The sequence below is a fragment of the Sminthopsis crassicaudata genome, chromosome 2 (genome assembly GCF_048593235.1).
Source record: "Sminthopsis crassicaudata isolate SCR6 chromosome 2, ASM4859323v1, whole genome shotgun sequence".
In the NCBI taxonomy this organism is placed as follows: Eukaryota; Metazoa; Chordata; class Mammalia; order Dasyuromorphia; family Dasyuridae; genus Sminthopsis; species Sminthopsis crassicaudata.
Genome location: NC_133618.1, coordinates 321,598,181 through 321,742,359, shown reverse-complemented (window position 1 = coordinate 321,742,359; position 144,179 = coordinate 321,598,181). Strand labels below are relative to the sequence as shown.

The 144,179-nt window shown below is 33.2% G+C and overlaps 1 protein-coding gene across 1 annotated transcript; it reads right to left on the bottom strand.

Moving 5' to 3' along the window:
- Positions 1-24,656: 24,656 nt before the first annotated feature.
- TMEM260 (transmembrane protein 260) lies at positions 24,657-134,476 on the bottom strand. The gene is made up of 16 exons (XM_074290210.1): positions 133,969-134,476; positions 129,753-129,784; positions 128,878-129,029; positions 66,645-66,822; positions 56,887-57,000; positions 44,153-44,332; positions 42,763-42,803; positions 38,218-38,301; positions 37,280-37,394; positions 35,987-36,159; positions 33,759-33,930; positions 33,193-33,341; positions 31,433-31,609; positions 30,060-30,113; positions 28,753-28,843; positions 24,657-25,713 (listed from the first exon to the last, which is right to left on the bottom strand). The coding sequence occupies exons 1-16, from the start codon at positions 134,075-134,077 to the stop codon at positions 25,459-25,461; spliced, it is 2,076 nt and encodes a 691-aa protein (XP_074146311.1). The 5' UTR covers positions 134,078-134,476; the 3' UTR covers positions 24,657-25,458.
- Positions 134,477-144,179: the final 9,703 nt, after the last annotated feature.

The following is a 144,179-nucleotide window of genomic DNA, read 5'->3' as shown; positions in this document are numbered from 1 at the left end:
GGCTGAATCATGTACTAAGTGCTTTACAACTTGGTCCAACATAGATGTTGAGATTACCCATTGCATCTTAGGCCATTGCCAGTTTTGTCTTCTGTCTTATCACCAGACTTTGTGATTCTTTTTCTTCTTCTTTAGAGTCATATTTGAAAGTCAAAAATTTTATTCACTTTTTGTCTTCTCATCATGAATGCTTGAAAGTTCTCTGTTTCTTGGAATATCCACCTTTCCCCTTGAAAGATTATACTCTCTTTTGCTGGGTAGGTGATTCCTGGTTGTAATCCTAGCTCATTTTCCCTCTGGAATATCATATTCCAAGTCCTTTGACATTTCAATGCAGAAGTTGCTATATCTTGTGCTATCCTGACTGTAGTTCCAGGATACTCAAACTTGTTTCTATTTGGCTGTTTCAATGTTTCCTTCTTGATCTGGGAGCTCTGTAATTTCCTGGAAGCTTTTCTGTTGGGATCTCTTTCAGGAAGTTATTGGTGTATTTTTTCAATTTGTATTTTATCTTCTGGTTCTAGAATTATCAGGGTAGTTTTCCTGGCAATTTCTTGAAGAATGATGTCTAGGTCTTCTAATTTTGGTTTTCAGGTAGTCCAATAATTTTAAAATTATCTCTCCTGAATCTATTTTCCAAATTAGTTGTTTTTCCAATTTCACATTATCTTTTATTTTTTCACTATTTTGGTTTTTTTTTTTGTTTGTTTGTTTCAAAAAACCAATAAATTTTATTGATTTCTGATAAAGTTATCAGCTTTCTTTGCTGAATTATAATTCTTAGGGGATTATTTTCTTCAATGGATATTTTCCCCCATTGGAACAATTCTACTCTTTAAGGAGTTTGCTTCATTAGTGAATTTTTGTGTCTCTCTTTCCATTTGATCAAAGTCTGCTTTATAAGGAATTCTTTTCTTCATTGACTTTTGTCCTTCTTTTACCATTTGGTCTAGTCTATTTTTTAGGGTGTTATTTTCTTCATCAATTTGTGTTTCTTTTACCAAGTTGTTGACTTCATGATTTTCCTGCATCACTCTCATTTCTCTTCCCAATTTTTCCTCTACTTCTCTTAGTTGAAAGGTAATCAAAAATCCTTTATGAGCTTTTCCATGGCCTGAGACCAATTTATATTTGTCTAAGAGGCTTTGAGTGTAGGATCTTTGACTTTGTGTGTATTTTGATCTTCCTTGTCACCACAATGACTTTCTAAAGTCAGAATCTTTTTCTGTTATTTATTTTCTCAGCCTTTTACTTCACTTTTAACTCTTTATTAAAGTAGAATTCTACTTCCAGGGTGTACTGTCCTAAACTTCAGGGATTTTGTGCAGCTGTTTTCAGAGATCCTTCTGGGGACATGTTTTTAGTTTTCCAGTGTAGTATGATCCAAGGAGACGTGTGCTTCCTGACTTATGATCTGCTCTACTGTGGCCCCAAGCTTTGGTGTTTTAGTGTTCTTCTTCACCTAAGAAGAGCAATAGTCTTGCCTTGATGCTAGCAAAGAGACTCCCCCAATCTCCTTCTGATCCAGAATACAACCTCTTTACCATCTACAAGCTGAGAACCCCAGAAGCTACTATTACTGCTGCTGCTAATAATGATAATGATCCAGTGGCTCCCCAGGCCTACTCCTGGTTTGCTAGGATCCAGCCTGTTCTAGCATTGCCTGTGCTGAACTATGGTCCAGTTTCACTCAGTGCAACAAACTTTTCCCACCAGTCTTCTAAATTGTTTTTGGTGTCTGGAGCTCCCATGTCCAGAAACCATCACTGCTGCCCTGATTCAGTCATCCCAAAGCCTGTTTATGGTTTGTTGAGGCTATGGTTATGCTGGCATGGTCTATGCTGGATTACACTCCACTCACACCCTGATGCAACAGACTTTTCTCACTGTTATCTTAGACTGGATAATTGTTTCATTCTATCTTTTTATGGGTACTGCTGCTCTATAATTTGTTTAGAGTTATTATTTAAAGGTGTTTGGAAGACTTTGGAAGGAAAGCTCAGGAAAATCCTTACCTTTACTCCTCCATTTTGGTTCTACCTCCACAGACAGTTCTCAAAAAAAAAAAATCAAAGTTATCAGTAGTGTCATGAAGAAATGCTCTAAAACACTCTTGATTAGAGAAATGCAAATTAAAACAGCTCTGAGGTACCATTTCACATCTATCAGATTGAACAAGACAGAAAGGGAAAATGACAAGTCATAGAGAGGATGTTAAAAAATAATTCAGACACTAATGCATTGTTGATGGAATGCAAAAAAATTCAGACACTAATGAATTGTTGGTGGAATTGTGAATTGGACCAAACATTCTAGAGAACCATTTGGAACTATCCCCAAAGATCTATAAACTCTTGCATACCCTTTGAACTAGTAATATCATTACGAGGTCTCTATCTCAAAGATAGTTAAGAAAAGGGAAGGCAATCTATACAAAAATATTTATAATAGTTCTTTTTGCAGTAGCAAAGAATTAGACATTGAGGGTATGTCCATCAGTTGGGGAATGTCTGAACATATTGTGATATAAGACAGTGATGGAACACTATTGTGTTATAAGAAATGATTGAGCAAGATGGTTTCAGAAAAACCTGAGAAGTCTTATATAAACTGTTTCAAAGAACATTGTATACATTACATATATATATATATATATATATATATATATATATATATATATTACATATAGTAATGATGATCAACTGTAAAAGACTAAGTTACTCTGATCACAATAATGATCAAGAGAATTCCAAAGGACTCATGATGAAAAATCTACTTCCAGTGAACAATGAATGAAGTTTGAAGAATATTTTTATATTCTTTATTTTTCCTGATTTTATTGTGTGTGTTTTACATGTCTTATATGATTTCACATGCATAATTGATATCATTGCTTGCCTTCTCAAAGAGTAGGGGAAATGTGGAAGTGAGAGAATTTAGAACTCAATATTTTTTAAAATATATGTTAAAAATTTTTATATAACTGGAAACTAATGAAATAAATAAAACCATTTTAAGAAAAAATATATTGGGTAAAAATTGCAGAACTTGGCAAGTAAAAATTAAACAAATTATATAAGAGTAAAAAGGTCAATTTTTATTGTTCAGTCATTTGGTCATGTTCGACTCTTTGTGACTCTATGAACCATACCATGACAGACTCTTCTATTCTCTACTACCTCTCAAAGGCTGTTCAAGTTTGGCTATTCATCTTATGCTCTCCCAGCTCCTTTCCCTTTTGCCTTCAATCTTTCCCAACATTAGGGTCTTTGTCAATGAGTTTCATCTTCTTGTACGTAATCAAAGTATTTAAACTTTAGTTTCAATTTTTGACCTGTCAGTGAAGAGCCTGCATTAATTTCTTTAAGTATCAACTGATTTGATGTCCTTGTTGTCCAAGCGCCTCTTAAAAAATCTTCAGCATCATGATTCAAAAGTGTCAATTCTACAGCACTCAACTTTCCTTTTAATCCAACTCTCACAGCCATACTATGGTACTGGAAAAACCTTAGCATTGATTATATGGTTCCTTGTTGGTAAGGTGGTATCTCTTTTTTTTTTTTTTTTTTTTTAGAATTTTTTTTCCCACAGTATATATGCATGAGTAATTTTTTAAATAATATTATCCCTTGTATTCATTTTTCCAAATTATCCCCCCTCCTTCCACTCCCTCCCCCCGATGACAGGTAATCCCATATTTTACATATGTTACAATATAACCTAGATACAATATATGTGTGTAAATACTATTTTCTTGTTGCACATTAAGTATTAGATTCCGAAGGTGTAAGCAACCTGGGTAGATAGACAGTAGTGCTAACAATTTACATTCACTTCCCAGTGTTCCTTCTCTGGGTGTAGTTATTTCTGTCCATCATTGATCAACTGGAAGTGAGTTGGATCTTCTTTATGTTGAAGATATCCACTTCCATCAGAATACCTCTTCATACAGCATTGAAGTGTACAGCGATCTTCTGGTTCTGCTCATTTCACTCAGCATCAGTTGATGTCAGTCTCTCCAAACCTCTCTGTATTCCTCCTGCTGGTCATTTCTTACAGAGCAATAATATTCCATAACCTTCATATAGCATAATTTACCCAACCATTCTCCAATTGATGGACATCCATTCATCTTCCAGTTTCTAGCTACTACAAAAAGGGCTGCCACAAACATTTTGGCCCATACAGGTCCCTTTCCGCTCTTTAGTATTTCTTTGGGATATAAGCCCAGCAGCAATGCTGGGTCAAAGGGTATGCACAGTTTGACAACTTTTTGGGCATAGTTCCAAATTGCTCTCCAGAATGGCTGGATTCTTTCACAACTCCACCAACAATGCATCAGTGTCCCAGTTTCCCCGCATTTCTTCCAACATTTGTCATTAACTTTTTCTGTCATCTTAGCCAATCTGACAGGTGTGTAGTGATATCTCAGAGTTGTCTTAATTTGCATTTCTCTGATCAGTAGTGATTTGAAACACTTTTTCATATGAGTGGATATAGTTTCAATTTCATCATCTGAGAATTGTCTGTTCATATCCTTTGACCATTTATCAATTGGAGAATGGTTTGATTTCTTATAAATTAGGGTCAGTTCTCTATATATTTTGGAAATGAGACCTTTGTCAGAACCTTTAACTTTAAAAATATTTTCCCAATTTGTTACTTCCCTTCTAATCTTGTTTGCATTAGTATTGTTTGTACAGAAACTTTTTAGTTTGATGTTATCAAAATCTTCTATTTTGTGATCAATAATGATCTTAAATTCCTTCCTCCACAGGTCTGAGAGGTAGACTATCCTCTGTTCCTCTAATCGATTTATTATCTCATTCTTTATGCCTAAATCATGGACCCATTTTGATCTTATCTTGGTATATGGTGTTAAGTGTGGATCCATATCTAATTTCTGCCATACTAATTTCCAGTTTTCCCAACAGTTTTTTCCAAATAATGAATTTTTATCCCTAATGTTGGTATCTTTGGGTTTGTCAAAGACTAGATTGCTATAGATGTACCCTTTTTTGTCCTTTGTATCTAATCTGTTCCACTGATCTACCGGTCTATTTCTTAGCCAATACCAAATGGTTTTTGTGACTGCTGCTATATAATATAGCTTTAGATCAGGTACACTTAGACCGCCTTCCTCTGACTTTTTTTTTCATTAGTTCCCTTGCAATTCTTGACCTTTTATTCTTCCATATGAATTCTGTTGTTATTTTTTCTAGGTCATTAAAATAGTTTCTTGGGAGTCTGATTGGTATAGCACTAAATAAATAGATTAGTTTGGGGAGTATTGTCATCTTTATTATATTCGCTCGGCCTATCCAAGAGCACTGAATGTCTTTCCAATTATTTAAATCTGACTTTATTTTTTGTGGCAAGTGTTTTGTAATTTTTCTCATATAATTCCTGACTATTCTTTGGTAGATGGATTCCCAAATAGTTTATATTCTCAACATTTGTTTGGAATGGAATTTCTCTTTATGGTATCTCTGTTTTTTAAAATGGTGTCCATATTTGTTAGTTTTTCTTCCAAGAAGCAAGCATCTTTTATTTTCATCACTGCAGCCACTACTCACTGCAATATCCAGACTAGCTCTCTGGAAGATCTTGGGACCATCCTTGATCTTATTGGAGGAGTGCAGGAGCAGGAGAGTCACCAGGAGGATGGTCAAAGATGGAATGTCTCATTTCCGGTCCCTCTCAGCCCTTATATACCTTATTGTAATTACATCATTACAGCACACTGAGTATGTGTGAACTAGAGAACCATTATCTCATCAATTACACTGAGTAAAACACCCTGTTGTAAGTATCCTTGTTTCAAGTGTGCTTCTCCAGAGTTCCGGCCCTCTACAACTCACAGTGATTCTCAAACCAAATATACAATCTAATACTGATTTTATTTATTCTCCCCCTATTTGCCAGGAAATGATGGGACCAATTGCCATGATCTTAGGATTTGGTTTTTTGTTTTGTTTTGTTTTGTTTTTTATGTTAAGCTTCAAGCCATCTATTATACTCTCTTCTTTCACCTTCATCAAGAGATTTCTTAATTTCCCTTCCCTTTTTGCCATCAGAATAGCATTATCTGTATATCTGAGATCGTTAATATTTTTCCTGGCAACCTTCATTCTAGCTAAATTCAGATTTAAATTGAGGAAAATAAAGAAAACCATTAGACTATATTAGCATGAATTAAATAATATTCCGATTTGATAAAAAGAGTGTCTGAAAATCTATGGATAGAGATTCACAATATTGTACAGGAGGCAGACACAAAAAACACTACAAAGAAAAAGAAGAGCAAAAAAACCAAAATGGTTGTTCAATAAAGCTTTACAAAGACTAAAAAAAATGAAAGGTTAAAAAAAAGAAAAAAGTAAAGATCTAACCAAACTAAATGGAGAATTCCAAAGAATAGCAAGGAGAGATAATAAGGTTTTCTTAAATGGACAAAAAATAATAATAATAATAGAACAGGAAAGCAAGAAATCTCTAAGAAAATTAGAACCCTATGCCAAGATAAGATTGAAATAGGTTCATGATTTAGAATATAAAAGTGATATTATAAGCAAATGGGAAGAACAAAGGATAATTTACCTCTCAGATCTGTGGAGAAGGAAGGAATTTATGGCCAAAGAAGAACTCTAGTACATTATTGAAGGCAAAATGGATAATTTTGACTATATTAAGTTAAAAAGGTTTTTTTTACAAATAAAATCAACACAGACAAAATTAGAAAGGATGCAATAAACTGAGGGAAAAAATTATATTCAAGGATTCTGATAAAGGCCTCATTTCTAAAATATATAGAGAAATTATTCAAAGTTATAAGAAATCAAGCCATTCTCCAATTGATAAATGGTCAAAGGATATGAACAGACAATTTTCAGATGATGAAATTGAAACTATTTCCACCCACATGAAAAGGTTTTCCAAATCATTATTGATCAGAGAAAAATGCAAGTTAAGACAACTCTGAAGTACCACTTTTCAGATTGTCTGTCTAATGGGCTTGTATCCTAAAGAGATCATAAAGGAGGGAAAGGGACCTACATGTGCAAAAATATTTGTAGCAGCCCTTTTTGTAGTGGCAAGAAACTGGAAACTGAGTGGGTGACCATCAATTGGAGAATGATTGATTAAATTATAATATGTGAATGTTATGGAATATTATTGTTCTATAAGAAATGATCAGCAGTATAGTTTTGGAGAGGCCTGGAGTGACTTACAAACTTATGCTAGGTGAAATGAGTAGAACCAGGAGATGGCAACAGCAAGATTATATGATGATCAATTCTGATGAACATGGTTCTTGTCATACATGAGATGATTCAGACCAGTTCCAATGGTTTTGTGATGAAGAAAGACATCTTCATCCAGAGAGAAGACAGTGGAAACTGAATGTGAGCCATAACATAGAATTTTCATTCTTTTTGTTGTTTGCTTGCATTTTTTTTCTCATTTTTTTCCCTTTTGGATCTGATTTTTCTTGTGCAGCATGATATTTGCAGAAATATGTATAGAGGAATTGCACATGTTTAACACATATTGGATCACTTACTAACTTGGGCGGGGGAAAGGAAGGGAAAAATTAGAACACATGGTTTTGTGAAAATATCTATGTATACATTTTGAAAATAAAAAGCTATAATTTAAAAAAAAGTAGAAATATCACAGAAATGTTTCATGCAAGAATAGTGTATGAAAAGGGACCAAAATGGTAGGGATTTAACAGAAGCAGAAGAAACTAAGAAGAGGTGACAAGAATATACAAAAGAACTATCCAAGGAACATTTTAATATCACCAATAAGCATGATGTATCATCACTGATCTAGCATCAGATATCCTGGAGAATGAAATCAAATGGGTTCTTAGGAAGCATTGCTAACAATAAGATTAGTGGAGGTGGTAGAATAGTGCTGGTCACTTCTGGAGAGACAAGTGGTAAACAAGAGTGCATATTGAAGCATACTTTTTTTCCACTTTATTTTTCCTGGTTTTATTTTTAAAGTGTTATACTCAATATGCCAGTAAATTTAGAAAACACATTAGTGGTTACTAGATTGGAAAAAAAATCAATTTATATCCCAATTCTTAAAAAAAAAAAAGAAAGAAAGAAAGAAAAAAGAGCAATGCCAAGAACTTTTCAAATTACCCAAAAAAGGTGTTCATTTCACAAGTCATCAAAATTATGATTAAAATTCTGCATAGACTTCAGCAATATTATAGACAGAATCAGTTACATTCAGAGAAGGAACACTGGGAAATGAATGTGGACTACTTGCATTTTTGTTTTTCTTCCCAGGTTATTTTTACCTTTCTGAATCAGATCTTTCTTGTGCAACAAGAGAACTGTATGGTTCTGCACACATATATTGTATCTAGGATATACTATAACATATTTAACATGTATAAGACTGCCTGCCATCTACGGGAGGGGGTGAAGGGAGGGAAGGGAAAAGTCAGAACAGAAGTGAGTGCAAAGGATAATGTTGTAAAAAATTACCCATGCATATGTCTTGTAAATGAAAAGTTATAATTAAAAAAAGATATGTCTTTGATGCCATTATATCTTTTGCTTTATGATATATAATATCCCGAAAATGTTTCATGCAAGAATGGGTATAAGAGACCAAGATGGCAGGGATTTAAAAAAGCAGAAGAAATTAAGAAGAGGTGACAGGAATACAAAAAAGAACTATCCAAGGAACATCTTCCTCTAGCTAAATGATCGTTTATGATAAAATATTGTCATGGTTGTGAATGTTTTTTGTGTAAATGAAAACACTTTGGTGGGGACTCAAAAGCTAACAAGATGAAAGTGGGAAATATAAAGAAGAGTATATTCAAGCCACAACTGAGTTACCCATGGGATTCTTATAGAGGCAAAGACCTGGAAGATCAAAGAATAAACTTGAAAAAGTAAAAGATGTAGAAAAAAAGAACTGGGAGTTAGGCTAGAGATGGGAATGTACTGCTTAGAAAGCTCAGAAGTCCTAAGGACTAACACTAGCCAAGTAAATTATTATTATAGGGTTTCCAGCCATGTATATACTTCCCCTAAGTGTAGCAGGGTCAGTCAAGGCAATGCCCAGGACTGGAGAAACACCAGCATACATCAGTGAAGAAAATAATCAGATTTCCATGAATAGTCATTCTGGCCTTTTACACAGCTTAGAGACCAAGTGCATGAAGCAGGTAAAGTTCACTGTAAGGAAAATGATAGTTCAGTAGATTGTTGATTCTACACCATCGATGATTTTGTCACCTCTAGAATGAACCTCCTCTATATATTCTTAGTCTAATCCAGCTGATTTTCCCCAATTTATTCTTTTTGGTGCCATTTTAATTTCCTTTAACCACTCTAGGTCTATAATGTTAATGTCCAATGTCCTTCGGGGAACAATAGTTTGCTACAATTATTTTTGTAAATCTTTCATTTTTCTTCCATTTATCACTATATTTTTGTTCTTATAGGTAGTTGGGATAACTGCTTAATGGGGGTCTCCTGGGCTTTAATAGCTGAACTTTTTCTTTATTATCCCTAAAACCAAGGTTCCATTTCACCTTCTTAACACCAGCTCCAAACCATGTTGCTATGTACAAATCCTTCTACTACTTCCACTTTCTTATTCTTTCTTATATCCTTTCTTTCCTAGAATGAAAGTTCCTTGAAAGAAATGATTGCCTTGTTTTTGTGTGCCCAGATTTGTCTGACAATAGTACTTTCTAAATTATCATCTATCTTACCTCGTGTTGAATTTTTTGTTCATGAAACAAAAAAACAACACAAAACAAAGCAAAATGGCCCTCAGTCCTACTCATTCCCTTTATACCTCTGCAGGGATTCATGGCAGATTGGTTGGGAATAGGACATAAGGTGCTAAAAATTAGTGTTTAAACCTTCTTTAAATTTTAATCTAAATATTGGTACCCTAAATGTTATATCAATTTCTAAGGTGAATGAATGGATATAATAATTGAAGAGAGAAATACTGTCAGTGTCGCCATGCTCATTTATAAATAAAACAAGAAGGAAAAAAAATTACAGCTAATAGATGAATGGCTCATAAGAATACTTTGGAGTAACAAAGAAAGAAACTGACAGACCTGATATTCTACAATCAAATGAAGAAAAAAAAAAGGGGGGGGATATTTATCCAACTTGTATTACAATACTAATGACAAAAAATTATAAAAATTTGTCCACTAGCATTATAATACTAGTGATAAAAATGTATAAAAAGTCCAACATAAAAATAAGCACATTTACCAAGATTAATTGCTGGTTATAAAGAGAGAAATTCTTTTTAAAAAATTGTTCTGACATTCTTTTTTTAAAAATTAGTTCCAAATTCTCTCTCTTTTCCTATCCCCTTCTGCACTTAGGGTGAGAAATTCTAAAAGAATTTGAATTAAAACTTCAAAATTAAATCAACATATATTTCTTTTCATAAGTAAAATAACTGAATTATTCCCTTTTCTTTCATTTTTATATAATTTGTATTTTTAGTTTAAATGTATTGTGCAGATGGAATTTACGATATTGTAGGAGATTCTGGTCTAAATGCTATTTTCCAAAAAAAAAATTACAAGTCAATTTTCCCAAGCACATTTTTATAATGATAAATTCTTACTCCCGTTTAAAATTGTTCCAAAAGTTTAAAAAATGCCAATTTTCTGTACATATCTGGTTGGATATATAATATCTCTATACAATTCTATAAGTCTATTTTTCATCTAGAACCAAATAATTTCCATAATTACTTTATAATGGATTTCAAACATGAATATACAAGAAAACTTTCACCTGCTTTTTTTCTCCCAGGTTATTAATATTCTTACCTGTTTGATTTTTTAATACAAATTTAATTATGATTTAATCAATTCCATAAAGAAACACACAGTATTTTGATTGGTAATAATCTAAAAACAGTAAGTTATAGAAAAAGGTCACCCAGGAGTAAAATCATAGGTCTAATCCTTATCCTCTTATTTATTATCTTTACACAGGTCATGTGAAAGCTTAATTTCCAAATAGTTGATAGTCTGGGCTTTAATTGTTCATGGGATTTTGATGGTGTTTTCTTGGCATATTCCCTTTCTCCTGGTTAATTGTGAGTACCACTGGGGGACTTGTCTTTTCCTTTGTTAATTGTTGAAATCCCTTTCCTTGCTAACTCTATTGCTCTCCCAATACTATTTCATATTTACCACTCCTAGTGTCTATTTTACCTTTTCTTTTATATCAGTAAAATCAAATTATCCTTGAGTATTTTTTATATACCCACAACAGAGTTACAGTTCTCAAGGGTTCTGTGTACCTTTTTCTGTTTCTCTTCAGTCTTGTGGATGTAGATCAAATTTTTTGTTTAAGTCTGGTTTTTTTCTTAGAAACATATAGAATTCCTCTGTTTCATTGAATGACCATCTTCTTCCGTGGAAAAAGATGCTAAACTTAGCTGGGTAGTTCATTCTTGGTTGCAGTCCTTGATCTTTTGCCTTACGGAATATCAGGTTCCAGGCCCTTCTATCTTTTAATGTGGAGGCAGCCAGATCTTGGGTGACCCTTATTGTGGCACCTTGGTATTTAAATTGTTTTTTTCTAGCTGCTTGCAGGATTTTCTCCTTTGTGTGGTAATTCTGCAGCTTAGCCACAATATTCCGTGGTGTTCTTTTTTTAGGGTCTATTTCAAAAGGAGTTCGATGAATTCTTTCCACATCTACTTTCCCTTCTGTTTCTATTATCTCTGGACAGTTCTCTTTGATAATTTCCTGTAAAATAGAATCTAGGCTCTTTTTTTGGTCATAGTTTTCTGGAAGTCCAATAATCCGCAGATTATCTCTCCTAGATCTATTTTCCAGGTCTATAGATTTTCCCAGTCAGTATTTGACGTTGTTCTCCAGCTTCTCATTTTTTTTGTTTTGTTTGACTGATTCTTGGGTTCTCTGTGAATCATTCATTTCTATTTGTTCCATCCTGACTTTTAAGGAGTTATTTTCTTCTTTCACAGTTTTTAGTTCTTTTTGTAAATGTCCAATTTCGTTTTTAAATGAATTATTTTGCTCTATTGAATTTTTTTCCATTTCCCTAATTTTTTTTTTTGAGAATTGTTTTCTTTTTCCAATTCAGAAATTCTATTTTCTTGAGACTTTTTTATCTTTTCCAATTCAGAAATCCTACTTTCCTGTGTTTTTTTAACCTTTTCTAATTCACTAATTTTGTTTCCCTGCATCTCCTGTGAATTCTTTATTTTTTCCAACTCCAATTTCAGGACGTTGTTATTCTCTATCATAACTTCCCTTTCCTTGCCCCATTTTTCTTCGATCTCCCTCAATTTCTTAAGAGCTTCTTCTAGGAGAGAGTTATGTGATGGGGGGCAGGAATCGTTCCCCTTTAGGTTGTTATCTTCTGAATCTTTGCTGTTAACTTCCTCGGAGTTGGACACCCGCTCTTTCTCTGTATAGAAGGAATCTATAGTTTTTCTAGCTTTTTTGCTCATACTTAAAAAAAAATCTTTTGGGGTCTGTCCCTGGGGTAGGAAATTATTTACTTCTTTACCAGCTTCCTCCCAGACCGGATGGATGCAGTGGCTCCTGCGCCGGAGCTAAGAGAGAGCTCTGGGAGAGAGTTCCCCACCCCCTCCCTGGAAGTGCCCCAGAGGTGATTAGCACTGCTGTGCTTTGAGGGCGTAGAATAGTGAAGACAGCAAGAAGCTCAGCCTATGTGTCCGGGTGGGGAGTGGATGTCTGCAGCAGGTGACGTGAGAAGCCCCTGCGCTCAAACTGGAAGTGTCTGCCAGAAACCGCGGTCCCTAGTTCAAAGGTTCCGCTTCTCTGGGACTTCCTGGAGCTGAGTTCCACTCCCTCCAGCTAAGCTAGGCAGTGTGTGTTGCCTTGGGCCGTATCCACCCACTTGTCAGTCTCTTAACTATTCTCAGGAGGTAGCTGAGGCCACACCCCCTGGTGCCGTCTGCCGAGTCACCCCCAGGGTGGGGGGGGGGGGGGAAATCTAATCTGAGTTTTAAAATATTTTGGCTTTCTCTTCTGACCTGCTAAATAATTAGCAGAGAAGAGCTAACAGCCTGTGCCAGATTCCTTTACCTCAGTGGCTTCTCTGATCCCAGAGCCCCTCCCAGCGCAATGGGCGCAGTGTGCCCCTACCCCACCGTCTGTGCTGGTCTCTCTTATTCCTCCCCTGAGATCTGACCTTTCCTGTTGAAACTCCAGATTCTCTTCAGCTGGTAAGTCGTGCTTCCAGTCCTTGTGGTATCTATCAGTCCTGAGCTAATTCTGAGACTTAATTTATCTAATTGGTTGTGAGGGAGTGAGGACGTTCACTGAGTCGTGTGTTTCTTCTCCGCCATCTTGGCTCCGCCCCTATTTTACCTTTTCAATTTGTCTGTAAACTCTTCTCACAAATAAAAGTACTTTTTGGCAATGAAAAAGCCACTGTGAATTCTTTACATGTAAGTTGCTACTGAACCCCATCATTTGGTGCCAAATTTCAACCTTACCAAAATAACAATATATGCTAAGCACTTTGCAAATCTTGAAGTATTATATAAATTCCCTTTAGCTATTATCTCTGAGTTTGAAAATTGTTTTGTTTTTGACTAATCTCTCCAGAAAACTACACTGACTCTTTCTCAATAGACTACACTCAAATATTCCTAATCCTCCTAGAAGGTTTCTCGACAGGTGTTAACAATTTAAAATTTCCTTTATTTCCTTTGTGGCTCCAAATTCTTCAAGCTGCATGAGACTCCATTCTGGCTCCACGCACAATGATTTCTGGGAGCTGGTTCTATCCCTTATTACTTTTAGACAGACAAGGCTTCAGGTATTGATTATCAGAGTTTTCATTGGCTTCCATTCCACACAATAAATTTTTGCTCAGATAACCCACAGGTTTAAGAACCTTTAACATAAGAATGGGTTCAAGGTCCTTGGGCAATCTCAAAGCTTCAGGCCATTTGCCAGAATACAAACTGGATTCCACCTATCTTGGTATTAAGCCTCCACCAGTTCAAACAGTCTTATAGCCATTTTTTTTTTAATGCAATCCTGGAGTGAATAGAGCAGTTTGTTTTCTAGATCTTTGTTCTTTTGGTAATAATTTAGATATTTTCTAGAGTAAATATACAAGAGCAGTACTCCACCTTTCATGTTGCCATCTTAGTCCAGAAAGTTTCTATATTTAGTGAAGCAAATGAGATTTTTTTTCTGAGGAGGAAGATCTTTTCCCCTTTATATGCTACTTCATGCCAGATATGGTATGGGTGTGGTTCAGATAAATTTAAAATTTTAAAATAATTTAAAATATTTTTAGTATTAAAAAGATCTTCATGTCTATATTTTGGAGGGTTTAATGAAAATGACAATATTCACTGTCACAGGCTTTTTCTAAATTGTTAATATATTCATGTGTTTGCAATGTTTTTGTTTTTAATATGATATGTTCATTGTTTGTCTATAATATTTGGGGTTTTTTTGTATTCCTGCAAAAAATTCAATTTAATCTTAATGAATGTATTATGATAAATTGTTGTAATCTTTATGTCAGAATTTTATTTAAATTTAAAATTGTTATTCATTAACGATATTAATCTATACTTCTGTTTCTTTGCTTTGTCCTTCTCTAGTTTAGGTATTAGTATTATATTTGTCTATAAAAGGAGTTTGTAAGAATTATCACCTATTAAGACCAGATTATACAGTATAGGTTTTAAAAAAATTGATAGAATTTCCCTGTAAATTCATTTGAGTTTATTTGTTTTCCTTTGCAGTTAGTTCAATTTCTTTTATCAGACTGGATCTCTTAAAAATCTCTATTTGATGTTCAATTGACTTAGTATTTCATATTTTGGTAAGTAATGCTCTATTTTTTTTTTTTTTTGGATTCTCAGCTTTGTTGATACTTAACTGCATATAGGTTTTGATAATTCTTTTCATTTCTTTTTAGTTTTTTTTATAATTTCATCTTGTACTTTTTTAATCAATTTTTATTTTTTTATTTTTTATTTAATCAATTTTATCTTTTTGAGAGTGATCACATATATTCTTTCATCAACTAGATTTTCTTTTCATCAGTTATATATAAAGACTCCCAATTTTTGCTCTCCAATTTGTCTGTTTTTCCCCTATTTTTCAGGGGAAATTTTTCAGGGGAAATTTCTCTTTTGTATTTATCTTTATTTGTTGGCTTTCCAATTTTAATAAATATATTCAATCCATTAATCCTTTCTTCTTCTACCTTTTATTTAATTTCAGAAACATCTTCAGGGACAAAGAGAAGGCATTTATTTAGTCCCTGTGAAGGGTTGGGATCCCTTTAAAGCACTGTATTTCCTATTGATCTGTGATTCCTTGCAGATTCTCAGCCCCTCCTGGTTGAGGCATATTCTCCCCAGACAAGCTGTCTTTCCAGGATGCCAGAGCCTTTGATTCAATTACAAATCCTGGTCAAAAGCATCCCTTTGAATTCCAATAGAAGAGCCGGGTTCTCCCCACCCTCATTTTGACTTGCTTGGGCTGCCTAGCCCCCACTAGTTCTGACACCAAGACACTCAATAAAATAGCTTCCATCAAAGGACCTTGGTGGCTCACTCAGTTGCCAGGACTTTCTGTCCACTGAGAATTGTATTCTCAGTGCAAAACTCTATTTTTCATAGATCTATAGAAGTCAGTCTCTGGGTAAACTGAATCTAACAATAAACTTCCATTTTGTAACTAATATTCAGGAATGAGTGAATTCTTTCACTCCTAGAACCTGCGGCCAATTTAAAGGAGATTCTTAATAACTCTCTCATAGCCACTAACCTCTAGAGTAGACCATCAGGAATCTAGACCACTCTACACCTCATCACCTGCAAGGAGAGGCCCAGACACACACCTGGGAGCCATCTCAGCTCCTCACCATGTGCTCCTGAACTTGACCAGATGGAAGTAGAATACCCAGTTAAATAGGAAAAGACCCAAGCCTTTTCATTGGATAGACTAAAAAGACGTAACCATCCTTGACCAATGGTCACCAATGTTGTCTGCTTCCCATATGTCATGTCACTTCTTGTCTAACTTTATGTAGAGATCATGTGACTTCCCAGGCTCCTTCTTGGACCCAGAGTCCAAGGCCTGTTCTTTCAGCTTTGGGAATAGGGATCATGTGACTTAGTCTCAACACTGAGAAATACTTCATCCATTTAACAGTTATTGTTTCCAAGATTTTTCTTTGACTGATTGCACTATTCCCTTCATTTAGCTTTATTTCTCTTGCTTGTGCTGCCTGAAATTATTACTATTTTTATTGCATCATAAACTATAAAATAAATTTAGTATTTCTGATATTTTTATATTTATTTTCAATTTCACTTTTTATTGTCTATTTTTGAAAAAGCAATATATGGTCCTGAGAAATATGTATATTATTTAGTGATCTCATTCAGAAAGCACCATTAATCTTTTAGCTCTAAATTTTTCAAAACTTAGTTTAGGTCTATATTTTTCTTTTTTGTTTGTCTCTTTGTTAGATTTGTCCATCTATGAGAGAAGAATATTATGTCTTATTATGTTTTGTAAATCTGTGTCTTTTTTGAAACTAATTTTTTCTTTATGAATTTAGATGCTATATCATTTGGAACAAAAAGTTTTAATATTTATATTGATTCTTTATAGTTCTGTTAAGCATAACTTTTTTTTTTTGATATTGTTGCTTTTTATTGGTTGCATTGTAGATTTTGTTGTAGCTTTTCATTTTGATTCTCCTTATGTCTTTACTTTTTGTATGTGATTCTTTTAAACAATAAATTGTAGGAGTTTGGTTTTCTTAGTCATTCCATTGCTCTTTCATTTCATTAGCTAGGTTATTCATTCACATTTAAAATTATGAAAGTCAGGTTTATGTTTTCCTCTATTTGTGTCTCCAATGTTGCCTTTAAAAATTCCTTCTATTTTTTAAGTCCGTACTTTTCCCCAACTATTAGTTATAAACTATTTTAATATGACCCTGTTGTATACACACACACACACACACACATCAAATATTTCCCTAGTTTAGGACATTTACTTAAGTTGTTGATTTATTTTTCTGTCATATACTTAGTTTTTCCTCCTCTTTTTTTCCTTTTCCTTTCTAAGTTAAACAATATTTTCTGCTTATGACCTTTATAGACCTTAAAAAGATAGATTTCTTTGCTTTTTCCTCTTCCTTAATTGTCTACTCAGTTTCATTCCCTGATTCATGGCTTACATTCTTTCTTATTCTTTAATATCTTCATATTCCTCATAGAATGAATAAAATACCAGGTTTGTGTTCTCTCTTTTGATAAATTTTATTTTATTCACTTTATTTTTAATTATTTTTATTCTGTACATAAATATCCCCAAAATAAGCATTTTCATATACAAAAGAGAAAGATCATTTACATATAAAACCACTAATTTCTATTTATATATAGCTTTTTTTTTTTAAAGTATTTTTAAAACTCAGCTTGATACATCTGAAGCAGTGCTGTCTGCACTTTATTCTGAATTTCCTTCTATTCTCTTTTGGATGTTTTCTATTTAACTGTTTCAATGACTCTCTTTTATTTTCTCCAAATCCCTCTATCTCTCCCAATTGAAAAGCTGATCTGGGAGGGAAAAAGCCCTTGCAACAAATAAAAATAGTCAAGCAAAAGAGATCTATAAATTTGCTTTCTCTTAAAGTATGTCATGTTCTACACTTTGATTATATCATCTTTTTGTCAATAGGTAGTAATTTGTTTTGTCACGGGTCCTCAGGTGTAATGTTGGTTATTGGATGAATTAGTCTTTCAGAATTGTTTTTCTTTACACTGTTATTGTTGTGTATAAATTGTTTTACTAGTTCTGGAGATGGAAAGAGAGAGCGAGAGAGCAAGAGAGTGAGAGAGAGAAAGAGAGAGAGAGAGAGATGGAGAGAGTGAAAAAGAGAGATATGGAAAGAGAGAGATGGGGATGGAGAGATGAAAAGAGAGAGATGGAGAGAGAAAGAGAAAGGGAGGGAGAGATAGATGGAGAGAGAAGAGAGAGGGGGAGAAAGAGGGAGAGAGAGGAGAAATGAAGAGAGAGACAGAGAGAGAAAGAGATAGATGGAGAGAGTGAGAAAGAGATGGAGAAGGTGAGAAAGAGGGAGAGAAAGAGAGCGAGAGAAAGAGAGAGGGAGGGAGAGAAAAAGAGAGAGAGATACAGAAAGTAAAAAAGAGAGAGATGGAGTGAGAGAAAGAGAGGGTGAGAGAAAGAAAGAGAGAGAAAGTGAGAGAGGGAGAGAGGAGGGAGAGATGAAGTGAGAGAAAGAGAGGGAGAATAGAGAGAGAGATGGAGAAAGTGAAAAAGAGAGGGAGATGGAGAGGGTGAGAAAGAGAGGGGAGACAGAGAGAGAGAGACAGACAGACAGACACTGTGTGTGTGTGTGTGTGTGTGTGTGTGTGTGTGTGTGTGTGTGTGTGTGTGTGTGTGTATCATGGAGAAGCCTGGCATAGGGAATATTAGTGGGAAGCTCTTAGCCAAAATACATCAACATTGGCTATTTTGTCCTATTTCAGAAGGCCAGTAGATCAGCAGATCAGCCCAACACAACTTCAGAAGGCAAATTATGAGCACCCGAATCCCAGCATAACATGTGGGACTTAGCCAGGCTCAGGCAGTGCAGTGGTGGAGCCTGCAGCACCACCAGACCCAGTAGGACAGTTAGAAGCATCTGATGCCCTATGAGGAAGCTTGGGACAATCTCACCTGTGTCTTAAGAACAGACCTCAACCTTTAAAAATGGGGGGGGGGGAGAGCAAAAAGAGCCCTGACCACAGAGAACAAGAAGATCAGAACCAGTGTTTTTCACAAAGAAAAATATAGCTATATCTAAAATAATGTAATAATGTGAGAATCTTAACTTCTATCAACAAATGATATATCAGAGCAAGATATAAATTCAAACACCTGAGTTCATATAAAGTATCTCTATCTGTCATTAAACCCAATTATTATCAAATATTCCACCTGAAACTTGGCTTTCTTTTTTCCTTTAAGAAACACTTTTAATTTCTCATCTCCAATATCATTTATCTTTCTGATACTTAGCCTCTACAATTTTTCAGGAGAAACAAAAACAATACAATTTCAAAACAATGTTTTACAGGGGGTTTTTATATGCCCCAAACTCACTTTTGGGGAGTAAACCGTGGGTAGATTCTAGTCTTCTTACCCTGTCCTACAAGGAACTGCAGAAATCCCTTTACCTCAATTTATAGCTTCTGCAGCTAGTCCTGGGTGTTTCAGATTTCAAGTTTGTCAGGATTTTCAAAACTACAAGGATTCCTCCTAATTTTGGAGATGCTCCAATAGCTTTCAATGTCTTTCAAAAGAACGGAGGCTGTACTGCAATGAAAGACATTTGTCTCTATTCTGCTATAAGGAATATGGAAGCTAGGTCAGGAATATGTTTGGGTTCTCTGAACCTGGAGTATTCTCAAATCCCTTTCTTTGATAATGAGTTCAGGAGTCCATCATCTTAATTATCCCTCTGATCATTTGGGATGAGCCTGAATCTTCAAGTTTTAGTTTTCATCTTAAACAGAACTTTTCCACGTAAACCATGAACACATATTTCAAATACTCTAGTCATATTAATATCAAACAAGCTATAAAAGTGACAAATGTTTATTGAAGATATTTGCCATTGTCAAGGAGACCAGCCAGAACAGAGCCCAGATGAAAAAGATTTTTATAGATGATAATCTTTCAGAGATATTTTAGTCTTAAAATATTGCAGAACCTCTTTAAGATCTACAATAATTCAAGAGTTTGATCTGACAATCCAGAAAGGAAGAAAACAAAGATTTTCTATTGTCTAGAGTGGTCCTCAAACTTTTTAAATAGGGGGCCAGTTCAATGTCTCTCAGACCGTTGGAGGGCCAGACTATAATAAAAACAAAACCTCACACTCCGTCTCTGCCCCTCAGCCCATTTGCCATAACCTGGCGGGCAGTAGTTTGAGATCCCTTGGTCTAGATGACAACATGCAGCTGAATGAACAGACTATTGAATTGGTGCATCAGCATGTATATTTTGGGTAGACACTAGAGATAGTTGATGAATTCAATAGGTCCAGAACTGAATAAGAGGAATAGAGAAGGGCAGATTAGATATAACAAATTCTGGGGTGCAGGGGATAGAGTATAAGATTTGTCAGGAAGACCTGAATTAAAACCATGCTTCAGACATGGACCATGAGATCCTGAATCTATAGAATGCAAGATTAGATTTAATGACCTCTAAGGCCCCTTCCAGTTCAAAATCTATGATTCCATTTAGAATACTAAATGACATTAAAGAGAAGTCTAGAAAAGGAAGGTGGGACATGTAGTTCTAGCAAGAAATAACTATCTGTTATGCTGGTGACCTCATAATACAGAACTCTATTTATAGGTCCCTAGTATGTTGGTTAGATTGATCCTTTGTGGGAAACTTATACAATGATGTGGACAAGAGTCACCCCCAATAAGAAGATATGATTGATTTGACATCTGCATTCTTCAAGTGAATCCTATATTAATAAGCTCACAGAACCAACATCAAACTATCACACTATTAAATCTTTATAGATTTTGAAGACTGCATCACATTACAAATTAGGATTTGATAAAATGGACTATTTTTTTTATTCATTTTTCCAAATTATCCCCTCCCTCCCTCCACTCCCTCCCCCTGATGGCAGGTAATCCCATACATTTTACATGTGTTACAATATAACCTAGATACAATATATGTGTGTAAATACCTTTTTCTTGTTGCACATTAATTATTAGCTTCCGAAGGTATAAGTAACCTGGGTAGATAGACAGTAGTGCTAACAATTTACATTCGCTTCCCAGTGTTCCTTCTCTGGGTATAGTTATTTCTGTCCATCATTGATCAACTGGAAGTGAGTTGGATCTTCTTTATGTTGAAGATTTCCACTTCCATCAGAATACATCTTCATACAGCATTGAAGTGTACAGCGATCTTCTGGTTCTGCTCATTTCACTCAGCATCAGTTGATGTAAGTCTCTCCAAGCCTCTCTGTATTCCTCCTGCTGGTCATTTCTTACAGAGCAATAATATTCCATAACCTTCATATACCACAATTTACCCAACCATTCTCCAATTGATGGACATCCATTCAACTTCCAGTTTCTAGCTACAACAAAAAGAGCTACCACAAACATTTTGGCACATACAGGTCCCTTTCCACTCTTTAGTAATAAAATGGACTTTTTTACAACACTCATTTCAAATTTTTGTTAATGATAAAAATCTAAATAATAAAGTTACAAAATTATGAATATTGTGTCTTCTCTACATATTTATATGAAAGCTCCATTTAACAAAACAGAATTGCTTTAAAAAACAATGTATATAGTGGATTCTCCATACTAGCAAATATTTAAGGAATATTCATATGCTTTATGATGATGGATCATCAGGATATGAACAGGGTCCAACTGTGCTCTCCATGGTATCTGACTTTATTCAACCTCCCTACTTCAACTCTGAAAATATCATAATATTAATGAAAATCCATCTTAGTAAATGATGCAGAAAAAACCCAGGGAACTTCCATTTACAAGGAACTCCAAGCTAGCAATTATTGGTGGACTATCCAGAATCATCTCTCCATCTTGCAAATCTATTACATTGTTAGTTCAATTCAAGATAAATTAGTATTTTTCATCATAACTGCATTTTAAAGATTAACTAAATGTAGGCTGATAAACAAGGATACTGTTCCCAAGAAAACAGCAAGCATTTTCCTCCTGAGTTTGCTCTTTGTTATCTAGTAAAGAAAACTAATGTTTTGGGTGCTTGATTTAGACTTTTCATGCCAATTCATATTCGAACAGAGCTTTAGATGGTATTGAAAATGATATCTTCATTTAATATCAGAATTGACTAAGCTTCATGTTTGCTCTGTGATGCTATGTCAAAATCTTGACTTTTTATAAATGTTCCCAGAATTTCCTGGAAATTTTTTTGACTATATAATATGAAGATGAAGATCAGTGCAAACTATACGTCCAATGAAATTCCAGTTATCTTCTGTAAAAAGCCAAATGACATAGTACCAGTTTGAAAAATCAGGAAAGGTGACTCTTAACAAAAGTAGTGTTTCTATACATATACACATAATAAAATAAATAATAATGAATTATACTAAGTGGACATGATTCCACAAGCTCTTTATGTCATAGATTTTAATACAAATCCCCTATTCTTCATGGGCCTGTTAGTAGCATGTTGTGTTTAAGCATTGTTGTTGGGAACTATGTATGGCTAAACAAAATGGAGGTTCATACTCAGCAGAGTAAATATTAACTATAGTTATCTGCCTTACCTGGAAAAAATGAATATGAGCACTGATATTTTCTAATTTTGAATAAAAAATATCATTGATAATTTAATGTTTTGTCCAAAAGAGCACAAGGGCTCCCTGGCTTAAATGGATCCTTTAAGAAAAAAAAAAGGGAAGACAAATCATGCAATATTTTAAAATTTTATAGGCACTATCAACAACTACTAAGTCTTAACAGCAGCTGATACTTAGAACTACAAGTTTCAAGCAGCCTCGTAGTAATGGAGGGGCAGAGTAGTCAGCACACAGCGGGTTGGACTGTTGCCCCAGTGATTTGGGAGATAACATGGGAAGCTGTAGCCCCTTCCTCTGTCTGCCACACAGTCTTATCATGACAGCCTCACTATGAGGGCAGCAGGACAGTGGCGCATACTGACAGTATGTCTGGCTTTCCTTTGCTCCTAAGGCCAAAGTGCAGGCAGAAGTTGGCATTGTAGAGTTTCTATACCCTTGCCAACCCATTCTGCTCCAAGGATGCTTCTCAGAAAATACTGGCCAAAATCTTACAAGAAATCACCTTCCCTCACTTTCCTAAAATATAGGGGGTAGTAAACTATGGAAAAGTCTCCTTTGTCAGATTTTGCAGCATTAAAGATATAGTGGGAGAGAAAAGACGAACTGGGGAAAACAAAAGCAATTTGCTCAACTTTATAAAATAATATGGAACTCTTCCAAGTATTACAACTGGGAATGAAGCCTAATCCCCTACCCAGATACCAATCACCTTTTACTATATGCCAAAGGTGCCAAATCACTGAAGTGTATCTTACTTTTTATCATCTCATATTATAAAAGTCGTTTCTTTCTCTTTGCTACATGTCTATTTGTCAGATATTGTAAATATAACTGCAATTATTAGATAAAACATCATATACCCCAAAATAGCAAGATATCCACAAAACATGGCCTTTATTTATCATTCCTTACAGTGAAAACAGAAAACATTCCTTGATATCCACACATCAAATATAAACATCATCTTCACATTCAAGCCAATAATGACAATGAGTTCCAAGAAAATAAGTTTTAAAACTGTATTTCTGCTTTTAAAAAACAGCATAAATTATAATCCTGTACATAATTTCTTTCAAGTGGATAAACTTAGACAATTTATCAATGCTTCCTTAAATTTTTATACTACACTGAACTCCAACTGGTTTTTGTTTTAGGGTAAACCAGATTTTAGGTTCCTCCCTGTGGAGAAGTTACTTTCAAGTCAGTGAAAGTTCTTGGCCCATGATTAAAAGTCTTTGCCAATTAGTACTCAACAACTTCAATTCATTTTTTTCTGGTTCAAGATGAGTAGGAGCCTAATAGGGCTGTGATAAAAGGGCAAAAGGCACTGAGAGCCAAAAGCGGATTAATGAGCTCCTCCATTTATTTGTCTTCCTAACAGCTGAACTGTTACAACTATTGACACTCTTCAAAAGGTTCTGCTCTGAACCCTATCCAGGCTCTGCAGGCTCCAATGGACATCTTCAAATCCACAGAATGGAGGGGCAAGAGCTTCCCCTGTGTGATGCCAAAACCAACAAAGCCCCATGGATCAGGTAATGAAACTTCAGCTTTTCCCCCTTTGAGATTTATTTACTGGCAGCTGACAAGGGGGCAAATTCAGCTCGAATTGTGCAGTCAAGGCCCTGTCAAGCCTTTAGAGGCACCCTTGTCTTGAAGCACCTTCATGACTGGCATTTTACTCAAAAGCCCTCGGCACTGGTCCTTAACAGCTTATGACATCACAAAGGACACTCCAGACAGATGCCTACATGGCATCCTGCAGCATTTTAAAAGAGAATTAGTGGTTTTAATTATGGTCGTAGTATGAAAGGGAACCATGCAAGCTCCACAGGAGACCTTTGATCAGACCCTTTTGCTAGTACAATGCCACGGAACTGTGACTATTCCTAGTAAGGGGCCTTTTCTTGCTGAATGACTCACCAGTGATCTTTGAATGCAGACAAGCTTCTAGCCCTCCCTCTTCATTAGTGAGCATTTCTATACAGGGGCCTATATAGTGCTTGGAGTCTAAGAGCTATACAATTGTGGGGGGGGGGGGGGAGAGAGAATCCCTACCGATTCTGGCCTCTACTTAGGAAGTGCTGAAGGACTCTAAGTGACTTTATTCATTAAAACAGGTTGCTATTAATTAACTGTCATAATAAAATAAAGAACCATTATTTGCATTTCTTAGTATGTTCTCTTTAGTAATATCTATAGAAGATGGTTGTAACAGAATTTATATAATCGTTTCTTTTTTTGGCAGTATGAGTCTACTAGTTACTGGGACTATCTGGTATGCCTGTGAATACAAATAAAGATTAAACAAAAATATTAAAATAACTAGGAAAAGGGGAAAGTGCCAAACAATCCATGCAACTGAGACAAGTAAAGATCAAATCAGTTTTACTTATTTGATAATCTGAAAGCACAACCTAAAATAAGACAATAACAACTGTATGTTTATCAGCATTTCATCAGACTAGGATTTAGCATAGAGCTGCAGAAGTTTTGTGCAAACAATTTAGTGATTTGAGAAAAAAAGGGGGGGGATGTTTCCTGTTGACTCATTTCTGTTCAACATCTACAGGCAAGAAACAGAAAAGTTTTAGGATTTCCTTTTAAATATGTAACCTTGTCAAGTTGGTCACAGGAAACAAGTTTCCTGAGTTGTATATTAGTAAATTAAAGGATATGAAAATAAGAAAAATGTTAATTTTACCTTACATTCCCATAAAATATAGAATAATTTTCTGCATGATTATTTTAACAAAATTTTCCAGCAAATTTCTCTGAAATCCTCATTTTTTATAATACAGAACAATTTTCCATGTGGTTCTACCTTCATCACTAAAAGACATAGGGAACATTTCTGTCTTAAGGCACACTGCCACATTACTATTTTCATCGTTTCTAGAAGTTACTTGGCATTTCTGCTTCCTTAAAAAAATTCATTTTAAGAACAGAAAGAAAAGTTGAACATTCCTTAGGCCTTAGGAACACGAAGTAAGATGACAGGCACTTTTTTTTTTTTTAAACAAATATTGCTGCCTCAGACTCTTTTGGTCTTTTTCAGTTCTTGCAGTTCCCTTCTGAGGTGCCTAAGAGCCTCTAAAATGTCAGCCCGCTGAGGATCATCCTGCACTTTCTCCACATAGAGGTGGAAATGTTTGATTGTCTCAGATAACAGGACTTCAGGGTTCACATCGATTTCATGAAAACGAAGCATTCTTTCACACGCAATGGCATAATTCTTGTGCCAATTTACTGGATGTCTCTTTTGTAGATATATAATTTCCTTATATAGCTGAAAAAAGTGCATATTTAATATTTCATTTTAGAAGAATTCCTAAGCTTAAAAAAAACAGAAAACCTAAATAACACACATATCAACAGTCAAGAAACCAATAAAATATAATATTTGCTGCATGATGCAGAAAATGTGAAGATGTTACTGTAATTGTCACATTAACAGGTGGCAAATATGTTTCATATAAAACTGCTTCTGGGATTTTTAGGATACTGCTGGGGGAAATCTAAGGCACACTGTGTTAGAACAGAATGCTCTTCCTCCAGAAAGATGTTCTGGGAAAGAGATTTAGCTGTAATTCATGGAAAGCTATTTACTCAACAGGCAGAAAGGTTGGAGACTCTAAATTTAGCTGTTAGAGGAAAAAAAATATCCTTTACAGTTGGTTTATTTTTTTAATGTGGTTGTTTTTTTTTAAAGCATATTCCCATATTAGCTTTCAACAAACTCACAATTTTAATATTATCTTTTAAGTACAACATTCAAATTTATGTCTTCTTTAAAGTAATAAGTTTATATTTTTTAAAGCTCCTGGTTGATACTATCTTCTAACTCTAAGTGAGTTATTTTCCCTTCAGACATTCAAGATTTTAAGCATCAGAGATATTATGTCTATTGGGAGATACAATAGATTTCACATAATTGGGTTTCCCAGAGGAAACTGGAAGAAAAGCACCACCAAAATCTAACAAACAAAATGTCAAATAGAAATCTGCAAAAAGCAAAGTCCTCCATGTTAATATTTAGATTTACCAAGAGCTTGAACTTATCATTAGACTGGCTCCAAGTATAGAGCAAAATACTTTTGCCAATGAGATGTTATTTTTTCATAGGGCAATGTTCACAGAATTACTGGGAAGGAAGGGACCTTAACAGATTATGTTTACTTACCCTAAGCCAGACTAGACCAACTAAGGACTTATGCAAGAAAAAGGATTTCTACAAACCACTTTTGATAAGTTATTGTAATATTCAACATTAGAATTGAAGATTGATTGAAGGCTGCTTCTCACAGCTAACTTAAACCCTTAGCCCATTTCTTCTAGTTTTCAAGCAGTGCAAGTCAAAATGGTTACTATATAGATTCCTATACATGAAGACCACTATTTTGTAAACTTTTATCTTTTCTTTTCTAGGTAAAATAATGGAAGTTCCTCTAACTTTTTATATAGGCTTCCCCCCTTAGCATTTGTGCTCCATTTTCATGAACTTTTTACAATTTAAAAAATCACCAACTTCAAGAAAATTAACAACTCAAGTTCTATATGCTGTGAGCTCTGCTATACCATCAACATGCCATACTGTTCTTTTTAATTAACTTTTGCTGAATGTTTATGATTTCCTTTTTTTTTTTGAGATTTACTGAAATTTACCATATATATCATTTGAAGCCAGTTATTATTTCTCATTGTGTATCTGGAGAGTTAGTTTGTTCCTAAGTGTTATTACATATTCTGATGTTTCTGACATTTTCAATATAGTAAGTACTCTGAATTTGAATCCAAGTTTCTAAGATGCTGATCATCTACCATGGTTTGTCTTAGCCTGTAAACTTAACAAGTATGACTTCTATAGATTATCACTTTTTCATCTGGGTCATCATAAATAATCATACTATCCTTTATATATAATGCTACTGCTGATTCACCATCAATAAAACATTTGTTATGAATAATCTTCCCAGTAAAGGCAACAGGCATGATGTGTACTCAACCGTTCCCATTGTTTTACACAGCAGTGTGAACACACACTTGAGAACAAATAGATAGGACTAGACTTTTAATTATAAAACAGAGCAAATCTGGCTGGTCCAAAGTGGTATCAAACATATGATCAGAGTTTCAATAATTTAACCAAGTAAGTTAACTAGCCATGGATCAGTTTACTGACATGACAAATAGCACTGGGCATAATATAATCCTGCCACTTGTTTTTCAAAGAAACATAAAATTTTAATGAAGGAAATCTTATAAATTATTTAAGTCTTTAGTAAATTAGTAAATTACTTAAGATGGAAGTTCAGAGAGATTATCTAATACCTATTTGATAATACACTCACTAAACAAAGATGTAAGTCACTATTTTCTATGTGCTAGGGATGAACTGGGCACTGGGGATACAAAGACAAAAATTAAACAATCCCTATCCTCAAGTAGCTTATGGTCAGGCAAAGATGAAACCAGAACACAGTGTGGTTGTTGGGGGAAAAAAAGGGACCTAAAATTAAAAGACATGACTTTTGAATAAATCATTTGAAAAAACAAACAACAATTTCAGGACATCTACTGACTTTCAAGTCACTCTACTTTCCCGTGTTTCACATTATATCATATATTGGATGTGAGATTGACAATGAGCCACTGCTTACAATTGGGCACATAATCCTTCAATTGGTGGTTAGAAGTCAAAAGAACATATTATCCTCTTAATCTGAGCACTTGACCATATATCCTACCTAAGAAGATTTACAGTTGTTCCTACAGAAAATAGGGAATACCATAATCTTCCACTTCTAGTTCTGTGAATCTGTATGGTCAAGATATCTTCTATTCCTATAAGGCAGATTCCTAGAACACTTAAGCTAAGAAAGTCTTGACTCAGATTTCTATGGTTCCTCAGAAAGACTTTTAAATAAATATCATAGCTGTAGGAAGGTCCTCCTCTGTCCTCCATATTCTAATCACAAAGAGGCTGGACTAATATTAGTGTAGCCATGTTTCCTGGGGCATCAGTTAGCCCAACCCTAGGAATCTAGCTATTACCACCATATTGTATTATTTTAAAATAACAATTAATTTTACATTCACAGTCAATAGTATATAAGTCCAGATAAACAAGATAAGAAGAAAATTTGTTTGTTAGGATTTGATCTTTATATTCACTTGATGCTCATAAATTGTTTTGTAAATAATACATTTAAGTATTTGTCTATTTAAGTTTACCACTCTATAAAGGCCAGAGAAAAGAATAAATTATTTTCTATAAGTTCCCCAAGTGACCATTCCCAAACAAAAAATGTTTTATAAAATTACATACATCATATGCAAGAGCATAAAGTTGTACTTTCATATTTGTAGGTACATTAGCAGTTTCAGCAAGATTAAAGATAAAAAATGCTGTTTTCATCCTAGAAAAGAAAATACATGTAAATAAAATCAAAATAAAATAATATAATAATATAGCATTCACATTCAAAGCAAATTGGAAAACTATCCTACAGTTAATTATTGTACAAACCATATTTTCTGTGTACTAATATTAAATTTTTCATCATTATGGAAGTTTAAGTTGAAATGCCATCTAATAAAATCAAATTGGCTATTAAAAACAATTTCCGGGAGCAGCTAGGTAGTGCAGTGGATAGAGCACCAGCCTTGAATTCAGGAGGACCAGAGTTCAAATCTGGTCTCAGATACTTAACACTTCCTAGCTGTGTGACCCTAGGCAAGTCACTTAATCCTAGCCTCAAAACAAAACAAAAAACAAAAACAATTTCCTCCTCCAAATAAATTGTATTCCATAAAAGTAGCATAAGAAGAATACTTGTCAAATAATCAGTGTCTCAGACTTCATTATAAATAACATCTACCTACTTTTTCAAATATGAAAGTTTGTTCTCCAAAGGTGGAATACACTTTTTATACAATTGAATCTTCCAAATCTCAAAGCAAACAAAACAAGACAAATAAGGATCTGCATACTTATTGTGTTTGGCTCTCCCCGAAGTTTAATGCATTGGTTACAAATTAGGACTAAGTAATTAAATACATGATATACTTTTGCCTCTTTTTGCCCCTATTATTAGACTGTTAACTTGTAAAAATATTCAATTCAGAAGAAATTATTAATAAAATAAAAATAAAGGAAAATAAGAGAAATGGTGCAGTTGTCAGGATTTGGCAAATGACTAGATGTAGGGGATAAGGAAAGAGAGTTGAGTCAAAGATAACTATCAGGATTCAAGAATAGAAGACTGAGAGGATAGTGATTACCTGAAAATGGACATCATGATTCCAAGATAGGAAGAGGATTAAAAAAGATGAATTCAAATTTTAAAAATAAGTATCAATACTCCTATGTTTCAGTTGCCAGAGAGTACTGATCAATATAAAATTTCCTATTGACATGAAGGAAAAACTGAAAAACACCAAGAGTAAGTGGATTTCAAAACTCTACAATGTGTCTCAAAGGTTGAAAGTGTACTCACAAAATTCTGCCTTCTTGGCTCTATTAATTAAACAAAGTTTCACTATTACCATTCAGGATAAAATGTACTATCCAGTCACTTCTTTATATTATTCAAAACACATTAAAATTATTAGTGTATACAAATGCAGAATCACCTTGCTTGCCACATTTCTTCATTAGCTACAGCTTCCCAAGAAGATAGGTCAAACCTATAATTAGAAAAAAGGTAATTTGTTTCTGCATTTACATAAAATGTTAATGATGTATTGTCTCTATGACACAGTGTCCCAATACAAGAAAATAGATTATATATTAAAATCTAGATGGAGCAGATCAGGCGCCTTTTACACCTGTAGCTAGGAGGAAATTTTTAACCAATAAAAGAACAGAACAATCATAGAAAAAAAACAAGTAATTCTGATTATTAATTCTGAAATTAAAAACTTTTTCAGAAAAAAATCAATGCAGCAAAGACAAGAGAAACTATTAATTATGAAATAATATTTAATCAAATATCTCTAATAAGGATTTAATACTCAAAATATATAGAAAATTCATACAAATATGCAAAACTAAGCCATTTCCCAATGGATAATTGGTCAAATGATAGGAACAAATAGTTTTCAAGAGAAAAACAGCAAACTATCAACAACATCTGAAAAATTACTCCCAATCACTAATAAAAGAAGTACAATTCAAAATAATTCTGAGGTATAACCAGAAAATTGGCTAAGGTGACAAAAGAAATAGTCAATGTTGGAAGGATTTGGGGCAAAGATAAGTTATAAACTGATCTAGCCATTTTAATCCACTGACTAAAGTCTAACCAACTGATTAAAATGTCTATGCTCCTTGATCTGCAGTTCCCAGCAGAAAGAAAGGTCCCATATATAAACATATGCTCCTGCTGCTGCTTTCAATTCCATTCTCTAAGCTATATCAGCACAGAGAAAAGCCAAGCCACTTGGCTCTATACTTTTTTGGAACCTTGTGTCATCATTTTCATCCCAATCAATTTTTTTTTTGCCCTGATATTCTGATTTACAACTGTTGCTCTGTCCTCCAAAGTGAAAAGCCAGACTTTTTATACAAGGAGTAAATAGCCCTCAAAACTATATTTCCTTGGAAAGTACCCACATCTTCATCCTGCTTCTTATATAATTCTTGTTTATTGCAGCTAGAAACATCAGTTTCTAGCCTTTCTTCTAGATCACTGATGGTTCTCATGAAGACAAAGTTGTCATCAAATGAAAGCTCTTCTAAAATGGGGTTTTTAGGTTCCTAAGTATAACTTTCTAAACTGCATTTTTTTTTTAGTAATAAAGGCCAAGTTGGATATTTCATTTCAGACTAAACTAGAAATATGGAACTCTGAAGGTAAAGATTGATTGGATGAATCCTTTTATCACTATATGACATAGATCCAAGTTTTATGTTGGTTGAATGAAAAATACAAAATATGCCAATATTTATGATTATTACAGATATACAAAAACAACCACCTAAAGAAAATGTAAATTGTTCATACCTTCCATATTCTTCGGTCCAATTATATATATTTTTAGTAAGTTTTATCCATTCCTCAGGGTTGAAAACAATCTCTGAAGAAACCAATTTGTCACAAGAACCCCATGGCCAGAGTGAATAGTTCTTTTTCCAAGTAGGGTCACCTTCATGAAGTCCTATGCAAACAAATGTTTCTTTGCTATTGAAAATAAAAGTGATTTATTTTTAAGTTATGTTCTAGGATCTAAATATTAAATTTATACTACTCATAACACAGTCCACTGTTACTTATAATATTTATAAGCTATTCAGTTTCATTCAGAATTTCTTTAGGGAAAAAAAAAAACTCAGCTGAGTGTAAAAAAAAAATGACAAAGGGGAAAGCATGTCTTCTAATGTTATAACCATCATGGAAAGATAAGAGAAAAATCTTTATGGTACATATATATATATATATACCTTCACATGTATGTTTTGACACTAAATTTTCATTTCATAGATAGGTATAGGAAGCCAGATTAGGCTGGAAAAATCAAATTGGGAAACAGAACATGAAAAATTTCTAGTAATGAGTTTAAAAACTTAATTTAAAAAATTTTATTACTTAGTGCTTTTTTTTTTTTTTTTTTTTTTTTTTTTAACCATTTATGGAGCTTGTTACTGAGTGTGGTTTTTTTATCCTAATTTTTAGAGATTCATCATAGCTGTTTTTAAGTTAGGTTCTATGGAAATAAACTTTTGCTAGTTTAATCCAATATTTATTGAACCATGATATGATATTGAGATTTTTGATATAAAATCATTCAAAGATATAATGGCAGTATATTTTTTAATAGTTCCTTTTAGTTCTTACTAATTTAAGAACAAAAGATGGCAACCACTGTCTAATTTTGATATTGTCATGGTTCCTCATTAATAAAACTAGAAAATATTGAACATTGCTCTCAGAAAGCATTTATTTTTAGCAGATATTCATTTCATACCTTTCATTCTCAACAATAATATATTATTAACTATTAAACTATTTTAACTATTTAAGCTATTAAAAATTTTAGTTATGATTTTGAATATCCACAACACCATCACTTTGCTTTCATCTATTTTACTTTGAAAATCCAAGGGATTCCTCAGGATACCTTTACAGAAAACAAATGCTTAAATATATTAACAATCCACTTAAGTTTCCACCACCAGATTCATGAAAAATCCAGTCTTTCAAAAAAAAAAAAAAAAAAAAAAAGGACAAACACATAGTGCCATTGCTCTACTTAGCTAATACTATATGGCTAAAAGTATGGGGGTTGACAACTCTCATTTCTCTCAGCTACTACAACTATAGTTGCTTTTTTAAGTCATAAAAATACTTCCTCTTATTTTTAAAAATCTTAGGCTATTTTTGTGCAATGATTATTCCTGGAAAACATTTGCTTTACATTAAAAAGGTGTCCATGGTGTTCATCAATGGGAAACTAATTGTTCGCTATCCACCCACAAAGATTTCAAGTAGGCAGGCACATCTCTAATTTCCCTCAATTGTGCTAAGATCTCATATGCCATTCTTGCTAATCTGTCTTTATTTTTACTTCACTCAGAAAAATAACATTTATTTCTGCCTAGCCTTATTTCTGCACAGATATTCAATTTAATTACAAAGATAATCTCACCAGTGACAGGGAAATCAGTGTAGAAAATTGTTCTTTTGGATGAGGCACAGCTGCTACATAAACAATTTTGAAAAGCTTAAAGATTTTAGAAAAGCTATTACATGAAAGGAATGCTTACTGTTTATTTACTTTGAGGAAATGATAAAGATTAAACATGACCATTCCACTAGGTAATATTCCTTCCACAGGATTCCATCGGTTCCCAGGAAAGTAGATACCTGGTAAATGCTTAGCCATCTTAGGTAAATACCACTCATAAGTCAACATCTGCCAGAAAAATCATAAATAACTTCATACTTAATTTAAGGTTCCTAAAAAAAAAATCAAGTGAACAAAAACAATTAATAGCTGCATAAATTCATTTATAGACATTGAAAAGTATAAATGGACCTGAGAAAGCACAGAATAGTTTCCATCTTTCTGACCTAAGGCCTGAATTTTATGTGCTCATTAATAGTGATGATGATCATACTATATCGGATAATCCTAAAAAATAATCTGGGAGGTTCATATTTCACAGAATAACATTGATTGACCTGAATATCAAACCACATTCCAATTATTACATTGTTCATGAAAATTTTATCTTCACAAAAATAAAATCTATTTCACAAAAAATAAAATCTGCATGAATTTTTTTAAATTAAAATTATAATATGCTTAGTATATTTTTGGTATACTTACTTCCTGATCCACCAGTGAAATATCAGGCCTCAGACCTTCACAGTAATGCAAATAACGAAGAGAATTCCCAGGCAAATCTCCTCTGAGTAAGATGATTGCATCATGAGGCATAGAGAACAGAAGGTTCTTTGCAAATTTATCAATGACATAGTTAGTGCTTTGGTCACAAACACTAAATAAAAAGGACAAAATATCTTTTTAAAAAGTTTTACTATAGTTATACATGACACTCTCTTCCCCTTTTTCTATATAATCCACAGAAAGTACTCTAACATTAATAATCCAAGGTAGAGATGATATCCAGATTTAAAATACCACTTGAAAAGATGTCAAGGAGGGGGCCAAAGTCTGTTACTGAAAAGAGTTTACTGTTTCAACTCTAAAGGTATATTAACTCCTTGAAAGCAAAAGAACAGGTGGATTCCTAAAGCAAGACAACACTGACTGCAATAAGACTTCTAATTTAATTTGGAATTTTGCATAGTTTTACATAATTCCCATTTATTTATTGGGGAATATTCAAATTATAAAAAGAAATTTCCTTATTTTCTTAAAATACAAATTCTATGAACTTTTCCCCAAAGGCAAATATGATCAATTCTCTGTAAGCTTCCTTTATTTCCCTTTCCCAAATGTTCAGGAAGAGAGCAATGGGAATAGACTCTAATAAAGGAAAAGATAAGAATTAATGAGCATAGACTTTATTTTGCCTTTATTAATATAGTGAGCATTTGCAGTGGCCCATAACAGCAGTATGAATCTTTAATCATGAAGTCAACTTTCTTAGAACTTGGAAACCTGGCATGAATTCTGAAAGCTTCTCAGGAAAACAAAACAAAACAAAAAGGATGAGCTGAAGCATTGTCAAAAAATGGAGCAAATGACTTAATTGTAATTAATATTAGTTTCATTATACAGAATAATAAAAAAATGTAACATTTAATTTTGGTTCTTTAAAATAACTTAAAAATAACCACTCTAATGCTATAAAACAAACAAATACATCTGTAAAGAAAATTAAATTTTTAGTTAATTGCTGTTTTGATAAAGCATTTATGGTTCTATTTTAAGTCTCCACATATTGATACTTTATGCAAAGGCTGACCTATCCCTTACCCAAGCAAGTTTCAGAAATTATAAATGAATGCTCCTGTGAGTATAGAGTATATATATATATATATATATATATATATATATATATATATATATATATATATATATATATATATATGTATATATCATACCTTTCCAGTTGTTTTGGCTCCTGCTCTATCTAAACATACTGCCTTTTAAAGTTCTTCATACCTGGCCTTTCACTAACTTTCAGCTTTTTTTTTTTTTTTTTTTTCAATTTATTCCTCCTGTATTCAGGGCATGTAACATGCCATAGACAAATGAAAAATAGAATTCAAAGTATTTAAAGTTATCTGCCTGACTCGTTTTCTCACACAATTTCTTCCCCAAATCAGTCTTCCTTTGAAAGGAATTGTGCCAATGATTTCAGAAAAACCTGGAAAGACTTACATGAATAAAAACTGCTGCTAAGTAAAGTGAGCAGAATCAAGAGTACATGGAACACAGTATCAAAATTATGTGATGATCAACCGTGATGGGTTTGGCTCTTTTCAACAATGAAGTGATTCAAGGCAGTTCTAATAGACTTGTGAGGGAGAGAGCCATCCAGAGAAAGGACTATGGAGACTGAATGTGAATCATATGAATCACAAAAAAAAGGAAGGAAGGAAGGAAGGAAGGAAGGAAGGAAGGAAGGAAGGAAGGAAGGAAGGAAGGAAGGAAGGGAGGAAGGGAGGAAGGGAGGAAGGGAGGAAGGGAGGAAGGGAGGAAGGGAGGAAGGGAGGAAGGGAGGAAGGGAGGAAGGGAGGAAGGGAGGAAGGGAGGAAGGGAGGAAGGGAGGAAGGGAGGAAGGGAGGGAGGGAGGGAGGGAGGGAGGGAGGAAGGGAGGAAGGGAGGAAGGGAGGAAGGGAGGGAGGGAGGGAGGGAGGGAGGGAGGAAGGGAGGAAAAGAAATTGAGACAATACCAAACAATTTATATCTCTATCTTATAAGTATAAGAAATGGGGATTTTGAAGAATGACAAACAGTACAGAGAGATTAGATAATCTCCGAAGCCTGAAATACATTTACATCACACTGTCACTTGTATTCTTCATAAATCTGTGCAAATAAATACTGGTTACTTTTTCTGAAAATGCCTCTTAATTTATTACCTGTAATTGGAATAAATTTGATAGAGCACAAAAATGGCTGCTGAAAGCCATTCCAGAATATGAAACACAAAGCTGCTTCTCAGCATCCTTCTACTCAGTGAGGAAAAGGAAGCTAAGCCCAGGCCAGCCAGAACAGTCACCACCGCATTGCTCTGCATCCAGAAGCGCTCTACCTGTGGAGCATTAAATGAATGTGACATATTCAGCAGACCAGCAGGTGTCATTGTACCTTACATGCAAATATCTTTTAAATGCTTTCCCACAACAACTAATTACTTTTGCCCCGTTAGTTTGCTGGCATGTAAGTCTTTCAAACCAATTATTCTGACCTATTTACTCACTACCCCTATAACTTTTCTATTCAAATACTTAAATCCTATATTCCTAGAGCCCTATCCAGTGCCTGACAGCACTTAGCACTTAATTTTAATGACTGATAGACTGAATAAAATCAGGTAATAGATATATGACTGGAGGAGATCAGATGTGAGAGAAGTGGTAGAAGTAGAAATGAAAAGATTTGGGAAATCAAATGGACCCTCAGAGGAAGGAAGAATGACAAATCAAAGATAGTATCAAAGTTGTAGACTTGGGCAACTATAAGGATGGTGATGTCCTTGACAGAGACAGGCAAATTTAAGAAAGAGATGGTTTTGATGGGAAAGAAAATGAGTTCTTGCTTTGAACCTACTGAGTTGATTGTACTCAACTTTAATTGGTGTCTAAGTAAATTATTTTATACTATGATTACTATCCAGTTGAATAACCTACTGTGTATGGAAGTGGAGCTCAGGAAAGTTTGATTGGAGACATAGATCTGGAAGTTATCTGTATTTTGCTGACAATTAAACTCATGGGAGCTGCTGAGGTTACCAAGGGAGAAAGTATGAGAAGAAAGCAAAGGGAAAAGAGAAGCTTGAATTTTTTTGCTCATGCAAATGGAAGAGAAATGAAGTGGGGATCATATGATTCCAATCTCCTTCAGGAGGGCACAGATAAATTTCATATCCTAAAAATAATTATATTTAAATAGGAACAAAGCAAAAGGGATGGTAGTAATTGACTAAATGAAGCCATTTTGAATTTATTTTTATTATTTATTTGCTATTAATAAAGTGATTAATTTGTTAAAGGTCATAACCCTAATCTAATTTTACATTCTCATAATTAATTTTTACTTCTAAAATTCTTGTAAAGAAATAAACTGATGAAAAAAACACACACACACAAAAAGAAACAAACTAATAAAATCTTATAAAAGTCTACATGAAGGGCAATAACTGTGAAACTTACCACACCCATGAAAAGAGGTTTTGAAATATCTAAATTTGCTCTCCAAGCAAAGAATAATGAATAAATACAAAGCATTCCAACAAAAAGCCACACCAGTGGTGGGTTTTTTTTATCCCTGTAAGACATAATACAACAATATTTGTTTGTTTATTATGGATTTAAAATAAAAAAGTAAACAAAAATTTAAGGGAACTTTTTTAAATGGTAAGAGATGCTTTTTGGTAGATTTTTGTATAAATTAGACTTAGGAAAAATCTGTCTACAGTTTAGAGGAAAGTAATAAATATTTCCTCATTTGGAGGTGAGAAAGGACCCTTAGGGAAATAGCAAATGGCAATAGTTTTTAAAGAGATCAGTTAGCTACAGAGTAGACCTACTAAATCTATTACCTGGGTTCTCTCCTCATATTCTACCTTAGTCCTGATTTAGTAGGCATTTTCAGGCAGTAAATATGGCTAACGGGAAATAAGGTATGGGGGAACAGAAATAAAACCTATAATAGTTCTAAAAAAACAAAAACAAAAACCAAAAACAAAAACAAAAAAACAACCTAAGAGAATTCCTTCAGCTCCTAGCTTGTCATGAGTAAGAGATATACACATAATAATCCAGATGAATGTAAACTGTGGATTGATTGTACTCAACTTTAATTGATGTCTAAGTAAATTATTTTATACTATGATTACTATCAATACTTTAAAAGTTTAAGACTATCATGAGACTCATTTGATCATCCTAAAAAGACAACATTCTTCAATTCAATTTCTCAATATTCTTTTGTAATCTGGAAATCATATAGTATTCACAAAGTGTGCAGATTTGACATGCAAAAATAGTGACATTAAGTTTTTTTAGAATGTAATTATATAACAATACATTGAAAATTTATTCACTTAATAGAGGAAAAAAACACAACAGCAAAGGTAGATATTACTTACTGTTTTGCTAAATTCAAACAAGCTACAACCGCAAGAACTTGAATATTAATTGATAATTCAACCTTCATATTTGCCATCTGAAAACTTAAAGGAAACATTTCATTTATCATTTTCATTAGTCAGAAAGCAAACAATTCTAAATTCTAACTGATTTAAAGTTCTAAATCAAATACTTTTTCATAATGATGTCTAATGAAATCCACAATATATGCTATCATTAGAATAATACTAGAACATGTTTTTAAATTTTCAAAAATTGAATTTTAAGAGAAAAAAACATCACATAATAGAAAATTAAACTGAGATTATATCTACACACAGACACACACAGACACACACACACTGCTCAATAATCATAGTTTGTCAATCAAGGAGTCAGATTATATCTAACTGGTTTGACCAAAAGTTATAGTTTAAATGGTTCTTACCATTTCAGTTGCTACAGATATAGGCAATGCTTCAATGAATTAAAATGTTAAAAGTTATATTTGTTTCTGGAGATCCCTTCCAGAGAAGATCTATTTCTCATACTTAACAGAAATGTGGTAAAAATATTTCCATTTACCCTGCTCCCTATATACTCCCCAATATTTCTTTCTAGAGATAATTTTTCTGTCAATTTCTTCTCATGCATATATTAGTTAATCAATCTTAGGCCTATCTACCATGAGATAATTTTATTTTGATTCCACCATAAAGGTTCATTTCAAAGTATTCTTCAAAAAGAATGGGGGTCAAGTTTTCAAAAAAAATTTCTGAAGAACTTTTGCTTAAATGGGAGTTCTGAAAGATGATCTTTGTCTAAGCTTAGATTCATTAATTTCCTTGTCAAGGATTACAATGTAGAGATATGAATTAAGAAGGAATATAATTTGCTTGAATAGAAGATATATGATTAAATTCTAGCATAATGAAAGATTTTTCTCTTACATTATTGGAATCTTCCTCCTCAATGCTCTAATTCATATGAACATTTAGTACCCAGAGTTATTATTATTATTATTTTCTTTTTTTTACTCAACCAATCAATGAATGCATTAGATTTTCATTATCTTTTATCTTTCTTTTATTTCAGGTAACTATCTGACACAAAAGATAATCTTGCGGTTTCTTTCTAGGTATAAGATTTTTTTTTCTTTCTACTAATAAGGCTTTAAGTATACACATTCATAATACATTATCATACTGTACGCCTAAGAATTAATTGCAATGTAATTCCATAATGCCATAGTTCTTTATAATTCATATAATGATTCTCCAAGCCAATATAGGTTTTTATTTCCAGATGCCATATAATCAAGGCAAAGAAAAAAGTGGAAGAACACAGAGACTGACAATATTTTTGAGATAAACTAATAAAGAATGAAAAATAAAGTAATAGAGCCATTAAGAGAATAAAGACATAATATTTATAATATAATGAAAATGTAAACAGATAAAAAAGAAGGGGAAAGGAATTCTCAAAAAATTAAGGAAAGGATTTAGAAAAAACTGGGAGCTAAAGTACAGTCACTTAAATTGTAAACAGTGCAGAGATTATACAAGATGTATCTTTGTATCAACCTTCATACCTAGCACAGTGTTTTGTGTATAGTAGGCAAAAGTAAGTGTCTATTGAATGAAAGAAAAATAAACAAATAATGGATCAAAAGCAAACAGATGGCTTGGATGTTTATTTCCTTAGCAGAAGAGGACATTTGAGTGAAATCATTTAATATCTCTGGGGATAGGGATTCCTTATCAGGGGAATGAAGGGACTATAAAAGGTATCTAAGGTCCTTTCCAACTCTAAATAAATAATATACTTTGCCTCTAAATAAATAATATACAGAAATAACTACTAATAATGACAAGCTATTTTTTTTCTTTTCTCTCATTAAAGACATTTCCTCATATTTTTACTAAATAATACTATTAGATTCATAGTTCAATTAAAAGAATAAAGGTGAATAGGAACATTTTTCTTTTTCATATGATATTTAATTTTTTATTTTAAATATTTTATTTTTTCCAATTACATGTAAAACAAATTTAACATTCATTTAAAAAATTTCTCAGTTCCAACTTCTCTCCTTGCTTCCCTTCCCAGTTCCTCCCAGAGGAGGCAAAAAATTTGAAAAATGTATAAATTATACATGTTGTCATAGAAAAACCTATTTCTATAATAGTTGTGTTATTAAAGAAAACATAAACACATATCCCCAAATAGGAAAGAAAAGTAATTTAAAAAAATTTTTTTTGCTTCCTGTGTGATCCTGGGCAAGTCACTTAACCCCAATTGCCTCAGCAATAAATAAATAATTAATTAGTTAAAAAAAGATTTGCTTCCTTCTGTATTCCAACTCTATCAGTTCTTTCTCTGGAGATGGACTAAATTTTTCATCATAAGCCTTTGGAACTGTCTTGGATCACTGTATTACTGAGAATAGCTAAGTCATTATCTCATCATACAATATTGCTGATTTTGTATATAATGTTCTCCTGGTTTGGCTCACTTCACTTTGCATCAATTCATATACAGTTTCCCAGGTTTTCTTGTAAATATCCCACTTTTCGTTTTTTATAGTACAATAATATTCCATCACAATCATATACCACAATTTGTTCAGTCATTCCTCATTTGATGAACATCAATATATCTATATCTTTTTCCCTTTTAAAAAAATTTCTTTGAGATATAGATCTAGTAGTGATATTGCTGGGTCAAAATATTTACAGTTTTACAACTCTTTAGGCATAGTTCCATTTTACTTTCCAAAACAGAATTTACTCTCCAGTTCACAACTCCAACAGTGTACTAATGTCTCAATTTTCCATATCCTCTCCAACATTTGTCATTTTTCTTTTCTGTTATATTTGGCTAACTGATAGATATGAGGTGGTATCTCAGAGTTGTTTCAAATGTTAGCACCTCTCTAATCTATAGTGATTTAGAGCATTTTTTCCCATATGATTATAAATAGTTTTGATTTCTTCTGAAAACTGTGTGTTTTTTCTTTGACCATTTATTAAGGGAATGACTTGGATTCTTAAAATTTGACTCAGTTCCCTATATTAAAGGAATATGACCTTTATCAGAAAAAGTTGCTGTAAAATATTTTTCAATTACAATTACTGTGTGTTTTCCTTTATCCTATTTTCCCATTACTCTTTCTCTCCCTTCAAAAGTGTTTTGCTTCTAACCACTACCTCCCCCAATTCATTGTCCCTTCTATCAGTCCTTCCATTTCTGCCTCTAATATCTCCTTCCTCTCCTATTTCTCTGTAGGACAAGATAGATTTCAAGTAGTCTTGATTTGTCTATTCTTCAACAAGTCCCTTTTTCAAGTACTGTAGCTTAAGATTTAGTCAATCTTAATACTTGTTGAAAAAATAAATTACAAGTTGGAGGCAGCTAGGTAGAGCAGTAAATAGAGCAGTAAATAGAGCACCAGCCCTGAAGTCAGGAGGGCCTGAGTTCAAACCTGGTCTCAGATACTTAACACTTCCTAGCTATGGGACTCTGGAGGAGTCACTTAACCCCAATTGCCCCAGCAAATAAATAAATAAATAATAATAAATTGCAAGTGGTTGAATTGTAATTTGGTTCTAATAAGGATGATTTTTTTACTGTAACTTTGATATTACCAATATAAGGAAATACAGATGAGAAAATTCCCCTGACCAATGTAAATTAGTATTTGCTCTCCAATTTATAGTCTTAAAGTTCTATCTGGATCACTGAGAAATTAAGTAACTTGCCCAGTCTCAAAGTCACCCTGAGTCCATGGTGACACATGAACCCCACTGACTAGCTTTCTATTTACTACATCAACGGTGCCAAACCAAAAGAGAAATGTCAGGCACCAAACCTTACATAAGGATTCCTGGTGGCCACATAGTGACTTAGAAAACCACAAATTAACCCTATCTATGTTTTAATGCATATTCATTTATTTTGTTAAATATTTACCAATTGCATTTTAATCTGGTTTGGCCATAGTTGCAGATACCTTCTGGCTATGTGTTTAACAGTCCTGCCCTACAATGCTGCCTGTAAGGAGTGATATTAATCAATACATAAGTCAAGAAGAATTTTTTCTATTTCTAAATATACTATAGCTTGAAAATATTGTGAAATCATAAATAAATGAATCTCTGAAGAATTTTTAAAATTCAGCTCATTAAATGAATTATATGAAAACATTTGTTTAAATTTTTATAGATAAAATGTCTGAATAATAATTTCTAAAGAAAAGTCATTACAAAAAGTCTAGGACAAGAAAGAAGTTATTTCCAAAAATTCCATTTTGGATCATCTTGCAGCAAACAGTTAATTTCATGTTTTAGTATACAACTCTCAGAAAATTTTTGTCTGCTTTCTATGCTTTGTTTTCTATTCAAGAACAAATATCAATATACAAAGAAACAAGGAAAGGTAGAAATACATATCAGAGTCGAATGATACTTCCTCAAAGGAAAACCAACAATCCTGACAAGTTTTAGTAAATAAACTCTAATAACAGAAAATGCATTTAAAAGTTATTCCAGATATTTTTTACTCACAGCAATATTTCAGACATACTGGATCCTATTTCAGATTTGGCCTGTCATAAGAGAGAAAGTTACATTTAATGAGATATATATGTATTAAACTATAGTATATTCTAGCTTTTTAAATGTAAGAATAATATATCTAAAACATAGAATAGATTTTATCTTTCAAAATCATTATTTTATAATCTTAAAAAAGTATTTTTTTAAAAATCATAGTTCTATAAGCTGCCATGATGTTTTAAAAAAAACTTCAGAAAATAATGACCAAAGTATCATCTGGCATTATTATTTGTGTTATACTGGACACGTCCATGTCTTTAAAATGAGGGAATTGGGTGAAATTACCTTTAAGGTATCTTTCAATTGTAAATATGTTTTTCTATGATTTAAATCATACATTTAACACCAAATGAAATGTTTCCAGAAGGAAGAGTTAATTAACAATTTCACTAGTTATCTATCTATACTTTTATAGATAATTCCAATATAAATTCTTATATCTTTGGTTCCATTATGCTTGTTGCTATATAATTACAGATTCCATAAGCAATAAGTGAATTTCATTCTCTATTTCTAAATTCTTCTTGAACCTCAATTAACATTTTCACATAACCAGAACTACTCCATAGCATGACATTTCATATATTGACCACTTGCACAGGGGAATTAGTAAGTGTTTATCCTGCTCATCCTAATTAAAATAGTCTCTCAATGAGATTACTGATTAATCTTCTAATTTTCATATATTAAACATACTATAATTTCACTTTACATTGTTTTTTTCCCCCTTACTGTCTAATTTATATATGGTACATGTTAATAGTTATTTTGGTGAAACTGATTCCTTTAAACTCATTCAAAAACATATTTTCTCCAAAAATAGGAACTACATAACACACACACACACACACACACACACACACACACACACACACACACACATATCTTTTTTCAATCAAAAAATACCTTATCTAGTTTTAGACCAAATATCACCCATTCACACTGCACAAATAAAATTGTGAATGATCATAATTCAATCAGGGTAACCAAAAATATTGGATATATTCTTCAACTTTCTATAATAGTTTTATTCATAAACCCAATGCTCACAGTGACACCTACTGCTAAAGTTACTGAAATGTTGTTTCCACTCCTAGGCAGCAAAGTCATTTTAATGCTTGTTATTCTGAAAATATTATTCTACTTCAATAGTAAAAAATAAAAAAACAAAAGGTGGAGTATGATTCCATTTCTTTTTAAGGCACCCTCAAAGGCACATCCTATTCATGTCATATGAAAAGTCTAACAAATGTGATTTTTCTAATCACTTTCCAGGTAGAAAACTGAACTAAGTTCTCTCATGAATTTCATTTTTAAAGAATTTAAATAATAAATTTACCAGGTTAAATGTTCCATATTCTTCCCTTAAAAAATGGGTCAGAAATCCTGAAAATGTTGTCTGGTCTCCCCAGGTCCAACGAGCTTGATTGAGGTAGGATGAGATAGGCAGGTAGAGATAAGGTAGAAAACCAGCAGAGAAGAATAGACTCAGTTTTAGCAAATGTTTTAGAGAGAGTTCCTGTGTCAAAACACATAAAATTGTATTAGAAATGTTTAATTTAATTCTTTAAGAACACACCAAGAAAAATATGAAATATATTGATAGAACTGATCTCCCAATTTCAAGTAAGTCACCACAAAATTACTTTGTTAAACTTTTCAATTACTATGTATTACTAAGAAAAGTTCATCAGTCTACTCTTCTTTGCATAGCTGGGTGAAATTTTAGTGAAGCAAATGACATCAGAAAAGAGTATCATGAGTATCATCATATTCATTGCATTTTTTATATTTAAATCATGTCATGATACATATAAATGGCTGAAGCTCTGCAAAGCTGAGATAACCCACTTTGAAGTGATTAAGTGTTGTTGACTTGTATTACAAATGCCAGAATATGTCCCTCCAGTGTTGGTATACTTCTTTGTCTTCATCAGCAACAGAGAGGGTTCATTTTCTCTATCACAATTATATAACATATTCAACTTATGGAATACCACTACAAGTATGTCTTAGGTAGCTATAGTAAATTCTTCATGTAAATTGACACTGTAAGAAATAGTCTTTACATTATTCTATTGTTTTGAAATGACCTTTAATATACATATCTTTATTTATTTATTTATTTGTTTGTTTGTTTTTTGCTGAGGCAATTGGGGTTAAGTGACTTACCCATGGGATCACACAGCTAGGAAATGTTAAGTGTCTGAAGTCAAATTTGAACTCAGGTCCTCCTGCTCTAACCACTGCACCACCTAGCTGCCTTTAATATTTAAAAATAACTTTTCTTACCAATAATATATAAAGTACTATATGGCATTAAATAAGCACCATATATTACTATCGGGTATTAAAAGTGAATTTTAAAGCATTTTCTTGATATACAGAGGATTCTCATTATCTTACTATTCATTATCTAAGTCTCTAAAGACTATTTTTTTGTTTTGAATCTATGATTGCAATGAATGGGGTACTATACTGTCGGAAAAATTCTTCTGTCAATGCAAATCAATAACTATTTTGTAACAAAGTCTAAGAGAATTATCTAGAGCTCTCAGAAATAAAGTGATTTGCCAGTCATACAGACAGAATGCATCAGTGGCAGGGTTGTAGTAAAGAGTCTTCTGGATTCTAAGACTGGTTAACTATCTAACTGTACCACAATACCTCCATTTGAAATCTCATTGAAAAGCAGAATGAGCTACTTAGAAAATTTGTTAATAATGTGTATTCATTCATTAATAGCTTACTACATACCAGTCACATTTACAAAGACAAAAGCAAAATAGTCCCTGTCCTGAAAGAATTTATATGCTTTTTTAATAAGCTTTTTTAATAGTTAATTAACATTTATTTTATTACTATGAATCAGACACAATGCTAAGTTTGAAAATACAAATATGAAAAGAGAGAGAGATAGTTCCTGTTTTCAATGAACTTAACTTCCCTCTAATGAGGGAAGGACTGATGACAAACAAAAGAAAGTTGTCAAAACTACTATCACTCAGTGTTATGGGCCAGAACTCTGAACTTGAAACAAGGATTCTTACAAGGTGGTAAGTCAGTGGAATTAATAAAGACAATGGTTGTCTAGTTTAACATGGTGCTTAATAGTTCTCTAAGTTCATTATGATTGACTTAATCTTACAACAAATAATGGTTTCCTAGTGATATAATGATTGGTTTATACTCAGTATAGAGCATATAAGCTGGGAGCCTCAGCCAGAGTTAGAGTTAGGGAAGACAAGCAGACTGGAGGCTGAAGCACAAGCCCTTGGACTCAGATTCATTCATCCCATCTCACACCCTGTGGTGGCAGGCTCTCCTCCTTAGCTTTTCTACTGAAACCAAGACTCTTGAAGGACTTTAAGAAAGCTAACCCAGCTGCTGGCAAGGAGGCAATAAAGGACTTGGACTTTAACATCTGGCTATGCCCCCAATTCCTCCACAAAACCCAACCAAGAACATTAAAACTCAGTAACCTCTCTCCAAGGTTCATTAAATACATATCCATTAATCTATCAAGATTCTGCTACCTATTGTCTACCTCTAATATATTTTCCTTCCTTCGCCTAGATAGATACAAAGATAACACAGATATAGTTACACACACACAAAAAAACCACTTTTTTACATTTGTTTTTTAAAAGAATTCCAGATTCTCTTCCTTCCTCCCTAGCAATTTGAGAAGGCATGTATGAAGTTATACAAAACATTTCCATAAAAGTCATATTGCAAAAGAAAACGCAGATCTCCCTATATTCCTCCCCCCCAAAAGCCTTAAAAATAAAGTTTATAGAAAAGTATGCTTCAATCTGTGTTCAGACATAATCAATTCTTTCTCTGGGCATGGATAGCATTTTTTGTCTTAAGTCTTTCACAGTTGTCTTGGATCATTGTATTGCTGAGAATAGCAAAAATATTATAGCTGATCATCCTGCCACATTGCTATTACTTTGTAGATAATGCATTTCATTTTGCATGAACTCATGGAGGCCTTTCCAGGTTCTTCTGAGAGCATTTTGTCCCTCATTTCTTATAGAACAATGGTATTCCATCATAATCACACACCACAATTTATTCAGCCATTCCTAAATTGAGGAGCATCCCCTCATTTTTCAATTCTTTGCTCTGAGAAAAGAATTGCTATAAATATTTTGTATATATAGATCCTTTTCCTTTTTTTGAAAAACTCTTTTGGGATTCATGCCTAGTAGTGATATTGTTAGGTCAAAGGATATACATGATTTTATAGCCTTTTGAGCATAGTTCACATCTTCTAATCATTTATAAATTGGAGAATGGCTCTTACTGTTAAGGGGCAGTCAATTCTCTGAGAGCCTCCACATCAGTGGATTATAACATCTTGAATGAGTTGCAAGACAGCCTTTGCTGACACAGGTGTTGCAGACTGGGAGTGAGATAAATTGGAGGCAGAGGGAAGAGGAGAGAAGTCATACAGATGAGACCAGGGCTACATTGTTGCAATCTGCACTGGAAATAGATGCTGACTCCCACCCTGGTGCCCCAGACCATTTCTGCTGACCTTCTAAGTTGTCTTTGACTGGAAATTGTTCTACTCTGTCTTTTTGTGTGTTCTGATGCTCTAACATTTGTTTAGAATCATTATTTAAAGGAATGTGGAGTGATTTAGGGGACAGCTTGAGAAGTCCCTGCCTTTCTTTACTCCACAAAACAAATATAAGGTAACCTTTGTGGAGAAACTGAAGAGGCTAAGACAACAACCTCTTGTAGAGGATAACATTTCCGTTGAGTTCTGAAGAAAATCAGAGATTCCATGGAGCAAAGTATGGAGAGAATGCATTCCTGGCATCAGAAATAGCCAATGCAAAGACATGGAGAAAAGAGCTGAGATGTCACATGGGAGGAACAGAATGAAATTCTGCACTTTAGAGAACAAAGAAGGAATGATGAATGAATAAGGAGCAAATTATGAAGAATCTTAAATGCCAAGGAATTTATACTTGATCCTAAAGGTCTGAAATGTGATAAGAAAAATCTCTTTGGCAATTATATGGAGAATAGATTAGGGGAAGTCATGATTAAAGGCAGGAAGAACAGCTGTGATAACCTAGACAAGAGGTGATAAGGGCTGAAGAGGGTGATGGTTGGTAGATGTGAGATATTATGGAGGAAGAAAAAAGATTTAGAAACTTACTGGATATGTAAGGTTAGTGAAGGAGAGATGTTGCTAACACTGAAGTTGTGAACCTCCATCACAGGAAAAATGGTGGTGCCTTCAACAGGAAAATATAGAAAAAGGATGGGTTTAGGAAAAGATAATGAATTCTAATTTGTAAAATTTAATTTTGAGATATCTAAAGGATATCCAATTTGAAATATCCAAGATATATAGATATAGGAGTCATCTGCATAGAAATGATTAAATCTGTGGGAACTAATGAGTTTACCAAAAAAAAAAAAAAAAAAAAAGAGTAGAAAGAAATGAGAGGGGTCAGAATACAGTCTTCAAATATACCCAATTAGGGAGCATATTATTGATGGTTCATTCAAGAGATTGGAAGAAAAAGTTAGGAACAGTGTTGAGAAAACACAGAAAGGAGAAAGTATCTAAAAAGAGAGAACAGACACTGTTATATGTTAGGAGAGGTCAAGAAAAAAGAGAATGGAAAAAAGGCCATTAGATTTAGCAAATAAGAGATTACTGATGCCTATGGAGAAAGTGGTTTCCATATAGTAATAAATTTAGAAGCCAAATTACAAAGAATTTAGAAAAGTGAAAGGAGAAGATATGGATGAAGAATATAGACAGACTTTTTAAAAGGTTTGATAAACAGGAAAGATACCTAAAAAGATGGAATGCAGGAGGAAATTATAGGTAGGATTTAATGAATTTTTTGGGGGGGAAAGTGACAATTATGAGAATAATGAGTGGAAAAGATAAGATTAACTATATTTATATAGAAGTTGATATTGGTGAGAAGCGGTCACGTACCTCTTTATCAGAGACTAGAGTGTAAAGATGAAGATGGGTGAAACATCAAGGGATAGTGAGATATGGAAAAGGAGAAAAGATGAAGTTCTAGGGGAATAATTGCATTTAAATACCTATTCCTGCCTAAGTTAGCCCATTTCATTAAATGTTTGTAGATTAATCTTAGGCTTAAGGAAAAATAAAAAAAGAAGGAAGGAAGGGAGGGAGAGAGGGTGAGACAGAGGGAAAAGAATAACTTAAAAAAAAAAAAATCCTTGGGAAAAATTGGTAAACCCCTGGAATAGCTTTCAACATTTTTTTTTTGGTATGTGGTTGGATTTTGTATTTAGTATTTTACTTTTCTTGAATTACATGTAAAAATAATTTGAACATTCGTTTTGAAAATTTAAATTGCCTATTCTTTCCCTTCCTCTTTCCCCATTCCCCACATTGAGAATGCAAGCAATTCAATACAGGTTATATATGTGTAGTCATACAAAACATTTCCATAATAGTCATATTATGAAAGAAAACACAGGCAAAAAAAACCCTTAGGAAAAATAATTTTTTAAAGTATGCTTCAATCTGTATTCATATCCCATCAATTCTTTCTCTGGGTATGGATAGCATTTTTCATTATAAATCCTTCAGAGTTGTCTTAGATCATTGTTTTGCTGAGAAGAGCTATAGCACAGCTGATCATCTTACTGCTGTTACTTTGTGCACAGAATATGATATATGTTCTTGCTGAGAAAGTCAAATAAAACTTGAAGGATGTTATATCATATGCCTTTGTTCAAAACCATACCAAATGATACCTCCACCACAATAAATTGTTTACTATAAGAAATAGAAATAATTATAATTGTAAACACTTCATTTTTTAAAAAATATATAAGATTTTAAAAATACCCTATTTCAATAATTAATTTTCATTTTTCAAGCCTCAAATAATTGTTTTTAAAACCACTTTTTATGAAGCAATCTAAGTTTTAAAGTTAACTTTATTTTGCCTTTTTTTTTTTTGGTAACAATTATCCTCTCTGATATTGAAGACCAACTGTACTTAAAAATTTAGAGAATATGTTTCCTCACCAAACTATATTCTAAAATAAAGGAAACAATCCACAAGATTTTGCAAAGAATAGCTCAGAGTTATATCCCTTGGTAAATTTGAAAAGTTCAAATGTTGGATATTTTCAAAAATTATAATGACTCTTTTGGAAGATTCAGGTTTCATTTTAAAGGAGAGAGGGACATTCACATTTAAGAACAAACTTAAGGCTCAAATTTAGTCTCTGAATCTTTGTCAAGCACTTAATATATGATAATCAGTGTATTAAGCACTTTATTGTTGTTATACACTTATTAAGCCATGAATAACTCCTTGTAACTCTATTTGGGGGTTTTCTTGGCAAAGCTATTAGAGTAGTTTGCCTTTTTCTTCTCCTGCTCATTTTACAGATGAGGAAATTTGAGGCAAAAACAGGGTTATGATGTGACTTGCCCAGGATCACACAGTTAGTAAGTGTCTGAGACCAAATTTGAGCTCAAATCTTCTTGACTCAAGACCCAACATGCTATCAACTACACCATCTACCCAGTCCTTTGCTAAATACTGGGAACACAAAAACAAAACAATCTTTACTCTGGAGGAGCTCACAATCAAATTTTACCTGTGTAGAATAAATAATTACAATTCCCATTATCATTATCAATTGAATACTCTATAGTGGAAAATAAAACATTTAGTATAACAATAATGAAAATATATAAAATGTTAAATGAGGAATATAAGGACAGCTTTATCAAAATGTCTCACAGTTTTTAAAAATAGTTACTTAACAAATAGGATATATAATTTCCTTCTGGAATAGGCAGTGAATAAGGAAACAAATAAATTGGCCAATAATCTAGATAACGATAGATCTTCATACAAAGCCTCAAATAACCCTGGTAATGAAATATGTTAATTCTTCCTAGAATGGTGGATACAATGATTTCTTTCTGCTTCTAACATCTGTTATTTAAGAAAGGAGGGAGGCAGAGACAAGGTAGCAGAGTAAAGGCCAGAACTCACCTTAACTCTCCTAAATTTCCCTTCAAACAACTTTAATATCTCAAAACAAATTTTTAGGTATACCTCAAAACAAGTTTTTGGGTGGCAAACCCTACAAAGTATGGGATAAAACAAGTTTCCACCTTGAGACAACTTCGGAGATCACAAAGGAAGGAGAATCCTGGTCACAGTTCCAAGGTGAAAAAAGAGTGCTTGTAGTTGCTCATGGACCAGAGCATAATCCAAAAGAATAGTAAACACAACTCTCTGAACTGAAAATTTACTAACCCCCAAAACTAGCTCTGAAAACAGATGCACAAAAAACCTGAATCTTGGGCCATTGTCCCCTCTAGACCAAGAAGAGTCCAACTTAAATATAAAGCTAAAAGTCAAGAATAATTTGAAAAAATAAGCAAACAACAAAAAAAGGTCCTGACCATAAAAAGTCACTAGGGTGACAGGAAAGACCACAATGCAAATTCCAAAGAAGAGAACAAAGTCAAAATTGCTATATTCAAAGCATCAAAGAAAAAAATCTTAATTATTTTCAGGTCTCAAAAGATCTTAAAAAGAATTTTAAAAATCAAATAAGAGAGATAAAAGGAAAAATAGAGAAAAGAAATGACAGTGGCGCAAAAACATCATGGAGAAAAGAGTTAGCAGCTTGGTAAAAAAAAGGTACAAAAAGTACTGGGGGGGGGGGGGACTTAGAAGCTCAAAAATCCAATGAAGAGAAAAACCTTAAAAAGTAGAATTGGTGCAATGGAAAAAGTATAACAATTTACTGAAGAAAAGAATTCCTTAAAAATATAATTGTTCAAATGAAAAAGTAGATGCAAAAGTTCAATGAAGAAAATAATTCTTTAAAATTTAGAATTGGGCAAGTAACAACTAATGACTCCATGAGACTTCAAGAATCAATCAAGCAAAATCAAAAGAATATTTTTTTTAATTCATTTTTCCAAATTATCCCCTCCCTCCCTCCACTCCCTCCCCCCGATGGCAGGTAATCCCATACATTGTACATGTGTTACAACATAACCTAGATACAATATATGTGTGTAAATACCTTTTTCTTGTTGCACATTAATTATTAGCTTCCAAAGGTATAAGTAACCTGGGTAGATAGACAGTAGTGCTAACAATTTACATTCGCTTCCCAGTGTTCCTTCTCTGGGTATAGTTATTTCTGTCCATCATTGATCAACTGGAAGTGAGTTGGATCTTCTTTATGTTGAAGATTTCCACTTCCATCAGAATACATCCTCGTACAGTATCATTGTTGAAGTGTATAATGATCTTCTGGTTCTGCTCATTTCACTTAGCATCAGTTGATGTAAGTCTCTCCAAGCCTCTCTGTATTCCTCCTGCTGGTCATTTCTTACAGAGCAATAATATTCCATAACCTTCATATACCACAATTTACCCAACCATTCTCCAATTGATGGACATCCATTCAACTTCCAGTTTCTAGCTACAACAAAAAGAGCTGCCACAAACATTTTGGCACATACAGGTCCCTTTCCTCTCTTTAGTATTTCTTTGGGATATAATCCCAATAACAGCAATGCTGGGTCAAAGTATATGCACATTTTGACAACTTTTTGGGCATAGTTCCAAATTGCTCTCCAGAATGGCTGGATTCTTTCACAACTCCACCAACAATGTATCAGTGTCCCAGTTTTCCCACATCCCCTCCAACATTCATCATTATTTGTTCCTGTCATTTTAGCCAATCTGACAGGTGTGTAGTGGTGTCTCAGAATTGTCTTAATTTGCATTTCTCTGATCAGTAGTGATTTGGAACACTTTTTCATATGAGTGGAAATAGTTTCAATTTCATCATCTGAGAATTGTCTGTTCATATCCTTTGACCATTTATCAATTGGAGAATGGTTTGGTTTCTTATAAATTAGGGTCAGTTCTCTATATATTTTGGAAATGAGACCTTTGTCAGAACCTTTACTTTTAAAAATATTTTCCCAATTTGTTACTTCCCTTCTAATCTTGTTTGCATTAGTATTGTTTGTACAGAAACTTTTTAGTTTGATGTAATCAAACTCTTCTATTTTGTGATCAATAATGATCTCTAGTTCTCCTCTGGTCATAAATTCCTTCCTCCTCCACAGGTCTGAGAGGTAGACTATTCTCTGTTCCTCTAATCTATTTATGATCTCATTCTTTATGCCTAAATCATGGACCCATTTTGATCTTATCTTGGTATATGGTGTTAAGTGTGGGTCCATATCTAATTTCTGCCATACTAATTTCCAGTTTTCCCAACAGTTTCTTCCAAATAATGAATTTTTGTCCCTAATGTTGGTATCTTTGGGTTTGTCAAAGATTAGATTGCTATAGATGTACCCTTTTTTGTCCTTTGTATCTAATCTGTTCCCCGTTCTATTTCTTAGCCAATACCAAATGGTTTTGGTGACTGTTGCTTTATAATATAGCTTTAAATCAGGTACACTTAGACCACCTTCCTCTGACTTTTTTTTCATTAGTTCCCTTTCAATTCTCGACCTTTTATTCTTCCATATGAATTTTGTTGTTATTTTTTCTAGGTCATTAAAATAGTTTCTTGGGAGTCTGATTGGTATAGCACTAAATAAATAGATTAGTTTGGGGAGTATTGTCATCTTTATTATATTCGCTCGGCCTATCCAAGAGCACTGAATGTCTTTCCAATTATTTAAATCTGACTTTATTTTTGTGGCAAGTGTTTTGTAATTTTTCTCATATAATTCCTGACTATTCTTTGGTAGATGGATTCCCAAATACTTTATACTCTCAACATTTGTTTGGAATGGAATTTCTCTTTGTATCTCTTGCTGTTGCATTTTGTTGGTGATATATAAGAATGCTGAGGATTTATGTGGATTTATTTTGTATCCTGCCACTTTGCTAAAATTCTGAATTATTTCTAATAGCTTTTTAGCAGAGTCTTTGGGGTTCTCTAAGTATACCATCATGTCATCTGCAAAGAGTGATAGTTAAAATCAAAAGAATATAGAAGAAAATGTAAAATATCTCTTTAGAAAAACAACTGACCTAGAAAATAGATCAAGCAGAGACAATTTAAGAATTACTAGATTACCTGAAAGTGATGATCAAAAAAACAAAACAAAACAAAACAAAACAAAACAAAACAAAACAAAAAAACAGCTTAGACATCGTCTTTCAAGAAATTATCAATGAAAACTACCTTAATATTCTAGAACTAGAAAGTAAAATAGAAATTGGAAAAAAAAAAACTGCCAATCACCACCATTCTGAAAGATCCCAAAGTGAAAATTCCCAGGAACATTACAGAGCTCTCAGGTCAAGAAGAAAATATTGCAAACAGCCAGAAAGAAACAATTCAAAGATCAGGAGTCAGAATAATAAAAGATTTAGTAATTTCTAAATTAAAGGATCAAAAGGCTTAGAATATGATATTTCAGAAGGCAAGGACTAGGATTTCAACCAAATAACACTGACATAGCAAACGAGTATAATCCTTCAGTAGAAAAAATGGACATTTAGTGAAAAAGTATCTAAGTATTATGATAAAAGGATCAGAGCAGAATAGGAAATTTGACTTTCAGATATAAGACTCAAGAGAAGTATTGAATGGTAAACAGGAAAGAGAAATCATAAGGAATTCAACAAAGTTAAACTGTTTCCATTTTCACAAGGGAAGATGATGCTTGTAACCAACCTAGAAATTAAACTCGCATCAGAAATACCTGAGTTCAAATCCTACTTCTGAAAAACAATGACTTGTGATCTTGGGGAGAATATTTTAAACTTTCATTGTTTCAGGGTATTCTAAAATTATAAATTTCAGAACAAATAATGATATGAATAGGAAGCTTCCTCAATTCTGCAGTTACAGGCCTGGATCCTTCTATAACTCTCCCTCCTCCAAAGGAAAAAACCAAATTGTCCCAAAAAGCGCACACACACACACACACACACACACACACACACACACACAAAGATAATAAAACAATGTAATGAGAATATTTAATATTTATAATTACTAAGGTGCCATGTGAAAAGTATCAGAAGAAAACTGAAAGAACAAGTATGTAAATTTTTAAAAATAAACTACAATAAAGCAAAAAAAAATATCATTAGTTAATATTAATACCTAATATTATAGTAAAGTATATAGGCTGATGGATCTAGACCTGAATTCAAATGTAGACTCAGATACTTACTAGCTATGTTAGTGGACAAATCACTAACCCTCTGACTGTCTCAGTTTCCTCATCTATAAAATGGGGATAATAGTAGCATCTGCCTCCCACTTTAATGTTTATAAAGCACTTAGCAAGCAAACCCAAGAGCACTACATAAATGCTGGCTATAAACATGTTAACTACAAACATGAATAAAACTATATAGTCCCTCCTGTAAACTTCCAGTGTGATCAAGGCTTTGTAATAGGAATAAGAAAAGGATACTTTAAAATTAAGAAAACATTCAATTATTTCTAGCCTTATATTACATTTTTCACTTTCAAGGATTCTATGGTTAAATCAAAGTGTCTTTCTGTTCCTCACAGGATACTCCATCTTGATCTCCCATCTGTGTTCCTTTGCACTAGTAATCTCCCTAGAATGCTCTTCCTCTTTACCTCAAAAAATCCCTTTTTCAAGATATAGTGCAAACACCACCTTTTTCTGCAGCTTTTCCTGATTCTGCCAATAGGGACTCACTTTCCCAAAACATGTTTTATTACACTACTCCATATTTGTATTTATTCTCTTTATGTTTATTCTTTGTATAATTGTGTATTTTTGTTTTCTCAACTTTAAAATATAAGCTCAGTGAGAATAGAGAACGTTCAATATTTGTATCTCCAGAGCCCAGCATAGTGTGTGGCAAATATCAAGTGCTTAACAAATACCTGATGGACTGACAATAATCCATTACCCACTAACTGCCTTCCCTACTTCCCTTTTTCTCATCTTGCCTCTTAGCTCTTCCTTGTAACAAATAAGAAGAATCAAACAAAAAAAATTCCACAAACTAGTAACTGAAAATGTGTGTCTCGTTTTGCATCTCTAATCCACTGCCCCTTTTTAAGGAGAGAAGGAAGCATGCTTCATCATCAATCTTTTGAATTCATGACTGGTTAGTGCATTAATTGGCATTCTTAAAAATTTCAAAGCCATTTTCCTTTATGTTACTGTAACTGCTGTTTACATTGCATTCTTAGTTTAACTCATTTTGCTCTGCATCAGTTAATATAACCCTCCTTAGATGTCTCTGAAGCCATCATTTTTTATCATCTATTTAATTTGTTTTAGCTATTTCCCAACTGATGGCCACCACTTTGTTTCCAGTTCTTTAGTACAACAACAAATATTAAAAATAGTTGTTGGGGCAGCTGGGTGGCGCAGTGGATGGAGCACCAGCCTTGAATTCAGGAGGACCCAAGTTCAAATCTGGTCTCAGACACTTAACACTTCCTAGCTGTGTGACCTTGGGCAAGTCACTTAACTCTAGCCTCAAAAAACCAAACAAACAAACAAAACAAAACATAACAAAAACTTCTTTTCCCTTTGTCTTTGACCTCTTTAGGAGATACATTCAATGTTGTATAATTTTTATAAATCCTTTAAAAATATTTTGATGTATTTAGGGATTATGATTATTTCTATTTTGTACAAACGATCAAGATTATTCTTCCCATGGGAAAGGTCATGGACTCAGGTTCTCTGATTTCTTAAGGATAATTATGTTTCTGTTGTTGTTCAGTCATTTTTCAGTCATAAATGACTCTTTATGACCTGATTTGGGATTTTTTTGGCAAAGATAATGGAATGGTTTGCCTTTTCTTTCTCTAGCTCATTTTACAGGCAAAGAAAGTTAATTGACTTATCCAGGGTCATCCACCTAGTAAGTGTCTGAAGTCAGATCTGAAGTCAGGAAGATGAGTCTTCCAGACTACAGGCCCAGCACTCTATCTACTGCACTACCTAGCTGCCCCCTAATTATGTTAAGCCCAAATAAGACCTTTAAAAAATTTTTCATCTGCACCATATTACAAGATTTAAACACCTACCATTTCTTTAAAAAGTCGGAAGAGAACCCACAATGCAATGCACAACACATAAAGTATGATTGTATGCTGATTGCATAAACTAAGGCCACAGCAGAAGGCACCAATCTTGGATATCTAGAAAAAAAAATTATAAATAATATTAACACAATAAATCAAAACTAAGAATTCATTTTAGTGAAATGTATTACATAATATTAAATAAAAGGTCAGGTGTGAATAACCATATTTAATAAAAGTATTTCTATCTTGCATGCTACTTTTAAAAATGCTATATAGTTAAGACTATTTAAGACTACCCATCTCTGCTGTGAATGTTTTCTTTTGTCCCCATTGCCTATCATCAAATATTTATTTTTACAGATTAGTATGCAACTCAATTATTCAAAAAAGGGACATTGATATCCACTCTGCTTCAAATGTGGTGTTAAACAAACTAGAGGGAATACAAAGCTAAGTCAGGCTCGTCAGCTCCTTTCAAGTTTAGGGCCATGTTTATGTTACATGTAAAGATTCCAGAAGATGAATTTTGAACTGGATCACAAAAGAAGAGTAAGATTTCAAAAGAAAGTTAGTAGCAAGACTTGTCCAATAGAGGACACAATCAAATGCACTTGAGCAGAAAAAGTTTGAAAGGTTGAAAGAACAGTGAATAGTGCAGTGTGGCTGAAATACAGACAATGTGTAGAATGTACAAAGTATAGGGGAATAATGAATGGATGATATATTGTAAAGATGTGAGTCATATTGTTAAAGACAAAAGGAGGAATTGGGACAGCAAAGTAAAAGCAAAAGACTTGGCAACTGTCTGAATGTAAGAATGAAAGAAAAGGGAAGTTAAAAATAATACCAAGGTTTTAAATGATGACAAGAATGGTGGTGGTTTTACTGTATATAAGGAAGAAAGGAGGAATAGATATGATGAAGAATTTAATTTTAAACATGCTGAATTGGAAAGACTGGGCATTCAGGCAGAATAGAGATGACTAACAGATAACTGACAATGCATGCCTAGTACCTGAAAAAATGACTAAGCTAGAAATATCTAGAATTAGTGGTCAGCTGTGATTTGGTGATAGCTACAGCCTGAAATCTGGAGGAAATGATGGTAATAACTTTCTTTTTGGTTTATTTTTAATTTTAATGTTTATCTTTTGTTTATACATCACTTAGATTTTTGCTAATATAGTCTGAGCTTCTCTCCTATTTTACCACAGAACTATTGTTCTGCCTCAGTTTTCCTGTCTCAGTTTCTTTGAATTGTTCTGCCTCAGTTTCCCTGGTGACAACCTGTAGGGAACTCTGAAAAGGTGTACTTGAATCAAGGCCAGCAGGGTGCTTATTGTTAAGCACCTACTCAGTGTGAAATAATGGTTCTCTAGACATATACTTAATGTGATATGGTGATGTAATGGCTCTCCTAAACAGTTGGTGTATGCTCAGTGTGCTGTAGTGATGTAATCCTACTGAAGTCTTTAAGGGCTTGGAAGAATGGGAAGGAGTCTCTCAGCCACAGACTGACACAAAGACAACTCTGGCTTCACCTCCGACAATCCATCCTCGTGAGTCTCCTGCCTCTTTCACTCCTCCACTATGACCAAGAACTCAGGCTGATCCCGAGGTCCTCCAGAGAGCTAGTCTGTACATTACAGCAACCCACCCCACCCCTTCCAAAGAGTCATAAAACTCCAGATGGTTTACCTCAAATGCCTTTACTTTTTTTGGCCCAGACTTCTTAATTCTTGCTTGACCATCTTCTTATCAGAATTCATAATCCTTCCTCCTTACCTCCTGTCAAAACTGAGTTATGATCTTTCCTGGAATTTCCACTCAACCAGTGCTCCCCATCCCCCTTGTTTTTGTTTCCCTGATTGCTGGAGACCTATAAAAATCTCTGGAATTACTTGCTCATTGCTGGATACTTTGAGACAAGAGTCCCATCCAAGCCGGCTGGCTATTGCCAGTCCAACTTCTCCACTAATAAAATATTAAAACCCTCTAATTTCTATCTTGCCTCAGTTTCTCCAGGATTACACTATCCCTCATAAAGAAGTGAACAACAAGAAGAGCTCAAAAAAATTACCAATATACTAACCAAATATAATATTTTATTCAGAATTCCATATCTCAAATAACATCTCTTCAAAGAAGAAAAGGAAGAATATTTTCATCTCTTTTTGGGTACCAATCTTGGTAATTATAATTTTATAGCATTTAGTTTCAACTACTATCTTTTCCATTTAAATTATAGTCATTATACACATGTATATGTAAATTTTACATATTCTACTTACTTTACTTTGATTCATTAAAGTCTTCCCATGTTTCTTTATATAGTCATTATATCCTTTTTTATATCATTGTAACATTTCACTACATTCATGCATCAGGATTTGATTCCAGGCCTTTGTTACTATATAAAATATGTGGAATAGCAGACATTTTAATATCTAAGGTTTACAAAGTACATTAATTTTTTAACACTATAGAAAAAAAGGAAGCCCCAAATCTAAAATTTTAGAGAATGCCTATGTTTGGAGGACTGGAAGAAAGAGAGAAATGAGATGAGGCAGAGAATGAGTGATCAGACACACAGGCAAGGCTAAAAACAGAACAATACTGTACCAAATAAGCCAAAGAAGAAAATTTCTAAGAGTGGAGTAGTCAATAGTGTCAAAGAAAGGTTGAGAAAAATGGAAATCGAAAAGGCTGGATTTAATAGTGAGAAGACCAATAATGTTCTTTGAGAAAGTAGTTTCAACTAAGTCATTAGGATATATTTATATCACAAGGCACTGAAAAATGGGTAGAGAATTTAGAGAGACTACTACTATATACTACTTCTTTAAGAAGTCAAGTGCTTAGGAGAGAGAAGGAAGAACAAAAGTGGTGGAATAGTTTTTGCTTTTCCTTTAAATATAAATAAAACTTGAGCAGGTTTGAGGGAGAAATAACTAACCAGTAGAAGAGGGAAACATTGAAAAAGATAAAAACAAATTTTAAGAGAAGGCAAGAAGTAGTGTGCTTTATTAATAAGAGTACTAGAGTTCAGGGATTGCTATGAAGATCAAATGAGATAATATATTCAAAGCATTTTGTCAGACTTCAAAGAAAAAGGCTTAAGTGCTTTTCAGGACTAAGCCCACTCTCCTTCCAATATAAGGAAGCTATTGCTAACTCTGGTTAGTCTGCTAAACTTCTCCCTTAGATCTAATCTGCCAGTAAATGGCATACCCAGGCCTCATGACATATTCCTACCTCATGGAGTATTTTCTTTCTCCTGGTTAATAACTGTGAGTTTCCCCAGGGGAACTTGTCTTTTCCTTGCTATCCTATATGTTCTTTGTGAGAAATGGATGGGCATTTATTTGGCTTCTATAGTTATGAAAATTAAATTGGAAAAGTGAAATTTAAATTAGAAAATTGAAACCCACAAGAACATCAAAGAATAATTAAGGGTAGAGATTATCTTCCCCCAAAAGAATGCAAGCTCCCTGGAGGAAGATTCTGACTTTTATCATTGGAATAGCAAAGAATCTTTTGTTCTTTGCCCACCTTCTGTTACCTTCCAAGCCTTCTTTCTAGAAGGTAAGCCCATTTGGGACAGGTATTGGCTATGTAATGAGGGGTGGAGATTCATGTCTGGTAACTTCTGTAACATTCAAATAATGGGGAACTGGGGAGGGATTTGTGCTTCAAGATAGGAAATAAAATGCTGCCTTTAGAATTTCAAAGGTGTGTCATGGGTAGGCACCTATTCTTGCAAGAATGCTTTTATTAAGAGTATAAGATCACTAATAAATATGGATGCAAAAATTCTAAATAAAACACTAGTGACTACAACAATATATCACAAAGGTTATAGATTGTGATAAAACAAGATTTATATCAGAAATGCAGGGAGGGTTTAACATAAGGAAAGCTATTAAGATAATAGATCGTATCTACAGATGCAGAAAAAGCTTTTGACAAAATACTATGGTTATTCCTATTAAAAACTAGCAATAGCAACAACAGATAAAAAGAAAGTGAACAAATAAGACTGGACAATAAGGTAATAAAAGTATCTCTTTTTGCAAATGATACGATAAGCTTGAAAAATCCTAGAGATTCAACTAAAAAGTAAGTTGAAACAATAATGTTAGCAAAGTAGCAGGATAAATCTATGTAAATCATCAGCCTTTCTATATACCATCAATAAAATTCTGCAAGAAGAGATAACAAAAGACAGTTAAATGACTCACAGACAGCAAAAAAATAACTGGGAGTAAACCTGTCAAGACAAATCCAAGAACTACATGAAAATAATTATAAAATATTTTTTACACAAATAAAGTCAAACTTAAATAATTGGATAAATATTCTTTGGACATGGATGGGCAGAGTCAATATGATAAAAAATGACAACTCTACCTAAACTAATGTACTTATTTAACACTATTTCAATTAAACTACCAAAAATCAAATTATTTTGAAAGAACAAAACATAAAAAATATTAAAGGAATTAATGAGGAAAAAAAGTAAAGGAAGGTGATTAAATAGTACCAGATTTTAAACCATATCATAAGGTAATAATTATCAAAATTATCTGGAATATGTAATGTAATGTAAGAAATACAAAAGTAGATTAGTGGAACAGATTAGACATATAGTAATACACAGTAGTAAGTTATTATTGTAACCTTATGTTAACAAACATTAAGAGTTAAGCTTTTGGGATAAAAATTCACTATTTGGTTAAAATTTTAGGAGAACTAGAAAGCAGTCTAGCAGAAACTAGATATAGAGTGATATCATACACCACTTACCAAGATCAGGTCAAAATTGATGCACAACCCAAATATAAAGGGAGATATCATGAGCAAATTAGAACTTTGAAAATATTATGTATCAGACTTATGGACAGGAGAAGAACTTAAGAATAAATAAGAGATAGAGAGCACTGTGAAATGTAAAATGGATAACTTTTATTACATTATGTTTAAAAGGTTTTGTACAAATAAAATCAATGTAGTCAAGATGAGAAGGAAAGCATAACATTAGGGGGGAAATCTAAAGACAATTTCTCGTATAAAAGTTTCATATTTTGAATATACATAAGACACCAAATTTGTAAGAATAAGTCATCAAATGATAAATGGTCAAAGGATATGAACAGCACTTTTTTTGATGAAGAAATCAAAACTATATATAGTTAAATGGAAAAAATATTCTAAATCATTATTGATTAGAAAAATGCAAATGAAATCAACTTTGGGATATCATTTTATATCTATTAGATTGGCAAAAATAGTAGAAAAGGAAAATGACAAATATTGGAGGAGATGTGGAAAAATCAAATACACTAATGCACTGCTAGTGAAACTATGAATTTATCTAATCATTTTGAAGAGCAATCTAGAATTATGCCCAAATAATACCACTATTAGATATAATTCCCAAGGTAATCAGGAAAAAAGGAAAAAGAATCTATATGTTCTAAAATATAAGTAATAGCTCTCTTCTGGTTACAAAAGCTGGAAATTAAGGGGATGCCTATCAATTAGGGAATGGCTAAACAAGCTATGGTATATGATTATGATGAAATAATATTATGCTGTAAGAAATGATGATCAGGTTGATTTAAGAAAAGCATGGAAAGACTACATGAAATAATAAAAAGTGAAATGAACAGAACCAAGATGTATACAGTAACATTATTGTTCAAGAATTAACTGTGAACAACTAAACTATTCTGAATGTTATAAATATCCAAATCAACCAATGATGGACAGAATCAGCCACACCCAGAAAAGGAACACTAGGAAATGAGTGTAAACTGTTTGCACTTTTGTTTTTCTTCCCAGGCTATTTTTACCTTCTAAATCCAATTCTCCCTGTGCAACAAGAGAACTGTTCGGTTCTGAACACACATATTGTATCTAGGATATACTATAACATAATTAAAACGTATAAGACTGCTTGCTATCTAGGGGAGGGGGTGGAAGAAGGGAACGGAAAAGTCAGAACAGAAGTGAATGCAAGGGATAATGTTATAAAAAATTACCCAGGCATATGTTCTGTCAATAAAAAGTTATAAGAAAAAAAAGAAAAAAGAAAAAAATCCAAATCAACTACAAAATGCCTCTGTAGGAAGATGTACCCATTCCCAGAGAAAGAACTGATAAACATAAGTATGCATAAAATGATTTTACAAAAATTTAGATAGTTAGATAGATAGATAGACCAACAGATAGATGTGTATATAGATATATCTCTATTTAAATCTAAAGCTATCTATCTATCTGTGTGTATGAGTGTGTATGTGGGTGTCTGGGTGTGAAAAAGATGGCTTTTTCTAGAACAGGTTGGGAAGGGAGAGAGGGAGACAGTTCCAAACTTTAAGTATAGAGTTAGCCTTGGCAAGAAAAAAATGGATACTTCAGAGAATTAAAGGAAAATAAAGAATAATATAAAAATATGTTTAGGAAAGGAAAGAAAGAAAGAAGCTAAATGATCTTGAGCCCATACTTTTGGTTAGCAGAAATTATCTGCTGAGAATTATTGGGCAGTAATGTATTTAGGGATTTGAGAAGACGGCTTGGAACAACTGCTCAAAGAATAATAAGCTAAATTCAATAAGAAGCTAGATTAATAACTCCCCTATATATATATATATATATGTATATATATATATACATATATATATATTTATATATAAATCATCTACCTAAATTCTGGTAGACTCCATTAAAAAAGGTTCTGTGACTTTAATCAGTCATTTTGCCAACTCTGAAGTGTAAGTCAAAAAAAAAAAAAATGAGTAAGGAGGATGGATAACGAAAGTGTGGAATTAACAAAATTGAAACACTAGAAGGTTAAGTGAGCAAAGGATTCCAGAGTTGTCATCAGTGCATCAGTGAAATGTCTGACCATAAGATCTACAATAAGATAGGCAAATGAAGTAAGAATGGGAAGTTAAGATGAAACTAGAATATAAAAGAATAGAGGGACCAAAGGCATTAAAGATGAAGAACAGGTTCAATAGGAATGAACTTATGGAAAGAGAGTGAAGTTTCAGAAATACATTTAACAGCAGTAATAATTGAATTTTATTCCTCCTTTTAAATGAATCACTTATTCAAATGTAACATACAAGCACTAAAGTGGCATTAAATTTATTTAACATTATTACATGAACTATAAACAAAAACATTTATACTGTTCTTTAGCTACACTTCCAGGATGATAACATATTTAGAATTGTGTTTGTTTTCCCTATACTCATTTTTCTAAAGTTCTATGTGCTTCCAGTACATTGAAACATCCCTGTTTGCCAAAAATGTTTAAGAAATAGTTTTATTTGATGGCAACAGTTTCACTATAATTTACCGTTCTTATCTCTGGGATAACTGCAATACTACATTTGTTTTTGTTTTATAGAATAAACAATATTTTTTGCAATCATTCTAAAAGTCAGTGACTTTATAACCAAGGTCACATCTTGTTTAGAGTCTGTGATTTCTTCAATATAGGGAGCTTATAGGTAAGGCACTTCCTCTAGTTATGTAGATTTATGTAGATTATGTAGTTCATGTAGATTTTTATCTCCTCTCCAACTTTGAGTCTTAGAAAGTTCCCTAAACAAGTTATTTGCTATAGGTCACATGTCAAAATGTGACAAAGGTGGGATTTATATTAATGTCTCCCTGAGTTCAAGGCCAGTTCTGTGACCACCAATCCATATTTCCTACATTGATGAACTCACAGGCCTCCACTAAGTGAATGAATGAATAAATGAATGGATGGATGGATGAATGAAATTTACCCCATTTAGGACACACTTAGCAAAATGTTTGGCATAACTTTTAAGAATCATTAGTAACACTGGACAATGTAAATAGAATGGAGTATATGACGTTGACATTTAAAATTAGCTTCAAGCTATTAGATATTTAATCAAAGCAAGACTATTTTTTGATTGCATACATGAAAAGAAAGAATGCACTATATGGGATATGCAGAGCTGATCATAGTTAATACAGAATTTAATTTGTATAATCTAAAAAAAATTTGTATAATCTAAAAAAACGGGACAACAATACAATCTTATTCCCTACTTTACTGAATTGTTGAAAACAAAGTATTTTGTATATATTTGCTGTAATTAAGGGATAAACACAGTTTTCACAAAATAATCCTCTGCTATTTCTAATGGTTCCAGAGTTAGGAACCTGGATGTTTGAAAAATCTATTTTTAGTGATGCTGCAGAGATGACTATTTAGCATAAGGAGAAGAGCTGTTATTTCATTGGCACAGAGAACCCCAAGATAAGGACACTCACTTTCCCTACAAGGATAATAATGTTCTCTGCTGCATCAATTCTTAACACAGCTGCCTGGGGCACCAACGTTCAGTAGCTTTCTTAGGGTTATGCAACCAGTGTGTGGCCCTCTACTCACTATGTCATATTGTCTCCCATTACTCAGGCACGTTTGGAGGAAATATGATTCACTACTAGGCAAACATACTAGTAGTACCCACCAATGGTTCAACATTTTATAGTATTTTTTTCAGGTTTAAACTAACTGGCTCGAAATAATTAATTGAATAATTAAGGAAAAAACTCCTATCTTGTTATTTATTATTATAGAAGTCCTAATCACAAGGAAATAAATAACAAATCCACTGATGTTTCTTATTCAACCAAGAGATACCCTAGTGGGAAAAAAAAAAAAAGAAGAAGGCTCATTTAGTATCCCAGACTGTATAGGTAGGTAGTTGAAATGGAAAAGAGAATAGTTACATAGCTAATCCTTTACCAACATTAAAAAACTTTAGTGGTGATGATTATCCATATTTTAGTTTGTACCTTGTAATCTAACTGAAATTTTTGTTTCTCCTTAGAAGGTAGGTCATGGGTTGCTATGTGCTAGAAGGGAAACTTTGCTTGTGGAAGCAAACTCTGACACTTTATAATATTATATCTTGTGGCCAAATCACTTATCAGCTCTGAAATCCAGTTTCTTCTATAAAATGAAGGATATACTTCAGGTTGAAGAAAGTTAAAAGTACTATGTGTATGTGAATTAATACTCCTAATATCTTATACTAATATGGAATTTAAAGTTATGAAAGATTTTAGATGTGATTTAGCCTTACCCCTTTGCTTTACAGATAAAGGCCCAGAGAAGTAGAAGTTAAGGTCACATAGTAAAATGTTACACTCTGAAGTTCCCCAGGCATATCTTCTAAGATGTCTCTTAAGTTTTAAAAAAAGGTGCTGATCTATGCTGAAAAAGTTTCTGAGGAATTTTTCTCTAAACTGATGAACTCACAAGCCTCTACTAAATAAATGAATGAATGAATAAATGAATAAACAAATTTATCCCATTCAGGACACACTTAGCAAAATGTATGATATACTCTTCAACAAGCACTAATAACACAGGACAATGTAAATAGAATGTGGGATATAATACTGGCATCTAAAGTTAGCTCCAAGTTATTCAACATTTAATCAAAGCAAAACTATTTTTTCCCACTACATGCATGCAAAGAAAGAGTTCACTACATACTTGAGAAGGGTATATGAAGGGTAGAATAGCAGTATTCTAAAATAACCAAATATACTTATTCAGCCAATAGTATATAGATTGCTGTGAATGTAAGGGGAACATATAAGTTTAGTATTTAAACTAAAGTTCTCTTTTTTTAAAAATATAGCACTTATTCAAAAATTAAAACAAAAAATAATTTTACTTTGATCAAATAGGTTACCTTTGATCTGTCTTCTGCAGTTGTTGCCTTCTCAAAATGTGCAGCAAGAGCCATAAGCAGCCCCACAAACAAATTGTTTAGGCTAAAAACCTCTGCTGCAATGGACCACTGCCATGTTAAGCGAGAAAATGAAAACACCCCCGCAGCAAGGATTCCTCCAGCATATGAGCCAGAAAGCCTGCAAATACAGATAACATGAAATCTTCTTTCCCAACAACAACAAAAAAACTACTTTATTTTCCATTTTCATATACTGTAGAAGCAGAAATTATGACAGTCACCCACTACCATTCCAAAACATTATATGGTTAATACATTACTTCTTGTAATAATTTTTTCTACCAGATTTTAATTAGAACAATCACATATTAGTCTACTGTGTAGCAAAGGGAAGATACATGGCTCAGTATATGATGTAGAGAGTGAACTGGATTCATCAAACAAACTAAAAATATCTAATGCTTGAGTAATTTTAGAAATCCTGATAAGATAATGGTTAGAGATATATGAAACAAAACTATGATCTTTCTTGTTTTAACAAGAGGAATGATAGTAAAATGAACTTAAAAGTAAAATGTGTTATTAAGTAGAAATGTGATGAAATGGCAAGACAAAATTATGAACATTCACCTTAGTTTCTAGATGAATATTTGAATGTAGATGGGAAGGGAAATATGGCTAATACCATTTGGAGACAGAAAACTCTGGGCCAAGGAAGATTTTAATTCACTAATGTTTCTTCTGGAGATAGGACTTGTCTACTTGAAAGTAAACCACAATATTAAGAAAAGTAAAGGACTGTGAATTTTAAAAACAAAAGAATGAAATTTTGCTCTTAGGCACAAAAAGAAGATTCTCCTAGTGTTAAAGAGGATCTATATACTTAGATCAAGAATAAATCTTGATTTTAGTGAATAATTTTGGGAATATTAAGAGAACTATATATAATTGGATCATTATTCTTATTTATGACATGAAATGGCCCACTGTGTGAAGAGTGGTTGAAGGAAATATGGATATTTACCCTGGAAAAGACTCCAGGGGGACATGATAGCTGTCTTCAAGCATTTGAAAGGTTGTCATGTGGAAGAGGGATTAGACTTGCTCTATTTAGCCCCAGAGGGCAGAACTAGGAGTTAAGGGTATAAGCTGCCAAAAGACAAATTTAGACTTGATGGAAGAAAAACTTTCTAACAGAGCTATCTGAAAATTAAATGGGCTGCTTTGGGACTTCATTGCAGGTTGTTTTGGGTATATTGTAAAGTGGATTATTTTTCATGTTTGTGTTGGTCTAAATGGCAAATGAGGTCCTTTCAAATATTAATGTAATACTACTCCTGGGATACTCCCCTAACCTGTACCATGTTTGTGAGTTTAGTTTGCACAGGTGGCAGCTATTCCCAGGTACTAGGGTTGCCTTTGATTAACTACTTATAAAACTATAGCTCCCAAGCACCCATTAGACTGCTTCCTCTTAAAAATCATCCAGTAATACATTATCTCATAGAAAGGCATATACTAAAGTGATACAATAACTATAGTGACCACAAAATATTTCCCCATAAACCTGAAGCACACTTTTTCAAAATACAGTATACATGGGAAGAGTGGGCACAAACTTAAGAGTATGGCATCACGAGGAACATACACATATATTTGATCAAGGTAACTCACAACACTGCTAATGCCGAATCTTTCTTATGGAGTCCTTATATGAGGAGTCCTCTCCTCATCTCTGCTGAGTGGATTGTTCAGCTGGAATACCAGAGTTTTCCTTAACAAGACACAGTGTCTCTTGAAAATTCCTACCCAGATATCTTCTCTGCTGCCAGAGGTCATATGCTTCTTTGAAGAATACTCTAGCCTTGAGTGACTAAATCTCTGTATCTGAGCATTTTCATATTTGAGCACCTACAGCTCGTGTTTCTGTATCTTCAAACGTGTCTTAATGTCTCTGAAACTGACAATCCAATTGCTGAATGTGGTGTCTCCATTTAACTAAGTAGTTCTGGTATTAACTGGCATGACTGATGTGGGGGGGGGGGAAGGAGGGAGGGAACAAATGAAATTCCTCCTCCTCCACTAAAAACTATTGCTTTTCAGGAGTTCTATTTTTCTTCCATTGCAGGTTCCAGGTTGGAATGACCTTGAACTGATTCTGGAACTACCTTTTAAGGATCTCTCAGAAAAGTGGCCGTGAGACTGAAGGGTTGCTCCTTTAGATTCTTTCTGAGAAAGATGTCCATACTAATAATTAATCAATAATCACCAACTAGCAGCTATTACATGGAGGCCCAGACACAAAAATCAAAAATTATACGGATCCTGCCCTTAAAAATATACAATCATAATTGTAATGATTCAGTGTAAAGTGGCCATCTCAATTTCAATATGTTCAAAATGGAATTTATTATATATTTCCCAAAAACCCTTATCTCCTCCAAAATTCTCTATTTTTTTTGAAATATCTTTCCAGTTATAAAAGTTTCACCACCTTGAAGTCTTCCCTAATTCCTTGTCCTCTTTTTAACCTATCCTATGAATTCTTCTAGAATACCTCTCCCTTGGCATCTCCTTTACACTCTAGGTTATTGAATTCTTGGTTGAACAAAGAGCATAATTCAATGGCCTCCAAATTTTTTTGATCATACATTCTTATCAATAAAAAAAGTCTTAACCAACAAATATAACAAATATATTGTTATATACAATATATAATTATTATTATTATATAAACTGTATAAAATAGACAGAAAAAAGAGGAAACACTGTTATTTTATTTTATTTTATTTACCTATAGTACAAAAACATTTTTTGTTCTTGAAAGTAATGTTATAAAATGTTTCATTACTTTAAGAAAATCTTCACATAAACCCTGGGAGATAAAATAGATTTATAAATAGTGGTTTTTTAAAAAATAATTATTCAATTAATTTTATCAGTGGAGCTAGCAAAATGTGTGAATTTCTGTTTTAAAGAGATTTTTATTGTCTGATTCCAACTAAGTAAGTTTTCAGTATAAATCCATTCTTCTTTCTTTTTTTAATATTATTTTATTTTTCTAAATACATGCAAAGATAAGTTTCAACATTCACCTTACAAAACCTTGTGTTCCAAATTTTTCTCCCTCTCTTCATCTCTCTTCTCTCCTCAAGAAAGCAATTAATCCAATACAGGTTAAATATAAAGAAAATCATTTTGGTAGGTATATGAAATATTATTTGAAGTGGAGAGAAACTTAAGGGAAGGAAACCAATTAAAAAACTATTTCAATAGATCAGAGTATTGTCTAAATGACAATCATAGTTGAGTGAATAGAAAGCAGGGGACAAATGAAGATGTAGGTATAAAAAATGACACTAGCAACTGTATGAATAAGTAGGACACATATAAGTAAGGAATTGAGTATGATAATAGGATTGTGAACTTGGATAACATTAAAAATGGTGGTGACTTCAATAGAGATAAGGAAGTTTGGAAAAGAGTGAGTTTGGGAGAAAACTAATTTAATAGTGTAGATTGCAAACCATACATATTTGTTCATCCTATACAATTTGCTCTGTTCCATCTAAAATAAAAGAATAACAGCAAGCCTCTTACCAGCTACCACCCCATAATATAGAAGAAATAGGGACAGGGGAGTGAATATATTAACAGAGTAAAATTTTTCACTGTTATTCATGTAGCTGCTGCTGGACATGCAGAGAGTGAGGTTAGAGAATAGAGTGGAATAATGTAGAGACTAATAGGTAAAAGGTATATAATAGTTGTGAAAGAGAAAAGCCTCACAAATGGCTTGCCTTCTGACACTTTGATCACATATCCCATGAGGTTCATACTACAGTCCTTCTGAGGCCATCTGGTTCTCTTCTCCCCTAATCCTTTATGAACCATGGTCCCCATTGTTGGGACTATGAACTTAATTAGCATCTCTGCTTCCAACTTCTCCATTTTTCCACTCTATTCTTCAACACAGCTCCCAAAATAGAGATCTAATTATCCATGTACAACCCCCTACCTCAAATCTTCAGTGTCAACTCATTGTCTCTAGTACAAAATCCAAAAATTTAAACTTACATTTAGAGCCTTCATAACATGGCTCTCACCCTTCCAGTCTTACTGTGTTTTTAGTCCAGGCCCTGCAGTCATTTTCCCAGAAAGAAATCCCTCAAGAAAAGAGATGAGACAACCGCACCAATTGATAACCAACTGCCACATACAGAGGGGACTAGCTAAACAAGTACAGTACATTGAGGGATAGATGCAAGATGCAAACTATCATTATGGCTACCACTTTCAAGTGGAGATTATTCCAGGACCTGTGGTCTAAGAGCTTTGGAGAAAATAGGGTCCTAAATAAAGCTTAGCCTTTGAAGTTACCATCCAGGGAACCAACTTTTATAGACTGTGATTTAGCAATTGCTTTTGCAAATGCTATAATCCCTACTTCTTCAGCAGCTACAGCTACTTGAAGACACAAAAAACAAAGTCTCACTACCAAGTTGGATGGTCAAATGGTTCAGCATGAGAAATGGATACAGAAATGAAATTAAAGATGATACAATATTATCTTCTTTGCCACTGTAATCCAAGGTCCACTGAACTTTATCCATTTGACTTTAAACTACTTTGAATATTAGGAACTTCCTGGCCTCCCTACTTCTGAGTACCCATTTCCTCTGGAAATTACTTTGTGTTTACTTATCAGTATACCCATTCTATCCGTCAGTAGGATGGAAGCTCTTTGGAAGCAGGAACTATATCATTTTTGCCTTTTTTCTCCATTGCTTAGCACAGTACCTTGCATATAGCAGATACTTAAATGTTTATTGAATTTACTTGAAAGATTAAAGAGATCAACTCTTGCTGTAGGGAGAAGAGAAACAGGAAAGCATTGCTTGGAGGAAGCTGCTCCAGAGCTGAGCCTTAAAAATGGGAAAGAATGTCAATAAGTTGAAATGAGCAGTAGTGGTAAGGAAGTCTACTTTAGGCATAGATGGATGATAGAGTGGCCTGAGAGGGAGAAAGCAAGATGATTTCAGGGAAGAACAAGTAATTCAATTTAGTAGGATCATACAGTATAATGTGAAAGAGAACAGAGTGAAATTTAAGTGAGATAGGCTGGAATTAGACAATGAAAAGTCTTGCAAGACAGAATAAGGAGTTTGTATTTTATTCAGAAGGTAGTGAAGAGCCATTGGCATTTTTGAGCAAGGATATATCAAACAATTATTTTTTGATAAACGTGTGTTGGTACAGATCTTGGATTTTATCAGTATAGAAAATTTCTGGTTTGACATTTCTGTAACTGAATGTCAGAGGGCCTAGGCATAAGAAGTTAAGTATTTGTTTCCAAGTTTTAATAAAAGAAATTTCAGGCCATGAAAGTAAAAAAATACAATACATCAGTCAAATTCAAATGGAAATGGATTCCTGTGGGTTATATATTGACTTAGAGAACACAAATTAATTTTGACATTGTTTTAAAATATTTTGTAAAATATTTCCCAATTACATTTTAATTTGGTCTAGGCCACAGTGAAGCCTCTGCTCTACACCATTAAAAAATGCACATGACAAGCAAATTTAATAGAATTAAAATTACTCTATGAATATATACTATTCCAAAAACAAGAATCAAAATTTATACACATAAGTTTATAAAATAATAATATTATATTTAGTAAATTATGACGATGCAAGAGTTGATATTAACATTTGTCAAAAAATTCTTAATTATTTTAATTTATTCATTTAAAAATATTTCAAGGCAGAGAATAGACTGATAGCACTAAGACTAAGATAGCAGAGAATAGACTGGATTTTGAGCTCTTCCTGGATTTCCTCAGAATCAACATTAGATCAAGCCTCTGAATAGATTTTGCAGTGACAGAACCCATAAATATTTGGAGAGTAACAAATTTTCAGCAGAAGATGACTTGGAAGGAATTCAGGGAAGATCTGTCTCAACACAGCCTGGCAGAGGGCAGGAAAGCCCAGGGCAGAGAGACCTCAAGGAAAATCTAATAGGGAGGCTCGTTGGCCAAAATACAGCAGCAATGGCTACTCTGTCTGTTCAGAAGCCAGTGGATCAGAAAACTAGCTGTGAGACCTCCAACACAACAACAGAAGGCAAATAGTAAACCCCCTGAACCCCAGCATAACAGATGGTAGTAGGCCACTAGCTCAGGGAGGAAGCCTGCAGTATCACTAGCCCCAGGGCATTGTAAAATTCCTGTAGTCCTATAGAAGAAGCTTGGGGCAATCTCCCCTGGGCCCCAGAAGCAGACCTCAACCTTTTAAAATGGGCAAAACAGCAAAAGGATCTTTCACTATAAATAGCTATTATGGTGACAGAGAAAAACAGACTTCAACTCCTGAGAACACTAAATGCAAAATGCTTTTAGATGAAATCTCAAAGGAAGATATGAACTGGTCTCAAACTCAAAAGGTTCTCTTGAAAGAACTCAAAAAGGATCTTAAAAGAAAGCAGAAAAATGGGAAAGGAAATGAAAGCTTTATAGGACAGTTTGGAAATGGAAACACAGAAATCGTCTGAAAAAAGCATTACTAAAAAAAATATATTTGGTAAAATGGAAAAAAAAAACTCCTTAAAAAATAGAATTGGTGAAATGGGGGGAAAAAAAGTCCAATGAATAAAACAACTCCTTTAAAAGTTCAATTGGCCAAATGCAAAAGGAGGTAAAAAAGCTAATTGAAAAAAATAATTCCCTAAAAATTAGAATTGGACAAATGGAAGTGAAAGACTCAATGACTCATAAAGAATCAAACAAAACAAAAGGAAGGAAGGAAGGAAGGAAGAAGGAAGGAAGGAAGGAAGGAAGGAAGGAAGGAAGGAAGGAAGGAAGGAAGGAAGGAAGGAAGGAAGGAAGGAAGGAAGGAAGGAAGGAAGGAAGGAAGGAAGGAAAGAAGGAAGGAAGGAAGGAAGGAAGGAAGGAAGGAAGGAAGGAAGGAAGGAAGGAAGGAAGGAAGGAAGGAAGGAAGGAAGGAAGGAAGGAAGGAAGGAAGGAAGGAAGGAAGGAAGGAAGGAAGGAAGGAAGGAAGGAAGGAAGGAAGGAAGGAAGGAAGGAAGGAAGGAAGGAAGGAAGGAAGGAAGGAAGGAAGAAAGAAAGAAAGAAAGAAAGAAAGAAAGAAAGAAAGAAAGAAAGAAAGAAAGAAAGAAAGAAAGAAAGAAAGAAAGAAAGAAAGAAAGAAAGAAAGAAAGAAAATAAATAGGGGAGAAAAAACCCCGGGATATACTTCATTGGAGAAAAAAAAAAACTGACCTGGAAAACAAATCCAGGAGATCTACCTGAAAACTATGATGGGGAAAAAAAAAAAAAAAAAAAAAAAAAAATCTTGGGAAAACTTTCCTGATATCATATAGACATTGAAAGAATCCACCAATTACCTCCTGAAAGATACCCCAAAATGAAAAGTCCAAGGAATTTGTAGCTAAATTCCAAAATTATCAGATCAAGGAGAAAATACTGCAAGCAACCAGAAAGAAACAATTTAACTATCAAGGAGATGCAATCAAGATTACCCAGGACCTAGCAGCTTCCATTTTAAAGGATTGAAGGTCCTAGAATATGATATTCTGGAAGGCAAAGGAGCTTGAAATAAACAGGAATCAACAATCAACAACCCAGAAAACTAAGAATTATCTTTCAGGGGAAAAGATGGACATTCAATGAAATAGGGGATTTCCAATTGTTTTTGATGAAAAGGCCAGAGCTGAACAGAAAATGTGATCTTCAAATACAGAATTCAAGAGAAACATAAGAAGGTAAGAAGGGAAGGGGGGGTGGGAAACAACTGTTTTTTAAAGGTTAAAATGTTTATATCCCTATATAGAAAGATAAAATACGTAATCCTTGAGAATTGTATCTTTGTTAGGGGTATACTTACAGGGTATAGATATAAGTTTTTAATGTGATAATATATAAAAAAAAAAAGAGATTGTACTGAAAGAAAAGTTAAAGGGAGGTAAAACAGTAAATTACATCACATGAGATTAAAAAAAAAAAAGACCTCCTGCAATTGAGGAAAAGAAGGGAGAGGGATGAACATTGAACATTAATCTCATCAGATTTGGCAAAAAGAGGGAATATCAGACATCTTTAGTTTGATTTGGAAATTTGTCTCAATCTATAAAGAAATAGGTGGTGAAAATGGAAAGCAAAGGGGGAGGCTAAAAGAAGACAGCACAGAAGTAGAAGAGGAAAAGGATAAGAGGGAGAGGGCAGATTGAGGGAGGTGATGGTCTGAAGCAAAACACTGGTGGGGAGGGAAAGGGGGAAAGGAGAAAGAAAAGTATAACTTGGGAAAAACAGGATGGTGGGAAATACAGAGTTAGCAATTTTATGTGAATGTGAATGGTATGAAGTCTCCCATAATATGGAAGAGGATAGCAGACTAGATTAAAAGCCAGAAATCTATAATATGCCATTTACAAGAAACACATTTGAAGCACAGATATACATACAGAGTAAAGGCAAAAGGTTGGAACAGAATTGATTATGCTTCAGCTAAAGTTAAAAAAAAAAAAAGGCAAGGATAGTGATCTTGATCTCAGATCAAGCAAAAGTAAAAATAGATTGAATTAAAAGAGGAAACTGCATCTTGCTAAATGATACCATAGATAATGAAGTAATAGCAATACTAAATATATATGTGTGTGTGTGTATGTGTGTGTGTGTGTGTGTGTGTGTGTGTGTGTGTGTATGCACCAAGAGGAATACCATCCAAATTCCTAGAGAAGTTAAGAGAGTTGCAAGAAGAAACAGACAACAAAATGATACTAAGGAGAGATGTCAATCTCTTTCTATGAGAACTAGATAAATCAAATCACAAAGTAAACATGAAAGAAATTAAGGAAGTACAATTTTTTTTAAAGTTAAATATAATAGACATTTGGAAAAAATTAAATGGGGTCAGAAAGAAATATACTTTTTTCTTGGCAGAATATAGCATCTACACAAAGAATGACCCTATCTAAGGGTATAAAAACCTCACAATCAAAAAACAAAGGCAGAAATAGTAAATGCACATTTTTCAGATCATAATACAATAAAAAATTATGTATAATAAAGGTCCAGGGAAAAATACCCCAAAAATTAATTGGAAACTAAATAAGCTAACCCCAAAGAATGAGTGGATCAAACAATAAATCATAGAAAGGGTCAATAATTTCATCCAAGAGAATGACAATAATGAGACAACATACCAGTTCTTGGAGAAAATTTTATACTCTAGATGCTTATATGAATAAAATGTAGAAAGAGAAGATCAAATAAACTTGGCAGTGCAACTAAAAAAAACTAGAAAAGGAAATAAATTAAAACCCTCAATAAAAATATCAAATTTGAAATTCTAAAAATCAAAGGAGAGATTAATAAAATTGAAAGAACTATTGAACTAATAAACAAAATTAAGAGCTGGCTTTATTAAAAAAAAAAAAAACAACTAAAATAGATAAACTTCTGGTTAATTTGATTAGCAAAAGGAAAGAAGAAAACCAAACTAACAGTGTCAAAAATGAAAAGAGTTAATTTATCAATGAAGAGGAATTTATAAAAATACAGATTGCCCAGATTTGCAGAGGAAATAAATTGTTTAAATAATCCCATTTTAGGAAAAGAAATTGATCAGATTATTAATGAACTCTCTAAGAAAAAACCTCCAGGGCCAGATAGAGTAGTGGAATAGGTTAGGATCACAAGACACAATAGTCAACGACTATCATAACTCTAGCTTTTGGGACAAGAACTCACTATTTGACAAAAATTGTTGGGAAAATTGGAAAATAGTATGGCAGAAACTATGTATTAACCAACATCTAACACCCTCTACCAAGATAAGGGCAAAATGGATTCACGATTTAAATATAAAGAGTGACACTATAAACAAATTAGAAGAACAAAGGATAGTCTACGTCTCAGATTTGTGGAGAAGGAAGGAATTTATGGCCAACGAAGAACTAAAGAACGTTATGAAATGCAAAATGGATAATTTTGATTAGATTACATTAGAAAGGTTTTGTACAAAAAAAACAAATGAAGACAAGATTAGAAGGAAAGCAGAAAACTGAGGGAAGGCTTCATTTCTAAAAAATATAGAATTGACTCAAATTTATAAGTACGAACCATTCCCCATTTGACAAATGGTCAAAGGATATGAATAGACAATTTTCAGATAAAGAAATTAAAGCTCTAAATAATTACTGATTAGAGAAATGCAAATTAAGACAACTCTGAGATATCACTACACACCTCTGAGACTGGCTAAGATGACAGGAAAAGATGAAAGTAAATGTTGGCAAGGGAAACTGAGACACTAAACTCATTGTGATGGAGTTGTGAATTGATTCAAGCATTTTGGAAGGCAATTTGGAACTATGCCCAAAGGATTGTCAATTGTACATACCTTTTGATACAACAGTGTCTCTACTGAATCTGCATCCCAAAGAGATCATAAAAAAGGGGAAAAGACCCATAAAAATGTTTGTAGCAGCCCTTCTTGTAGTGTCAAGGAACTGAAAAGTGAGTGGATGCCCATCCGTTGGGCAATAGCTGAATAAGTTATGTTATATGAATGTTATGGAAAATTGTTGTTCTGTAAGAAATGATTAGCAGGATAATTTTGGAAAGGTTTGGAGAGACTTACATGAATTGATATTAAGTGAAATGAGTAGAACCAAGACAACATAAACAGCAACAAGAAGATTGATTATATGATGATCAATTGTGATAGACTTGTCTCTTTTCAATAATAAGATGATTTAGGCCAATTAAAATAGACTTGTGATAGAGAGAACCATCTGAAACCAGAAAAAGGACTCATGGGGACTGAATATGGAGCACAACATAGTATTTTCGCCTTTTTTGGTGTTGTTTGTTTATTTTTTCTTTCTCACTTTTTCCCTTTTTCATCTGATTTTTCTTAATAAATTTTCATGATAATTGTAGAAATATGTTTAGAAAAACTGCACATGTTTAACCCATAATGGGGTTACTTGCTGCCTAAGGTGGGGGGAGAAAAATTTGGAATACAAGGTTTTGCAAGAGTGAATGCTGAAAACTACCTTTGCATATATTTTGAAAATAAAAAGCTATTAATAAAATTTTTAAAAATATTTCACAAAATTATTTGAGTTTGAAGGAATTAAGATAAAATAAATTAATCTAGTGAATCTAGGTAGCAATTTGGTGATGTTAAATAATGTTATATTATTAGAGCACACTTAAGATATGTGTTTTGTAAAAGAAGATAACACTTTAGATTTATCATCCATGAAGCAAGAATTAGAAGATCATGGCACTTTGCTCTGAACTAAGCACAGAAATTTAGCTAGTTCCTTTAATGAGCACTCATTGATATGTAGTTGTGAGACTGCCAGGTGAGATTGTCTGTAGTTAATGAGCAAAAGGAAACTAAGAATCAAACTGTGGCCTTTATGAAAAAGGAGACACTATCTTTGCTTTTAATTACCTTTTTGTATGCTTTTCATGGGAATCTTTGATTATAATGCAATTCTGATATAATCATAGCAAGATTTTTTTTTTTATTTCAGTGAAGGAAAAGATGGAATGTGAAGAATATAAATACTTGTTATTTGAAAAATTCACTAAAAAATAAACAAGTTAATGTTATATTATGATAGCTGACAATGGGAAGGAATTAAAAGAATAAATATGACTAAAATAAAATATTAATAAGTATGTGTATTTTGTAGAACATAAAATATTTTAGGGGAATCTTTCTTTTTTCTTTGGATCCAGAACTTCATTTATTATATTGAACAAAAAATAATAAAAATAACAAAACAATGATGACAAAGTTGTGGGGAAACAGTATACTCAGACGCTTTGTATGTAAACACAATGTGGTCCAAATCATTTAAAAAGGCAAGCAGATAATGTGTAGTAATAAATATAAAAATGACCATTTGAGAAATAAATTCCAAGGACTTCACTAAAAGGAAAAAAACCTACATAAACATTTGAAGTTATGTTACTTGTAAATAACTAGAAACAAAAGAAATGCTTAGGAATTGGAAAATGGTTGAATCAACTATGGTGCAATGGATGATTTCAATGTGTACCCAAAAAATAACAACATAATTTAAGGGAATTTGTAAATCTCAAATATAAATAATGAAACTATTCTTACTCACAAAAGACTTATATTTTAATGGGGGAACATTTTAGAGCTCATGATAAGCAAAAGCAAAAAAAGACTTCCATAAAGATAACTTCAACTTATGCAATAACATAAGATGAAGTGGTAGAAAAGACTAAGAAGAATTTAGCAAGATCCTCCAAACTAAGTTAACAAGTACCAAATAATAAAAAATGAAAATGACTCTGTCTTATTTAGAAAGTGACTAGTAACTGAAGTGGTAGTTCTTTCCAAAACAGATATGTTCAATAATGCTATTAACCAGCTATGCATAAAGGTTAAGATCAATATCAAATCAGGGGAAAAAATGGACAGTTAAGGATAATGGATGTCATTTTAATAACTTCAAACCAACCTATTCACACAAATCTTCAATGCTGAATAATGGGAAATGGAAAAAAGGTAACTACATTAAACTTGATTATCACAATTTCCTACAAAATTTAAATGAAATAAAGTAAAATCTACAAAAAAAGATTTTAAAAGCCTAGATCTCCTTGTCAAGCAGAAAAATATAGCAACCAGGAGGAATATTAGTTTTAAGATACAAATCTATTTGTAAAAATTATGAACATATCAGAAGTTTACAGTTTTTCCTTTTAAACCCACAAAAAAAATAGTATTAGTTTAACAAATAAGTACAAAAATCAGGACAAGAGATTCAAACTAAACCATATCATCCCAAGAAAATCAACAGACAAAATTGACAAAGAACAACAAGAAGATAGAAAATGGATCAATTTAATATTTTAACGATTTAAACAATTTAAAATGAATTTAAAACAGCACTTAAGAAGACTAAGTTGAGATTAAATATTGGACCAGACTGAAAACAAGGTAGGGAAATCAATTTCTAAAAGCAATGATGGTTTTACAAGGTGTTCAAGAAGGGAGGAACCTAAGCCATCATATTAAAAGTAAAGAAAAAAAAATGGGACAATGTTTACTTCTATCCAATGTTATGGCTTTATTGTCTTATCAAATTGGGTACTCCTTTTAATGACAAAGATTGTCACCTGCTGTGATTTTTATATCCTATGCTGCTTTTAACTGCCAGGTCCATAAACCCTCTCCAGGAAAATCCACACAATGTGCTAGTGGGTTTTCCTCAAGCTCTCTCTAGATATTATGTGGATACCAATGGAGCCCATGGACTGTCCATTAGTTATTACTTCCTTGCTTAGGGTCACACAGCTAGTAAGTGTCTAATGCCAGATTTGAACTAAGAAAAATGAGTTTTCTAAGTGTTCCTGTTATTCTATACAATATGGCACTTAGTTGCTCTTAAAAGCATTAGGCAATTTTAAAATTGTAATACATCCTACTCTCTTCCTCTATTCCATTCTACTAAGAGTTCAATGTCTATCCAAAATAAACATGCTGAAGGACCAAATCTAAGGGATGTCCACATTACTGTATAGTTTAGTAGAGAAAATAGATATTTTTTTAATTATTTCTCTATGTGGATAAGAAAGCCAGCAGTTGAGAATTTATTGTTCTCATTTAGGAAGCTTATTATATTTTAAAACTTAATGCAATCAGGATAATGCCATTCACATAGAGGAGCATCAGGAAGCACCCTTCTTCCATTTGTATTTGAATATCTTTTATGAAAGAAACTAGCTTTAGTGAGCATAATTATGATGTGATCATTCAACAAGATAATTTTTCAAGGAATATTGCAAGATTCAAATAAATATATAATGGAAACATTGTTAGATATCTTTAAATCTTCTGGAAGCTTTTGAATGTTCAACAGATATCAATAAAAGTGATATTACATTCTTTATACCTATCATATGCAACTGGGGAATTATAAAGTAGTCTGCTGTCAATTATTCTTGATTAAAGCATACCTGCCCCTTTCTCATATATTCATTAAGAATGGTCTCTCTGCTCTGAACGGATCCAACCATTCTGGAGAGTAATTGTAACTATGCCCACAAGGCTATAAAATTGTGCAAACCCTTTGATCCAACAATGCAAGCTGATTGACAGTATCTCTAAGATATAGTTTTTAAAAGAAAAAATAACATATTTGTGCAAAAATATTTATAGCAGCTCTTTTTGTGGTAGCTAAGAATTGGAAGTTCAGGGAATGCCCATCTATTGGGGAATGACTAAACAAGCTGTGGTATATGATTGTAATGGAATATTGTTGTGTTATAAGAAATGACAAGCATGATGACTTCAGAAAAACCTGGAAAGATTTACATGAACTGATGCAAAGTAAAATGAACAGAAGCAGGAGAATGTTGTAATTGTACCAGCAATATTCAATGAAGAATTGCAAATTACTTAGCTATTGTCAGCAATACAATGGTCCAAAACAATCCCAAAGGGCTAATGATAAAGCATACTGACTACAGAGAAAGAACTGATTTTGTTTGAATATAGATTGAAGCATGTTATTTTTCCACTTTCATTCTTTTTCTTTTATTCAAGTCTTCTTGTCCTTAATGACAAATGTAGATATGTTTTGTATAATTGCACATGGATAAATTACATCTGATGGCTTACTGTTTCAGGGAGGTAAGAGAAAAAAGATGAGAGAGAGAATTTGCAACTCAAATTTTTTTTCAAAAGTTTTTTTAAAGAAATGTTTTAAAAATGTTTTAATATGTAATTGGGGGAAAATAAAAAATATATTTTAATAAAGAATGGCCTCTTTCTGTATGTAAATTATTCTCATAAAAGTTTTATAGAGCAATATGAACTGATAATAATTGATGTTTCTGAATAAATTTTTTTCCAAAGTATTAAAAAGGTTTTTTTAAATTTCCAGCTATAATTTAGTATATTCTCTTTTCTTTTAGATATCCAAAGATTTAGTCTTTCAACATTTCAAAACTATATCCCCTCTACTACATGCTGCCCATTTGTAGATGTGTCTTCCCTTTTGCTCTTCTCTTCAACTTCTTTTATTTTATTTAATTTTTGGTATAATTTCCATTGCACTAAGAGTCTAAATGTAGTGGCTCCACCATCAATGGATAAAGTCATTCATTATAAAAATATTGATATATATTTTCCATTTTCATCTATTTCTTTTCCACCTTCCAGTTTCACTCTAAATGCTTTCTAAAAGATCTTACTTGGTTTCTCATTAAAATTTGTTTTCTTCTCCATAGCTTCCTGTTATTTTATGAAACAATACTACTCAATCTTCCACCATTTTCCTCAATAAGATTTTAACCAAAAAAATTTATAGTGTTAATTTGGGTTGCTATATCTTACTTCTTGCAAAATGATGATGTTTATTAGAGCAGACTGCATGTAGGCTCTTTGGCATTCCTTATTGTAATGACTAATTTAAACTTAATTTAAATTTAAACTTCACTAGAAAATGACCATAATGTGTACTAATGGCTTTTTAAATCTATGTATATATAAGATGTATACTGGATGTCTAATTCTGTCTGAATGTCTGAAAGATAGCTAGAAATGAAATATTGGACATCAGCAGAAAAACTGGTGTGGAAAGAAAGATTAAAGAATATCAGCATATTATAAGTTTGTCAAATGCTGGCCTTCTCTAGTATGAGATGGGGAGGGAGACAGTTAAGTTAAAAATTCAGAGAAATGGGATGGAGCCAAGATGATGGAGTAAAGCTAAGAAGTTGCTTGAGCTCTCCCATTTTCTGAAAAACAAAACAACACAAACAAAAACAAAACAAACAAACAAACAAACAAAAAACCCTGCATAAAACCAAGTCTCTGAATAGTCTGATGAAATGAAACCATTCTACAATTCATGATAAGACTGGAAACACTTCAAGAAATGTCAATCTCACTGTGGTGAAAAGGGTTTAGGTCACCTCAGACAGACTGGCAAAGCCCCGTAAGAGGGTCTCAATCACAGCAAATCAGCAGCTAAGATCCTTGGTCCTGGTTCAGCAGAGGAGCACAGGAGGGGGCAGCTTCCAGTCCCAGCTAAGAAGGCAAACTCTGGAAAATCAGGCTGTTTACTGAACAGAACAGGTGAAGTTATCCCTTATAAGCACATGGGCCCCTGTGATCAAAGCCAAGGCTCAGAGCTGCACAGGTAAGGGGGACAGTGCCCCCTTACTCTAGAAGCAGAGTACCTTAAAAGTAAAAAAAAAAAGAGGAAATACCAAAAGAAAAAGAAAGAAAATGAGCAAGAAACAGAAGAGAACCTTGACCATAGAAAGCTACTATGGTAACAGGGTAGACCAAAACACCAACTCAGAGGAGGACAGAATGTCCAATAAAGGAAAACTAAAAAGAGTGAGATAAACCGGTCTCAGGCCCAAACAGGCTGGTTGTAATTGCTCAAAAAAAGACTTAAAAAGGCAAATAAGAGAAGTAGAAGAAAACAACTGGCCAAATGAAAAAAAAAAAAATTCCACTGAAGAAAACACAACCTCCAAAAGTAGAATAAACCAAATGGAAAGAGATACAAAAGCTAATTGCAGAAAATCACAAATTAAAAACTAGAATGGGGCAAATGGAAGCTACTCTATGATAGCACAAGAATAAGTCAAACTAAAAAGAATGGGGAAAAAAAAAAAACAAACAAAGGAAAATGTGAAATACCTCACTGGAAAAAACAGATGACTTAGAAAATAAATCCAAAAGAGGCATTTAAAAATGATAGACCTACTTTCTTAAAGGTGTGAACTCTACTAAGTACTAAGTACATAAGCACTGTCTCTTAACAATTCCCGTGACTTAGCACCTTGTTTCAAGTTCTGGCCCATAACAAAAACCCATTCTGAAAAAAAAGTGAACCCTGAACCATCACAATCCCCTAAGAATGGGGTGAATCAAAGGGCAGTAGAGAAGATCAAGAAAGGAGCAGGTAAGCCAAAGTATACATTCAATGATATTGTACATACAACTGATGTATGGAATACAACTCAAAGAACTGGTCATGGTAGTAGCAACTGGCAATGGAAATTTAAGATAGTGGTAGGGTACAGAAACTACCAGGAGACCAGAATAAAAACAAAAATCGAGAGAAAAAGAAACAGAAGAGTTGTAAAAGGTGTTAGCAGTGGAAAATTTAAACACTTAGCATCTAAAATTCTGAAGCTATAGACAATAAAACTAAGCAATTAGAGTGATAGTAAGCATATAGTTTTCTAACAAAGCTTAAAGTAAAATAGAGTATGATATCTTATACAATGTAAAATCCATCCTATAATGTTGATTCTAATTTAGTGAATAGGAAAGAGTAGAAATAGGTATAAGAAAGTTAACCTAAAGAGAAAAAAATGGAAACCTTTATCCATTTAAAAAGGTAAAGCAAAAGAAAATTTTGCTGTGCTGACAAATAAAAGTAATTCTGGTTTTGAAGTCAAAGAAACTGTGTTTACACATCAGCTCTTCTTCCTAATATTAATGGGACCACAGACAAGTCAATTAACTTCTCTAGGACTCAGTTTCCTCATTGGTAAAATTAGAAGAGTGTACTAGATGGTATCTATAATCTTTCCAGGGACCTTGAAGTCTATCAAGTCACAGAACAGGTAGATAATATTATTTGAAAATTCTGAGAAATTTAAAGCAATGTTAAAATAGCATTCAACATATCCAGTCATGTTCTGTAGACTATGCCCAATTGAAAGATTTAAAAAGAGTGACTCTCTATGACCAAATGTTTACCAAAAATGGTTAAAGATTTTTATAAATAATTATAGTATTTTACAAATAATTATAGACTGGTTGTATAAAATTTGGGAAAAGTAGCTTTGATATTTCAAATTATACAATTAATAAATAAAGACTAGACTCCAGGTAAGGAAACTTATCCTATCAATGGCAGTCAGCAATTTTTCTGCAGTGAGAGATTAAGTGGATTTCCCAGGGACTCAGTCAGTATATGTCAGGGGTGGTTTTTGAATGTGACCTTCCTGGCTCTGATGATGGCTTCCTACCCATTATGTCACACTGCCTCTCGTGTGATTAATATTATTAGATATATTCGATAGAAAAAAATGAAAAAGAAAATATAATGTTAAAGGAAGATCTTCTGGAACACTATCAACTTTTACCATACAAATGAAAGCAAACTACTATGCTAATGCTTGTCAACCAACTTTCCCTGAAATTTAAATACAATAGGTTAACCATTCTGTATATAATAACACAACAGAGCCCATAAAATCAATTCTTTGGTGTTTGGAACATTTCATTATCATTCTAAAGTTTTCAATAGAGTACAATAGGATCTCTACCTATTGTTTTGTATAGATGGACAAAACGTTTTCTGACTAGTACTATCACTTCATACCTTTAGCAAAAGATCATTTTAGAACCACAGGGATACTGGAGGATGGTGAAATTAATATATGCCTAGACAAACTGCAGAACAAATTCTAAAGAGTTAAGTTAGTTTGAGAAACTTTTTTTTTTATCACTTTCCCATTCCCCCAATATTACCTGATTTAACCAATGTCATTCAAAATATGGAATGTTATTAAAAGAGTGAATTTCAAGAGAGAGTTGCTCCATCAGGCAGATACTATGCAAGACTTTTAATCTTGTAACATTAAAGATACATTTTTAAATGTTGCTTGTGCCTGGAATTCTGTTCAAAGTCAAATATTAAGGAAAGCTCGGAAAAAATTGCAGACTGGTTTCATGTCAGCAGAAATGTCTTCTAGTGGTGATAAATTTGTAAGCTCTGGAATAGCTTTTCCCCTCAAACACCCTAACACAGATTTTTGATGTGGTATGGGATATTTCTTCTTCACATATTATGAATTAACTTAGTACAAGTGTGATAGAATAGTGGTCTCAATGAGGAAACATGGCCCAATATGATACTGAAGTGGAAGTGAAAGTTTATATATTCAGTGATGCTAATATATCAAAAGACATTGATATAAACAGTAATGAATAAGATGATTTTCTGGAAGGAGAGAAAACAACTTGAGAAAAATTGCTTGAGCCTTTGATTAGCAGAGTAATGTTACAGTCATTTTGTACTGCTCAGGAAGGCATGTAGCTTTATAAGAAAGAGGCAAATAACTAAAAAGTAAGCTAATATCAGAAACTTCTTTAGCTCCAGAGTCACTGGTGGGTTTGAACCTATTCAATCATACCTCCTATTCTCACTTACACTACCTACTTCATGAAGTTATTATGAGGACAATTTTCTGTAAATGTTAAAATGTTATATAAATTTTTTTTGTTCTCACAAACCTTACTTCATGTGTACATACTGTGAAGCAGTTACTACAAATAAAATTATCCCTGTATTACAGTTGGGAAAAGTAAGTTAAATGACTTGCCCATGGTCACAAGAAATAGTAAAAGTTTCAAGTAGGATTTGAATCTAGTTCTCCCCTGACTTTAAACTTAGGGTTCTTTTCACCATACCTACATATACCTCTACCCAGCTGTTTCCTCTGTATCATTAGTTGGCGTAGTAACACACCTGCACATAGGCATCATGTGCACATAGGCATCATGTGCACATAGGCGTTATGTGCACATATAGGCACCTATGCACATAGGTGTTATTTAACAAAAGCAATCCTAGCACAATGGAAATTATAGAAAAGAAAAAAGAAAAACAGATCATGCCTTATATGTTCCACCAGTTCTGCTTTCTCTTGGTTTCTAACCTGAAATAACTATAGTTTTTTTTATTTAGTTTTAATTTTAATAAAATGATTGCAAGCACCTCTTTTAAATTATCCCATTCACATCTTAAGTAAAAAGCTGAATGGTACCTGAATCCTTTGGAAATACCTTAGGATAAGAAATTGAGTGTGTTCAGGAAGGGCAAAGAAATTTTCAGCATTATCTTAAACAATATGTAAATTAGGATGAGTTTTATTAGTTTTCAATAAAAGTAATCAACACTGCTTTTCATAATGGGTTTAAAGTTTTCCAGATCTTTAATGTTTTGTGAAATTTTAGCCAAAATGTTCTAAATTAAACAAAGGAAAACCCAATGGCCTAATAACAGATTTGTTGAGAAAGGACCATGTGAATTCAATGTATTCCAATATATAAGAATGATAATTTTAAACTGTCTTTAAAAGTATAGAGATGGAAAGTCTAAGGCCCATTTTAATTCAAGTTCCAGTTTTCCTGAGAAGGAAATGGTTTCAGAGAGGTTCATTGTCTTATCTGAGGTCACAGAATTGGTAAGTAGTAAAGACAGAATTCAAACCCAGGTCTTCTAATTCCAAATACAGCATTCTTATCAAGATAACACATAGTATCCGTAAAATTGAAAATCCACATATCCTTGACTAGCACAAATTGACTTTATCCATGGTTCCTCAAAGAGACCCTACCAGTTTCCATCTCCATGGTTTTTCCCCTCCACATTATTCCCTCTATCGCTCTACCTATCCTTTAAGGTTCAGTTTATATTTTACCTACTCAATTGAAGGCTTCCCCAACCTCCCCAAACATGAATAACCTCTTCCTTCTCTGTGTTTTCCAAGTACTTTGTTCTTCTCTGGTCACTTATAGTTTTCCATGTTTAATACAAATATTTGTTTAATAGAGGTATTTATATGCATATGCTGGTGCTCTATCAGGGATATGTGAACCATAAAAGCAGAGAGATTACTATGACATAGGAGAGAGAATACCTAGTTTGAAGTTAAAGGACCCAGATTCAAATCAAGACTCTGCTACTTAACAATGTGACCTCTGCTCAAGTATTAATACATCTGAACCAAACTTAAGAAAATGGAGAAAATAATTCTTTTATCATCTAACTCAAAGGGTTGTAGTATGGAGGTGACATAATATATGCAAAGGGATTTCCAAACAATAAAATTACATAAATATGATCTATAAGCACTATGTAAACATGACTATTTTTGCCTATAAGAAGTAGAATGGCATAAAGAAGTGATCTTCTTGGGAAAACTTGGATTCAGATCCTACGTCTAATACACACTGGTTCTGTAATCCTAGAAAAGTTGCTTACCCTCCAAAGTTGCTATAGGCCACTCTCTAAAACTATAAGTTGAAGATAAAATAATATTTTGCTTTGGCAGGAGTTTCCGTACCCAGGTTTTTGTTCCTAGTTATCAATATAATCACAGGTCCAGTTTCTAACATTTATAGACTCACTCTGTCCCTTCCAGATAATAATATTTGTTGATTGTCACTTGGATTAACAACCTGAAAACCCATTTAGAAAGTGAATAACTACAAACATTTAACTTTTAGAGCTATTCACATAGTTGCCACTTTCTGAACTTTGCCAGTCTCTCCCCCTTTCCATTGGTCACACCTCCTGCATCCATCTTACAAGCAATCAACCCCTGGGACTTGTTCCTGGAGGGACTACAGCTCTTACATCTTTAGCAGCCCTAACTATATTAATAAGCAGGAAAGATAGCTTTCCCCACTAAATTTCTTGGTACTATCAAATGTTTCAACATTAGAAACAGATATAGTTTTATCAGTGGAAATAAAAATGCATTATCATTTGTGTGGCACCTGTTCCCTAAGGAGCGATGGGTCTTTCCATCTGACTTATAAATGAAACTTCCTATATGCATTATACTAGAATGTGAGCTCCTTAAGAGCAGGAACCATCTTGTTTTTTTTATTTGTATCCTCAACACTTAGCACAGTACTTTACATACTCATTAATTCATGTATATTTATACACACACACACACACACACACACACACACACACACACACACACACACACACACACACACACTTTGCTCTTAATAGCATCTACATATATTTGTTTTGTCCCTTTAATCAAAAGCCAGAAAATCTATTTGAAAAATTTTTAAGCAATTTTATTTCCTAAATCATGGACATTTAAATTCCACGTATGCTTTAATTTCAATTTTGAACAATCCTTCCCTTTTTCTTAGTTCTCTAAGCTCTTTCAAAAGTATTATTCAAAAGCAAATTATTTTGAAATGGCAAAGAATAACTTTTTATTATATTGTTAAACTTAGATTTTGGCATATTGAATTAGAATTTATTTTAAAATGCCCAAATATTGATATTTAATAAATCCACAAAAATGAATATAATAAAATGTATCTGTGAGATTTATGGATATGGAAAGAGCTTATGATTAACAAGAGATAATGAAGATCATAAGAAGTAAAATGGATAATTTAGATTTCATGAAATTAAAATGGTTTTCCACAAATAAAAACAATACAACCAAAATTAGAAGGAAAGCAGGAAACTTAAGGAATTTTTTTTACAAGTTTCTCTGACAAATATTTCATTTCTTAAATATATAGGGCACTAAGTCAAATTTATTTTTAAAAAATTCATAGCTATTCCCAATTTATAAGTGGTCAAAGAATATGAACTTGCAATTTTCAGAAGGAAAAAAATATAATCTTTTCATGTTCATGTGAAAAAATTAAATCATCATTGATTAGAGAAAGGCAAATTAATACAACTTTGAGCTATCACCTCATATCTATCAGATTAGCTAAATATATTAGAAAAGGAAAATAACAAATGTTGAAGTGAGAGAACTAAAAGAATTAGTACACCAAATGATTAATTGTAGAAATTGAGTAAACGACACTGATTCCATTTTGAGACACAATTCTGGAACTAGCTCAGTTTCCTCCTTAGCTGCCTCCCTCCCTCCCTCCCTCCCTTCCTTCCTTCCTTCCTTCTTTTCTCTTTTATTAAAGCTTTTTATTTACAAAACATGCATGGGTAATTTTTTCAACATTGACTTTTGCAAAAATTTTTGTTCCAAATTATCTCCTCCTTCCCCCTACTCCCTCCCCTAGGTGGCAGGTAGTCCAATACATGTTAAGTATGTTAAAATACATGTTAAATCCAATATATGTATACATATTTCTACAGTTATCTTGCTGCACAAGAAAAATCATGCCAATAAGGAAGAAAAAAATTGAGAAAGAAAACAAAATGCAAGCAAATAACAACAGAGAGAATGAGAATGCTATGTTGTGGTCCACACTCTGTTCCCACAGTTCTCTCTCTGGGTGTAGATGGTTCTCTTCATCACTGCACAAGTGGAACTGGTCTGAATCATCTCATTGTTGAAGATAGCCACATCCACTAGAATTAATCATCGTATAGTCTTCTTGTTGCCATGTATAATGATCTCCTGGTTCTACTTATTTCACATAGCATCAGTTCATGTAAGTCTCTCCAGGCCTCTCTGAAATCATGCTGTTGGTCATTTCTAACAGAACAATAATATTCCATAACATTCATATACTATAATTTATTCAGCCATTCTCCAATTGATGGGCATCCACTCAGTTTCCAGTTTCTTGCCACTACAAAGAGGGCAGCCACAAACATTCTTGCACATGTGGGTCCCCTTCCCTCCTTTAAGATCTCATTGGGATATAAATCATCAAAGAGTATGTGCAGTTTGATAACTTTTTGAGCATAGTTCCAAACTGCTCTCCAGAATGGTTGGATCCATTCAAAGTTACACCAACAATGAATCAGTGTTCCAGTTTTCCTACATACCCTCCAACATTGGTCATTATCTTCTCCTGTCATCTTAGCCAATCTGAGAGGTGTGTAGTGGTATCTCAGAGTTGTCTTAATTTCTCTGTTCAATAGTGATTTGGAGCACCTTTTCATGTGGCTACAAATAGTCTTAATTTCTTTATCTGAAAATTGTCGGTTCATATCCTTTGGCCATTTATCAATTGCAGAATGGCTTAAAATATTATAAATTTGAGTTAATTCCCTATATATTTTAGAAATGAGGCCTTTATCAGATGCTTTGGATATAAAAATGTTTTCCCAGTTTGTTGCTTCCCTTCTAATCTTGTCTGCATTAGTTTTGTTTGTACAAAAATTTTTAACTTAATCAAAATTATCTATTTTGTGATCAATAATGATCTTTAGCTCTTATTTGGTTACAAATTCTTTCCTCCATTAATTCCTTTGAAATTCTTGACCTTTTGTTCTTCCATATGAATTTTGCTATTTTTTCTAGGTCATTAAAATAGTTTCTTGGGAGTCTGATTGGTATAGCACTAAATAAATAGGTTAGTTTAGGGAATATTATCATCTTTATTATATTCGCTCGGCCTATCCAAGAGCACTTAATGTCTTTCCAATTATTTAAATCTGACTTTATTTTTGTGGCAAGTATTTTGCAATTTTGCTCATATAATTCCTGACTTTCCTTTGGTAAATAGATTCCCAAATATTTTATACTATCAACCGTTATTTTGAATGGAATTTCTTTTTGTATCTCTTGCTGTTGGATTTTGTTGATGATGTATAAAAATGCTGATGATTTATGTCAATTTATTTTGTATCCTGCAACTTTGCTAAAGTTGTAGATTGCTTCTAATAGTTTTTTAATTGATTCTCTGGGGTTCTCTAAGTATACCATCATATCATCTGCAAAGAGTGACAATTTGGTTTTCTCATTACCTACTCTAATTCCTTTAATCTTTTTCTTCTCTTATTGCCAAAGCTAGCATTTCTAATACAATATTGACTAGTAATGGTGACAATGAGCAACTTGTTTCACTCCTGATCTTATCGGGAATGGTTCCAGTTTATCAGCATTACATATGATGCTTGCTGATGGTTTTAAATAGATGCTACTGAGTGTTTTAAGGAAAAGTCCACTTATTCCTATACTCTCTAATGTTTTTAATAGGAAAGGGTGTTGGATTTTATCAAATGCTTTTTCTGTATCTGTTGAGATAATCATATGGTTTTTGTTAATTTGGTTATTAATATCATCAATTGTGCTAATAGTTTTCCTAATATTGAACCAGCCCTGCATTCCTGGTATAAATCCTACTTGTTCATTGTGTATTATCCTGGGCATAATTTTCTGTAATCTCTTTGCTAACATTTTATTTAATATTTTTGCATCAATTTTCATCAGGAAGATTGGTCTATAAGTTTCTTTCTCTGTTTTCATCCTACTTGGTTTAGGTATCTATATCATGTTTGTGTCATAAAAGGAATTTGGTAGGAGCTTTTTTTTTCCCCCAAATAGTTTATATAATATTGGAGTTTATTGTTCTTTAAATGTTTGGTAGAATTCACATGTAAATCCATCTGGTCCTGGGGATGTTTTCTTAGGAAGCTGATTAATAGCTTGTTCTATTTCATGTTCTAAAATGGGACTATTTAAGTAATTTATTTCCTGTTCTGTTAATGTGGGCAATCTATATTTTTGTAGGTATTCCTCCATTTCACTTAGGTTGTCAGATTTACTGGCATGAAGTTGGGCAAAGTAGCTCCTAATAATTGTTCCAGTTTGCTCTTCAATGGTGGATAGTTCCCCTTTTCATTTTTGAGACTAACAATTTGATTTTCCTCTTTTCTTTTCCTAATCAAATTAATTAAAGGTTTATCTATTTTGCTGGGTTTTTTCCTAAAACCAACTCTTAGTTTTATTAATTCAAGGTTTTTTTTTTTTTTTTTTTTTTTTTTTTTTTTTTATTAAGTTTCAATTTTATTGACCTCTCCTTTTATTTTTAGAATTTCAAGTTTGGAATTTGATTGGGGGTTTTAATTTGTTCTTTTTCTAGCTTTTTCAGTTGCAAGCCCAATTTATTGATCTTCTCTTTCTCTATTTCATACAAATAAGCATCTAGAGATATACAATTTCCCCTTATTACCACTTTGGCTGCATCCCACAAAGTTTGGTATGACGTCTCATTATTTACATTCTCTTGGGTGAAATTATTGTGTTTATGATTTGCTGTTTCACCCATTCATTCTTTAGGATGAGATTATTTAGTTTCCAATTACTTTTTGGTCTATTTTCCCCTGACCTTTTATTGAATGTAATTTTTATTGCATTATGACCTGAAAAATGCATTTATTATTTCTAACTTTCTGTATTTGATTTTGAGGTCTTTATGCCCTAATATATAGTCAATATTCGTATAGGTTCCATGAACTGCCAAGAAAAAATTTTACTCCTTTCTGTCTCCATTCAATTTTCTCCAAAGATCTAGCATATCTAGATATTCTATTTACCTTTTTAATTTCTTTCTTATTTATTTCGTGGTTTGATGTATCTAGTTTTGAGAGAGCAAGGTTGAGATCTCTCCCTATTATAGTTTTGCTGTCTATTTCTTCTTGCAATTCTTTTAACTTCTCCTTTAGGAATTTAGATGCTACACCATTTGGTGCATATAGTTTAATATTGATATTACTTCATTATCTATGGTACCCTTTATCAAGATATAATTTCCTTCCTTATATCTTTTAATTAGATCAATTTTTGCTTTTGCCTGATTTGAGATCAGGATGGCTACCCCTGCCTTTTTTTTTTTTACTTCACTTTTAGCATAATAGATTTTGCTCCAGCCTTTTACATTTACTCCATATGTATCACTTTGCTTTAAATGTATTTCTTGTAAACAATATATTGCAGGATTCTGACTTTTAATCCAGTCTGCTATCTACTTACATTTTATGGGAGAGTTTACCCCATTTACATTTATAGTTAAAACTATTAATTCTGTATTTCCTGCCATCTTATTAACCCCAAATTATACTTTTCTCTTTCTTTTTTCCCTTTCCCTCCTCCTCAGTATTTTACTTATGAGCACTACTTGTCTCAGCAGTCCTCCCCCTTTAAAGACCCCCTGCCTTTCTTATGCCTTTCCCCTATTGTTTCTGTTTTCCCTTCTAGTTAGCTTACCTCTTTCCTTTTCTCCTTCCACTTTTCTATAAGGTGAGAAAAGTTTCTCAGTGACACCAAATATATCTATTATTCTTTCTTTGAGCCAAATCTGATGAAAGTAAGATTCACACAATATTCATCACCCTCCCATCTTTCCCTCAATTATAATAGGTTTTCTTTGCCTCTTCCTGAGATGTAATTTCCCGCATTTTACCTCCACTTTCCCTTTTTTTCTGTTACAACCTCTTTCCACCTCTAGTTTCTTTTTTATATTATAACAGTAAAATGAGATTATACATGTACTCTCTATGTATACCCATAACAGAAATACAATTCTCAAGACTTTTTTTTCGTTTCACCTTTTTATGCTTCTCTTGAGTTCTACATCTGGAGGTCAAATTTTTTGTTTAGCTCCAGTCTTTTTATCAAAAATAAATAGAACCCGCTAGTTTCAGTGAATCTTGTTCCCTGAAAGAAAATGCTCAGTTTAGCAGTAATTTATTTTTGGATGCATTACAGTTCCTTCACCTTTCAGAATATCAGATTCCAGGCCCTTTGATCCTTTAAAGTAGAAGCTGCTAGGTCCTGAGTAATCCTTGTTGTGGCTCCTTGGTATATGAATTGTTTTTCCTTAGTTTCTGATAGTACTCAAATTTAGCCATGATATTCCTTGGGGTTTTAATTTTGGGGTCTCTTGTAGGAGGTGTTCAGTGAATTCTTTCAATGGTCACTTTACCTTCTGATTTTATGACATCTGGGCAGTTCTCTTTGATGATATCCTGAATCATCTAGGCTCTTTTTTCCATCATGGATTTTAGGGAATCCAATAATCCTTAGATTGTCTCTCCTAGATCTATTTTCCAGGTTGGTTGTTTTCCCAATTAGGTATTTTACATTTTTTCTATTTTTTCATTTTGTTTTGTTTTGCTTGACTGATTCTTGTTTCATTGACTCATTCATTTCCATTTGTTCAGTTCTGAATTTTAGTGAATTATTTTCTTCATTTACTTTTTTTTAATACTTCTTTTTGTATTTGCCCAATTAAATTTTTAAATGAGTTCTTTTGTTCTATGGAATTTTTTCAATTTCACAAATTCTGTTTTTTAAGGAATTAATTTCTTTTTTCTGTTTCACAAACTTTTTCTGAGAGTTGCTTTTTTCCCCATTTTATCAAATCTTTTAATGAGTTATATGCCTTTCCCAAACCCTCTTGCAAAGTTTTCATTTCCTTTCCTCATTTTTCTTCTGGCTCTCTCTTAAGATCCATTTTAATTTCTTCTAGGAGAGCCTTGTGTGATGGGGCCTAGGTTATATCACCTTTTGGGGCTTCATCTGGAGACAATGTGCCTTTAGTCTCCTCAAGGTTTGAAATCTGTGCTTCTCTTTCACCATAAAAGCTGTCTACTGTCAGAGTTCTCTTTACTTTTTTACTCAATTTTTTTAAAGTTAAGGTCTGCTTTTAGAGAAGGGGAGGTTTTCCAAGCTTCCTCTACAAGCAGCAGCTTCCTTCATAAGTGGCAGTGGCTGCACTGGGTCAGTGCTGACTTACTCACGGTGCTGGGTGAACGTGGCCAGGTCTCATTTGATTCTAGCATTTCATGTTCACTATCTACCTTTTGTATTTGTGTTGGATGTTTTATAACTTCTCTGCTGATCTACTAGTTTGCAATGAGGGCAGAGTAGCCAATACTGCTGTAGATTACTGTGGATTCCTCACCCCAGAGTCTCTACCAACCCGGGACTCTGCACTGTCTGCTCTGATATCTGTGCTCACCCTACTTGTTTCCAATTAAAACAGACCTTTTCTGGCGATCTTCAAAATTATCTTCTGCTGGTAATTTGTTGCATTTCCAATATTTATGGATTCTGCTGCTCAGAGCTAATTCAGAGGCTGGATTTGCTAATTAGTCTGATGGTTGTAGGAGGAGGTCAGAAAGAAACATGTGTCCTCTCTACCATCTTGGCTCTGCACCTGGAAATTCCTCAGTTCCCTTTCTATTTAATTAAGGGTATAGTCCAATTTGTGTTCTGTGAGAAAACTTTATTCAATTGTGGGAACTGGGAAAAAAAACAACACCTTATTATACTATTTGAACTAGCCCTGCATAGCTAGGAAGCTGTACCACTTTTACCTTCTGCTTAGAGATCTTTAACTAAAGCCCTAAATTATGCTGAGCAGAAACTCAGTCAGATCTAAAGATTGTTACAAGGAATCTTCTCCCAATTATTACATGTCAAATAATGTAATGAGACATATTATCTCATTACAATATGTCTCATCTAAAAACTGGCCCCATACTGATGAGTCTTGGTGACCTTTCTCACTCCCTCTATTCCTTAGTTCTCTTATTTGGCACCAGCAATTCAGAGATCGTTTTTCAAGGCACTCCACCAAGCCTGAAGCCAAAAATATAGCATCCAGCTAGGGCCAGTCCTGACCCACCCAAAAATCAGCTGAGGGAGAGCTAAGAAGGTGAATTATAAATTGCCCAGTGTGGGAGGAGGCTGAGACACTTTGATATCCTGGCCCCAAGAAGGGACCAGTCAGAAGGGAGGGAGTAAGAGATAAGGAGAAAACAAACTGCATATGCCAAAGTTTTCTGGAAGAAAAAAATTCACAGACCTCAAACATAAGCAGGAAAAATAGTAACAACAAAAGGAAATATAGTTTCCATATCTAGTAAATAAATTCAAATATCTATGAATAAACACTGAAAAAATATGGGAAAATGATCTAAAATTTAAAGAGATAAGGACTCCATGGGATTTGAAGAGAATGTGAAATTAATGTATACTATTTCTAAGTTGTTTAAAAAGAAATGAAAATTAAGCAGAATTCCTGTTCCACATAGCAAAAATCATGAACAGAATAGAAAATTTTGAATAAGCAACAGCAAACCTCACCAAAGAATCAAAAAATAACACCACAGTGGGAAAGCAAATATGAAGGAAACTTAGAAGAGAAGAGAAAAAAAGCATTGAAAGAAAATATGCTCACTATGCAAGCAAAACATGCTGAATTTGAAGACAGGATAAACAAAGACAAGTTAAGTATCATAGGACTCCCAGAAGAACAATAGGACAAAAATACTTAACACCATATAGAAGGATATAATAGAAAACAACTGCCTAGTAATTTTGCACATTGAAAATTAAATTCCAATTGAAATAATTCACATATTGACTCCAGAAAAAAGAAATACTACAGACTCCAAAGTCTGTAAAAAAAAAAAAAAAAAAAAAAAAATTTACACATACTAGTTAAAATGAACAATTAAATTCTGAAATGAAGTCTTTTATCAGGAGAAAGACCTTAGAATGCAAAGGAAAGAAGATTTGAATAATATAAGATTATTCTATACCCACCAGAAAAAGAAGGAAGGAATGGAATAATTTGTTTTCAAAAGAGCAGTGAACTTAGGATGCAGCCCAGGGTAACCTATCCTGCAAATATGAGCTTAATCATGTGGGACAAAAATGGGCATTTAATAATAAAGAAGAATTTAAAACATTTTAGAAACAAAACCAGAACCGAAGAGATTTGCTTTTTATAAAGAAATGCAAGAAGAGTGAATAAATACAACATGCAAGCACAGTTATAAGCAAAAGAATGACAAAAGAAAGACCATTAAGAGACGTATACAAGGAGGCATGGGTGAAAAAGGAAATCTGGTAAAGGTAATAATGAAGAGGTAGATAGGGTTTATGGACAGTACCTGGTAACAGCCTGCTTACAGGCAATCAAGCCTTTTTTTTTTTTTTTTTTTTTTTTAATGGGACCATATTTTATAGCATGTAAGGGTACATAATGGGGGTTGAGTGACAGAAGGATAGAGAGTAATGAATGATGCACTGAAGTCAAATTAAGGACTAACAATGAGGGGAAGATTATCTCTGTGGTCTGAGAAATATAAAAGCCCACAGGGGAATAAATGAGAGAAAGAGAGAAGAAAGTGAAAGGGTAGGAGGAAGGAAGGAGGCCTTTCTTTGCAAATGAACAGGGGAGGTTTACTAATGAATGTTCCTATGGGTGAAGAGAGATGGTCAAAGAAAGGAGATAAAGATCTTACACTGGATGAGGTCTGTTGGATTTAGTGCATGAAAAAGTCTACTTGTCCTTAAAGGAAGTGAGTTAGAACACCTAAAGCAAACTTACTTAGTACTTAGAAGTACTTAGAGGATCTTGGATACACAAAGATTTCCAGGAAAATGTAAGAAAAGGTCAACACAGCCCTTTTTGTAGTGTCTAGAAACTGGAAATTGAATGGATGCCCATCAGTTGGAGAATGGCTGGGTAAATTATGGTATATGAAAGTTATGGAATATTATTGTTCTATAAGAAATGACCAGCAGGACGAATACAGAGAGCCTTGGAGAGACTCACATAAACCGATGCTAAGTGAAATGAGCAGAACCAGGATAATATTATACACTTAAACAACAATACTATTTGAGGATCAATTCTGATGGACGTGGCTATCTTCAGCAATGAGAGGATCCAAATCAGTTCCAATAGATCAGTAATGAACAGAATCAGCTACACCTAGCAAAAGAACACTGAGAAATGAGTATGGACCACAACATAGCATTTACACTCTTTCTGTTATATTTGCTTGCATTTTTGTTTTCCTTCCCAGGTTATTTTTACTTTCTTTCTAAATCTGATTTTTCTTGTGTAGCAAGACAACTGTAAAAATATGTATACATATATTGTATTTAACATATACTTTAACGTATTTAACATGTATGGGACTACCTGCCATCTAGGGGAGGGGGTGGAGCAAAGGAGGGAAAAAGTTGGAACAGAAGTTTTTTGCAAGGGTCAATGTTGAAAAATTATCCATGCAATCCTCAGCATTTTTATACATTACCAACACAATCCAACAGCAAGAGATACAAAGAGAAATTCCATTCAAAATAATAGTCGATAGTATAAAATATTTGGGAATATATCTACCAAAGGAGAGTCAGGAATTATATGAGCAAAATTACAAAACACTTGCCACAAAAATAAAGTCAGATTTAAATAATTGGAAAGACATTCAGTGTTCTTGGATAGGCCGAGCGAATATAATAAAGATGACAATACTCTCCAAACTAATCTATTTATTTAGTGCTATACCAATCAGACTCCCAAGAAACTATTTTAATGACCTAGAAAAAATAACAACAAAATTCATATGGAAGAATAAAAGGTCGAGAATTGAAAGGGAACTAATGAAAAAAAAGTCAGAGGAAGGTGGTCTAAGTGTACCTGATTTAAAGCTATATTATAAAGCAACAGTCACCAAAACCATTTGGTATTGGCTAAGAAATAGACTTGTTGATCAGTGGCATAGGTTAGGTTCACAGGGCAAGATAGTGAATAAAAATAGCAATCTAATCTTTGACAAACCCAAAGATCCCAAATTTTGGGATAAGAATTCATTATTTGACAAAAACTGCTGGGAAAACTGGAAATTAGTATGGCAGAAACTAGGCATGGACCCACATTTAACACCACATACTAAGATTAGATCAAAATGGGTCCAAGATTTAGGCATAAAGAACGAAATCATAAATAAATTGGAGGAACATGGGATGGTTTACCTCTCAGACTTGTGGAGGAGGAAGGAATTTGTGTTCAAGGGAGAACTAGAAACCATTATTGATCACAAAATAGAAAATTTTAATTACACCAAATTAAAAAGTTTCTGCACAAACAAAACTAATGCAAACAAGATTAGAAGGGAAGTAACAAATTGGGAAAACATTTTTACAGTTAAAGGTTCTGATAAAGGCCTCATCTCCAAAATATACAGAGAATTGACTTTAATTTATAAGAAATCAAGCCATTCTCCAATTGATAAATGGTCAAAGGATATGAACAGACAATTTTCAGATGATGAAATTAAAACTATTTCCACTCATATGAAAGAGTGTTCCAAATCACTATTGATCAGAGAAATGCAAATTAAGACAACTCTGAGGTATCATTACACACCTGTCAGATTGGCTAAGATGACAGGAACAAATAACAATGAATGTTGGAGGGGCTGTGGGAAAACTGGGACACTGATGTATTGTTGGTGGAGTTGTGAAAGAATCCAACCATTCTGGAGAGTAATCTGGAATTATGCCCAAAAAGTTATCAAAATGTGCATACCCTTTGACCCAGCCATACTACTACTGGGCTTATATCCCAAGGAAATACTAAAGAAGGGAAAGGGACCTGTATGTGCCAAAATGTTTGTGGCAGCCCTTTTCATAGTGGCTAGAAGCTGGAAGATGAATGGATGTCCATCAATTGGAGAATGGTTGGGTAAATTATGGTATATGAATGTTATGGAATATTATTGTTCTATAAGAAATGACCAACAGGAGAAATACAGAGAGGCTTGGAGAGACTTACATCAACTGATGCTAAGTGAAACGAGCAGAACCAAAAGATCATTATACACTTCAACAATGATACTGTACGAGGATGTATGCTGATGGAAGTGGATATCTTCAACATAGAGAAGAGCTAATCCAATTCCAACTGATTAATGATGGACAGAATCAGCTACATCCAGAAAAGGAACACTGGGAAATGAATGTAAACTGTTATTTTTACCTTCTGAATCCAATTCTTCCTGTGCAACAAAAAATTCGGTTCTACACACATATATTGTATCTAGAATATACTGTATATTTAACATATATAAGACTGCCTGCCATCTGGGGGAGGGGGTTGGGGGAGGAAGGGAAAAAATCTGAACAGAAGTAAGTGCAAGGGATAATGTTGTAAAAAATTACCCATGCATATGTACTGTCAAAAAAAAAAGTTATAATTATAAAATAAAATAAAAATTAAATTATAATTTAAAAAAAAGAATTAGTCTTTGTGAAAATGAAGATAAAAGTATAAAGAGATGGCAATAAATTTAACAGATATGAAATATGTAATTGAAGTCAAGTATGCAGCATTAAAGAAGTACATTATAAAAAAAAAGAAAAGAAAAGAAAAATTATCCATGCATATGGTTTGTCAATAAAAAGCTATAATAAAAAAAAAGAAAGAAAAGGCCAACAAAACAAGGTATATATCAGTGATGGACTATAAAATCAAAGACATGTTGGGAAAGAGGTCCGATCATGGGGCAATATCCTTTCTGATACCTGCAATAATAGGCATTGCTCTAGAAGTGAGGTACAATGACTTAGAGAGAAGGGTCTAGAATATATATTGGAAGCTTTGATTACATAAAGAATACAGAAAAAAAAGAGAGAGACCAGATAATTTTAGGGATCATAAGTCAGGATAAGAAGGTCTGAGAAAATAGAAAGAAAAGATATATAATGAATAGAGAGAAATCCTTTATGGAAAATGAAAATAAAAATTTAAAACTAAGGAACTGACTAGCAGGAAAATATAAAATGAGAAAAAAGGGATCAAAGTTGAGGGGAAGAGAGCCAATAGAAACAGAACTGCTAAAAATACACATTAAAATACCTAAATAAATGTAATAGTGTGTTTAGAAAATAAAAGAGAAAGTTAAACTGAAAAGCTTCTGCATCTAACATTATTATCATGAGATCAAAGGGGGAAAAATTTATATCAAATTTCTCTGATATATATATATTATATATAACTGGTATATAATTAATGAAATATATATAAGACTAGAGCCATTCTCCAATAAATAAATGATCAAAGTATATGAATAGTACTCAAAGGAATGCTCCAAATTAGTATTAATAAAAGAAATGTAAATCAAAACCAAACTGAGATTATTACCTGCCTGAAAATTGACAAAAATTACAAAAGTCATTTTTAAAGAATTTGTGGAAATATATACACACTAATACATTGACATTGTTGCTGAAGCTATAAAACAGCTTGGAAAGCAAACTGGAATTAGGCAAATGAAGTGACTAAAACATCCATTCTCTTTAATCAAGTGCATCCTTTACTGAGCTTATACCCCAAAGAAACAACTGATAATAGAAAAGTTGTCCTCATTTACTTCAAAATATTTATAGTAGCACTTTTTTGTGTGATAGCTAAGTAATGGAAATAAAGTAAATGGTGAGAAACTTGCTAAATAAATTGTGATACATGAACATAATAGAATATTGCTGTGCTATAAATAATTATTATGTATGTAGGATGAGTACATAGAAGCATGGAAAGAGCTATACAGATTGATGCAGAGTAAAGTAAGCAGCCAAGAAAACAAACTATAAAGCAATTAAAATAGTATATCTAGAAATAAAGAGACATCCACAGATATTATGTTGCCCATGTTTAAAATTTTGCAATGTCCTTATCAGTTGTGCTGTTTTTTTCCTTTTCATCTCCAAAAAAAAAAAAAAAAAAAAAAAAAATACTCATTTGTCATGAGACAATTAAATTGTCATTTAATACATCTGTTATAGTCCTCTGGAAGAGAAAGAGTAAAGATACATGGGATACTACAGTGATATAAAAAAGAAAAAAGAAAAATAAAAATTTTAAAAAATAAACTGAGAACAATGAAAACAAAATATAATGCAAATAAAAAGATTACTAAAAGAAAACTTTGTAATTAAAAAAAATTAACTTCCTACACTAGAAATCCTACTTAGGTTAGATGTCGTGTGTGTGTGTGTGTGTGTGTGTGGTGTGTGTGTGTGTGTGTGTGAGTATATGACTTATATGCACACAGCAGGCAAGTTTTCCATACTGGATATTTGAGGAGGGTTTATTTTTGTCACAAGGATCAATTCAAATAAAAGGGGAGGGTGGAAAATCAATCAACTAAACATTTATTAAGATTCTGCTATGCCCTAGGTATAGACACTTAATATACAAATATAAAGAAGGAAAGAATTCACAAGGGACTTAAATTTTAACAGGAAAATCACGTATACATATATATACAGACACACATACAGAGAGTGTATGTAATATATGCACAGTGAGGATAAATATGTAGAGGAATATAGAATTTAAATAGAGAATAAAGTTAAAGTATATGTTAAATACAAGATACCTATACATTTATACAGTTATTTTGCTGCACAGGAAATATCGGATTTAGAAAGAAAGTAAAAATAACCTGAGAAGAAAAAAACAAAAATGCAAGCAAACAATAACAGAAAGAGTGAAAATGTTATATTGTGGTCCATACTCATTTCCCAGTGTTCTTTCTCTGGGTATAGCTGGTTCTGTTCATCAATTGGAACTGATTTGGATCCTCTCATTGTTGAAGAGAACCATGTCCATCAGAATTGATCATCATATAGTATTGTTGTTGAAGTGTATAATGATCTCCTGGTTCTTCTCATTTCACTTAGCATCAGTTCATGTATGTCTCTCCAGGCTTCTCTGTATTCATTCTGCTGGTCATTTCTTACAGAACAATAATATTCCATAACATTCAAATACCACAATTCATTTAGCCATTCTCCAATTGATGGGCATCCATTCAATTTCCAGTTTCTAGCCACTATGAAAAGGGCTGCCACAAACATTTTTGCTCATGTGGGTCCCTTTCCCTTCTTTAATATCTCTTTGGGATATAAACCCACTGCTGGATCAAAGAGTATGCACAGTTTGCTAACTTTTTTAGTATAGTTCTAAACTGCTCTCCAGAATGGTTGGATCTGTTTACAACTCCACCAACAATGCATCAATGTCCCAGTTTTCCCACATCCCCTCCAACATTAGTCATTACTTTTTCTGTCACCTTAATCAATCTGAGAGGTATGTAGTGGTATCTTAGAGTTGTCTTAATTTGCATTTTCTCTGATCAACAAAGACACTTTTTCATATGACTAGAAATAGTTTCAATTTCTTCATCTGAAAATTGTCTGTTCATATCCTTTGACCATTTATCAATTGAAGAATGGCTTGAATTCTTATAAATTAGAGTCAATTCTCTATATATTTTGAAGATGAGGCCTTTATCAGAACCTTTAGCTATTAAAAATGTTTTTCCAGTTTATTGCTTCCCTTTTAATCCTGTCCACATTAGTTTTATTTGTACAAAAGCTTTTTAATTTAATATAATCGAAATTTTCTATTTTGTAATAAATAATCACCTCTAGTTCTTCTTTGGTCATAAATTCCTTCCTCTTCCACAGGTCCGTGAAGTAAACGATCCTATGTTGTTCTAATTTATTTATAATCTCATTCTTTATGCCTAGATCATGAACCCATTTTGATCTTATCTTGGTGTACTGTGTTAGTACAGACCAATGTAAATGGCCTAATTCTAAAGAATGAATGAATCAAAGAACAATCATAAAAATAATAATTTAATAAAAGAGAATCACAAAAATGAGTGGGTCAAAGAACAAATCATAGAAATAATAATTTCATAAGAGAAAACAAAAAGAGAATAACATTCTAAAATCTGTGGGATAGAATCAAAGCAGTATTTAGGAAATTTATATATCTAAATGCATACATCAATAAAAAGGAGAAAGAGAAGACTGATGAATTAGGCATGCAACCAAAATAAATAATAAATAAAAAGAACAATTTAAAAGTCCCCAATTAAAGACCAAAATGGAAATTCTAAAAAAAGAAAAAGACTAATAAAATTGTAAATAAAAAAGAATAAATGAATAAGCTAGAATTAGTTCTATGAAAAAAATCCAATAAAATAATTAACCATAGATTAATTTGATTTTTTTTTAAATAAGAAAGCCAAATTACCAGATTAACTGAAGAGGAAACTGAATATTTAATCCTATCTCAGAAAAAAAACACCACCACCACCACCACCAAAACTGAACAGGGCAACAATGAAGTTTCTATTTTTTTTTTTTTTAATCCCCAGGACTAGATGGATTTACAATTGAATTTTATTAAATATTTAAGAAACAAATAATTCCAATATTACATAAATTATTTTAATAGGTAAATTTCCTTTATGACACAAATATTGTTTTGATATCTAAATGGGGGGAGCAGAGGAGGAGGGAAGTGGGGAAAAAACAAAGAAAACTATACATAAATTTCTTTAATGAAAATAAATGCAAAAAATTCAAATAAAATACTAGCAAAGAAATTATGGCAATATATCACAAAGATCATACACTATGATCAGGTGAGATTTATATCAGGAACGGCAATTCAATTTAATATCAGGAAAACTCTGATATTTTAATTTTATATTAGGAAAATTTTATCAATAAAATAAAAATTACAATTTTACCTAAATTAATTTACTTGTTCACTGGTACACCAATAAAATTACTGAAGAATTATTTTATAAACCTAGGGAAAAAATAGTAACAAAATTCATCTGGAAAAAAAAAAAGATCAAGAATTCAAGAAATTAATGAAAAAAATGCAAAGGAAGGCAGCCTATCAAATTTACCTTTCAAACTATATTACAAAGTGGTAAACAGCAAAACACTCCAGCATAAATTAATAAACAGAATGATGGATCAATGAGATTAGGTAACAGAATACATAGTAGGAAATTACCACAGTAACTTAGTGTTTGATAAATTTAAGAAATAATTTTTTTGGGGGGGAGGAAGAATATAACATTTGAGAAAAATTGCTGAGAAAGATAACACTATGACATAGAAACAAAAAGCTTTTTTTTTTTTTTTTTTTTTTAAAGAAAGAAGATTCAGGGGCAACTAGTTGGTGTAGTGGATACAGCACCAGCCCTGAAGTCAAGAGGACATGAGTTCAAATGTGGCCTCAGACACTTCCTGGTTGTGTGACACTGGGCAAGTCATTTAATCCCAATTGCCTCAGAAAAAAAAAAAAAAAAGATTCATTTCCTTATCTTTTTTCCAGAATTGAGTTAGTTTAATACAATAAGTACACATCATTTCATTTTGTTTTGCTTTGTTTTATTCTTTCCATTTATATTCGGGCAGATAGGTAATAAAGTGAATAAAATGCCAGGCCTGGAGTCAGATCTAGAGTCCAAATGTTGATCGCAGTCATTTACTAGCTGGGTAATCCTAGGCAAGTCATTTAATCCTATTTGCCTCAGTTTCCTGATCTTTAAATGAGCTGGAGAACAAAATGGCAAACCACTCCACTATTTTTGCCAAGAAAAGCCCAAAAGGGATCATTTTTCATGACTGAAAAATGACTGCACAATTTACATTGCTGTAATAATTCTATATGTGATTATATACATAGCTTTCTCAGTTGTGATTTATTTTCATCAGTTTAAATATTTCTTTCCCATGTTTATATAAATTTGGCTTCATGATTTACATTGCAGTAATATTTAATTATACTCACGGTCTGTGTTTTGTTAAACTATCTCTTAATAGGAAATTATTTTACTATCAATTGTTACCACAAAAGTGCTTTTGTCAAAATTAACATAATTTTGTTAATAATAATAATAATTTTGTGGAGTGCCACAATGGTGAGACATCCAAATTTTCCACAGTATATTAAAATAACTTGTCTTCCAGAAGCTCCTCCAACATCTCCATCTTTTTTTTCATCATTACCAATTTGCTGAATGTAAGGTAAAGCTTCCATGTCATTTTAATCTGCATTGCCATTATCAGTGATTTGTAGGAAATTTTCATAAGGTTAATATTTTGCAATTCTTCTTTTTAAAATTGCTCATACCCTTTAACCAATCACTTAGCTAAAGTTAGGTGATAGAACAATGGGCTTAGAAGAAGTTATCAATTCAGATCTTAATTCAGAAATTCAATAATTGTATGGCCATCAACAAATCACTTAACATACCATTAGTTTTACCTATAAAAAGAGAGAGATTAGATTGTTTGCAAGGTCACTTCTGCTCCTAAATCTATGATCTATTTAGTAATAGCTTTTGGTTTAATATATTTGCATTAATTCCTCACTCATATTGGATATCAAACTCCTATCTGAGATATTTGATGCAAAGATATTTTCCAAATTAAGCTTCTCTTCTTTATCCTAGCTTTATCCTAGAAAAATAAAATTGTTTGTGCAATTTTATATAACTGAAATTGTCTGTCTTATCATTGAGTTCTCCTTTATTCCTTGTTCGGTTAATAATCTCCCATAATCATGACAGTAAAAGATGTTCTCCCAATTTTAAAAATATATATGATCTTTTATTTTTGAGTATACATTGGATTTGATGTGACACATGGCATAAAATGTTCAAATCTTTGTTTGGCCAACCTGATTTTCAGTTTTCCCAGAAGTTCTTATGAAATAGGGAGTCCTTCTCCAAGTAGTTTATATTCTTGGATTCAAGTCTAAAAGTGATAACATAGACAGGGAAATAAGACATAATATACCCTTCCTTTCCAAATAGCTAACTTGTCATCTGGCAACTATTAATTACATTACTGTAAATATTTATATCTTAGCAAACAGACTAGTTAGAATACTAAAATAAAAAACAATGAAGTTTTTACAAAAAATATAACATAAACTAAATGATATTAAATACATGCACATGCACACACACACACACACATATCTTAATAAACATTTACCAAGGACCCAAATTATGGGCAGATATCTCAAAAAAAAAAAAAAAAAAAGACCACAAAACCTTAATATATTTTTAATAGAAACTTTATCTTCTATTCAACCCATATTTATTTAGCATCTTCTACACCTTCTATGTGTGAAAGGTACTATGCAAGGCTAGAAATACAAAGTCAAAAAAGAAAACAATTTTATTCTCTAGAATATTCCATTCTATATAGAGTAAAGAATACAGGAACAGACACATTGTAACTGAAATATAGAGAGAGCACCAACAAATGGAGTGGGCATGGAAAGGCTTCCCAAAAGAAGTGACATCTAAGCAAAACCCAGAAAGAAAATTTGGATTCTGAAGTGGCAGAGACAAGAAAAAAATACATTAAATCTATAAAAAACATTGTACTCAAATGTACAGAGAACGATCAAGGTAAGGAGTCAAATTCAGAGAACAGTCCAGTCTGGCTGCAACATAAAGCTCATGAAGGTGAATAGTTGTCAAATACAGATAGAAAGAACAGAGGAGAAGACATTAAATGCTAACTTACACAATCAATCAACAAAGATCATATGCCAACAATATGATACAAAGACAAAAATGAGCAGTTCTCAAAGAACTTACATTCTAATAGAGGAGATAACATGAATATACATGTGCACACACACAGATAAATAGACAGACAGACAGACAGATAGATACACATACATTTAACAGATACAAAATTCCAAGAGAAAAATGTGAAGAGATTGAATTGTAGGTATGAGAACTAGCCAGTGCAAAGACACAGTCAGAAATATTCTATGTAGGAAAGAACAAGAATAACAGTTTGATTGGATCACAAAGTACATGAAGGGTAGTTAAAAAAAAAAAGAGTGGGACAAGATTTTTGTAAAGTGGTTTTTTGTTGTTGTTGTTTTGTTTTTGTTTTTTTGTTTTTTTTTAAGAGTAGATTGGGGAAGGCAGAGCCACGTTGGTAGATAGAAGCCAGAAAGTTCTCTGAGCTCTCCCTAGTTTTCTTCAGAAAAAAAACACTAAATCAAGCTTCTAAACAGATTCTGAAGCAACAAAACCCATGAAAAGACAAAATAAAACAATTTTCCAGTTTAGGATAGCTTGGAAGGACTTCAGAAAAAATAATTCTCACTTGGATCCAAGTGGAGCTCAGCCTAGCACAGATAGTACCTGGGTAAGCCAGTAGGGGGCTCTTAGCCACACACAGATAAACGATGGAGAACCTCAGTCCAGACTCAAGAAGCCTCTGATAATCAGGCTATCAATTGAGCCTCCAGCCCCAGCACAGAAGGCAAATTGTCAGCCCTAGAAGAAAAATTGGAGAAAGAAATGAGAAGTTCACAAGAGAGAGTTAACAGCTTGGAAAAGAAAGGACAAAAATTGACTGAAGAAAACAATTCCTTAAAAAAAAAATACTCTGGGCCAAATTGGGGGGAGGGGGAAGGCAGAAGGGAATCACTGAAGAAAACAACTCCTTTAAAAGTGAAATTAATCAAATAGGGAAGAAGGTACAAAAGCTAACTGAAGAAAATCATTTCTTAAAAATAAGAATGGGGGGGCAGCTAAATGGCATAGTAGATAAGAGCACCAACTCAGAAGCCAAGAGGATCTGAGTAAAAATCTGCCCTCAGACACTAATACTTTCTAGCTGTGTGGCCCTGCGCAATTTATTTAACCCCAATTGTTTCAGCAAAAATAAATAAATAAATATAATAAAAATAAGAATTGGGCAAAAAAAAGCTAATGATTCTATGAGGCATTAAGAATCAATTGAACGAAATAAAAAGAATGAAAAAAAAAGAAGAAAGGAAACACTTTATTGGAAAAACAGCCAAGCTGGAAAACAGGTCCAGGAGAGATAATTTAAGAATTAATGGACTATCTGAAAGCCATGATCAAAAAAAGAAGTGGACAGCATCTTTCAAAAAATTATAAAGGAAAACTGCCCTGATATCCTAGCACCAGAGCGTAATGTAGTCATTGAAAAAATCCTGATCATCTCCAGAAAGTGAGCTCAAATTGAAAACTCTTAAGAAGTATTGTAGCTAAAATTGAGACTGATCATGTCAAAGTCAAGGAAAAAATAATGGAAGCAGCCAGAAACAAAATAGTGAGGAGAAACAATCAGGATTACATAGGATTTAGCAGCTTCCACATTAAAGAAATGGAGGGCTTGGAATATGATATTCCAGAAGACAAAGGAGTCTGGACTACTGCCAAAACTCAACTACTCAACAAAATTGAAAATAATCTTTCAGAAGAAAAGATGAACATTCAATGAAAAGGGAGGTTTTCAATCATTTCTGATGAAAAGACCATAACTAAACAGAAAATCCCATAAACAATAAAAAAGTTAAGGAGATGAATGGAATTTTTAAAATTTATTTTTAATAATACCTTCTTATCTTCAAAACATATGCAAAGATAGTTTTCAACATTTACCCTTGCAAAACTTTCTCCCTCCCCTCCTTCACATCCTCCCCTAGACCGAAGCAATCCAATACGGGTTGAACATATGCAATTCTTTTTTTTAATTAAAGCCTTTTATTTTCAAAACATATTCATGGACAATTTTTCAACTTTGACCCTTGCAAAACATTCCAACTTTCCCCTCTTTCCTCCTACCCTCTCCCCCAGATTGCAAGTAATCCAATATATGTTAAACATGTTTTAAAAATATACTAAATCCAATATATGCATACATATGTATAAAACTATCTTGCTGAGGGACCTGTATGTACAAAATTTTTGTGGCAGCCCTCTTTGTAGTGGCTTGAAACTGGACTGAGTGGATGCCCATCAATTGGAGAATGGCTGAATAAATTGTAGTATATTAATATTATGGAATATTATTGCTCTGTAAGAAATGATCACCAGGATGATTTCAGAAAGGCCTGGAGAGACTTAAATGAATTGATGTTGAGTGAAATGAGCTGGACCAGGAGATCATTATATACTTCAACAACAATACGATATGTTCATCAATTCTGATGGACTTGGCTCTCTTCAACAATGAGATGAACCAAATCAGTTCCATTTGTTCAATAATGAATAGAACCAGCTACACCCAGTGAAAGAACTCTGGGAAATGAGTATGAACCACTACATAGAATTCCCAATCCCTCTGTTTTTGTCCACTTGCATTTTTTATTTCCTTCACAGATTAATTGTACATTATTTCAAAGTCCGATTCTTCTTGTGCAACAAAATAACTGTATGGATATATATATATACATATATTGTATTTAACATATACTTTAACATATTTAACATGTATTTATTGGACTACCTGCCATCTGGGGGAGGGGGTGGAGAGGCGGGGGAAAATTGGAACAAAAGGTTTTGTAAGGGTCAATGCTGAAAAATTACCCATGCATATATCTTGTAAATAAAAAGCTATAATAATTTTTTTAAAAATGATCTTGCGGATCTCTGTACACTTCAATGTTGTATGAAGATGTATTCTGATGGAAGTGGATATCTTCAACATAAAGAAGATCCAACTCACTTCCAGTTGATCAATGATGGACAGAAATAACTACACCCAGAGAAACAACACTGGGAAGTGAATGTAAATTGTTAGCACTACGGTCTATCTACCCAGCTTACTTATACCTTCGGAATCTAATACTTAATGCGCAACAAGAAAATGGTATTTACACACATATATTGTTATCTAGGTTATATTGTAACATATGTAAAATGTATGGGATTGCCTGCCATCAAGGGGAGGGAGTAGCAGGGAGGAGGGGGATAATTTGGAAAAATGAATACAAGGATAATGTTATAAAAAAAAATTATTCATGCATATATACTGTGGAAAAAAATTTCTAAATAAAAAAAAATGATCTTGCGGAACAAGAAAAATCAGATCAAAGAGGAAAAAATCTTGGCTGCATTGGTTTTGTTTGTACAACCCCTTTTTAATTTAATATAATCAAAATTATACATTTTGCATTTCATAATGTTCTTTGGTTTCTCTTTGACCATAAATTCCTTCCTTCTCCACAGATCTGAGAGGTAAGCTATCCCTTGTTCTCCTAATTTGTTTACAGTATCACCTTTTATGTCTAAATCATGAACCCATTTTGACCTTATCTTGGTATAGGATGTTGGGTGTTGGTCAATGTCTAATTTTTGCCATACTATTTTCCAATTTTCCCAGCAATTTTTGTCAAATAGTGAGTTCTTATCTCAGAAGCTGGAGTCTTTGGGTTTATCAAACATTAGATTACTACAAGTTATTGACTACTGTGCCTTGTGAGCCTAACCTATTCAACTGACTACTCTACTTCTCAGGCAGTACCAAAAGGTTTTGATGATTGTTGCTTTATAATATAGTTTTAGGTCTGGTACAATTAAGCTATCTTCATTTATAATTTTTTTTCCATTAATTCCCTTGAAATTCTTGACCTTTTGTTTTTCCAGATGAACATTGTTATTATTTTTTTTAGCTCTGTAATTTCTTGGCAGCTTGATTGGTATGGCATTGAATAAGCAGATTTAGATAGAATTGTCATTTTTAGTTTATTAGCTCAGCCTACCTATAAGCACTTGAAAATTCTTCTAATTATTTACATCTAACTTTATTTGTGTGAAAAGTGTTTTGTAATTATATTCCTAGTTTTGTTTTGGCAGGTAGACTTACAAATATTTTATAATCATCTACAGTTATTTTAAATGGAATTTCTCTTTGTATCTCCTGCTGCTGAACTTTGTTGGTAATAGAGAAATGCTAATGATTTATGTGATTTATTTTGTATCCTGAAACTTTGCTAATGTTGTTAATTGTTTCTAGTAGGCAGCAGCTAGGTGGCGCAGTGGATGGAGCACCAGCCTTGAATTCAGGAGGATCCGAGTTCAAATCAGATCTCAGACACTTAACACTTCCTAGCTGTGTGACCCTGGGCAAGTCACTTAACCCCAGCCTCAGAAAAAAAGAAACAAAAAAAATTGTTTCTAGTACTTTTTTAGTTGATTCTCTAGGATTCTCTAAGTATACCATCATATGCAAAGAGTGATCATTTGGTTTCCTCATTATCTTCTCTTATTGCTAAAGTTAACATTTCTAATACAATATTGAATAGTAATGGTGATAGTGGGCAACCTTGTTTCACCCCTGATCTTATTGAGAATGCTTCTAGTTTATCCCTATTACATATGATACTTGGTGATGATTTTAGATAGATGCTACTGACATTTTAATGAAAACTCCATTTATTCCTATGCTCTTTTGTGGTTTTAATATGAATAGGTATTAGATTTTGTCAAATGCTTTTTCCGCATCTGTTAAAACAGATTTGTTGGTTGAAATTGTACTAATAATTTTCCTAATATGAAACCAGCCCTGCATTCCTGGTATCAATCCTACTTGGTCATAGTATATTATCCTGGTGATAAATTGCTATAATCTCTTTGCTAATGTTTTGAAGATTTTTGCATAAATATTACTCTGTATTTCCCTCCATCCTATTTTTCCAAGTTATACTTTTCTCTTTCCTTTCCCCCTTTCCCTCCTCCCTAGTGTTTTGCTTCTGACTACCACCTCCCTCAATCTGCTCTCCCTTTTTTCAGCTCCTCCCCCCCTTTTTATCCCTTTTTCCATCTACTTCTGTTCTCCCTTGTATTACTTTCCTGCTTTCCTTTTCCCCTTTCCCTCCTACTTTCCTGTAGGCTAAGACAAGTTTCTATATCAAACTAAATATGTCTGATATTCTTTTTTGAGCCAAATTAGATGAGAGTAAGAGTCAAACAATGCTCATCCCCCCTCTCTTCTTTCCCTTAACTATAATAGGTTTGTTTGTTTTTTTTTGCCTCTTCATGTGATGTAATTTAGCTCATTTTGAGGTAAATGGAATTTTAATAAAGTTTCATATGAAAGACCTTTAGAGAAAACTGAATGGGGATAGAAAAGAATATACCTTTTTCTCAGCAGTACATGACACCCATACAAAAACTGATCGTATACTGGGGCATAAAAACTTCACAATCCAACGCAGAAAGGCAGACATAGTAAGTACATCCTTTTCAGATTATGATGCAACAAAAATTTCATGTAACAAAAGGTCATGGAAAAATAGACTAAAAATTAACTAGAAACTAAACAATCTAATCCTAAAGAATGAATGGGTCAAATAACAAATCAGAGAAACAATTTCATCAAAGAGGATGACAATCATGAGATAACATGCCAAAACTCATGGGATGCAGCTAAAGCAGTTCTGAGAAGAAATTTTATAGTTCTAAATGCTTACATGAATTAAACAGAAAGAGATCAATGATTTGGACATGCAACTAAAAAATCTAGAAAAAGAACAAATTAAAAATTCCCAATTAAAGACCAGATCAGAAATTCTAAAAAATCAAAGGAAAGATTAACAAAATTAAAAGAAAACTATTGAGCTAACAAATGAAATTGGAGAGAAACAAAAATAAATAAACCTGTGATTAGTTTTTTTAAAAGAAAGGAAAAAACCAAATTACCATTATCAAAAATGAAAAGGGTAAATTCAACACTAATGAAGAGGAAATTAAAACAAGTTATTTTGTCTAATTGTATACCAATAAATCTGACAAACTAAGTGAAATAGATGAATATTCACAAAACTATAAATTGCCCAGATTAACATAAAAGGACATTTAAAAATTTTTTTAATTAAAAAAAATACAAAGAAATAAAATAAATAATTATATTTCAGAAAAATAAATTGAGCAAACCATCAATGAACTCCCTAAGAAAAATTCTCCAGGGCCAGATAAATTTACAAGTAAATTCTATCAAATACTTAAAAGAGTAATTAATTCCAACACTATATAAACTATTTGAAAAAAAATTTATGAAATCCTATGAAATTCTTTTTATGACACAAATATGATCCTGATACTTAAACCAGGACAAGCAAAAAACAAGAGAAAGAAAATTAAAGACCAATCTTCCTCGTAAATATTTATGCCAAGGGGTAGCAAGGTGGCGCAGTGGATAGAGCACTTCCCTAAAGTCAGGAAGACAGTTCAAATCTGGTCTCAGACACAGAACACTTCCTAGCTGTGTGACCCTGGGCAATCATTTAACCCCAATTGCCTCAGCAAAAAAAAAAAAAAAAGAAGAAGAAGTAAAAAAAACTGATGCCAAAAATTTTTTTTAAATATATTACCAAAGCAAATACAGTAATTCATCACCAGATGACCAGATGATACACTATGTAAACAGATGAGATTTATACCAGGAATGCAGAGCTGGTTCAAGATTAGGAGAACTATAAGCATATTAACCATATCAACAATAAATCATGTGATTTTTTTTCTATAGATGAAGAAAAAGCTTTTTACAAAATAAATCATTCATTTCTATTAAAAGCAGCAAACAGCATAAGAATAAATGGAGTTTTCCTTAAAATGACAAGCAGAATCTATCTAAAACCATCAGCAAGCATCAAACAAAATTAATATTGTACTAGAAATGGTAGCTTTAGCATTAAGAGAAGAAAAAGAAATTGAAAAAATTGGAATAGGCAATAAGGAAATAAAATTATCATTATTTGCAGATGATATGAATGTATATTTAGAAAATTCTAGGGAATCAACTAAAAGCTACTTGAAATAATTCACAACTCCAGCAAAGTTGCAGGATATAAAATAAACCCACATAAATCATTGGCATTTCTAAATGCTATTAACAAAGCCCAGCAGCAAGAGATAAAAAGAGAAATTCCACTTAAAATAATTGTAAGTGTATAAAATATCTGGGTCTCTACATGCCAAGACAAAGCCAGGAACTATATGAACAGAATTATAAAACACTTTCCACACAAATTGTTTATTGGAAAAACTTCACTTGCTCATTTGAAGGCTGAACTAACATAATAAATATGACCATTCTACCTAAATTAATTTACTTAGTGCCTTGACCAATCAAAAAATTATTTTATAGAGCTAGAAAAAAATAATAACAAAATTCATCTGGAAGAACAAAAGTTTAAGAATATCAAGAAAAATAAAATGGAGGAAAATGCAAGGAAATTGGGCTAGCAATACTAGGTTTAATTATATTATAAAGCAGCAATCATCAAAACTAGTTGGTACTGGCTAAGAAAAAGAGTGGTGAATTAGTGGAATAGATTAAGTATATAAGGCACAACACTCAATGACTATTTTAATCTACTGTTTGATAAACACAAAGACTCCATCTTCTAGGATAAAAATTCATTCACTATCTGACAAAAACTGCTAGGAAAACTGGAAAATAATATAGCAAAAACTAGGCACTGACCAACTAGCATAGGTAAAATAGATCAAAATAGGACAGGATTCAGATATAAAGCAAATTAGGGAGCAAGAAAGTTTGCCTGTCAGACCTAAGGAGAAGGAAAAAATTTAAGACCAAACAGGAGATGGAAAACATGAAATGCAAAATGGATAATTTTGATTACATTAAATTAAAAATGTTTTGTACAAAACAAAGCCAGTGTAACCAAGATTAGAAAAGAAGCAGAAAATTGGGAAACAAATTGTACATCCAGTGTTTCTAATAAAAGTCTCAATTCTAAAAATCTAGAGAACTGAGTGAAATTTATAAGAATATAAGTCATTCCCCAATTGATAAATGGGCAAAGAAAAAGAACAAGCCATTTTCAGATGAAGAATTTAAAGCTATCTAAAGTCATATGGAAAAATGCTCTAAATCACTATTGATTAGGGAAATGCAAATTAAAACAATACTGAGATACCACCTCACACTTATCAGACTGGCTAAGGTGACAGGAAAAGATGATAATAAATGTTGGAGGGTATGTGGGGGGAAATTGTGAGCTTATCCAGCCATTCTGGAGAGCAATTTGAAACTACACTCAAAGGGCTATTAAACTGCATACTCTTTTGATCCAGAAGTGTCATTACATGGTCTATATCCTAAAGAGATCATAAAAGAGAAGAAAGGACGCACATATCCAAAAAATATTTGTAGCAGCTCTTTTTGTAGTGGCAAAAAAAATTAGAAATTGAAGTGATGCCCATCAAATGAGGAATAACTGAACAAGATGGTATATAAGCATAATGGAATATTATTGTTCTATAAGGAATGATGAGCAGGCAGGTTTCAGAAAAACCTGGAAAAATTTATATGAACTGATGTTAAGTGAAATGAACAGAACCAGGAGAATGTTGAACACAATATCAACAACATTGTGAGATGATCAACTGTGATAAACTTATCTCTTTGCATCAATATAATGATCAAATTCCAAAAGACTAATGAGGAAAAAATGTTATGCACATTCAGAGAAAGGATTATGGAATCTAAATGCACATCAAAGCAAACTAGTTTAATATTTTTTTATGTTTTTTTTCTTGTGGTTTTTCCCATTTATTCTGATTGTTCTTTCACAAAATTACTAATGTGGAAATATGGTTAATATAGTTGTACATGTATAAACTATATCAGATAACTTACCATTTTAAGCAGTGGAGAGAGGAGGGCAGGAAGGAAGAAAAAAGATGGAAATCAAAATCTTATAAAAGTAAATGTTGAAAACTAAAAAAAAAAAAAAAATAGATTGGGGAAATTTCCCTTTTAATCTATAGAACAGCCAATATTTTTAGGAATCTCTCTCCAAACCTTCCCCTGGCCATGTTCCAGACTTTTTCTGGATTTCCAAATCAGCTTCACTACAGTCTAATTCTCAAACCACTTTATTCAAGATCATTCTACCACCACAGCTGCCATCTGCTCACCGTGAAATACAACCTATTCAGAAATTCCTCTTGAAGCCTCCATTTTGTGAAGGAAAATAGGCCAATCTCTATTCCTCTCATGGCCTTAGTTCCTGCTTTTCTGCACTTTACAATTACAAAGTATCATCACAGAGCACTACTGTCACTACCACTTAAGCTTTTTTTTTTTTATGTGTTGTCTTCCCTTATTTGAATGTTAGATACTCAAGGGAAGAAAAGTCTTTCTTTTCAGCATTTTTTTTTTTAATCTTCTGCACTTAGCACAGTACCTAGCACATGGTAAGCATTGAATAAATACTTGTTTCCATTCATCCAAATCAGCCATAGGTGATTCTGGTATTCTACAGACCAGGTTAATAGGATCCCCACTTTATTCAGAGTTCCTTATAATAACCAGGGTCAAATAGGTCTCCTGGGAATGGCTCTAAATAAAACATAAATTCATCTTGCAAGATATTTATTTCAAAAGTTGGAAAATAAATTACTTTATTATTTTATATTGAAAGGCAAACAAATAATTCAGCATATAATGCTTAGAGGCAAAATAGAAATGTTATCAAAACAGTAAAACTATAGCAAGAATGAAGCAATGTTCACAAATATTAGCACTTTCAATTTTATTAAATGAATTGTGTAGTTGGCCTGATTCTGTAACTCTATAAATAATCTTTCTTTGGAAGGAAATATACTTAGTCCATTATCTAAGCAAGAGTTTTAAATGAAATTGCTTTGTTTGAATTCAGAATTATTTTGAATAAATAAAAGCCCACTGTGCAAATGAGTTTAATCAGTTTTATTTATATAAATAGCCTCAAAAAAATTAGAACTAGAATTTCACTGGCATTTTCTAGGAAAAAAAAAACAATTATTTGCAAAGAAAAAAATGCATAATTGAAAAAATAGTATCAAGATTTACATATTGCTTTCATTCAAAAATCAAGCTATCATACATAAAATTGTCATATTATTTTTTCTCTATTATCAATCAGATATCAATTGCTTTAAAAGTATAAATAATTAAGATGTTATTTGATTTTAACTACAATACCACACTAAGAAGGTTACTTAAAATTAAAAATTAATTTGAACAGTAAATGAACTTTTTAAAAAATTTCAAGCAGGTAATACTTCAATAGTCAAATAATAATTGCAACACTATCATAGTAATTAAGTGGTGGTCATATGTTAAAAAGAGGAAGGAGGTTTTTTTCCATGAGAAAAATTTTTGTCATTTGGCAATTAGCCAACTGATACACTGAAACAGAATCAACAGAAAATTATGATTTTCTGTCATATTTTAAAAGTAGTTTGTGAAGCTAGATATGATTTCTATTTTTAATCTTAATTATCTGCTTGATGATATAATAAGATCAAAATATTTTTATCTGAATTTCATATTTTAGAAGGCTAAATTTTTATGGCAACTTTTCTAATATTTCTTTTCAGCACTTCATCATTATCATTAATATTTATTATTTTTAATAATGGAAGCACTATACTATTTAAAGATATTAAAATGTCAACTGAAGATACAAGAATATGTGGAAAAATATTATGCAACAAGGTAATACTATAAGGTCAATCCTCAAAATTGACACTAAGGAAGGAAAATACTGATCAGAGACCTCTGAGTATATTAAATCATTTTTTAAAGTAGGCTTTAAAATTCATTATCTTGGGTATTTATAAATTATTTTCAATTAAGATTTACCTAAATTAAGATAAAATTGCAGAAATGTATAATTCCTGATCAGAATTGATTGGACAGTGAAGGAGATCTTTTAGAAGTATGTTAAATGTTATAAAAGCAGAAAATCCTTACTTTCATAAGAAAAGCTTGTTAGTATTAAAACAATAGGAAAAGTTAGTTTTTTTTTGTTTTTTTGTTTTTTTAGCATTGAGAGACTGACTCCTTAGAACCTTGAACAAAATTTCTAAAAAAGAGTACTAATTGTGACAATAGTTTTTGTTTGTTTTGTTTTATCAATAAATAATATTCATGTATAAATCATGGGTAAATCAGGGCATTATATTTTATGCCAGTAATAAAGGCTTGCAACTGGTAATGTGACTTCCTCTTTCTGCTACAAGATTATAAAATTATAAATTTTCATTTATAACCACCTGTTAGGTTGTTAATCAGAAAGCAAATAACAGAAATTTGATAGGTCTTTCTAAATACATAATTGGCATTCTCCATAACATTCATTAAAATATTCCTATTCAATGTTGTGCTAGAGAAAAGAAAAGATATGGTTCCCATCCAAACAGCATTGCTACCTGACATGAATAGAATCTACTTGTGTAGTTAACCATCTAACTAGTCAATTAACAAGCATTTATTACTATTCATTGCGGTTCTGTGGCTGGAGGGCTAAGTTTGGAGTCAGGAAGACCTGAGTTCAAATGCAGCCTCAAACTAGCTGTGTGACTCTGAAGGGTCAATTAACCTCCATCTGCTTAATCCAGAAGACAAAGAAATGGCAAATAACTAATATCTTTGCTAAGAAAACTCCAGGTGGGGTCATGAAGATTTAGACACAAGTTAAGAACTGAACAACAAATGTGCTAGATGCTACACTAAGTGTAGGAATACAAAGAAAAACCAAATATAGGGCCTGTTTTCAGATAACTTAGATCCTGATGGGGAAGACGATATAGATAAGTCAGTATACACAAGATAAATGCAAAAATAGAAGAAAAAAAAATCTTATAGAGGGGAAGGCACTAACAACTATAAGGATTTGGAGATCTCCTTGAGGAAGTAGTGCTTGAACTGAGTTTTAAAGGAAACTAGAGAATCTAAGAGGCAGAGATAAGGAATTCATTCAAGGCATAGGGGACAGCCAGTACAAGCACATGAAGATGGGATTTGGACCTTAGAGTGTATAAAGAAGAGCAATATGTCAAAAGACTAGAAAAATAGGGGCCAACTTGTGAAGCTTTAAATGTCAGAGGAGTTTATACTTAATTAAAACAATTACAAGATTCTGCAAATGACTGAACTTGTGGGGTAAGTGAGAATAAGGAAGGATAGTGGTGCCCTTAAAGGTAACCTGAAAGTTAAAAAGAGAAATGGGTTGGGTTGGGGAGAAAGACAATGAATTCTATTTTGAGTTTGAGATACATAAGACATTAGTTGGAAATGTACAAAAAAGCAATTGGCAGTAGGGATTGGAGCTCAGGAGTTTATATTTGGATAAATTGATCTGGTAATCATGTTTCAATATGATCACTTGTACCCAGGAGAGCTGAAGCGATCACAAAATTGAGGAGAGAAGAAAGTGATAAGAACTCGGGACTCAGCTCTGTGGAACCCATGGTATGACATGGCAGCCCAGCAAGAGAGACAGAGGAACAGAATCAAGAGAGACCCGTCACAAAAACCCAGAGAAGTAAGTGTGTATTGGGAAGATATGTTCAACAGTGACAGATGCAGTGCAGAGAATTCAAGAAGGATGAAGTTTGAGGATGCATGCTGATGGAAGTGGATATCTTCAACATAGAGAAGAGCTAATCCAATTCTACTTGATTAATGATGGACAGAATCAGCTACATCCAGAAAAGGAACACTGGGAAATGAGTATAAACTGTTATTTTTACCTTCTGAATCCAATTCTTCCTGTGCAACAAGAAATTCGGTTCTACACACATATATTGTATCTAGAATATACTATAATATATTTAACATGTATAAGACTGCCTGCCATCTGGGGGAGGGGGTTCGGGGAGGAAGGGAAAAAAATCTGAATAGAAGTAAGTGCAAGGGATAATGTTGTAAAAAATTACCCATGCATATGTACTGTCAAAAAAAAAAAAGTTATAATTATAAAATTAAATAAAAAAAAAAGAAGGATGAAGTTTGAAAAAAAGGCCATTAAATCTGATGATGAAGAGAGTTCAGTAATGACAGTTTCAGTCATTAAATAATTAAATAAAAAAGCATAAAATAGCTGTTTCAGTTGAATAATGAAGAAGCTAAACTGCAGAAGAGTTAGAAAAATTAGAGGAGAGCTTGTGGAAGTATTACTTGTAAATGGCTTATTCAAATTTAGTCAAAAAGGTCAAAAGAGAACAATTGGCAGGTATAATAAGATCTCTTAAAAAGTGGAAGATTTAAGCAAGTTTGTAGATAGCAGGGAAGGAACCAATAGAAAATAAAATATTAAAAGCTTGGGAAATGGGGGGGGGGGGGGGAAGAGGAGGGAGAAAGGAGACAAAAGAAACCAGAGAAAGAAAAGGAAGGAGAGGGAAGAGATGGCTCATGAGGGTTGATAAAGGTGGGCAATCAGCTAGAGTAGACAGGAGGGAATGGAATCAAAGTTGGCATAGACAAGTATAAAGTGTTGATGTTCAAGACATACATGTAAGATGAGGAGAGAAATGGAAGAATTCAGTCTTAAATTGGTACTGGTACCATGAGAACATGCAGTAAAAAAAACCTTCTAGACTACATTCTAAACTAGAAAATGATTAACAATAAATTGGTAATCCTATCATGAATCTTATTTTTCTAAGACTTGTTCACAAAACAATATTACCTAGGACCCTTCCAACTTATATACACAATTGTTATCTAATTTCAAGCAGTCTCCTATCTCCTTAATAGTTGAATTCTGGAAACAATTTTTTAAATTCAATTTTAGGAGCCATTTGTGGCACAGGATTATCTTGCATCAAAAAGATTTCCTTTCTTTTTTGTCATTTTCATACTTGGTTCAAACAAATCACTATCCCTTTATGAAATAAAATTAATTCTACTTTTACCTGTCATAAGGCTTGTTGTCCCTAAAATATTTCAAGTCTAATTACATGAAAAGCAAGTGTATGTATACTGTATGTACATATGTATATATGCTTCTCAAAGTTTTGAAAGATATATATACATATATATGCAAATATGTAGTCTAAAAACTAAATCTGAAGTCTAAAAAGTTTTAAATAAGCAATAAATTCAGCATTGCTAAAAATATAAGTAAACCAGTTTCTTCTTACATCAAAGATTGATCCATTCATTCAACAAGTATCTAATAACTCACTCCCTACTATCTCTTGAAATCAAATCCTACCATAGTTACATCTACTTGCCAAATAGCCTGGAACTCTAGAATTAAACAAAAGAGAATTTTCCCTCCACTTCAAACTGTCAAATTATCTATTAACTACTCCTACTAAAAGGGAAAAAAGAGTTAATTTATTCTTTATTTTAAGTATCAGAAATTTGACTAGTCAATTTGACTAGGCTATAGAATTTGTCAAAAGAAATAACATTTAATTAGCCTGGAAAAGTAGGTTTGAATTAGATGATAAAGGCTTTAAATGCCAAACAGGAGTTTCTAATTCTAATTCTAAAGGTAATCAAGAATTGGGCAGCTAGATGGCATAGTGGATATAGGAGTGGGCTTGAATCACAAAGACTCATCTTCATGAGCTCTAATCTGGCCTCAGCCAACTCATTTGTTGTTTAACCCTATTCAAGTCACATTTTTTCCCTATTTGCCTCAGTTTTCTTATCTATAAAATGTGCTGGAGAAGGAAATGGCAAAAACACTCCAGTATCTTTGCAGAAAAAAAACCAAAAAGGAGTCATGATGAATCTATTACAGTTTAAAAAGTGACTCAACAACAACAACAACAACAAAAGCTTTAGGAATATTAGTTTGGTGGCTATGTGAAAGAGCATAGATTAGAAATCTGAAAAATTTAAGGCAGAGAAACCAATTAGGAAGCCATTGCAATAGTCTAAATGAGAGGCGATAAGAGTCTAAAGTAGATTGGTGGCCATATGAATAGAAATACAATATAAATGCCAGAGCTATTATGGAGATAGAATTTATTATATTCAACTTATTATGGAGAAAATTGATTATATTCAACTTAAACAAAACTAAAAAGATATTGCTTTCTTCTATTACATTCTTCCTGAAAGATGTCATTTAAGGGGGAAAAGTTTAAACTTAAAATTACTTATTTTCTGACAATCATCAGGCATAGTGAGAAACAATGACCAAAATCCAAAAGCAGTCATAAAATTCCAACCTAAATCAATTCCCTAAATTACAAATGATTTTTTTTGATACTCTCCAGTTCAAGATTGGCCCACATTTTGGAAATTTATATATGTGTGTGTGTGTGTGTGTGTGTGTGTGTGTGTGTGTGTGTGTGTGTGTGTGTGTACATACATATACTTATATATATATTTCAAGACTAACAAATACTGTCACATTTTTCAGTCTAGAGTATATTTTGCATTCAACAACAACTACTAAAATTGGATAAAAGTATAAACCAACATATTATTCCCAGAGGCACAGAATAAGGCATATCATCACAGCAAAAGCCTTGTAACTTGCAAGCTAAAATCTAAGGATATGTTCCAAAATTTCAAAATGTCTTTTTAAAAAAATTAATACACCAAGGTAATTTCAACAAAAATAATAAAATAATAAAATGAAAGATGTGAAATGCTTTTCATTAACAATATTAAGCAACTTTATTTGGATTGATATGGACTTTAAACAAAATATATATTTAATGTTAATACCTATATTACTCAAATTATTATCAGCATATTTATTTCAATTCATTAAAATGGTTTCACTCTCTGTTGTTAAAAAGCAGAAAAGTTATATTAATTCCAATTTACTATTTTATTTATAATTTTAAAGAAATATGAACATTTAACATTACAACTATAATAAGTGATGACTAGTTCCAGTAGCAAAATCTTGGCAGGAAACAGATTTAGCAATTTAAGTGTTTTATAAGTTTTTGTAATTGAGGAAACTTTTCATAATCTGACATTTGTTAAAACCACTTATTAGAAATTATGCAGCACAGTAGCTGTGGAAATATGAGCTCACTTCACAATTATAAAGTCAGCCTATGTAGTCCTTTCCTATTGTATATAGTGGCATAAACCCCATAGCGGCCTATCAGCTAACTGGCAGGCAGGGGGCTGCTCTATTCAAAGTGAGAGATACAAGCTGCAGGGCAAAAACCTGGCAGCTCCCATCTGACCCCACAATCCCCTACTGGTGACAGCTCCAAGCTCCATAGCAAATTAGGCCTTCTCATATTACAATTGAAGAAGACAGATTCCATTAGCAGTATCTGAAATTGAGTGGAGAGCTGCACTGTTATCAGACTTGACTCATAAGCACTGCTATTAATCAGAGCTATGATAGCATTTATATATTTCAAGCTATCTGCTGCTGCTGTGATATTCTGCTACAAAGGGTTGATGGGACTTAGGAAAGTGAACAATAGAGCTTTCTGGGAAAAGCAGAGTAAATCAAGAAAGTCTATGACTTCCGAACATTCTGAAGGGATTGCGGTTTACATAAATTTTCTCCCAATTGGAGATTGAGCTCTTCCTCATCTTACACATGGGATTTAGTTGTCACTCAATGGTAACAGCTGTGAAAAGGTGAAGCGGCCCACCGCTCAGAATACTGCCTTCGCTTTTAAAGCAATTAACCCATGAACAGGAGGATACCTGGTGATATCAAAGGGATTAGGCTAGGCAGTGCATTATTAACATTTCCTTGAACTAATTCTAACTCTGACTAGCTGTCAGAATAGACTCCACAGTCTTAAAAAAAAAAAAAAAAAAGAGTTTTTGCCCTGCTTTTTTCCTTCAACAATGAAGCACTGCTACTTGAGCCTAATATGTCTGCTTTATAAAAAAATGCAAATGAACCAAGCTTTTAACGTACTTAAACAGTTTGATTCAATGCAATGTTATTACAAGTATGTAAAAAATATATGATCAATTAGCTAGGGATCACAGCAGATATTCTTCTAAAAGGAAATTAATGCTTCAGTACTTTCCATTCTTCAACTACTAAAACTTGGTAACTATTTGTTACTTATGCATAGCTATTTCTGAAATAAGGAAAACCTCCACGTTATTCTCATAGCAATAATCTAAAATAATATTTGAAATGGAAAATCTTAATATTCCTTAATCAGGAGATTCTACATTCTTTAAGGTATGGAATTTACATTTTTCTATTCATTATTGAATGGAATCATGGTCAAAGCTATAATAATAATAGTTTGGATTAATTTGCAAAAGTTTCATCAATTTATCTTTTGATAGCAAAGAAAAATTTAAAATAATTTCTCTAATTTCCATAAATAATAATATGGACAAAGAGCAATTTGCTGCAAGCAAACAATCTTAAATTGAGTATATTATTAATTCCAGTACCATTATAGTACACAGGTATGACATACCTTACATTAAGCTTAATGATCATACACTTGTTCTAATTACTATGCAGTAAGTGCATATTATTGTCTTATTACTTATTATCTTTTCAGTTTTATCATTTAAAACTATTTGCTCTCATATGATGTTTTGCAACAATCTCCAAAGTTCTTTAAAACTACCTTAGACTTTTCTATTGTAAAGAGAACTTCATTTATAGTAGGTGTTCAATAAATGTGTTGAAGAAATTCTTTTTAATATTACATTTTAAATAACTAAACTCTGCTTTAATTTTTTCAAAAGAAATGCTATCTCTATCCATTCTAATGCCCAGTGACAATGCATTTCCAACAATGTATTTATTAACAAAACACAAAAACAAGCAAAAAGCTCTAAGAAAAATCTGGTAGATTCCGGAATCAAAAGCAAATTAAGCCCAATATAAAGAATAATGCTTTTACATATTCACTGATAGTATCATGCTTCACTCTTATACCAGAATACTGTAGTAATATACATAAAACTTAATAATATATGGTGGTTTAACTGACAGTGATTGTAAGTGCACCCAACTATTTTCACTAAAAAAAAAAAGGTAATCATTGTTATATATGGAAACTCATAAATCTTGCCTCATTCATGGTTACCCAAACTTTTTATTTGATTTCTCTACTCTATAACCTCTTGGAAAATAATTTTATAGTCTTTCATCAAGCCTACATTAATTTGCATTGTTACAAGAACTTTTTTTCCTTGAAATTAGTAGGCTTTGTGAATTTCAAAGCATACACTTCAAGAATCATTCTACCCAATTTCACACAATGGCTACTTTAACCCACATGTTATATAGTACTATATTGAAAAAGGCATTACCTAGAATGAGTATGTGATTTTATGCTAATGAAGTCTATTATCCTATTTTTGAGATTTATTACCTATATCACACAGGTGATGAGCAATTACCTTAATTACCTTATTAATTGCTTAATTACCTTAAGCAAATTACCTCTTCTTCCTGAGCCTTAGTTTCCCTTTTTTTTTTTTTTTTTTTTTTTTTTTTGTGAAATGAGAGTACTGGACTAGACAATTTTTTATGATCCTTTCTAACTCTTGACTTGTGATCTTATGAATACCTATAATATTCCCAAATGTATTCTATAGATGAATAGCACATTGACAATTATAAAAAAATGTACATAATTAAACAATATGATGTTTACTTCATTAGAATATTTTCTAAAATAGTAATATATGAAACTATTTTCCTGATGCACGTGCAACCTAAGACCCCAGCTAATTTTAAGTTGTTGTGTTGCTAATAATCATTTCTAAGAATTGAATAAAATAATTGTTAATAACATTACCTGAGTTTTTTAAAAGATGCAAAAAAAGCAAAAAATTACATAGTAATCAAAGACAGAGTAAATTATTCTTCAAAGTCTTGTTTACTGAAAATTGGAGGTCTTTGCAGCATTACACTTAAATAGAAATTTGCTATTAAAATATAATCTTTGTTTAAAATGGAACTAAAGGTCTTTATGTACACCCTAAGAGTTAAATATAGTGAATGACATGTGAACAATTACCTGGGAAAAACATAAACCTGTTAAAAGAATTAATTTACTGCACACCAGTTTGCATTAATCCTACATGTACGGTAAGATTCTCAAAAAATTATGGGATACAAATGTGAATTTGACATCAAAATGTAATGATGATTTGACATGTAAACGAAAAAAAGAAGTGAAATGTATCTCAAACAAATGCTTAACAGAAGTATAAATCTGTTTAAGAAATACATTTATTATATACTCAGGTTGAAAAAAAAGCTTTCACTGTAATGCTGGTACAAAAACTATGCCCTGCTGTTGGGTTTATGTTCACAGAAGAAAGGTTTTAAAGGTTAAGTTCAGGTCACACGACAAATGAAATTGTAACAACCCAACTGACATTGTATAATGTCTTCTTCCACTCAATCAATAGGGTACTGTTAGTCCCATTACCATAGAGATGGCTTGCTCCCTACTGAAGGGTGTCTATTGTTTGACAAAACAGATTTGTCAACTGAACTGTGTTGTTCCCAAAGGATATGTACTTTGTCAATTATTTGTATTTGAAATAATGAAACATTTTCATATTAAAATGTGTAAAACTATAGTATGAATAAATGTTTTAAAAGAATGTAGTAGAGAATTAATAAAGCTCTTCAAATTAGTTTTGATTTAAAATGAAAAACAATAACAAATGTAAATATACACCTAGTAATACCAAATAAAGATTATAATCTTTCAAAAAAAATGCATCATGGATAATATACTATGATATGTAAAAGCCTTTACTGTCAAGGACAAAATGCAGATAATTTTATTTTTTTAAGAGTTATTTTAAAAGAAAACTATATTCTATCTTGAATATTTTAAAAGGTTGCTTTTTATATAACTTGTCCTATTGTTAGGAATCTCATATTGAATGGCATTAGTATTTTATATATTAATAAATTATGTGCAATATTGGTATGGACAGTATGTCAATATTTATATGACTTTCTAAAACATCAATTAACTGTCAAAAGAAATATAAACAAATTTTAAATACATTTTCTTTATAAAATATGATTTTTTAAATGTATATACATAAAAATATGCATTTCCAAATTCTAAACTAGAGAAGATTATGTCAGGTTTTTTAAAATCCAGAAAACTCAGCTTCCCTCTCAATGAAAAGACTGACAGATTCTTAATTATAGCAGTCCCAGTAGGAATAGCTATAATAAAGATTATTCTGAACAACTTAGGGAAAAGTAAAAAAGGATTCTTAACACTAATCAATCCAAATAGAATTATTTTTTAATCTCACCTTTAAGATTTAGAAATAACTTTTAATATTTGTAAGGAAAAAATGCAAGAGTATCATATAAAATATAGATAATTTACTATGATATAGGAAAAAACTATGACTATATAGGAGTAACATAAAAATAAAATTTTAAAAAAATGTAAGTTCACAGAATCAAAAAATTTGAGAGTTTGCAGGGAACTTTGTAGTCTCCTAATCCAAGCCATATAAAGGAATTCCTATAATCATACCTGACAAGTAATCACCTAGTTTCTGATTTTAGAGTTAACTGGACTATTTTTTTTTAAAAGGAGACAACAAAATCTTGCTAAAAACTTTACCACAGAATTAAATTATGAATTGAACAAAAATGACAATGTAAAAAAAAAAAATCAGTTCAATAGGTATACATTTGGTATTTTGAGAATGTTTCTCTATTCAAAGATGAAAATATCACTTAAAATAGTTATTTAATATGAAATATACCAATTTTTTAGGAAGAAATTTTTTATTTTGTTCTTTTTCAAGAAGAATTTTTAATTTGTATTTTTTACTGTAATCCTCTGAAATTCAAATCACAGTAAGATTATGAGTATAGAGTCCATCACTATCAAATAGAAGAAAAAATAATAACAAACCAAAAACTAACTACCTCATTAAAAAAAAAAAAAATGAGACAGCCTTTCCCACATAAGGGCAAAATTAATAAGGTTTTGATTTTGATTTTGATTTACTTTGAAACAGTAAAAAAATGCCTGAAACTTATACTGAGTATAATTTTTTTTAGTCTTTGAAAACAAATAAATGGGACATTATAACATCTAAATACAACCTAACAGGAAATCATTTCTGATAATAGAAAAGCATCTGTCTACTAAGAACAATGTAAGTAATGAAATTATGTTTACCATTTATCAAAAGGTGAAATTCATATTGTCAACAGGACCATCTGCATTTTCAGAAATGACAAACATCATTAGTTCTGCCTAAAAAGAGATATGTGATAATGAGACAGAATAACACTATCACTTCTTTGTAGGCAACAAACCCAAAAGGGCAGCTGTTTGAAAGAGAATTATCTGACACTAATATAAAATCAAAAAAATTTGCTAGAAAAACCATTTGGGAAAAAATATTTTGAGTTTTTATAACTCAGATCTCACTTTAAGAATGATATCTTTAAGCACCTTTCCAGTTACTCAAAATTAATTCTTTTGACTTATCAATTACTTTACCTGAAAACTGTGAAAAAAAGTAATGATGCTGCAGCTGCTCCAAATAAGCCACAGAGAAGATTTACTCGGTAGGCAATGGAACCAAAAGGGAATACACCAATTGCAAGTTTGGCCAAGAGAGTGAACAAAGGATAACCAGGAGGATGAGCAACCTATGAACAAAATAGCAATAGTCACAAAGTTTTAGTTTTCATTGAGTCAAAACAATTTGAGTGACGTTAACTTAAAAACAACTCCTTTCTCAACTAAATTATCAAGATTAGAATCCTATATCTTTGAATAATTTCCCTGAAACAATTTTCTCATGCCAATATAAACAAGTATTTTCTTTAATTGGTTAGGCAAAGTATATAATCACAGACTTTTACTTAGAAAGGGGATAGATTTCATTGTCAGTTCTTAAACAGTTTGTTTATTAGGTTCATAGTAAATTAGGGTCATTCAAAGGGCTATTTTAAAAAGGAGATTTCCAAATATTTCATTACTTGCAAAGTTGAAAGACCACACTCATATTGGATTACCACCATGCTGACAGTCCTAAGGTCTTGCCTAAAGGGATCATGCACCATAATAAAGTTTATTAAATAATAAAACTTATTAAAACTGTTAACCCGATTTATTTTATTCTCCACAGCTTATACAAAATTTGGGTTGATAATAAGACAGCTACTATATATACAGTAAAGCCTTTGCTTTATAATTTAGTATAATTGGATTGCAAATTTAAAGTAAATTGTCACATACTGTACTTATAAGTTAGTAAAAAATGTGGTTTGAAAATAAATTAATCTACTTTGCTCCATGCTTAATTAAACTTTCTTAATTCCTAAAACTGTTAATGAGAGCATTGATTAAACAATAAAACTAATACTTACTCCAAGCTCATATGCGGCTGTGATCAGCTCCCCTGTGAAAAAATAATGTAAAACCAATAATTACTATTAGGAAATGACACTCCTCCAAAGTTTTCAAAATCCAAATGCTTGCATTGGGGTTTTGCATTAATTTGACTGGATAAAACTGTAAATCTGTAGAGATTTAACGGCATGAAATTTTCTTAGAATATTTTCTCCCTCTGATCTTGTTGCACAAAATATCTTTGGTACTTTTTAACTGGTCAGTGAAAGTACAGGTGAGTTTAATTAAATATGCTTAAGTTATTTGCATTTTGTTATTTTTTTAAAACCTGAAAACATGCAAATGCTTTGAATCTAAGGAATTGCTCAAAACTGTTATCAAACAGTGCATTAGTCTTTAAGAATTCAGTATAGAACTGCCTACATTGGTTCTTTAAAATATATGTGACTGTACCAAATAAAATATGCCTGCAATTATATATTCAACAGCATATATGATGTGGTTTAAACAATTTTATTATATAGTATAACATATACATTATATGTAAAACAATGCTTGATTTATAAGTTTCAATAACTTTTTGATATCTGGCTACCTTATCTTTTTTTTTCTTTTTCCCCTTTTTCTGAGGCTGGGGTTAAGTGATGGCTACTTTATCTTTACCAAACTAACACCACAATTCAAAGTAAAGTGGAATAATAGTCAAGTAATTCAGATATTTAGGGTCTGGATAACTTTTGATTTGTAGACTACTTTAACATTTCATGGACCTGTGTTTTTTGTAAATATATTGTAAATGTTTCCTTAATCTAAAGAACATAAATCCTCTGTAATACATGCTCTTTCATAGTAATTGTGAGCAAAAAATTCATCACTTTAAAGCCAATTTGGTGGTGATCTTCTCTGATCCTAGGTCATCTTTATGCATAATGGAATAAGGCTTTTATAAATGATTTATTTCATATTAACTATTATTGCATAGTTCTACTTTCTAATTAAGCAAGTATTCTTTTAAAACTGAGATAATACAACTCCAAGAATCTATTTACTTTAAATAACATTTTTGATCATTTATTTTAAAATAAAAACCACTGGGAAATTTACCTCACTATCAATATTTTGTGCTTTAAGAGGACTAAAGATGCTTATTTAGTTATTTCAAGATGTGAAAAAACATGTAAAGTTATCATCCTTGCTGCTAAGTAATTGCTAGAAAACGATGGTAAAACTGTAATTAGATTTTTGTTTGTCATAAGCTAGTTACTCTGAAGCAACATGACATACTGGATTGAAAGCCAGCCTAGCAATTGGGAAAATCTAGGTTTGAGTCTTGTGACTAACACTTAATAGCAGAGTGACCCTAGGCAGGTCACTTAACCTCTCAATGCCCCAGGCAACTCTTTAAGACTATAATTTACAGAGAAGGTACTGATCCACATTGAGAGAGAAAGATTACTCACTAGTAGTTGTCTATGCCAATGTATCATAGAGCCAATTCAAATTTTCTTAATGGACCAAGTAGATACAATTCAAAGTGCAGTTGAATATTAGGCAATAACACAACTGGAGATTATATTTCATGGTAAAGTCAAGATTATTTAATGCACTGTTACCATTTGATTCAATATTAAGTAAGACCATCCTATGTGAAAGGAGCTATGCCAGGAAGTACTTTTTTTCTTTAAATGGCAGTGTTAATCTTCTGTTTATTTCTATAGTTATTAAATTGAGATATTCTATGTCATAATGGACATACATGTACACCTAAATCTCAGAATTGTAGAAGGGATCCTATGGATCAAAATTTTTAAATTACCATACATGCCATAAATACTCATTATTAAAGTCAATAATATAAAAGTGAATGTATTAAGACAGCATAGTAGCTCCTGACTTAAAAAAAAAAAAACCTTTAAATTTTGTATTCCTCTTTTATCTCCCCTACCAAAAAGTTAATTGTGTCTTTTACTCCACTTAAGTGCTTCAAATAAGTAAGAAATCTGGGATATATGAAATTTTCATTGCCAGCTACTTTAAACTAAAACTTAAAAGTAGAGAAAAAGGATAAATTGCATCAGGTACAAAGCATAAAATACATACTTGACAAGAAGCTAAATATAGATACTTTTAGTATCAATATTAAATACTGCACCTGAAGAAAATAGTAATAAAATATGTAAGCACTTATAATGTGCTCTTCTTGAGAGAATCTCTACTTTCTCCCAACCTATGGAGTCTGGCTCAAATGAAGAAGTTGAGTAAAATCTCTGCAGATACTTTTAATGCAAAATCCCAGTAGATTTTGCCTTTAATTAATGAAGTCATAAAAATTCATTAGTCCTCAAAAATATTAGACTATACTGAAGCCCTTCCTCTCCACCCACCCCCCAACAATTTGGTCAGAGGATTTCAAATACTTTTGTGCCATTCTACTGCTGGAACTTTTAAAAAGTCAGTTTTCTATAACTGGAAGATGAGCAATAGGATAATATATCTCCAGTTGACACACAAAAGACAATTTGTAGGACATGCTACAGAAGAAAATTAGTATTTTATACTGGTTTTACGATATGAAGTTTATTTAAAAGAACATTTATTTGCAAATAAATACAAACATTCTACTTTTTTTTTAAAGTCCAATACTTCATTCTACCCAGTCAAAAATAAAAAACAATAATGATATATAATAGAAATAAGTTTTTTGATCATTACAAAATACAAAAATAAATGAAAGTAAGAACTTAACTATCTGAAGGGCAAAATATTTATATTGGAAAAATATTTATTTTAAAATACTTAGCAAGGTCTAAGAACAATATGATTAATGATTTCACAATGCCTTTAAATGACAGCATCATAAGGATGGAAAACTTAAAAGGTCTCCTAAATTTTTTTGCTATCTTTGGGAAGAATACACTTCCTTCACTAAAAGATAACGACATCTCATACCTCTGGGAAAGGAGGAAGAAGGCAGAGGGAGTAACAGTGAAATTCAGGAAAAACTCCTCTTTTTGCAAAGACTGTGAGGATGCAAAGTAGGCCAAAAAATTCATTTCTAAATAAAATAAACTATTTTTTGCAATTCTATTCACCCTTCCTTAAATGCTATATTATTCCAGGTTTTCATGTAAAATGTTTTGAAATATATTATGACGATAATGTTAACGGTATCTTAAAATGAAACAATACTAATCGTGTTTATTCAATTTAGCCAAATTGACGGCTTTACCTCGAGTTTCTCAATTCAGCTGCAGTGAGCTAAAGATGTGAGCATTTTAAATGATTCTTTGTAACTTGTAGGGAGCAAGAAAACACTGGCCCAAGGAACAATTATGAAGTCAGTTTCCAATTCTACGTGCAACGCTCACTGCTTGTGTAACCTCCCAAAGCCTCAATTTCCTCATCTATAAAATGGGCACAATGGGCTGGATGGCCTCGACTACCGTCCTGCTTTAAATCTAGGAAGTTCTAAGTCTACAATTTATTTAACTATGTGATCTGGGGCAAGTCACTTCTCTCATTTCCTCATATATAAAATAGGGTAACTGACTTGAATGATTGGGATTTTAAAGTAAAGAGGAAATGTGTGTTCGTTTTCATAACAAGTCTTCCTTAATTCCAAGAGGTGAAACTAAAAGGACAAAACATTCTGCAGTTGGGTGCTGAATAAGACAAGAGTCTGGGGGGAGGGTGCAAGGTACTGAGAGAGAAGGAAGCGGCTAGTCACTCCATCTTAGCTTATACAGTCAGTCCACAAGCATTCAGTAAGTGCTTACTGTGGGCCTAGCAGGGTGGGGGACAAGCAGCTGCAGAGAGGAAGGACAAGTGGTAGCTTTCAATATAAAAGTCCACACAGGCTTCAGTGGGGGGCAGGAACGATAAAGGGAGAAGAGAGCCCCAAGCTTAGGCGCTATCCGCTCTCTAAAATTTAAAGAGGCTAACCACGAGGGGGCGGGGCCATGAAGGAGGGAGCCAACCAATCCTCAGAGTAAAGGCTCCGTCCGCTCCCTAGAAAGAGGTTGGTCATTGGGGCGGGGCGCACGAAGGGGAGGGGGAAACTTGATTCCTTCCCCCAGCAACACACAGCCCCGGAGTAAGGACTCCACGTGCGTCTCCGGGAAGAGACTGGCCACGAAGGTGTAGCCCCACAAACCAACTCGCGAGAAGAGGGAGAGAGGGAAGGGCTGCTGCTTGAGCACAGGACAGGGAAAGATGGCCCGATTTTTACTTTACCCGAGTCTCCTCCCGGCAATGAGGGGGGTAGCGTGAGAATGAACACGACTGACACAGCAGCGAACACAGCGACTGCGGCTCCGTGGCCCCCCCCGCCCGCCGTCGCCATGGAGACTCATGGGCCGGCTCGGCGAGGTAGAAGGCACGAACCGCGGCTGGGGGGAGGAGAGGGAGGGGCGCGACTGGGTCCCAAAGCGCGTCCCTAACATTTGTCCACCCCACGGAGCGGCGGCTGCAGAGGCTGCTTCCAGGTGCAGGCCGCCCCTTAAGGGGGCCACATCTTTTCCCTTCTCTACGAGGGGGGGAGATAGTTCAATCTTCTCTACACGTCGCCTCCGCTTTCTCTGTAAAGGGCGGGCAGTAAGAGAATCCAGAAGGGAAAAGACCAAATTAACTCATGGAAGGAACTACTTTGGCAAGAATGAGAGCTGGGCCCTCCGCACAACTTCTCTCCATCCTGTCACCCCTCTCCTGTGCCCTGCTTTGGTAAGTTCTTGAGAGGAAGAGTCTGTTGGACACCGACGGAGGATCGCATCGCCCTCTCTGGTGTGGGGTGGTATTACCTCCAGAACACCCACTCCTCTCCAAAGTTGTCAGGGGACAAGCAAGGGGGCTAGCCTTTCAATTCAGAATTCAGAGCTGAAAAGAACATCAAGATACCAAGTTGCAACTGTTTGTTTGTGTATACATATATTGTATTTAATTTATACTCTAACATATTTAACATGTATTGGTCAATTGGCCATGGCGGGGAGGGGAAAAATTAGAACAAAAGGTTTGGCAGTTGTCAATGCTGTAAAATTACCCATGCATAATATCTGGTAAATAAAAACTATTAAAAAAATAAATTAAAAAAAAAGATACCAAGTTGCTCCTTTTACAAATGAAGGAACTGAGACGGGGAAGTGAAAGTCAGATGATCCAGTTCCATTTAAGAGACACTTGTAAAGAGGCTCCTGTATGTGAAAACAACATTCACACAACTCTATACCCTAAATCAGGGGTATAAAGCAAAACCAGTCTCCACCCTCAATTAGTGCGTTGTTAATAATAATAATCATAAATAGTAACATTTAAAAAGACCACGTGCTGAGTCTCCATATTAATTGTTAGGTTATTTTACATATATTATACATATTCCCCATTTTACATATGAGGAAACTGAAGCAGACTTGAGTTCCGTAGCCTGTACATTCAGCTAGTAAGCACGAATTTGAATTTAGGTCTTCCTGAGTCTGGGCCCAAAATTCCAAACTCTGGCAATTACCTGTTAGCCCAGATTAATTATCAGCCTAGGAGTAAATTATTGAATTCCCTTTATTTTCCCATGGATAACTCTGACAATAGTTTTTTTGTGTGTGTTAGATTTTGAAGTAGATGTAAGGAAAAACCATTTGTCAATTTTTAATTTTCTTGTGCACCATGAAAAATTAGTCAAAGAAATGAGTGCCAATAGAAGTATGATAGAAGTTTCTCTTATGTTTTCCCCCATGCTTAAATTATAAAAGTAACAAAATGGGGGCAGCTAGGTGACGCAGTGGATAGAGCACCAGCCTTGAATTCAGGAGGACCTGAGTTCAAATCTGGTCTCAGACGCTTAACACTTCCTAGCTGTGTGACCCTGGGCAAGTCACTTAACCCCAGCCTCAGGGGGGGAAATATATATACAAAAGTAACAAAATATAGAACCAACTTCATAAACTATAATGTTGGAATTTTCAAATCTATTCATAATTGGAGTTAAAACTCAACTTCTTAAATAAAAATAATTTATATTATATTACATCAAACATTAAGAGTAAATGTGACATAGTGGACTTGTTTGTCCCAGTCATGCATGTCTGATTTGAGTCTGACCCCTAGGACACCACTTAGTCTCTTCATGCCCCATGTACTTCTCCTAATATAAATTGTAGAGAACTGCCCAGAGCTCCCTACACTTAGAAAATCATAGTTTTAGTTTTAAATATATATATATTTATATATATATATATATTTATATATATTCATAATGATGTAGATGATGGCAGGCACCAAAAGTTGGTGTTTGGTCATATGAAGAATTCACAATGTCCATTCTCTTTGGCAAAAGGTAGACTTATTTAGGGGAATTTCAGACAAAATGAAGGAATACAGCAGACACCAGGAATGATAAATATGAAATAGAATGGGAGAGCATATGGAAGACAAGTTTCCCAGTGGAATTCACAATTAGTAGCATTCCATGAAGTTGGGGCATGCTCTTAGCTGGCAGGCTAAATTCTAAAAGGGACTTAGCACCCTAAAAGAGTTAGCTATTTAAAAAAAAAGAAGTTGTATCGTGCTTTCTAGAGTCCCCAAGTTGGAGTGACAAAATGTACCATTGCTTTCTAGAGCCCCCACACCGGGGTGATTAAGACATACCTTCTTAGTGGAGAAGCGATGATGCAGGACTGCTGAGAATGGTGGAAATACAGAGCCCATTTATTACAAGGTCTTTCCCCTTTTTATACCCTCATACCCTTATGTAATAAAAACAACACTGGGATTAAGTATATACTCCACATGGGACCCCATAAACAACTTGCTATTGTATGTAGATTGCCACTTGGTATCACTCTGCTTCAATCTCCACACAGATTGTCACTGCCCCCTGACGACTCAGGAAGATGGAGAGCCCTTAGGGGAGATGGGGAGATGGGGAGCCAAACCAGACATTGTCAGCAGGTTCCCTCTGGGCTGAAGGGTCTTCTATTTCGCCCAGAGTTCCCCCACTGTCTGTGATCCTCTACAAGGAATTACCTATCCTGTTTGCCTGAAAATTGTCTCCTTTCCAGGGAAAGGACTCTTTGATAGAAGAGTAGTAAAGTTTAACTAAAAACATTAAAAGAAAAAAAAAAAAAAAAAGTTAACTATAAGGAGGAGAAATAGGGTAAGGAGAAGACACCACAAGATATGATGGAGTTAGGAGAGACTATGTGACATGAGGAAGGGGTAAGGGGAAAGACCCCAAGAAGCAGAGTGATGTGGCAGACTGACCCAAGGGAGGGCAGCAGTCATGGGATGGTCCATAAATAAGAGTTTATAGGGAAAATTACCTCGGGGACATGACTGGGATTTCTGACAAATAAAATGAGGCTGCCCAAGACTCCTACAGAGGATGGACCTCGGGGGATTGACATAATTTCTGACTCTATGCCTCAGGGGATAGGACCTCAGAGCTAAACTGATTTCTATCTGTGCCTTCTTCCAGCCAGCCACAGGAATTAATTTTTATCAATTCCTCTGCTAACCGCACCCAACATCAAGGACCTCATCAATTGTATCTACTAAATGCAGCACATTATATACTAAATGCTGAGGGAGATAGAGTTTAGATGTGACAAAATCAAGGGACTAATCCAGGGAGACAGTAATCTAAAATGGGAATAAGTATTTTAATTTTAAACAACTTGAAGCACTTTACATATCTAGCCATTGTTAGGAAGAGTTCCTCTAAGTGAAATGAACCCATTGCCCCCTCATTAAGTGGACTAATGTCCCACATTTGCAGCTTCACTCTTAAAACAGGACTTTCTCTCTAGTCTTATTATTTACTATGGGAATGGTGTTTCCTTGAACCTGGCAAGGGAGGATTAAAATCTAAGGCTACCTTCACAGGAAAGAAATACTGATATTTTTCTTTTCCCCATCTGGCTTGCTTTAGATTCAGATTCATTATTGCAATTAGTTATTCTTTACTTTAAAATCCTATAAACTATTAATTAAATATCCCTTTGGTTTAGCTTGAATCCTCTATATTTTAAAAAGGTTACCTTCCAGTTTTGTGTCTCTCCTTTTGGGTACCTCACCATTTATTTCCAGACACTTGCAAACCAGTAATACATTAAGCAAACCCATTAGTTTAAAGAAACAAGTTTCTTTGAAAATGATGTAAAATAGAAAGCAAACAAATTCTTAAAGGAAACAAAGATGAGTTGCAAGGGGAAAAAAAAGTTCCAATGTCATTTTTTTTTGTCTTCAACAGGAATGGAGAGTCAGCATCAGTTCCACTTGGCTTCCCTATAACTTGAACTATATGTAGTTTTTGTCTTAAAATTTCACATTTTCTCCTTCTGAACTTATGGTTATGTAGCAGATGCAGAAGCAGTGGAAATTTCTAACCTTAACATTCTCTTCCTCTTCATCTTCTTAAGAACAGGAGGGGATAAGTCCTTTCAGAGTTTAATAGATAAATAGGACAATAGTCTCCAATGGACTGCTATAGTTCTCTTTAGATTCAGAAATTTTGTGTCCCTTTGCAAAATCAGACAAATCACCTCATGTCTGGAATTATACATCAAAATAAAATTAGCACTTAAGAAACTAGGAGTAATTGACGCAGTATCCCAGGTTATCATTTCAGAGTACCATTCATAGCAAATGAGCATCAATAGTACATGTACTAGGTATGACATTGAAAAACATTTCTGGAAAGATTGCTTGGGACATATTATGTGCACCTGTTACAGCAATAACTTATATTCATAGAACAGAAGCACATAGAGGTCTACAAAACAGCAATATATGCAGAATGAGTAACATATATTCAAATAAACCCTGAAGCTGCATAGATAATATCTATAGGTCATACTATCAGAAACAAATAATTTTTAAAAAGAGTATTCAAAACATAAAGTAATTAAAACAGCAATCAATGAACCTGTGAAATTATCTGAGCAGAAATTACATAGCTACATTAGTGTTATAATTTGGCTACATGTGTATCTACTTTTCCAAATTCTTTTAAAACATCAAAAGTTAGTCTTAACTTTAGTCAAATAGACCTAGTCCATGTTTAATAATACTTGTCATCAGAATAGTAGTCTCCAATTCCTAAATCTGAACTTGAAGTCTTTCTGGACCCTTTTCAGCGAGTCAGTCATTTATTAAGGCATTTATTTATTACATACCTGCTATGTAACAGGCATTTTGCTAACTGCTAGAGAACAAAAAAGGCAAAAAAACAGTCCCTATTCTCAAGGCGCTTACAAGCTAATGGAGGAGACAGTATGAAAAAAATATGTACAAAACAGTATATTCAGAGGAAATTTCAGTGGAAATGCTGGAGTCTGGAAAAGGAGGGTCTTGTGAGAGAAACAGCAAAGAAGTTAAAGTCATTGGATCACAGAACATATGGTGGAGTAAGATATGTAATAAGACTGGAGGTAGGCGAGGATCAGGTTTTGAAAGTGTCTGAATGCCAACAAGAATTTTATATTTGATTCTGGAGGTTATGGAGAGATGCTAGAGCTTATTAAATAGAGATGAGGGGAAGGTGATTAGGTCATATCTATGCCTTAGGAAAATTAATTTGATAGTTGAGGAAGGTGGGTTGTTGGAAGGGGAGAGACTTAAGGCAGGAAGGCCAATTAGCAAGTTAGTGCAGTAATTCAGGTATAAGGAAATGAGGGCCTACATGAGATGTTATAAAAGCAAAATTGACAGGACTTGCCAACAGATTAGACATAGGATGAGAAAGGATGAGTGTAACATGATACCTAGATTGTAGGCCCAGATGACTGGTAGGATACTGGTACTGCCTCATTAATAATGGGGAATTTCTGAAAAGGGAAAAGATTTGGAAGGATAATGAGTTCCATTTTGAATATGTTGGATTATAGGATGTGCAGTTTAACATGTCTAATAAGCATTTTGAAATGCAAGTCTAGAAACTGGAGATGAGTTAGGGCTATTTAAGTACATCTGAGAATCATTGTTTTGGAGATAATATTGAAATCATAGTGAGGTGGTGCTGCCCTTAGGAAGGATGTAGCAATAACCCTAAGGCCACCTGGCCTTGGGAGTGATATAGTTGGAAATGGTGTATTTTCTTCCCATAGTTATCCTGCCCCAGTTTATGACCAGGATGCTGAATCCACATATATTCTGGATTGTCAGATAATAGCCTATTGGGTTTCTGAGGCTAATAAGCAACAATAATGAGGTGCTTAAAGTTGATGCAAGTTGATAGGTGTCCACCACTTGATCTAATGATTTTTTTAGGCCTAAAAACACACCTTGGAAAGGTTTCCCCCCATTCTAACTCCACTGCCCCTCCATGAGCTCTACCCAGAGAGTTATGGGTACTGCACATGTGAGAAAGTCAGAATTAAACCATTCCTCAACTTTATCTCTAAGCCATAAAATTAGCATATCAGTGATATGAAGCACCTGTTTTCTCTAACTTTTCCCTCTAAATTTATCCTTCTGCTCTTGGTTCTTTGCTAACTTCTTTTGGAATTTAGCTCACTTTAATTGGTGTTAGAATTATAATAAACTTTGCCCCTTGACTTGGATTCATGATACTGGTCCAGAACCCCCAATATCTTGGGGGTCCACTTGACCCCCCAACAATAGACAGTGATGAAATCACTAAATGAAAATATTATAGAGGAAACAGAAAAGAGTCTAGAACAGAGCCCTGGGATCACCACATTTAGCAGATATAACCTGGATGAAGATCCATCAAAGGAACTCAGGAAGGAGTGATCAGAAAACTAGACTGAAGTTCTAGACAGAAAAGATGCAGGTTCCAGATTCAGTCTTCTTTTATTTGAATTAGCTGTATGATTCTGGTATTTTTTAATTTAATATTTTAATTTTTCCCAGTACATTTAAAACAAATTTTTTACATTTGTTTTTAAAACTTTTGAATCCAGATTCTCTTTTTTATTACTCCATTAAGAAAACTGAGAATAACAAAGTCATTCATAGATGATCATCCCACATCGCTATTATTTTATACATAGCACATTTCACTTTGTTTAAATTCATAGAGGACTTTCCAGGTTTTTCTGAACACATCCTGTTCGTCATTTCTGTTAACAATACTGTGTTAAGGACCATGCCTAAGTATGAAGAGGCAGGTCAATTCTCCAAAAGCCCCCACAGCTCTGAATCATAACACACTTGAAGGAATTGCAGATCAGCTTTATTGACAAAGATGTTGCTTGTGAAATGCAACTGCCTCTCAATCTCTTTGTGTCAGTATCATCTTCTCACATGAAGGGGTCTATCCTGCAGGCCAGAATTAGATCCCCAGCAGCTCCCGTAACAAATGGCGCACAACATGGGACACAAGAAACAAAGAAGCAGCAGCATTTAAGATATGTTCCTTAGTAGGCTCCTTCCAGGAGAGTTCCTTTGGTAACCCATGGGGAAGGAAAAGGAGAAGAAACCTGATAAGACCTTTTCATTGAGATAATTAAAATGGGCCAACATATCAAAGGGCCCAACCAGGAGACTTATAAGAAACTTATATAAAATGCCTACTTTGACTATAATCCTACTTCTCTGTCAGAAAGTTTGCCTCCATGACATCTCAGAAGATTCAACAGCTGCTATAGTGTCTCACCCTGCAACCATCCAGAGGAATAGGATGGAAAAGACTTTGATAGTGCTGTTTGCATTTCGCTGTATGAAGTCTCAGATAACAGTTGCTACATAATATTGGATAAATCTACTGACTATGCTGTTGGGGGAAAAAATAATCATGTTCCCATAAAACAAAAAAATGGGGAATTATTAAGGACCATGCCTAAGTATGAAGGAATGGATCAGTTCTCCAAAAACTCCTATTGCTGTGAATCATAATACACTTGAAGGAATTTCCCCCTAACAGCATGGAAACAATGGAAGGACTCCAAAGCACAAGTCAAAACTAGAGATGATGATTAGCTAAACCTAAGTTGGTAGAATATAAATCCTGTAGCTTCATTCCCAGAGGAATCATTAGTATGTCCTATGGATACTGTACAATGATTCCACTGAGATTTGTGTTCTAACTTCAGTTTCCCTAACATTGTCAGCACTTGCAATTGTGTGCATAACTCATTATGTGTCTCAGCTCAGCCAGTTAAAAATAAAATTGTAATTGTGCACTGTTGGAATTATTTATGTCTGTTTGTATCTGTTTTATCATTTTGTCTGTTTGTATCATTGTAAAGGGTCATACCTTGAAAGATTTAAAATACATTCACTAGAACATCTAAGGGCTGTAGCCAGAGAGTTTAGAACACTGGGGAAAAAAAATAATGAACTTTCATAGTTGAAGCAATGTTTCAGTAAGCAGGACTAACTTCCACTTTAGGCTTTCCATGAGAAATGTGGTAGTAAGGAAAAAAGAAGAAATCCTAGAAGATATTTTTTTCAGCTTTGGTTGTGTTGGAATCATAGAAATAAAGTCAAATAATCAAAGTTTGTAAAACTACTAAAAACATTTATCAGATTAAGGAGTTTAAAGTTCAACTATTTTAAGATTTCAGGGAGAACTCTTGAGACTTCAGAATCATTTTAGGAACTCATTTTCTTCTGAAATATCTTATAAGTTTTTGGATACGACTCTGTAGAATATGTTTTAAGTAAAAATAAGGATTAAATTTTATAAAAGTTTTGAAAGTAAATGTCAAGATTAATAGCCTCGTTGTTCTAGGGCAATGAAGTAAGGCAGCTAGATTAATCCCAAAGTGAAGAAAGAAAAAAATAGGTAATCAGTTTGCACCTTATAGCAACCTCTTGTTAACCCTTCCTTATCATTTCTGACCATTAAAAGAGAAACCATTGTTTAAATCAAAGATCCCTTGTGACTCCCCCAGGTAAAGAGACCCTTTCCATATTAACCCCTTTCATCCCAAATAAAGATGTTTAAAAAAATGCTGGAAAAATGTAGAGAAACTTGAATTACATTCTATCCTTCCAGCCACACATTTCATTGCCCAGAGCCTAGCTGGGGGTGGAGGGAGAGCAGCCTCAGTGGCTTCCCACCCACTGGAAGTGGTCCCCAAATCCCTGTGCCTTGGGCATCCTACAATCTGCCTCTCTAAGAAAGCCTGGAGACAGTGTCTAAGCACAATACATTCTGCTCCAGCAGCACCTAGTCCCAAAGCTTGTAGGTATTGGGGGGGCGGGGGGGGGGGGGAGAAGAGGTGTAAGGCCCCACCCACAGTCAGCATCTGATTTTCCCTACTACCAGAAATTATTATTAATGGAAAATCCTGACACCAGTCACCCCAGTTCCTGGGATTCCCATTCTGCCCTCTGCCATACTCCTAAAAGCCTTATCAGTTTCTCTAGTGTATCTAGCTCTGCCCTACCCAGCTGCCTGGGAAGGTCTTGGTGCCCCTGGAAGCACCTAACATGGCAGTACAAGGTGAAATGGGGAAGTTCACCTCTGCCCTTAGTGATCCCATTCTTCTTTGGTGAGATTGCAGAAATTTATTAGCTTTGTAATTTAGACAAGTTATCTTATCTCTGCCCCAGTTTCCTGATTTGTAAAGAGAAAAACAATAATGAAACTCATTCCCAGAGTGGTTATTAAGATAAAAAATAATATAATGATTATAAAGTGCTTAACACAGTAACTGGCATATGTTAAGCACTACATTATTTCTTTAGTTGAATGTAATTGTTCCATACCTTGATAACTCTAAATGACTTTAAAATGCCAAAGATCAATGATTTTTAAATGGGATAATTTGGAAATGCAATTAATGCCATATAAAGTTTATTGTTTATGTTATTATTGTGTTTCTAAATTCTCTTATATTGTAAAATTTGAGAGATCATTGTAACAGAAATGCTGTTAGACAAAACAATTATTTTAATCTGTATGCTATTATACATGAATTGAGCTTTTAAAAGGATCTAGTATAGATATTTGAAAATTTAAATATTTAATGAGATATTTTGTTATAAAGCAGATAATATGCATTAGCTAATTTTCATTTGAAATTTTTGGCTATTAGGAAAATATATTGGGAAATTTAAAGATATAGCTTCAATATTAAGGATGAGTCAGATATAACGTGTTTGTTTTATGTCTGGAGCCTGAGAAAGTGGGTAGTTTTAATTTATAAATAAAGGATAAATGAAATGTTAATTGCTAGGGAAACATCAGGAAAGATTCATGTCCTAAATTGCAGTTAGTTAAATTTTGCCATTTAAGGTAAAAATTCCTGGGAAATGTAATTATTGTTTTGAGCATTGATTATAGGGATAGTTGTCTGAATTATGAAGCCAGTAGTAGAAAATGATGTACTGCAGACTAGAAACTGCTAAAGGATATCTGTACCAGGAGAAAAAATTTGGGGACAACTTTGACCTAGCCCAGGTAGGACTCTCTGTTTCCCCACTGTGCTATTTCCTTTCTGAAAAGGAAATTTTCCCACCTTACTAATCCTGAGGCTTGTCCT

Bases quoted from the DNA above. Each gene is read 5' to 3' on its own strand.
- TMEM260 (XM_074290210.1), bottom strand. From the start codon at position 134,077: ATGGCGACGGCGGGCGGGGGGGGCCACGGAGCCGCAGTCGCTGTGTTC. The intron at 37,395-38,217 runs GTAAGTAATATC...TATGTCTTACAG, and splicing joins TGTTTGAATTTAGCAAAACA to GGATAAAAAAAACCCACCAC. The intron at 30,114-31,432 runs GTATGAACAATT...TTCTAATTATAG, and splicing joins TGGACCGAAGAATATGGAAG to GTTTGACCTATCTTCTTGGG.